This window comes from Zonotrichia leucophrys, chromosome 2 (genome assembly GCF_028769735.1).
Source record: "Zonotrichia leucophrys gambelii isolate GWCS_2022_RI chromosome 2, RI_Zleu_2.0, whole genome shotgun sequence".
NCBI lineage: Eukaryota > Metazoa > Chordata > Aves > Passeriformes > Passerellidae > Zonotrichia > Zonotrichia leucophrys.
The window spans coordinates 42,865,645-43,009,823 of record NC_088171.1 but is presented as its reverse complement, the minus strand read 5'-3'; the positions used below and the strand labels follow the sequence as shown (position 1 = coordinate 43,009,823).

The 144,179-nt window shown below is 43.3% G+C and overlaps 1 long non-coding RNA gene across 1 annotated transcript; it reads left to right on the top strand.

Moving 5' to 3' along the window:
- The first annotated feature begins 44,733 nt into the window (after nt 1–44,733).
- On the top strand, nt 44,734–108,854 carry LOC135443113 (uncharacterized). Its single transcript, XR_010438823.1, has 3 exons — nt 44,734–44,810; nt 46,690–46,748; nt 107,136–108,854. It is a non-coding gene; the product is annotated as an uncharacterized LOC135443113 (long non-coding RNA).
- The last annotated feature ends 35,325 nt before the right edge of the window (nt 108,855–144,179 follow it).

Here is a 144,179-nt window from a genome sequence, read left to right as displayed (position 1 = left end):
GATAGCTGTGTAGATATCCTCTTGGGGTTGTCACTGTGTGAATCATCTCCTGGCTGTCTCCCATCTGCCTTCTGGGGAAGCCTTGAGTGCTGAGCTGGGTAAGGCACCATCTTTTAGCAGTATTTGGGACCAATCCGCCTCCCCCTTCTTGCCTGCTGACCGACTCCCATCTCTAGGTCAGCGTCACTGAAATTTTTATTTCGAGATCAGGCACTGACTTCACAGGATATGTAAGGGCATTTCAAGATCTGGACTCTCTCCTGCCTTCCTTTTTTCTTATTCCTGATGTGACATTTTATGACAGCACCCAGACAGTGCTCAGGACACTGTGGTCCACAGAGGTCCAACCCTGGAAGGTTCCGCCTTCCCCACCCCAAATCACCGATGCTGCAAACCACTGGCAAGGCAGTGAGCTGCAGTGGTGCCATTCCACTGCTCAAGAGATGTCCCACTGTGAGGCTGCAGGCATGCATGGCTCTGGTGCTCTTGTTCCTGTCCTGCTTCTCCCACCATGTGGCATTTCCACCCATACATTATGCTGATGCAACCAAGCCACTATACCTTTTGTTGGGGAAATTTTTTTGAGTCTCCTTCCGCAGGCCAGCACTCTTCCCACACACACTTCATTTCTGCTCAGCTCCTAAAGTCATTCTCCTGAATTTTAGGATCTCATGAGAGCTTATACCAACTGAGGACAGAAGGTATCTGCTCATCACCCACTGCCATGGCTGCTGGCATTCACCTACCCTTCAGCTCCTTCCCACAGTATCCTTCAGGCCCAGAGAGCTTTCCAAGGGCTCCTCCCACCCTGCTGCCCTCAAAGCCCCTCTGTCCCAGCCTTGGCCCCTTCCCTGCACCTCACCACCCTTCCCCACACCTCTGAGTCACACTCACTCCCACTCCAGTGCTGACCCATCCAGATATCGAGAATTTTTCTGCAAGTCACTGAGTCACCATTTAAATCTGATATTAAATTTTCCTTTCAACCTTTAGCCAGTGCATTCCTTATTCCATAAAGCCTTCAGTAGATACAGTGCATTCAGGCATATATATATATATATATATATATATATATGCATGTATATGAAGGAGTGGTGCAGTGTTGCTATGCATAAGCCATCACCTCTTGCCATGTCTCACTGCATTTTTTCCTGCTTTTTTCACTGGTGGCCTTATATAAAATGATTTGCAATCACCATGTGGATTAAATTATAACCTTTCAAGGCAACCTTGCTGAGAAGGGTGCAGAAAGATCAAGCCCTCTGCCTTGTAATGGTCCCTTTTTGAATTCCTGAAGTAATATGTGCCTAATGCCACTACACCCAATCGTGCAGAGGACATTACTCTAGTACCTGGCTGGAGGCACATGGGGAATTAGGAAAACCTGCCTTGTCTACTGTTGGAAAAACATAGCCTGAGCACTTACCTTGCCTGGGACTTTGGGTACACCTGGCTGGCTTAAGTTAGCCCAGTCCTTAAGCTGCAGTGTTATGAAAAAAACAAAAAGTATTTCAGGAAGGCAGGGAAATGGGGTGGAGGCAGCCAGGGGAAGGGCTGCCAAGATCTGGACCATTAAATGTGGTAGAGCAGCATCAATGGGGGCAATAGGAGTGTCCAAAAGTAAGGCATGGGGACTTAGAGACTCCTTATGGGGTGATGCCTGCTGTTCCCCCTTGACTTTATCCCATTTCCCTGCCATAAGGCATGGCAAAGCCCTAGAAGACAACTGAACAGCCCAGGACTGAGACCAGCTGTGTGGTGCAGGCAGATTTTCTGGCGTGACCACTATTTGGCCCAGCCTTTCATTAAAATATCTTAAGTAAGGCAGTGGTGAGGGTGGCCTGCTGGTAAAATCACGACTAAAGACTTTGCATCAAACTCATCAGAGAGAAAGTTTCTTTTCAACTGTTTCCTTCAGCTCCCCTCACACAGACACTTTACAGTAACAAATTGTTTTTCCTGAAATTGTCTACACACAGCCAGGCTGCAAGTGCAGATGGACATCTTGCAGAGAAAGGCAGGGCTCTGCTAGGTCTGACCCAGCCAGGAGGCCACACCACAGCATCTTGGGTGGCTTCAGCCTTCCCATGTTATCAGAATTTAATAGCCCAATAATCACAGGGGGCTGGCCAGACCACAGCGCTGGCAAACGGCATCAGCATTTCCCAGAGGTATAGCAGAAGATTGTCCAAGGAATTTCCCAACAGACAAGACATTTTGAGATGAATTTGGGAGGCAATGATCATGATTTCCAGACCTATTTTCTTTCAGGGTCAAGGAGGGAAACCTCCAGGTTTTCTCCCGGCTGTCCACTCCCCACTTAGCCCTCTGAAGGCTCAGATATCTGCAGTTACTAATTTTTCCCGATGTGAGGGCATAAGGCATCCACATTTTGCCATGAAGAACTACATAGTCAAAGCATGGCTGCTGCAAGCATGAATTTTTATTTTTGGTGCTTACTCTCCCTAGGGGACCCGCAAGCCTCCCTCACTGTGGTACAGAAGGCGGTAAACAAGCAGGGAAAGCCTAAGCAAGCAGGTGTCCTTCTCTTGTCTGCTGATTTGAAATAGTATAGACAGCACTGGCATGTATCTGAAGCACAGTCATTATATTTCCATAACTTTATCTGCAGAGGACATAGGAGTTACAATGCAATCAGTGCTATACAGTTTAAAGTGTAGCTGAGATGTATTATAAAGTCAGCTGCAGCAAAGAACATATGGTACAGCTTGCCACCCCACTATAGTATTTCTTCAAAAGACATTTTTCTTACAAAAACGAAGACATTATCAGTCAAATTATAAGTAACCCATTTCCATTTATAGCATACAGTCTACCCTCTGAGTCACACACATGATCGGCAATAGCAGCTGTGAGACTTCTAAAAGTTTGGTTGGGTTTTTTTTTTTCCCTTTTATTTTTATACTCTTGATTCTGAAAATGTTTCTGCTTGAGTGGTGAAGTCTTCCCTCACTTCCATTGTGAAAGCCAAGCATTGCCATGGCTGTCCCTTGCCTTGCTCAGAGAGCACATGTGGCCCTGCTGCTCACAGTGCTTGGTGCTTCCAGCCATGGGGACGTGCCTAAATTGGGGCACAGAGCAGTTACCCTGCTACCTAGTGCAACTCAGGGATCATTTCTGCTGTGGCTGGGTGGATTTAGCACAAAAATCCTGTCAGAGATTTGGGGGAAATTGCCTGAAACCACGTATTATTTACCACTGGGTTATGGTTTACCCCCGGCCAGCATCTGAGCACCACACAGACATTCACTCCCTACCAGCAGGGTTAGGCAAAGAATTGGAAAGAAAAGGAAAACCTTGTGAGCTGAGATAAAGCCAGTTTAATAGGTAAAGAAAAAGTAAAGCAAAACAAAGAACTAGTTCACTGCTTCCCATGGGCAGGCAGGTGTTCAGCTACCTCCAGGAAAACAGGTTTCCATCACATCTGACAGTGAGTTGGGGAGACAAATGCCATCATTCCAAACATGCTCCCTTTCCTTCTTCTTCCCCTCCTTTATTTGCTGAGCATTACTCCATATGGTATGGAATATCCTTTTGGTCAGTGTGGCTCAGCTATCCCAGCTGTGCTCCCTCCCAGTTTCTTATGCACTTCCAGCCCAGTCACTGGTGTGAGAAGCAGAAAGGCCTCGACTCTGTGCAAGCACTGCTCAGCAATAACAAAAACATCCCTGAATTATCTGCTCTGTGTTCAGCACACATCCAAAACAGCCCCATAGCACCTATTTTGAAGAAAATTAGCTATACCCCAACCAAAACCAGCACAGCCTGTTACTAAATCCTTCCTACTACTGTTTTCATCACCTGCAAGAACAAAGTCTCCCTTTTCTCTAAGGTGCAGAAGTGCTCTTTGTCATACTTAGCAAGACTTTGGCACCTCTTGATATAGAATTGCTTTCATTCATAGCATGTTTGGTGTTTGCTCTTATTTCAACGAGAGCCGCTCTTCCAATTTAGAAGCCACTCTTAGGGATTTCCCAGCAAAGAAAGAAGGTCAGGGTAATTTCCTGGGGGAAGGAGGGCAAGAGGAAGGTCAGAAAATTATTTAACAAAATAAATACCACACTGAATTATCAGGAAAGTATTGAAGTGGAGCAGATGGGTTGTGTTTGCAAGCTCATTTGCATTATGAATACTTTGGCATCTCCCAGATTTTACATAAGCCTCCTCCTTAATATTTTGTTACTTTACAATCATCTGTGTGCTCCCTTACTCACAGACATGCTTTTCAAAGAGACTGAATTCAGAACTAGTAAAAGATGATGGAGCTACAGTAAAGAAAGATTGTATGTTTTAGGGTCGGAAGTCAGGGTCTGTGACTGTCTATGTGGCCCTAGAGCCATATCCTGCAGGGTCTATTAATGAGGGAACTTCTATACAAAACTTTCTTAAACCAGGAAAACTAGGACCTGAAACTTCAGTCCCACCTCATTTGAAGGAGGGGGGGTGGTCTCTATTGTTTCCGCTGAAAAAAATCAGCAGTATTTCCTGTTTAAGATGTTGAAATTAAATTTGGCAAAAAGAAAAGTGTTATGGAGTCTGTGATTGTGGAGCTAAAGACCATGAAGAAGAATCTGAGAGATTTCAAGTCCACACTGCAACATTTCGCTGATTCCATCCTTCTCAGGTTGCATCAGCGGAATGAGGTTCCTGAATAATACCAGAGTGGCCAAGGATGTGCATCCAAGACCTCCATGCTGCAAAGTTTGCTCTCATAAGTGTCATATTCTTCCATGATGGACAAATTGCTAAGCACACAGGGCTCAAGCTGTGGGGACTGGGAGCAGGAGAGCCTTTGAGTACAGCACAGCAGCTTGAATGACAAATAACTGAGGAAAGAAGTGTGCAAGAAGGAAAGCAGGTGACAGTCAAAGTGCTTGGTGAGGTGAAAGGCAGATGTAAGAGTCCTTCATCACCTAATAACTCTGGGTTACTGCAGGTGGACACTGAAACTTTGGACTTTAATTCTCTTCTTATTGTTGCTCCTTAGGTCCCACCAGACATAATCAGAAGTGAGCTCTACCAAGAGCTGCACACATTTACCAGCTAATCCACCACCATCTTAAAAAAGCCTGCTTAAAACTAACTGGAAAGAGAAGGTAGATTGAGCAACAGCCTCTCAGGGTGTTTGTGATGCCTATCTGCCTCTGGGTAAGGGGAGCAGAGAAAGAAAATCTCATGACTGCACATTGCAAGCTATGCCTGTGTTCATGGTTTACACTGCTTCAAGGCGCATGGGTGGGGATCTGTGCCACCTGCTCTGTTCAAGAAGAATGACTGAACATATCCTGCTGCAGCCATTCATTTGTTTTCTGGTAAGAAAGTAGTCCATGGCAAACATGTCTGATTTTCAGTACAAAAAACTTCATCATCTGATTCAATAGACTTCCAAATAAAATTAGTTTTTCTGTACAGGGGAGGGAGGTGTCTGGTCTTCATCTTGGCAAGCTTTTGACTTCTCTGCATATAGCTGTGGATGAAGCTGAGGAATTATTTTTGCACTTGCTTATGAGAAGAACTTCATGGAGTTTAGGATAATCCCCTCACATGAGCTACTTTTGCCAAGAAAAAAATGAGAGAGTTGGATGCAAAGTCATGTGTCCTGGGTTTAATAACTCAAGTCTCAAATGACATCGTATTGGTTTAGTACAAATGAACCTGCACCTGAATTTGACTCCAAAGGAGGAAGCAAACTGCAGAAGATGCCTAAGTTATGCACATGAACAAGTAAAGAAAATGGAGCTCAACCCAGAAATTTCTTCCTTGCTCCCACTTATGGCATCCTCTGGCAGCAGACCATGGAAAGTGACCTGAGGGTGCCAAAGCAAGGATCCAGGATGGTCCTTATAGACACACCTACCCAAGACAACTTTGTACCAACCCAGTGAATAATCTCTTCCACATTCTGGAGCACTGTAACCTCCCAGAAGAGTGGAGAAATTATCTGGGATGGGTCCAGGGATGGTAGAGGAAACTGGGCAAAAGCTTTTTACTCCTGGCACACTGGTTTCCCTTCCTCTGCTTTCCACCCTGACTGTTTGCTTTGATAGCTCAAGCCATTGTCTCTCCTCACTGGAAGTGTAGCCAGTGTATTTCTATTTGCAGACTTCTGGATGCAAGTCCTTCACATGTCTGTTCCCAATTAGTTCTTCTCTTGCAAAGGAAGGGAGACAATATAATGAATACATCTATTTTGTGGAACACAGTTTTAATTGAAATGTTTGCTGCTGTTGCCACCATTGGATTAAGAGAGCAGATCTTCGATAACAAAGAGAGTTAGTTTGTATCTGCAGAATGCAAGTGAGAGGAGTAATTGGAAACTATAAAGAGAGAAAAAAAGAGATCACAACTCCAGCATTGCAAATGGGGAGAAAGTGCTGCACTGCTATTGTCACACGCTGTTGTCACGTTTAATTAGATGCATGAAATAAAAGCAGCCCTCACTGTGAATCCTCCTGTCCTGCACTAAGGCTTGTATGTACACATTGTCCTCTGGTCTGGAAACAAGATCCAAACTTGAAGAAAGTTCCTCTCCATATTGGAGAAATAAATTTGTGCTCAGACCTTCCAATGTTACTAACAGAAAGCTAAAAACATGTGCAAAAAACCCTGTTATGCCCTCCCCCAAAATAAAAACTCCATCCTGGCTTCCATGGCTTGCCACCTTGTGACTAGTGTATGTTCCTTCAGCTGAATAGACTTTGGGGGATTTGCACAACATGAGAACCTGATCCTGAGAGCTCGCCCTTGGTTGCAGCAATCACTGCAGGGAGGTGGGCTGGATTCCACTATGCAAAGGGTTTTGTAACTGGCTGTGGTGCAATCCTGCAAAGGCTCGGCCACCACCTACAAAGCCAGGCTGTGCTGCCCTCCTGAGCTGAAACCCAGGCTCAGAGGGGTCTGCCTTGCTCAGGCAGGACGTCTTTTCTTCTTTTTTTCTTTGGTCTTTTTTCTTCCCTTTAGCAGACAGAAGACTTGTTCATTTCCCATTCCTGCTTACTGAATTATTCATCAAAAATGTTCCACTGGTATCTTCTTTTCTGCCAGGGAGCTCATCATCCAACAATTCCTCTTCGGTCTTGACTTGTAATCAGAGCAATTAGCAACCCATTAAAGGTCCCAGCATGCCCATGTCTGTGGGGGTACAGAGTGCAACTCAGGAGCTGGTTCACTTTGACTCCAAAATTCGTGCAGGAGACCCACAGGATACAGTCTGTTATGCAGAACAACAAACCTACATCAAGAGGAGGGGTTGGATGTTCAGAAAAGGAGTCTTCAGTACACACAGTGGGATCACAGAAACAGCACATCAATTTGGACTGATCTCAGTGGTGAGAATACAAGGTCCCAGGCTCTGCCTGAGAGGTGGGATACACCTCTCGTGTGGGCATTCAGCCTGCTCCAAACAAGGCTGTTCAGCTCCCAGGTGTGTGGTACTTCCACCCCTTTTTTTGCTGGAAGGAGCCAAAGGGAACATAAAGGGCTGTCATTCATTTCCTCTGATGCTCTGAAAATGAGTAAAAATGGTAACCAGATGGCAGTGGAAAGCAGGGTAGGAGGGCTGGGCTGTTCATCCCTGCAGTGCACTGAGTGAGCCTGGTTTGGCGAAGTCCACAGTACCTCTGCAAGCATCTGATTGTTACTACTGCTCAGGACCAACACACTCTGGGGCTTCAATACCACACTTCTGCCTCTAGAAAAGCACTTTACCGTGACTCAGGTTCCTCCCTGGTCACCATGAGCTCATCAGCTCACAGGGGAAGGAAGTTCTGAGCCAAGATCTTTCCCTACTTGCTCTGTGCACCAGCGATCAACTACCCAGCATGTAACAAGAAGTGGTGGATACCCTCAGTGTGAAAGGTCAACATAAGCACCATCCTTATAAATGTTCCCTTTAGAAAACATGTGCATGGATTTCCTATTCTATCTCCCAGTCTGTGCCTGGGGCTTAATAGGTCAGGACCAGAGCAATTCATCACCTTTCCCCTCTGTCCTTTGCCTTCCTAACATATCAGAAGTGCTCTTCTGCACTTCTGGGCTCTACCTCTGCTAATGTCTCTGGAAAGATAATCTGTTGAGGAAGAATGAGAGTTATTAAATCAATAAACACTGCTAACCTTTCAACTGTGCCCATTCAAGGAGATCTCACCTCTGCAGGAATTGCTTGCTTTAACAGATTGAAAGCAAAGTGTTCTTAGTGCATATGTCAAATAAGACAGGAAAAAACATGCTCTTTCTCTGTCAGGAAAGTGAAAGTGTCCATAGGGGCTCCCAGCATATTTCTCATAACTCTAAGACTGAAAGCCCTGTATGAAATTTTCCTGTGCATGCCCAGATGTCTTTACTGGGGAAGAAGCAATCACACTTAAACACAACCAGGTCAAAATACCTGAATAATGCCTCAAATTATTTTAATGACTTTTGCCTGAGTTGTGATTCTTAAGCAGGAAACATCTGCATATTTTTCCGAATACTCTTCTGGAAGTCAAAATGCAGGACTGCAGCCTGTGCTTGAGCCTAAGCCTGCCAGGAGGAGCAGTGAGCTTCTGGGGCATCTTTCAGCTCCTCAGCAGCGTGGAGATGACTAAACATTCTGCTGTTCTCAGGAAGGCCAAGGTCTCAGATAAGCACATGGCGACTCAGCTTGTTATGAATATCAGCAGAAATTGCACGTGCTTATCTCATTTTACGGTTTTAGCGAGTTTGTTTCTTTGGTCTGCACAAGAAGTATCTGTTCTCAAAGCCAAATCTGCAACGTGGCTCTGCAGTAATGACTGGAGAGAAAGATTTTGCTCATTCAGGAAATTTCTCCCTCCTCCAAATATCAACAGGATTCCTCAGCTTCCTGAAAAACACATGAATGAACTGTTAATAGGTCTTGGCTCTTGTGTTAGAAAAACATGATATAAATTGCATTTGGGGATCATCCCTGTTTACATGCCTGCAGGAACTGAAATTGCTTTCCAGAAACTATTTCCAGATAATGCTAGTGTACATTCTCCTGACTTAAAAATAGCCAACTCACTGCTTAAAGTACAGGGTAAAAATCTTTCTATCTATAAAACAGATGCCAGAACTTTTCTTAAGTTGTCATGAGATCCTCTTAAAGCCTGTTGTATTTGTGTTTATTATAGTAGAAATATGACTCTGAACCTCCTTTATCTTGCAGGCTCCTGTGTTTTGTGTGTGTATGCTGTGTCAGTGAGCTTCCCAGACACTGCAGGAGAGGGATTTTCAGGAACAGTATTGTCAAAGTTAATCCTTTAGGGGGAAAAGTACACTGAAATCCACTGCAGCTTTAAATGGCATAAGTTGTAACACAAGTGTTTAGGTTTGTTATTCTTTTCCTTTGCACATTCTGAGGCGAAAGAAAAAAAAAAGAAAACAAAAAAAACCCCAACCAAACAAAAAAAAACACCAAAAAAACCCAAAGAACAAAAAAACCCCTTCTGTATGGTTTTTGGTCTTTTGGGGTTTTTTGGTTTTTTTTTTTTGGTAAGAGTACCATGACTGTAAGATGCACAGTGAACAACAGGGCAGCACAAAACAGCATTTCCAGGGCATGAAGTCCTTTCCCAGCTTCTGTGGCTATGAGCTGCAATGCCCTACACTGACTCATTTCCCTCAGCTTGGCCTGGCTGCAGAAACACTTGATGTGACTTAGCATCACAACTGCTCAAGGGGTCTCACTCAACACGGAAAGGATGCCCCGAGCCCTGAGTCACATCCTGCACACATCATCTGAGACCCACAGGCCAGGCCAAAGAAAAAGTGATTTGTTAAATTAATGAAATAGCCAGTAAAACAGAATAGAGGTCCAGCAGTACTGAAAGCAAGCCAGATGTCTCTCAGACTTGATGGAGACAAGCTGTTGGAGCAAGCTGCATTGTGTCCGCACTCAGCCTTGGTGGGACTTGCCAAAGGCCAAGGACAGCTTCAAAAAAGTGTCTTCCGCTTTTTCAAATGCAAGTGCATTTAACAATTGCATGATCCCACTGCCACCGTACTCTTGAGCATCTTCCAAGCAGAGAGAAATGCCTATATGCTCTCTCTTCCTGAATCACCTGTAGGAGACACTGCCTAGAGCCAACGCCCACCTCAGTCCCTCCTGGTGCTGGAGGCAGAAACAGTGTACCCAGGAGAGCATCCTTTGCTGCCCTCTCCACCCTCTGCCAGCGTGCTGCCAGAGTGCTCACCCATTTTGGGGGTGATGGATTTCAGTGTCACAGCAGTATGTGTCACAGACACATCAAGGTGGGCTTCTCTGATGAACCAGGCACGTTTGCCACGATAAGAGCTGCCAGTCAGTCGGCCTGGCAGTGTCCCATGGGGACAAGGGGAGGTACAGGCTAGCACAGCTCATGCTGAAACCTTTCCAGACCTGCTGCCAAGCAGAAGCACCTCCAGAGACTCCCCTTCAAACAGGAGATCCACGAGAGCTACGTGCCAAGCTGCAATAAGAAGCGGAGGCTACGAGTTGTGTAATATTTACATTTAATACAATCCACTGACATCTGACATTTTTCTGGTAAATTTTACGTGGGCCATAAACACTTCTGGATCGCTGAGTAAATTTTAACTCCTCTGAAGGTCTTTTGTGCTGGTGGTATCTGGAATGAAATATTTCTCTGCCTTTACCCCCCAAACCTCATCCTTCCTCATCTCTTTGAGCACTGGGATCTGCTGTGACACTTCTTATGCATCCCCGGTGCACCAATGCTCAGAAGTATCCCCCTTTTCTGTATTTTTGGTAGGATATTCCCCGCTATTCCATGGTGCAAATAGCAGGCACATGGCAAACCCAGCTTTCCTGCACCCCAGGCCTCAGAGCAAGCAGCATCATCCCTCAGTGGGGTTTGTACAAGCCGTCCCTTTGGTTCCAGCAGTGCTACACTTTCACTTGGTGATTTGTACACAGCTGCCCTGCAAAGTAACGGTGTCACAAAGAGACGCCCTTTTAAAAGCAATAAAAAAATTCAAAAATAGGGAAAGAAAATTAATTGTTGAGCAGCCAGTCCACCTCTGGTAATGAAACAAAAAGTGGAGAGACAAGGAAAACCTGAGTCACATGCAATGGCTCCAGGCTCTGTCTCCAATCCCTTCTCCTCAGACCTTGGAAGAAGGCCAGCAGAGCATCCCGGTATCTGAAACAGTATCCGACGCTGAAGTTCAGATCAATTTGCGCTCTGCAGCCTATTAACTTTTTGTTAATCCTCCCCACATTGTTTTACATCTTGCCTTGCATCAGGGACGAGGAGGGTCCGTGGCAGTGCCAGGGTGACTAATGGCGAGTGCCCCCTCGGATCCGGGGATGTTCAAGTTACAGGCAGGTGCGGGGCTTAATGGGCTCTGGCCATGCTGCCAAGATGTAATTGCTGTAAATCAGCCTGAGCCTTGTGGAGACAGTTCCCTGTGTTTTGAAGTCCATTTGCCCTTATTGCTTGTTCAGCTCCTTAATGCATTAATGATAAGACAGCACGGGGAATACGCAGTACAGCCTCCTCTCCACCCACAAAAATCCTGAAGCAATGAATCAATACTACGCCTCTCTGCTCTGACCGCAGAGAAGAGGAATGTAGACAATGCTGGATGCAGGGGACATCTCTTTTTCCAAAGGTTTCTTTGCAATCCCAGGGGAGGGTTAAGCATCTTTAAGGACCATGGAGGCTGGTTTGAAGAAATATCCCCCAGTTTTCCACAAGACTGCAGCACTTCTTCCCTTGCTACCTGTCTGCATGATTATGTTTTTATTTGTGCCTGACAGTGCTGTTCAAATACTTTTTTGATTGAAATCTGCTGCATTAACAAAAAAAAAAAAATAAGGAGAGTACCACATAAGGACTGGAATGTTTTTTCTTATGTCTGGCAAGCTCATTAAATCAGGTGTTAAGTGGTACTTCATGGCAAATAACTTGTCTCTAAATGGGCCAAACTCTTGACCTTCAGGGAGGTGACAGTGTTGGGTCTCTGAGCTGATCCCAGACAGGCAGAGGACAACTGTGGGCAGCTTAGAGGGCTGTCCTGATGCTCAGTGCCACCATCTCCTGTTGTTGGGGCATCCAGGGGTCATGGCATTGCTCGTCAGCACAGGGCAGCTGTGTGGGGACCAGGGAGACAGAAAAGCCATGAGCCAGCCTGGGGAGCCAGGACAGCCAAAGCTACCTCCTCAGTCCCAGGACTGATCAGCTCCTGGGAAGTTACTGGGCTTGCCCACATAGGAAGGAGCCCCAGCACTGTGCACAAGCAGCAGATCCCTTTGAGCTGGCTGAGTCTTGGCAGGGTTTTCTCCCCTCCACCCCCCTGATTAGTGCATTATAACTGCTTGACAAATTGCTGGTGCTCTATTGACACGTTTATACTGCTGCTTTCTTCCCAGCCAGTCAAGAGGATCCTGGCTGCTGGTAACAGGCGCTCCTGGGCATTGCAAACACCGACTGATGCAAGCACCACCCTGTAAGAATGAAAAATGGGGACATCCATGCAGAGACTATCATCCTTTTGATGCTGACATTGTTTCCATTCTGCCCCATCTCCTCTTTTTCATGTAAAAATTTTAGAAGCAGGAACACCAGACAGAAAGGGCGAAGAGGTAAAAAATCTCTGTCTGGCTGTTCTTCATTGCCTTGCACAGATTAAGGCAATGAACAATTTCTACCCACAGAACAGTTAGAGCAGTGAGCTGCCTCTGCTTAGTCTGATGGCACATCTTGTCCCTATCCTTGTCACCAGCACAAAGTAGGGGCTGGCCTGACCTGTACCAGAAAGCACAGCCCCAGAGGGAGAGCTGGGATGGCTCTCTGTGTGGGCACAGTACAACTTGTCAGAATAACCCTTTCCCCAGCTCCTGCCCCCAGCTAGTGGAATGTGTGGTGAGCTTGGGAACTGGCTGTTCCTTAGGTATCAGATGTGAAACTGGCTCTGCACCTTTTCAGCTTGCTTGGGAGAAGGATGACCAGTTGAGCTCTGCTTAGCTGCCATCAAAGGAGCAGATGAATAATGGGGTAAAGTCTGGGCCCCTGTATTTGTTCTCTCATGCAAAAGGCAGTCTTGATATCCTTGTTCTGTTTTTACTTTGAAATATTTTTAATCCATTGCCTCTTGGAAAACTTTATGTCCTGGATCAATTTGTGTTCTGAGTATTACAATGTACCTAAAATGACTCTGCAATCTGGTGTCACAGGTAATAAAACTTATTTATTCGCTCTGCTATCCATTACTGAATTGCACGCATTAACTCCCCAAAACACTGTGGACCAGCTAGCTGGGAGGGTCCTTCCACAGAGGTCCATGTCTTTGGAAGTGAAGGTCAAGAGTTTTGTTCCTGCTGCTGCATATGTGTGACTGGCTGTGACCCAGGGCTGGCTCCACCAGTGCGTGCCAGCAGAGCTACGTGGAAGTCAAGAGGAGCTATACAATTAGCAAGTGACAATCCTTCCGGTAGGGTACAAAGCAGAGAAGTCTCCTCACGGTGTGGCGTCGGCTCCCCTCGAGGCATGACTCAGCTCAGAGGATCTGCTGCATCAGAACATGGGGCTCAACAGGGCTTGGGCCACCAAAGATGCTGAGTGCAGAGGAACAAAGGGTTGCAGGCAGATGCCATAGAAGAGGGACAAATAGCCCAGCTTTGTTACAAACAAACAAACAAACAAACAAACAAACAGTACAGAGATACAGAAAAGGGTTATAACTTACCCAGTGAACCCACTGCAGATGCAGATTTGTGCCTTTTAGTACATTTTCAAGTGCTTTTCTAGCCTAGTGCTAAATAACCCAAGATTTTACTGGTCCCCTTAGGAGAGGATTTCATAGTTCATGAAATGTCTCCATAAGGAACCATTTCTCATGCCTCCACCTGAATTTTCATTTGTGCAGTTTCGCCCATTTCTCCCCATTATAGAGCTCCCAGCCTTGCGTGGCTCTGGGGAATCTTCTCATTCCTAGGTGCCCAATCCTTCAAGTCCTTGGAGCCGACAATTACGTTCCCCTGAGATGTCATTTATCTGAGTGATGTGCGTTTAGTTACTTTAATCTTTCCCCATAAATCAGCTTGTTCAACTTTCTCTGTTTCTCATTTAAGAGTTTTTCCCTCTCTGCCATCTTTCCAGTATTACCGAGGCATCTAGAAAGGAATTTAGCATTATATTTTCAGCCTGGTGGGGAAGGACCATAATTTTCTTGAACAATCAGATGACATTTACTATAAGATAGGTATTTTCTAGGCTATACAACTCACCACTAGCATACTTTTTATATCACTTATCACAGCTGGGTTTCTCTTTGCAGTACAGATTTCCCATTAATTACCCACCACCACTGACTTCACTCCTTGAATTGGACAACAGGTTTTGGAACAGGTCCTAACGTGTGTTTTTGTGCATTACAGCAGTCTAAATATTAGAGAAATATGTGAGGAGAGGATCATTAGACATCTGCTCATCTTGAAGCCTTTCTTTGAAGTGACTAAAGCCAGCCTTTCCTAGTATCCCATCTCCAACAAGGCTGAACAATTTGGCAGTTCCTGTGATCTTAACTGAGATGACTCTTTTCACAGATAAATACACACTTCTATTATTTTTTTTCCAAGTGCAGAACTGAGACTGCAAAAAGGTCCACAGGTCACCATTCTCCTCAGTTACAGGCAGCTGTAATAGCTTGAAATAGATGCTTAGTCTGGAAGAGTCCAGCAAGATCCTAATATATATTCACACAGGACAAGGTTCACTCCATCACTGTTGCAGGCACAGGACTTGTAGCACAGAAGACCAAAAGCTACACAAATAGCAATATGCTTCAAGTAAAGAGCAATGAAGGACACTACCAATGTCCTAAATCCCCACACCAGTAAGAAATTTGTCAGCTGAAAATGTCCACATGAAAGATGGATCTCCATCCTTACAGTATTTCTAACTGTTCTTCATTGTGTTTTGCCCAGATGACTTCAGTTATTTCATAAATCACTGCAGCTCCACAGAAGACAAGCAAGGCACCAAGACATGCCCTTGTTCTGAGACGAGTGATACTGAGTTGTCACTTGGCACAGAGGAAGAAGAAAAGGCTTTTTTGATCCTCTGCTCAAGGTGGGAAGTCTAAAGTCATGTAGTCAAATCTGTTCAAAGGCATCCGAATAAGTGGCCTATACTTACTCTGGGCATTTGTAACCCCACTTTTTGTTGCCCTTATCTAGCAGAGCACATAAACACCTTATAAATGAGCACAGAGAAACAGAAGCAAGTTGATAAATATTGATAGCTCAGGGTCTGCTTCTCAAAATGTGGTTGTGATGTTTTTCCTTCACTTGCTACCCTGTAATGTACTCCATGTCTATATATGTATTTCTTCTGATCTGAAATTCCATACAGAACATCAACATTTATGCAGCAATAAAGTCAGTTTTTAGGCCAAGTGCTTTACATTTTACACAAACCAAATAGCTGCAGACAAGTATGATGGAAAATGTAGATTATAATATGAAATTCTTGGGGCACAGACAAAAATGCAGCCCTTTCTGTGGAAACATGGAATCATGGTTTACATACTCATTGTATCATTGTTCAGGTTTCAAGAAGCCCAAAGGACATGGAAAAACAACTTGTGTCCCTTCGTACAGAAACGACCGATTTCTTTCCACAGGAACGCAATCAGTAGAACAATGAAAATAATTCATCAGATTAAAGTACTAATAAATCCTGTCCTGTCAATTGGATGTTATCGTGCTCAATTTCAGCTTAATTATTTTTGTATTTAATTACAAAATGGTTAATTACTTCATTTTAATTATGTATCTCTTTTAATTAGATTGAGGCTTAAAAACAAGATAAGGCTGCTGCCACCCCACAGCCCTTCCATTCTTCATTTTATCTCACCCTGTACCAGATCCTTCCCCTTGCTTTGCTGTTAGTTTCCTGCGCCAGTTCTCTCCCAAATCCCATGCACTGTATTTACCTTCACATCAGCAAAGCCCTGGCATACCAGCATTGTGGCAAGGACAGAAGCCTGCACAGCAGGACAATATGACCATGTTTCCACAGAAGTGTCTGCTGGGCACGGGCTTTGCTTTCCTCACACATTTCCTTCTCTTGTGCGAGAAGTTCAGGAATGCCTTTTTTTTTCAGGTGTTTGTTTTTGTGGTAGGCTGAGAGAAGTGTTGTTTCCCTACCAGATATGTCCCAGACTCCCATCCCACAAGGCTGAAGATCCCAAAGGGGAGCACCTGACCTCCTCTTTCGGCCACAACTGGTGCCATTTTCCCTGCTCCCAGATTTTGCATTTCCCACACTACTAGGGAATTAAGTCAACAGCTCTCTTTGCATAACTAAAACAATTAATAGGCCTTTGAAATCAATGGGAATGTTTAGTACAGCACAAGAACTTGACCCACCCATGCAATCCCACCTGCCATTCCTGCAGTTCTGGTGCATACTCCACAAGCGGAGGCGATTTGATACAATGCAATTTAACGCATTGTGTTTGATTGAGATTTTTTTTTTCTCAGCCCATCTGGGTAATTCTAATATCAGAAGAATTGCTGAAATATTTATGCTACGCTTTTGAAGAAAAGCAGCTTACATTTAAGAACTGGTCTGGCTGAGGTTTTTTCTGACTATTTAATGTCCTGGCTTTTCTTTGACTTCCTGCTGTGGAAAAGGATGAGTTTCAGGGAGATGGCAATATCTGTGGAAAGTCTCTGATGGTGAAGTGTGTAGATGGGTTTATGGCCATGGGAGAGCAGCAGTGGCACACATCCTGTTCCCACCTCTTTCCTACAGCTTCTCCTGTTCTCCACTCCAAGACCAAGTTAAACAAAAGCTGGCCTGGCCTGGCATCCATGTCCTTTGTTCTTTCAGGTTCAGCAACTAAATCACAGATGAGGCTGGAATACTATTTAAGTAAAACTGTACCATGCAGTTCACTTCTGCCTTGTGTTGGTACTGTCATGACAGCTGCACACAGAAGTGGTACCTAAGAAGCAGCCTAGTGGATTGGAAAGAAATATATATATATATATATATATATATAAAGTGTGTACTGCAATCTTCTTCAAAGGGTAATGGATGATTCATGCTAGAGAGAGCCCACCTTTCTCACAGGGCACTCGCCCTTTCCTTTGAAGCTGATAAAATAGTTTTCAGGTTTTAAGCAGAAACCCCTGCAATGTCACCAGTCAAAGCTTTCAGAGAAGACCCTTGGCTGGGAAGGAGAAGCAGGGGAATGGTGGCACTGATGGTAGCAGCAGTAGCAGCAGCTCTTCTTCCTCCCAGCCTCTGGCAGAGCATCCCTGGGCTCCCTGCATGCACAAGTGAACAACAGTGAGCATGAAAGTCAGACTTTAGCTAAAGTTGTACTTTCTCTGCCAACTCCCCATCATCTTGCCAGACTAAGCAGTGGGTCTGACTAGTTCCTGCCCATGACTGCTGGTTTGGGTCAGCCCATCCTGTAAGACGAGGAAGGAGACAAAGTTCTCAACTCCTTACAGATCAGGGCATTAAAATTCAATATTCAATGGGACTTCCCTAGTGACCTAACCATCCTGTCTTGTGATATAAACCTCATGGCAACACCCAGCCCAGCACAGGGCCAGGGACTGCAAAGCTGGTTTTGGGGATCAGAGGTCAGAGTTACCAGAGCAGCTCCTTCCGGCTCAGCCTGAAACTGCCTGTGCTTAGCCACAGAATGGCTGCAGCCAGGCTGGCATCACAAACAGCTGTAATCCAATTAACGGATGTGACTTGGGGGTGAAATGGAGAGAACAAGGGAATGTGATGGTGTCATGAGAGAGTTTGAGTGGAACACTTTTTAGCCACCCTTTCAAAGAACTTCTATCAAGTGCTTTATTTTTAATGCTTCAATTTGCTTTCCTCTTCTTGATTGTAATACCCTTCTTGAACTTTGCAAATAAAATGTGCTTTCCCTTTTGATTTTTGTCATCATCTCCCTGGCAAATTATCAGACTTTTAATTCTAAGCCTCCATTTCACTCCCCCTCCACCTTGACTCCCAGCAGTGTGAGAAGTTAATAAAGGATTTCTCCTGGATTCCCTGCTCTCCAGTGAATCAGCACTCTGTTCACAGCCCTGGGCAAGGTATATTAGATGAGTTGTACTGCTTTTTCTCTTCAGGAGAAGATGAATGAGATGTTAACCAAGGTCTGGAACCAGATAAGTCTATTACAACCTGGATTGTACTAACTTCTCTGTCAAAAGTCTTCTTCAGTTGAAGCAAGGTCATAACCCCGTGTCTGCAATTGCAAAATGTTCCTTTTCTGCCAGTATCTCAAATGACTGGAAGGAGAAGAGATGCCTCTGGAAGAAAAAAGGCAGTGCTGGAAATGAATACACAGTCCTTAATGACAACCTACGAGGAAGCTGTAAGTGCCTAGATGCTATCTATATAGAAACCACAAGCTAAATCAGAGCCAGCGGTGCTACTTTCAGGTTACTACAAAGAATTGCAAAAAGAAAGATGATCCAGAATAGACTGGCCAGCAGAGAAACAGGCACACTGAGCAGCTCTTCTCCAGTTGTGGTACAGAGTGCAGAATGGCTCTTCCTCAGGTCTCAGCCACTGTGCCTGCCCTGGGCAGACCCAGCCATCAGAGAGGATCCCTGCTCAGGATCCCTTAAAGCCATTTCTGGGCTTATCACAACTGTTTAACAAGAGCAAAAACAGCCACAGGGCTGTTCTACTGGCTGGTTGTTACCCACTGGCTGCTGGGAAGGCCAGGTCAGAGGCTTAATTTTCTTGGTAGTGATGAAATTCAGACATAATACTGGGGATGGTGCAGGCACCTGGGACCCACATCTTCCGGGGTCAGCAAGAAATAGAAAATAATGAAGCCACCACAGAACACATCAGCCAGACAACTCCTTGGGGCAGCAAACACAGCGAAGTTGGCCACATCCCTACAGATAGGTTCTCCGGGGCCGGGGAAATTGAACTTTTTTCCTCAGGAACATGAAGACATCTGTGAGGGCAGTTAATTGAACCAGTGTCACAGAAAATGATGTGGGTAATGACAGATAGTGTCAGCTCGTGCTGCTCTTTCAGTTACTGGGAAAAAATGAGAAGAGGACAGAAATAGAAACAAATGGAAGATAAATTTCTAACAAAGGTCAGGGAGAAGGTTTTATTTTTATCTCTCTACCTTTCTTCATTCAGATAATAAGCAGCCTGTGCCACCAGAAGGACCCTGTCCAGATACACATCCTTGGCTTGGTTCTATGCTGAGGTCCTAGAGGTCTTGGCATGGTGCGTTAAATATCCACCAATGCTTTCCCAGAGCCTTCCTCTTCCTCTCATACCTAACTGGGGAGCAAGCAGATGCCAAGCACAGACTGCCTTGGCAGCACCCAGGGATCCCTCAGAGGAGCAGCACCCTTGGTATGCCTGCACAACACTCACATCTAGTGAAGAAAATGATTTGATCTCTGCTGCAACTATTGGGTAACTTCCCCTGATTTCTGAAGGACCAGGGTTCCACTCTGGGAAAGTTGCATTTCCTTGGCTGACACTCCTTGCATCTGTGTTCCTTAGACACACACACTCCTTGCATCTGTGTTCCATCTCCACGCCTTGAGAGGGGATGCTGAAGTCCAGGTGTTGTCACACTGTACCTCCACATGAAACACTAAATAAACAGAACGCTAACATCTGATGTGAAAGATAGCACAGGAGTACAAACTACTAAGGATTATGTCTCTCTCTCACTCCCTGTCTATGCTAGTCCTGGCAGCCAGCTCAAAGGAGGTGCAGCCTGGGAAGGAGCAGGATGCTCACGGATATTCTGAGCTGCCTGGGACCAGAAACAGGGACGTGCACAGGAACAAGGGAAAAGCCACTCTGCCCTGGGGTGGCTGTGCTGTGCAGGGCAGAGACAAGGACAGACATCCATGGTGGATCTGGACCACAGCACAGCCTGCCCATGGGACAATGCCCAACAGCTACCACTGAGAGAGAGCAAGAGAGTGTGGAGAGCATCTGAGTGAAGGACCTCAGTGCTCTCATTCTCAGCGCTGAATGAGCCTGTTTCTGGCTCATTCTGTGATAATGCAGCTTGTGTTTTGGATGCTTGCTCGCACTTAAGCCTTTTAATCACTTGTTCATTAAGAAAAGGTTTTCAGGACACCTTGCTGAGAGGCAGCATTTCACATACCTCTGAGGAGAAAAAAAACCACTTAGTCAAACACTCAAACCACTCAGATCCTAATGATAGAATAATAATGAGATTGAAGTGTATTATCAACTTAATGATAAACTAAGAGATTTGGCACCTATAACATGGGTTGGCTCTTTAAGCCCCTTGGCTGGTTCCTGAAGGATATGTAAGATGCAACTGGTGGGGGCTGGAATTAGGTTATTTTTCTGTTGGGAAGTAGGCCAACTAAATTGCATTTTAAAAATGGTTTCGTGATACATTGGAGAAGTGGTCCAAGGTGGTGAAAAAACCCCTAGACCTTCCTTCATGTCATGAGATACATGTCATGACAGTATCAGAAATTGGATTTATGGAGGGAAAAATCCTGATGGGGTGCATATTATTTCTTATTTACCTCTGTGCACATCAGTCTTGGGGTGTAAATTGACATTCCTTAACTCGTGCTGGAAGAACTAATAGTTTTGGGTCAAAAGGGAGATAAAGTCAATGACTAAGTCCAACTTGTCCACAGTTATCCTGGATTCCTTCTGAGAGCTTAACCCTTCCTTGAGAAGCCTCCTTTTGCCATTGTTAAAGGCCACCACTGGCAAACCTGGAGAAAGCTCTCATATAAGAGTCAGACCACCATTGTAGTTGGGATAGATACCTTTTTTTCTTTTTCTGCAAAGCCATCAGAATTTGAATGTATCAGTCTTTTCCTGTGCTGTTCTTGGATCCTCACTGCTGAGCAGCCAAGATATGAGATTGCCAGTCCTGCACTTACTGCAGACTTTCCTCTGGCTGTTGTGAAATGGGGAGAGATGCCCATGACACCACACCTACATGAATATTGCATTTGCTAGGAACTGATGCAGCTTTACATACTTATATACACAAACATATTGATTGGTCACATATAAAGCACAATCTAATGCAATGCCCACCTAAGCAATTTGCAATTGTTTTAAAGGATTCTTTTCTGACAGAGTGATTCATTTCTAATCCACACAGACACAGGCCACTTAGAGTGTTTTGCCTTTAAGAGTGCTCCTCAGCTTGGCCAAAAGGCAAGCCAGCTCTGCTGGAGCCCCAGGGAGCCCAGAAACAGCTAGGAGTAAACCTGGGCTTTAAAATCTCAATCTCCTTAAATATAATGCTATTTTTTGAGGTGAGCTCATCTCAAGTACTTGGAAGTGTGGCCCAGCCATTTCTGGGCCATCCAGGTGGATAACACGCTGTGAAAGAACATGCTGGGGAAGTCACACAAGGAACAGCTGAGGTGGAAGTGCCACATCAGCAGTGGCTGAGGTCTCTTGGTTTGTTCAGCCTGTGGGAATGGCAGGAAGATAAGTCAGGGAAGGTTTAGATTGGATATTAGGAAAAGGTGCTTCACCCAGAGAGTGCCTGGGCCCTGGAGCAGGCTCCCCAGGGAAGTGGCCACAGCACCAAGCCCAACAGAGTTCAAGAAGTGTTCAAGAAGTGTTTGGACAATGCTCTTGGGCGTGTGGTGTGATTCTGTGTAGGTTAGCCTGCACAGTTGGATAAGATGATCCTTGAGGGTTCCCTCCTGTTCAGGATATTCTGTGATTCTACAAAATCAAACTTGCATGAGGGCATAGGTGTCTGTTTAGGATGGAGAGTGATAGTCAGAAGGGGGTAGATTCAATTGAAATTGAAAGACTCCCAGCACAAGTCTAAAATTGTCTAAAATTCTTATCACAACTCTAAAATGCTCAGATAACTGCATTTTTTCCAGGGAGGATATTTCATTGTTGCTTAGACTTTGTGGTTTCAGAGTCAAAACAGACATTATGGAACTTTTTTCACTAGAGGGAAGAAAGCACATTTCAATCAAGCCCTACAGAAACAGGTGACTTTGGAGCATCTAATAGCTGAGGTTTCAACTCATCCCCAAATTTCAGTCCTACAGGCCCAGACATGTAAATACACCCTCTTAGCTTGCACACCTCATTGTGGAGCAGCAGCAGTGGCTCTCAGTGGCCTGGGATGAGCCTGATCATGTGGAGAAATGCTGCAGCTTGTGGCAAAGCTGCTGTGGGAGCCCAGGGAGCCAGGAGCATGGCTGGCATCCTGGCCAGGAGGTGCCCTGCAAGGCACCTGTGTCACTGGGCATCACCAGTGGCAGGGGTGGGGCACAGCAGTAGCTGTCACACCAATTCTTGTCTCCTGAGGCATCTTCCCAGAAATGTCACTGATGCCCCACAGCACCCCGCCATCTCCCATCTGGGAGCTACATGTTGCAAACCCCTGTCCAGCAGCAGGGGAATGATGTGTGTCCATGTGTTCTCCAGGTATCACAGGAGGCATTTCTCCAGGCAGCAGGCACCTCCTTCTTGGGTGTGCTGGTGATTCCCAGCAGCTCCCAGCACTCCCTGTCCTTGTCTGAGCTCAGGCAGATCCAGTGCTATTACAGCACAGTTCTGAGGCACCTCACTGCTTGTTTTGAAGGCCTGGAACTAAATTTGTCAGATAAACACAACATTATTGTCATTAGTAAGAACACAATAGACAGTAATTTCACTCCTTGAAAATGAAAAGGCACCAGCTTTTACTGAGATGATTTTTTTTCCCCTCTCAATCTCTTACATGTCTAAACACAGACCTCTCAAAATCAGCTCTACCTGTTATGCAAATTACTTTAATAGAAGGGTTAAAAATGCTTCACACCAGCGTGCTGTGTGGGTTGGGGTGCATTTCTCTCACACACCAATGCTCAGCTTTGCACACTCTTAGGCTCAGAGGTCGGTAGCAGATGTAGGCAACATTTTTAAAGAAGAATGTAAGTCAATAAGAAGGGTAAGGGTTTTATCAGTTTCTGTCCTACTTGCCCTGCTGTAATTACTGTTATTAAAGACTTTTAAACTACATGTTGTAGGATTCTTCTTTCTTATCTGGCACAGATCTGGCACCCTGAAGGAGCCTGAGCCACCCATGGCTGTTCCTCCTGCAGTACTGGGATTGTTATTCCCATCTCTGAACCAGGTGCCTGAACTGACACCATGCTCCTGCTGGTAACCTGAGGTACACTTTCTGCTCAAAAATTTGGATTAAAACTACCAGGTGTTATTATCCAGCCCCTTTGCTGGCATCAGGGTGTGTGCATGGGGAAGAGAGGACAGGGCACACTGCAGGAGCATGGGGAGCTCCTCAGACCACCCACTAGAGCAATCTCCAGCCTCTGAGTCTCCCTTTTTCAAGACCTCCTTCATAAATCACAGGACATGGAAAACCCACAGTGCAACTCTGCTTTATGGCTGATGTGTTGCTGTTCTCTTTTTCTACAAATAAATTAGTGGAGCAATAATTTCTGGGAAAATAGCACGGTGAAATCTGGAGCGAAATCCCAGTTTAACTGAAGCCAGGGAGGTTTTTTCTTCCTGCACAGCAGGAGTCCACAGGTCAGAGGGAGACAAAATAGAAGATGAGGAAGCAGTTCGTTATCTTGTGTTTTCCACTGGACTCCCCTCCCATCTTCCCTTTTGCTGCCACGTTCCTCCCTTGCTGCTGGAGTCCTGTCACGCTCACAGACAGGCAGACAAACCCCTGAGATGGGACCCTGCTGCTGGATGCTGCAGCCCAGCAAGGAATTTGTTTGTGAAGCAGATTGCTCAAACACCAGAGGAATTTTTACCTTCAGAGGCTGCTTTTCCATTTCTGGTCATCTGACACAAGATAACAGGAGAACAAGGGAAGGAAGAGCTGCAAGGTAGACGTGCCTGGCACTAGGCACTGCTCTGTGCTCTGAGTGTTGGTGTAGCAGGAGATACCCACAGAGAATTCGTTCCCCCATCTGTTCCTCTGTAGATCACTTTAAAAATTAACTTACTCTATTAAAGAGAAAATGTGATTGTTACCGTTAAGTGGCTGCAGTGCTAGAGATAATTTATCCTACCCCCCTCAAATTATATCCAAAAATGCACAATTAATAACGCATTAACTTAGACATGAGTGAAAGTAAGTTAAAATTTTGTTATAAATACATTATATTTTGTGTAATAAACAGATTTTTTTTCCTGGCCTATAATGTTGTAGAAGAGATAATTCCTCCCTACAGCACATTTCACACTTACCCAGCTTCAGACAGATTAGCACAAATGACATTTCTTGCTCAACTCATCTGATTTTAGAAAGCACTCCTCCATCAAGTTACACTACGTTCTGATAATTATTCTATAAATATATTCTTAAACTATTTGTATGAATGGAGCAAAAATACAGCCACATCAGCTAGACACCCTTCCTGAGCCCAGCAGAGGATGCAGAGCACAGGGAGCTGCCAGGGTCCTTCCAGCAGTGGAGGGAGCAGACATCTGGCAAGGTCAGTATTTGTGCACAGTTCACAAATAAGAGAACAATCATTAAAATCAAGGGAATGCAAATAAAAATAGGTTTTAATGTTTCAAAAAGCTCAAAGGAGATGTATAAATCCATGAATTTTTCATGAAGACTGAATCCATTGGAGCCCAGATCCTTCTTTCTAATAAATTCAGTTGTCAGACGCAGAGGCCTTTACTGCAAATGCTGACAGTGCTCTCTCTGTACCCAGGTTAGGGTCTGCTACAGCAGCATTGTCTTTCCTTGTATTTAAATTGATCATGCAATAAAACCTGCTGCTTGAGCAGTGGGTCTTGCATCAATTAAACCATTTAGTTTATCTTCTTTTTATTCCACAGCATATAAAAATAAAATGGCTACAGGTAGCGTTTTGTTGTCTTCCGAGCTAATCTGGGATCAGTTCTCTTATGAGAAAAACACTGCCTGAAATGAGATGTGAGTTCTGCCTTGTTACACTCCAGAGCACAGAGCAGCATAGTAGCACTCCAGAGAGCCATTTTCCAAAACAGTTTCCTTGCAAGTATTACACTGATATCTTGGGCAAAGCAAAATGTAGGAACATCTTTGTGCAGTTATCAGTAAATTTGACCTTGGAACACTGAGTTCTGTCTCTGTTTCAGAGGATGTTTTAACCACCTTTGGATAAATCCTACATGAAGTTTGCCAGTAATTCTTGTCCTGGCTGATGTTGTGTTAAATCCTTCTCCAAAAACTTCTTTGCAAGGATGTCACTGTGGTTCTGAGTTTCTAACTTCTTTGATAGCATTGCTGAGATACTGGTGGAAAAGGCACAAAGATGCTAGACCTATTAGTATTGATCCTTGCCCTTCATTAAGTCTCCAACCTAACTTTCAGCAAGTTAAAAGAGGTCATAAAATCATAGAATGATTTGGGTTGGAAGCGACCTTAATGACCACCTACTTCCAGTTCCCTTGCCATAGTCAGGGACATCTCCCAGTGGACCAGGTTGCTCAGAGCCCCATCCAACCTGGCCTTGAACGCTTCCAGGGATGGGGGATCCACAGCTTTCTTGGGCCCCCTATGCCAGTGCCGCACCAAGCTTGCAGAGAAGAATTTCTTTCTAATAATCTAACTCTATCCTCTCTGAGTTTGAAGCTATTACCCCTCGTCCTGTTGCTACATGCCTTTGTAAGAAATTCCTCTACAGCTCTCCTGCAGCCCCTTTAGGTGCTGGAAGATGCTCTAAGGTCTCCTTGGAGCTTTCTCTTCTCCAGGCTGAGCAACAGCAACCCTCTGTCTTTGTAGAAGAGGTGCTTCAGCTCTGATCAGCAGCCATTAGCAGCCAGAACAGCACTTCATTCTCCAAGCTGTGAACAGCCAGGAGTTTGTGACCATTCCTTTTCTGTTTCATGACTGCACCTCCATGCCTGTGTGTGGATTGCTGTTCTTCACTTGCTGGTTCACCTGGAATCCTGTTAGCTGGTTAAGAGGGTGCAGGACCTGGTGGTAGTGCCCTTTGCTACAAGCGGTGTCTGTGCTACAGAAAGGTGCAGTGGCTTCCTGGGTGCCTTCTGTGGTGAGAAACTTATCTTCAGGATCGTCCCACAACTGATTCTGCTTGGGCAGCACCTGGAAATTCAGCCAGGGAAGATATTTGGGGTCGAGTCTTCATCCCACCCCCATTTGCAAAAGCAAAGCTCAATTAACTGCCTCAAAGGCACACTGGAGACCTGCAGTGAGACAGGCTTGGAGCCCACTTTCTTATATGTTACAATACATTTGAAGAACTAAGTACAGCTATTCTAAAAGATATGTGAAAATTATTAGTACTCAGCTGATTCAGAAAATGTATGGAGAATAATTCTAATAAAGTCTATGACAAATAAAGATGCGAGGGATAAAAATCTCCGTGAATTTTTAATCCAAGAAATAAAGAACATAGTGTTAATACAGCATAATTGTTTCATTAAATATTTAAAATATACCTTCCATACTAAATTCGCATTTTAACAAATATGTATTCTGTTTATAAACTTGTAACAGATTTTATGAATATTGCATACAGCCAGGAGAAACTTCCTCAATAAAAAGAACTTAATCCTTACATATTCAGCCTCTTGATCGAACATTTCCCTTTCATGTCAGGATACATTTGTATAATTCATTATAATTTATAAATTTTCTACTTAGAGATAATGCAATTACAAATGTTTCTTGCAAATCTTTCTTACTGGCCTTACATACCGTTTCATTTAAATATCATTCTGTTATTTACAATGGCTTCATTTTAATGAGAAAAGATGTTCACAACCAATTATTTAATTGCATGGTGCATCGCCACACACTATTCATCTCTTTCAAAACAATTTGCATTTTGTGTATTTGGAGCAGATATCAGAAAACATTATTGTAATTTTCTCAAATAACATTTTTGCAACGTGCCACCACTTGGGGCAAGAGCTGATACAACAATGGAAATCAGCAGTCTCAGCAGCCTTACCAAGCTTGTATCCTCCTTTACTGGATGGAATAAATATCTTACTGTAAGCAGAACTTTATCTGGCAACAACTTTAATCCCCTGAAAACTGAGCTGAAAATGTTCATTTGGATGGGGCTTGTAAATGTGCCCTATTTTTCAAGTTCCCAAAAGAGTGGGCAAACCCACCAGAAACTCTTGCTGTGAAAGAAAGCTTCTCAGCCCCACCATATCTCAGTAAAGACATCCACACAGTGCTCCTTTTTGTTCTTTTTCTCTTTATTTTTTCTTTTTTTTTCTTTCCTTTTTGACTCTTTCATTTAATGAAAGTCCAGATTGTTAGAGGAAAAGAAAAGGTGCTGAACAGTGAAATAATCTGTAGGCAGACAGCATCTCTATAGCACAGCAGCACCCTTCCACAGAGTTTTGGTGAGGTTTTTTTTTACAGTGTGTTTTTGGGTTTTCCCCATTTCCACATCACTAAAATTCATATGAAATAGCAGTTGCTGGAGGCCATCTAACATTGCCAGCAGAGGTGGTATTTGTGCCTTGATGCTCTTCGAAACACAAGTGTCAGTTTTTCATCTGGTATAAAAATATCAATACGGATGCAATCATATTTTCTTAGACCAAGGGGATGTGCTCAGACCTCACTTCTGCAAATACCAAAGCAACTGGTGCATGGTATTACACAAGACCTCCTAAATGAATGTTTAATTTTGCATGGTTGTCTGAGCAATTGTTACCACTTCCTATGGGCACATGGGTTACAAAACATCTTTAATTACTTTACTATACGACTGAGGTTTTTTCCCAGTTGACCCCTCCCTCACTAATTGCTCCTCAAAATCCTGCCTGTCCTCGTCATCAGTGCATGACTGCCTTATTTATTGCACACTTTTCACACCCTGCTCTGAAAGCAGCATTTCCCAAACATTGAACTGACTCTCATGGTGCTTCTGGTGAGATGAATTATCAGTGGAGATGGTTATGCATAGAGAGCCAAGACACACTGAGCGAACACTCCAAACTACCCACTAAGTCAGGATGGAGGGTTTGAAATGCCTAAGGCTTATCATTTCATAGTACATCATATTTTCTACAGCACTTTATAGGCTCAGAAAACAGCTTCTATTGATTTCAGATGCAACTGTGCATGCCAAGTACTCCTGCAAGACCAATCCTGAGATTTCGAGCTGGGTACCACAACGTGCAAATTGCCATCTCTGAATGACTTGGTTCAGCCTTTCCACCATCACAAAGGGATTCTGTGGCAGAAAACAAGGCTAGGCTGAGATTCCAGGTGAGGATTCAGCTGTGCCATAGAACAGGCCCTTGTCTGCCCACAGAGCATTGCTGTGTGCAACCCATGTTCTGCTGCTGTGAGAAATGAGATGCAGAGAACCACTCAGCTGGTTTTGCAGCTCTGATCCATTCCAAAAGCAGACTCTTGGTGTACACAGTGCTGATCTGTTGCACTCCAGTTGTCCTTTAGAGACCTCAGTTTTGCCCTAAGATACTGTAGATGTACCACAACAAAATGACAGTGGTCCAGCCTGTCTTAGCTTTGGCAGCTTCCAATTTTTGTTGTTTCCTTTATAAGATTTAACACAGTTACTTTTTCATGCAGTCTTCTGCCTCCTTTTTCTGAGAAAGATATTAAAAAATTAATCCCATGATTTAGCATCAGATAACATCCATGTTGTCGGCAGGATAAGTATTTAATAAGCAGATGCATCCCACAATAGAGAGGGTTTTTCATATCCTTGTACTTTAAACAAGTATGAGATGGGGATGGTAAAAAGCATGTCCTGACACAAGGGCTTGGCCACAAAAAAAATTGTCAGCCCTCATCGTGCAGCTTTCAAAATTCAGCTGAGAGATGTATGTTTTTCCTCAGTTTCTTTCTGAGAAAAAAATAATGAGCACTTAACATCCAGCACAGAAAACAATATGCAAATATGCAATAATAAAGTAATGCAAATGCTTTTCTATGTACAGAAAGAAATGTTTTATCACATAAAATACCAGCCAAAGGTAATGGCCCCAATGTCTTCTGTAAGCAGAATAGCTTCCACACTCCTGAAGAGTAATTTTAAATAATAATATTTTCCAAGGTTTTTGATTGATTAAATAACTAGCAACAAGCAGAAATCCAGAAAGATCATTGAAATAGTTGTAATCTGTTTGATATGCAATCCTGAGCCTGTGGGCAAGTCAGTGTGCCCTTTTTGGGAGGGGGAGGCCACTGCCTTCCAGGAGCATCACCTCCAAGTGACCACTGAAATTCTGTTAATCTAATATTTCATGTTACACATTTCTTTATGCCCGTGGCTCTCTGACCAACACCGTTAGGATAGATTTCCTGTAGATGCATGGCATGGACAGATACTGGCTTCATTGACATGATCTGTCTTCCCTTCCTGGTCCCCTTCTGTCATGCAGGTTTGTGGAACCTACCTGCAAAACCTCTGGCAGATTTTGCTGGGAAAGGTTCAAAAGTTAAGCAGAGAGGGCAAATTGACATGGTAAGGTGACAAGCATGTTTATGAAGGAGCTGGAGTTAGGAAGGTGTGTGCATACATGGTCACAGAAGGGCACTGTATACAGAGCACAGCTGGAACAGCTGGAGCCACGCCAGTTGACAGGAACAGAAGATTTGGCACGTAATTTGCGTGGTGTGCGAATGGTTTCCTTTTCTTAAAGCAGTGCAACACTCCAAGTAGATTTCTAGGGCATAATTGCTGTAGCTACTGCATGTATTTATTATCTTTGCACAATAACTGACTCCAAAGCTTAATAGAATGGGGTATCATTTCTTGCACAATAGTGATGTCTTGTTAAATTATTCACATTATTTATTTGACAGATACTAATAACCGTTATTTGGTATTCAAGAGGGAGACAAAAATGGCTATTTGTTACATTCCTCCATTATCTAATATTCATAAAACCTATGTGATGCAAAATGTCTCTGATGGATGGCCGTCTAGGATGTGTTTACATGTTTTGTTTTATTAACAGAGAAAACAGCTACTGAAACTTATTTACAACTGTCCCCTGGTGCTCAGGACAGAAAAATTGATTTCTGATCACCGGTCCTCCTTCTTACACATTCAAAAAATACCCTGATTTGGACCATATCCCGCTCTCACAACATTCCTCAGCCTTTTCCTTTGTGGCCGCCAGCCTGATCTCACATCTGCTAAAATGTGGGCATTGGATTCCTGCTCTGACCCCTCCACACACGGCTGAGATCCCTCAGGAGGTCTCACTTATCCCAGAGGTAAATGATGTTGACATTTGCCTTCAGAGAGGAAAACCTATTATATGAACGTTGGCTGTGCTTTCCAGCCCAGCCAATACCCCACCAAGGAACCGTGCCACTCATGGGCTCGATTCATATGACAGAATGGGCTGCAGGCAGGATTTATTTTCCCATTGTCAGCTCCCATTGAGGCAAAGGGTATTTAAGTGTTTTAATAGACATTAGTCATGTAAATCCCCAGTTCATCAATGGGAAAAAAGGACTCTGAAAATTGTTAAATCTGATTTTCCACGCTTAACCTGCTGCTTCTATCACAATTCTTCTTTTTGTTCTTGTTTTTAAGAATGTTATTTTGTTTATTCAGATATAATGACCTAAATATATTCAGTTATGCAGAACAAGGAAGGGAAATCAAGTGTCCTCGATTCCCTGACATGCTCCTATGGAAATAACTGATTAAATCATTCAAAGCAACAGATTTCCTCATCCTCCATTTTAATCATCACATTATATACCACTACAGTTCAAAGACAAAACCAGAAATGTATTTTTAAATGCACATCCAGCAGCTTCTTTGTTTGATTTAATCTTTTAAACCCCGCAAACAAGTTTATCAGCTGATTCTATAACCTCAAGCAATGATCTTTCTCTCTAATTAGCAAAACAGGACCAAACAAAGCCCAAAAAAGAAGAACCTTCCAGGTTTCCCTTCCAGTACACCCCAATCAGGGCACAGGAACCAGGCAGTCAGCTCCAAAATGGGAAATTCTCAGATTTCTTTGAATAGCTTAGATATTTGTTTTACTTGCAGATAAGATCTAACTAAATATGTTTACGAGCAGGCTGCAGGTTGAGATTAGTATTCAAAACCAGCTTGGAAAACCTGGGATCTTTTCTCTATCAGCAGATACAACCCAATAAACACAAGAACAAGATAGGAATAATGCACTGTACAAGCAAAAGGGTGGTCATGCAGCAGTGCTGCAGGGGAGGCTGTGGGCTTGAAAGGGTTTTTTGACCCAAACATTAGCCCTGGTGCTGTGCTCTGGAACTGCTGAGACATGAAACCATCCCTCACAGAAGAATCAAATCCAGTCTTGGACACTGTTTCTAAGCATCCACTGTGTGTATTGTAGCTACAATATTTATGGGAAAGAACCCATTTTTTTCATTATTTTGCCTCTGTATAGCACATACACTATGGGGTGTGTGTTAAGCTAAGGCACTCTGTCAGTGATGAAGATGATGATGTTGATGATGATGATGATATTTACTGACTCCACATCCCCAGTAGCAGCTCCAATATATAGTGAGGTTTGTCCAAGTGGGGCATGAGCCACAGGGCAGGTGGCTCTCCTCTTCCTCAGGCCCTGCAGAGCTCAGTCCAGCTCACACACAAGGCTGAGAGCAAAACTCAGTGCATACCATCAACACCACCACTACAGAGACATCTGTGTGCTTTCCTAAAAGATAAGCAGACACCTGGGTGACAGACCTGTCATCACCTTTTGGGGAAGCCAAATAAACTGTGACCAGGGAGTCATCCTCACCCACAGAGCTACCAGCTCTTCTGAAGGGCTGTAACAGATCTTTGGTATCAATTCAACCTGTCTGTCTGGTCTTTTTTTCATCACATAGCCTGACAATTTGCTTGGAAGGGAAGGCAGACAGACAAGACTGTGGTTTCCCAAAGCTCCCTTTTTTTTTTAAAGAGAGTATCCTATTCACCACCTCCATTTCCTGGCACATGACTGATGGAAGGCAGGGGTTACACATTGTACTCAGTAGTTTGGCAGCCTTGTAATTGAGTCTCCTCGGGAGCCCAGGCTGAACCCCAGCTGCACCCGGTGATTTGTTGCTACTCATTTCATCAACTTGTTCTAAAACCTCCTCTTCTGACAGTTCAATCTGAGGCTGTTTCTTGCTCATGTCCAGCTGGAAAAAGCTGTGGCATGGGAGGTCTCCTGAGGCTCCTCTCCAGCAAACACCAGCACAGAGATCTTGTCTGCCTCTGCTCTTATGGTCCTGTCATCTTTAAGTGCTCCCATTACCCCACAGCCCTCTCTAAGCCCTATGTGTTGGCTGGCAAGTAGCCTCTGCCTGATGTAGCTGAAAATGGTTTTGTTGTTGGGTTTATGCCCAACAATGAAATTACTCCACAAAAATCCATTTTGGCTGCTTTTACAATGGGTTTCCACCTGTTTGCTCTTCTGCTTTCCCTGGTGTGGACATAACCTATGCTTCTTAAGGACACATCTTTGACTGTCTATCCAGATGCTTGCCTTTTGCCTGTTTTAATTTCCTTTTAAAACATTTTCTGATAACTGGAAATACCTTTACTGTAACTGGGTACTAAGGTGCCTTTTGAAATAACCTGCAAGCATTTTACCCTCCTGGCTGTTGCTTCTAGCTCCCTTCTAACAAGCTGCACATCACCAACTCCTTTTGAGCATCCAGCTGCTCTACAGGCTGCATTGCTGCTGCACCTGGTGGACACCTCGAGCACACATGGAAACCCACCTATCTGCTGAACAGTCTGAGGATGGGCACATCCCCTTCCCACCAGCCTTCCTCCTTTGCTCTGCTGTGCCTGTAGTCCTTGGCAAGGGGCTGGGGAAGAAGGGAGAGGACTCTGTTTCTTGTTTACCTGTCCTACTCTAATCCATCTGGTATGAACCTGGGGAGTAAAGGACTCTTTTTTTTGGAGGTGGGGATGAAGACTCCTCTTGTCTCTTCTCCATCACCTTGTCTCCCTCAGCCAAAGCAAGTGAAGTGACCAAGACTGCCCTGCAGTGCTGTCCTGCTCCTCCACAGCTCCACAGCACCATGGCCCAACAATGAAAGAGACAACAAACTGCACTGTGTGTGGAAACCAGCTCCACTGTGAAGTCTGTGGTCACAGCAAGCAATTACCTCTTCACAGCCTCTAATTTTGACTCCTGCAAAATCTTCTTTTATGATGCTTGCTCACTAAATATTAATCTTCAAAATGCAATGGCTCATCTCTTAATATGCATGTGACTGGACTCATGCCTGTGTGCTTCCTGTGCATTTCACAATGCAATAAAAAACCTGCTCCCTGCTCTTAATGACTTTGTGATTTATTGACTTGCCCATCTTTCCTCACTTCAGCTCGCCAAGCTTTATTTATTCCTTCTGTACATCAGTGGAGGGAAATAAACAGCACACACCCCACCTTTGCAAGCAAAAAAAATGCCTCATGGTGATGCAACAAAATCATAATTAAGAAAAGTCCTTCCTTGGAGGTATTCACATTCACTGCTTTTTTGGCTGCTTGTATAACCAGGCCTACTAAACACTGAGTAATTATCCCTGCTTGGGATTTCTCCCTAATGCCATTATCTCTAACAACATTGGCAAAGATTTTGCTTCATGTACAGCCTTCACTGATCATGGAATCATAAATACATTCACACAAATTGTCTCCTGCATGCTGGAAGAAATGTCTTGGTGTAAATTGCTGAAATTCAAAAGACTTTCAGCACAAAATTTCTCACAACTTGTTCCCTCATAATCTCTTGTGGTTACCCACAAAGCAAACTATTCCTCTTTTCTTGAAAAGAGCTGTGCTTCCCAACTCTGATCCCAAACCACACTCCCATTTTTTTCCCCAGAGACCCAAAGACCTAAACTGTCTCTGATTTCAGAAGTCCTGCAAAGTCCCTCTAGATTTCTGGGAAATCTTGTTTGTTCAAAGAGATCCTTCCCTGGGCGATGTGAACATGGTGCAATGCTCTCTGCGCTCAGTTTCTCTCTGGCTATTCCTGCACTTCATGTCTGCTGGTTAGTCTTGTGTGCATGAGAAAGGGAATCAATAAAAGCTGTTAATCTACGCCCCTAGCATCCCTTTGCTCTCACAATGTAACAGACACTAAAAAATAAAGGGCCAAGATTAAGGAAGTGCCAGGACAACTGACTGAATGGGACTCTCAGCAAAGAATGCAAAGAATGGGTGAGCCAGGATGAAATAGCTATTTATATATATATAAAAAAAAAAACCCAACCAAACAAAAAAAACCCACAAACAACAAAAAACCAACCAACCAAACAAAAAAACCCCACATCTGTATGCAGCACTGATGAAACTAACCTGGGAATATTGAGTGTATTTCTGACATCCATGTTACCAGAAGTCTTTGGAAAAAGTCAGCAAAGATGTAAAGAAGTGAGCTCCAAACCAACTGGAACACCAGGGAATGATTCTCTGGTGGAAGTCTGGGAGTTCAATCTGTCTAGCTCATCAGAAAGATGACTGAGGAATGATTTGATAGGCAGCAGCTTTTTCCACTCTAAGGGAGGAAAAATATTGGGCATATAGGAGTACTTCTAACCTTGTGGAGGAAAAGGACTGCAAATATCAAAGACTGGATGGCGAGATCAGACCTGTTTAATCGGAAATACGGCACACATTTTTAGCACTAGGGTTGATGGGCAGTGGGAGCAAACTGCCACAGAAAGTTATGGATTTCCTCACCCTTAATTATTTCATTGAATTATTAAAGTCCTTCTGAAATATATGCTGGAGGCAAACATGAACATCCTGTGCTTCATACAGAGATTAAATGTGTTACACTGAGGGGCAGAGGAAGCAAGAAGAAATGAGAGTAGCCTTCTGGCCTTGGACACAACCACCATGACCAACCTTCTTCATGCTCTTAGGGGCCCTGATGCCCCTTCAGAGGAGAAACACAAGTTTTTCTGGGTGGCAGTGGTCAGATCTGGGGGCCTGTTTATTTCTTATACAGGGGGGCTCTGATGACTCTGCTCCTGGACTTCTGTGCCTGAAGACCTTTGGCAGCACTGCACAAGGCAGGAGAATATTGGTTTTGTTTGCATCTTGGTATTTGCAGAAATGTCTCATCAATTAGCCTTCCCTTCTGACATATGTCCAGTCAGCTGTCACTGATTGAATTATTGCCTTCTGGATTTTATTTCCTTTTTTTTTTTCCCTACTAAATAATCCATCTTGCATATCTGGTTCTGTAAAACTAGTATTGTTTCATAGGATTTTGCTGGCATTTTCTTGGTTTCTCTTTAAAACTCTCCTAACCACCAACATGTGTCAAAACTGGTGTCCACAGGCTGCTGCTGGATACACTCAACCAACACTAGCTGGCAGAACCACATTTCCTGCGTGCATTGGCATATTAGCCTATAGAGTTATTCATACCAAAGTGTATTTCTGCTGCTTAGTTGAAATCCTATCATCTTTACCCTTGCAGGGATTTTCTTGGCTGAAGATGCAGTTATTTTTGTCGTTTCCTTGCCAGGGACAACACAAAGGCCTTATTGACTATTCTTGCTGGAGCCAAGGGAAGATACCAAGCAGAGTTTTGCTTACCTGATAGTCTTCAGCTCATAAAAGACTTTAGCTGATACCATTTTCAGCACAGTGGGAGCCAGGACTGCTGAGAGCCTGGGTTAGTCATACCAGTTTTTAATTTTTTATTATAGCACCTACTACAATTCATCCATTGATAAAAATAGTTCTTTGTACACACACTTCCCATCCTGTTATTTCCACCTTTGGGCAGTTAGTGTCCACAACCCTGTGAACTGGGAATCATCTATGGGAAAACAGTTTTCCTCTTTTGAAAGGCTGAGAAACCTGAAGCTGTTCCTCATCATGCAGGGAAGGAGCCTGGGAAAAGGTGTGCCAGGGTGGGGAGCCCAAGGCAGCGGACAATCCACGGATGCTCTCTGGGATAAAACCCCTGAGAAGGCATCTCTCTTGCACAGAAGGAGATGCTTTGCTCATCCTGCAAGCTCACCTGGGGATCCTTGCACTGCCTGGGCAGCTGACATGTGCTGGGGACAACCTCGGCTGCAGAGCTCTGCTGTTTCTCAGATGTTGTCCTGTACAACCTCCTGACCTATGCACACAATGCCCTGGCTGAAGCTGGGTGGCATTTCTGAGCCAGGCAAACTGCTCCAGCCAGGGCATCCACTTCCAACTGAGCTGGTGAGGATGCAGGACATAAGCATTTGCATTGTGTTGGTCCCTCAGCACCTGCACAACGATGGATCCCAAGTCCTCTCCCACTGAAGGCAGGAGGGAAGAGGGAAGTTTAATGTATGGCACTTGGGGCAATATATGCCGAGACACAACAGGTCAGAGGAAGGTCCCCGCAGCTAATGGCAGAAGAGCAATGTAGGGAAGTGCCTCTCCTTTGGACACTCAGCTGCCAGACACCGACAGCTCAGAGGGCATCTGAGGCTCAGCTGCTGCCTTCAGATTTAACAGCCTTTGTGGGGACCTCTTCCCATCAATCTGCTTTGCAATCCATGTCATTTTGGAGGCACCATTAAAAATTTCTGCTGCTGCAAAAGCTACCCCAGACATAACTCTTGCTTTGGAGGCAAACCATTCCACCAAGACTTTAAGCCGTGGTATAAATTACAGCAACCTTTGGTCCTTCCAACGCAGCAGGTGGCAGAGGAAGAGGAAATTGAGACTCGTCTCTGACAACCACCTTCATTCCCTTTGCTGAGCCGCCTCCAGCTTTGGCTGACAGTCAAGCTCTGCAGCACAAAAATTCTGAGACCTTGTACATGTAGCTCACGTGAGCAGCTCTTCCTCCAGAAAAAAAGTCCCTTGTAAGCCAGGGAGCTGGCCCACAAACAGGTTTTCTTTTCATCAGAAAAGGTTGCAGGTTCAGGCTCTAATTTGTTTGATAATTTTTTTATTGTGCTGGCCAACATGCTAAAAAGAGATTTATTCATGAAAAGGACAATGTCAGCATCTATTCCCTGTGCAAACAGATGAGAAAAAAAAATCTGTAAACAGCAAAAGTAAGAGAGAAAGCACAAAGAGCAGCATACTAAATTACCCCTGCCATGTGGGTCACTTTGGAGCATGTTTTTATTTTATTAAGCAGCTCCTGCACAAAGTGTGTTTTTGCTCAACTAAGGCATAGTACATTGAATATTAAAATGATGCTGAGGCTCTTAAGTGCTGGGTGCAGGGGGAGAGAAGATACGCCCCTTTTATTTCTGGAGTTATTGTTTCACAAACATAAGGCGCTGATGACACTGTGTGCACAACACAGATAGGGCATAAAAAATCACTGCAGTGGCTTGATAGGGATGATCTGTAGCTGAAAACCCAGTAATGCAGAGAGCAGGTGAGGCAAGTGTGCTGAAATGTCAGGATGTGGAATGCCAGGAGAACAACCCTTAAAATAGTTGCACCAAAAATAGCCTCCGTGGACAATAGGAGGGGGGTTCGCCTTCATTTATTTCAATTACCAGCTTCTTGACATGCTGTCCCTCGAGCACTCCTGGTCCCAGACAGTGCAGGAGGCACCCCTTTGTCCCACACATGTGCCACTGCTGCAGTTCCTGCAGGGACGGGAGCACCCACCAAAAAGCAAAGTGTGCTGGGGCTGCCATCAGTCACCTTGTGTGGCTGGCAAACACTCCCACTGAAACTACACCTCCCCAGAAGCTTCAGAGCAGCTCTCTGCAAACAGCAGCAAATCCTCTGACAGGGCCCAGAGGAAATAAACTGAATGGTGCCTTGTGAGCTGGCAGGGTCTGCACGAGAGCAGGGGACAAGCAGTGATGGTGCAGCTCTGGGAGGGAAGCAGACTCCTACCCTCCATCATGCTATCCAGTAACCTGAAAAAATCCCCTCTTCCCAATATATCTTCCCTGCAAAGCTGGGCCAGCCATCAGGAAGTGCAGGCGGTGCCCACACAGTCATCATTTCTCTGGGCAAGGACTTAGATGGTTCTGGAGGAAAGGCTAAATCAGCACACAACTTCAGGGTGACTCCAGAGATGCTGAACAGTACCAGTGTCACCTTAGCAAGGCTTAAAGGGAAGCACCTTTGGTTTCTTCAGGTAAGAAAGTTGAAAAACCAGGTGTGTAGCCAAGGACCAAGTCACCACGTGTCTGAGCACAAGTTATGCTGTGGACTAGTTATGCCAGACTTAGCTCTCAGTAAGAGGCAGGACCCAAGGCAAGGAGGGGAAACCTCCAAGGAGAGCAAAAACATAGGAGATACTCACATTTTGGCATGCAGTGAAGTGCAGCTATGTCAGCAAAACTTGTTTTCCAATACATGCAATGAACATAGGTGGGAATTCAGTGCTGGATTTGCAGCCAGCAGCTTACAATTCAGTGTGATGACTCAGGACTTTCAGTTGCTCTGCAAGCAAAGGCTGCTCTGAACTTACTCAGACAGAATTTCCATTTTCCATGACAAGAGGCTATGTCTCACTCTCCTAGCTCTTTTCCTGATAAAGCTGATATTGCTAACTCATAGCATTTCAGAGATTTTGCATGCAGTCATCACAGCCCTGAAGTGCTGTAACCATTATTTGTTGGCTTTATAGTCACCGTTTCTGTTCTTAAAAGTGATGTTGTCACACTTTTTCTGAAACCTATTATCTGATGCTGTATCTGCCAGGTCTCCCTGGGATCAGAGGGTGACACAGACATTCATTCCATCATTCCTCTCCCTCGGGATGAGATGTTAGAGGCAACTCCTACTCCTGATTTTGGTTTTGTAACAGGGTCATGGTGTATCTCTGTGTTCTCCCTGCACAGCATCACCCTGTGCAAGTCCAAAGGGTCCAACTTTTCCTTGAAGTAGAGGGCTCCCAACACCTTCAGAGCTTTGCCTGCCTCCAGGTGACAGCAAAGATGGGAGTGAGATTTATTCCTAGGTCAGGGGTAATTAGGTACCATGGGGTTTGAAATAAATGAAGCATAAACAATTCAGGTGTTGGTACGTATGACATGGAAGTAAATCTGAGTGAAGCTTTGACTGTTTCTAGAGTTGAGTGAACACAGACATTGAAGTGCTTGGGAAGGTACAGGAAGGAGGCAGATTGTAGCCTTTGGAAGCATAAATCATGGACTGTATCTATTTTCTCCAGTCATTAGGAAAAAAAGAATGAATGACAGAAAAAGAGAAAGGAGAGTAGGTCAACAGAGAAGGGTTAAAGGTTAATTTCCTGATTGCTGGAATATGAAAGGTAATGGCCCCAGATGCCTGTGAATTTCCTATTTCCTTTCAAAAGAGGCATCATCATTTAATGCACTCTTTTATTGCCCCTTTCACATCAGTTTCCTCGTATTCCAAGGCAGTCTTTTCTTCTGCTATCAAGCATTGCATTTCACATACTGCGGACCTTGAGGGTTTTGACATGCTAGGTAAGGGCAGTAAATCTCCCAGAAACATAACCTGCTCCTGCAGAAGGTAAGGGGAGCTCTGCCACTGGTGGCTGTGGCAATGTGGAAGGTCCCCTTCTGATGACTAATGGCATTAGTCACATTTTTACTGGAACCCCTTGCTTATGAACAATTCCAAAGCATTTGTTCAGAGAGCTCAATTTAAATGCAAACATTGCAGCTTGTGTTCCGTTTTATGACATCATGAGCTCCTGAACTCCGGTTTATGTCACCTGTAGTCTGCAGGCTGCCCACTGCTCTCATCTTAAGTGGGGGATTTGCATTTTGGAGGGCAGGTGGCATACAAAGGACTTTCTTACAAACAGTGTATGGGAAAGCACAAGAAGCACTCTATCTGTTAAACCAAAGTTTTACAAGATTGAAAGGTTACAAGGTGCAGGTGGCAACTGTGACCCCCTCCTGCCCCACCAGTCATTTTCTACTGTTATATAAATTTGGCAGCCCCATTGAAAATGATGAGCATTGACCCCCCAGATTCAGTCAATTCAACTCAGACATCCTTCAGTAATAAATTAATTTTTTTAGGCCTCCTGCCATGGCCCAGCTCCATCATTCCCTGATAGAGGACTAAGGACATGACAAGGGATGTTCCCTGGGCCACTCTGCAGCTTTGTGGAGTGTGTGGAAATCTCCCCCAGCATTCCTTAGGTGCTGTCCCATAGAAGGCTGCCAGACCCACATGTGCTGCAGAAGGGTCCAAAACAAGGTCCTTTCTGGAGTAGAGGGAAGGAAACAGAGAAGGAAGCTGTCTCTTCCCCAAGCCCCATGGGAAACTGGCAAGCCTCTGAAGGTCTGAGCTGCAGTCTGCTGCTTTTAGCACTCCCACTACTGCAAGTGTGGCCCCATGTGGGTACTAGATGGGCAGATCACTTTTGCTGGGCCTTGGTCTCTCAGCTGAGTTCAGGGCCCCATTTTATGTGTGATTATTTTGTAGTCACTGGTGTCTAGGTCCTAAACATGGCAGAGCAAGGCAATGTTATCTCTCTGTTGCAGGGAAAAGGGCTGGTAGGACAGCAAGGCAATGGTACCCACAGGTCAGGGCAAGAATAAAACCAGATCTACAAAGTGTGCCCCCCAACACAACCACAAGCTCAGCCTTTGTCTTTTCAAGGCTTTTCAAGACAAGCTCTGCAGCTCAGAGAGAAGAGCCCACATGACTGTAATGGGTAAATGGGGTTTGCCAGCCTCTGATAGAGGTAATACAGCACCTACCCTGTTCTGATGTACTGCAAATGAATCAGGGTTCACCTGCTGCTTTTTGGAGAGGAATTGAAGTGTCTGGGTAATCAGAAGGCAGCTCTGAACATTTTGTGAGGGTTGCCTGATGGCTGAACTGCCACATCTGCCTGTCCCTAAAAGGATGCTAAATGATGACATGCAGATCCAGTGCATGCAACTTACTTTTGTACCCTCCAACTATGCCAAAACAGCATATTCACTCCACCAGAGAGCTGGGATCTATGTAAACAGGCCACTAAATGGAGTTATGTGGTATCGGCATTTCTCAGAGCATCAGACATGGATATTGCCATTTTTTGAGACGTGGGATGTAAGATGAATAGATTTCATACCATGACTTCCAAGCCTCCATACTAGCACTTCTGATCAACTGCCCTATTCACTGTAGTTATGGAAGTTATTTATGTTAAATAGATTAAAGGCTGAGCAACTTAGATTTTCTCTGAGTGATTTGTTGTTTCAGCTTCTTTTATGTTAACATCTGTTTGCATTAGTCCGGAAATACCATTCTTGCCTTCCCTTGAGAAAAAAATTTGCTTGTGGACTCAAGTTTATCTCCTTCTTGTTAGAGTAGCAATGTCTACTGGGGTTGGGCAAACAGGCTGGTTCCTGGTGGCCATTACTCAACAAAGCACTTAATTCTTTACACACCTAGTGAGGAACAGTCTATGGCAGAAGCAGTGAGAGGGGCTCCATCTTCTCCCTAAAAATAATTTTAACAGGTTTTCAGCCCAACTCTTTTCCCACTTAAGTCACCAGCCTAATTCCTAGAAATGTACCTTAAAAGCAATTTTAAACATTGTAAATTGCAAGACTCAAATGGAATCAACTCCTTCTGCTATTTGCAGCTTTGCTATTCATTGGCATTAGAGGCAGACTCTTTGGAAACACTTCATAGCACTGTTTAAGGACTTTCAATTTTCTGTTTTGTGTAATGTAACCTAATGTATTCAAAAGTGACTCTGAAAGTATTCTTCTACCGTAAGTATAATGGGATGATTACATTACTACGGAAATTTGGGAAATTTATACAAATATGATGACAAATTCTCTGTTTGACTCAGGCTGCTTGTGCGTGTTTTCCCCCTCTCTCTCTGCCTGCCCCGCCTCTTGATCTGTGCTAGGGATGGATTCGTAGATTGGTTCTTATTTTGGAACAATTACCAAAGCTTCTGTGGTCCCTCTTGTAAGGGTCTCTTAGGCGAGGAGGGAGAAGCTACAGGTGTCTCATACTCCAGCAGGGACACAGCCCTTGCTCTTCAGTGCCTTTGCCGGGCTCTGCAGCCCCATGTCCCCACCATGGGCAAATGTTTCATTCCACTGGCTGTGCAGCCTGGCTGGGAACATCTGAGCCTGGGATGAGGCAAAGATGTGACAAAGGGGTGTTTCAGGTGAAGGTGAGCCAGGGGCTTAACCTGAGTACTGCTAGGAGCGGAACAAAGCAGAGTTTTATATTATATTTCTTTTGTAACCTGCTCCTCCCGAGCTTTGCTGCTTCTTAGTAGTGCTAAGGGTTTAGAGCATCTGTGCACCAGAAAGCTTTCCTAAATCAATAGTCTCCTGCAGCTACATAAATAGCTAACTGGAGCAAAGATGTTTATTTTTGAAGTGGGAGATGTTGCTCCTGCGACAATGTTTTATTATAATGATTTTGATCCTCAACCTGCAATCTTTACACCAAGACAAGACTCCCCTTGATTTCAGTGCAAGCTTTGTCTGACTAAGGATTTCAGAATTAGCTCTTTGCTTTTATTTTTATTGAAAAACAAGCCTGCACTTGACAAGGAAAAAACAGTAAGTGGATCATGTCAGAGAGACAAGTTCCTATGAGAAATTTCTAGCAGGAAAAACACAGCTTTTTGATTACATGGCAGGAAGCTGCAAGGTTAAAGCTTCAAGAGTTTTCTGGGAGAAAAAGATGCTAATGCACTAATGTGAAGGGTACCTATTCCATCAGGGAAAAAAGTGCAACCCAGCACACACCTCTGCTTCCTCTCTGTCAGAGACTGCACAAATGAGTAAAGGTGGTAGCAATGAAATTAATAAAATATAAACATTGGGAAAATATTTCCACAAAAATTTAAAACATCCATGGAAATACATCCATTTTGATCTAAGGATTTGAGCTGAAGAATACACATCAGTCTAGACGTATTTCATGCCACCAAAAGGGCCCTGATCCCAAGGAGGATTTAATCCTGCACAGGAGTGGCAGCTCTGCACCAGACCACTTCCCTCCAGGAGAACCACCTAAAAACGTGCCATTTGCAGGGAGGAGTCACATGGCAATCAAAGCCTGCAAAGATGGGGAGCACATAAAGCTCTACAGCTAACAGTGATTGCAGAGACATGGAAATGGCAGCAGAGGGGCTGGGGTGTGCCTGCCCAGGGCGGGGGGCTGCCCACCAGCTCTGCAATACTGGGATGGAACAGGTAAATGCACAGCTGGGGCTTCATTCAGGACTTGTACCCTGCCCCCCTGCATCAGTGAACCCCTAAAAAAACCTAGGACAAGGTGTCAGCAGGGCAGGGGCATCTACTGCCTGGTCTGGCAAACAGGAGCAAACAGAGTGTTTGGATGGGTTTGGTGACTGGGGATTTTTGGAGGGGGAGTGCAGTTTGGGAGCCATGGGGTTTTGTCCTGCTTTACATACAAAATTTCCCCTGGAAGCAGAGGGCTGTGAACGTGTCGCTCAGCCCGCAGCTGCTTGCTGAGCCCTGGTATGTGCTTCAGTGCCCGCTGATGCAGCTGGGTGCTCCCAGAAGTTCGTCCCAGCTCTCGTTTGTCTGAAAGTCTCGTTTGACACAAAATCGGGACGCAGGCACAGACACAGCAAGGTGAAATGTGCGGGTGTGTTCTCCAGAGGGGTGGGGGCGGTGAGATGCCACACTGGGGAGCAGCAGCCCCGTTGCCCAGAAGAGGGGTCAGGAGCCTGAATTCAGTAACTCGGTGTTCCCAGGCACCGGATTTCAGAGGTGGGGAGCAGTGCCAGCCGAGCCTGCTGCTTCTCCAGCTCTCGGCGTGGGCAGCAGGCAGGAGACAAGGACCCTGGCAGGGCGGGTGTTCCCCCGCAGAAGGCTGCACCAAACACTCATCTTCAGAAGCGCAGGTTCACCAGCACCGCGCTGTAAAAGCGAGCTGTCAGCTCACCCTTACCGCAAGCTGACAGCCCCTTTCAATGAGAACGTGCCGCCCTCTCGATCCTGCTTTTTCAACAGAAAACCCCGGGGTCAGGGTGTTTAATGAAACTCATCCCACCACAGGCGTGGAGCGCAGGCACTGTCCCCAGGCCAGCAGAGCGCGGTGCGGGGACACAGGCGGCTCCTCCCGCCGTGCCCCCCCGCACAGCCCGCTGCCCACTTCGGAGCGGCCTGGCCACGCTGCCTCCCGTTCCCCCGCTCGCCGGAGCCGCGGCTGCCTTCGCCACCGGGGAGGGAGCTCACTGCGGCGGCGCTGCCAGCGATCGGTACCGACCCCGGGGGAGCCAGGACAGGGCAGGGCCCGCGGGAGCGGCACCTCCGACGGTGCGGGCTGGGGCCGGCCGATCCCGCACGGGGTTCCCGGCCGGCCGGGATGGGCGGGCGTGGGGAAGGGGTGCCGGGGACCCGGCGCTCCAGAACGGAGCCGCTCCCGATCCGCCCCCGCTTCCTTCCCGCGGCATTCCGGAGCCCCGCACGTCCCGCCCGCGGCACGGCACGGCACGGCACGGCACGGCATGGCGCGGCGCGGCGCGGCACGGCACGGCCCGGCCCGGCACGGCGCAGCACGGCACGGCACGGCACGGCACGGCGGGCACGGCGCGGGACGGCATGGCGCGGAACGGCGCGGTGCTCCCGCCGCCGCCCCCCGGCCGCCGCCCGGCGGGTCCCGCCCGGCTCCGCAGTGTCGGGGGCTGCCCCGTCACCTGATCGTCGCCGTCGCCGCGCGCGCGCGCTCACCGCACCGCCCCCCCGCACCGAGCGTCCCCCCCCTCCCCGCGAACGGGGGCGGGGGTGCCTGGTATATACGGCCCCGCCGCCCCCGCCCCTGCCTGCCTCCTGCAGTACGGGAGGCTGCGAGCCGCCGCCGCCGCCGCCGTGCCGCGCCGGGCCGGGCCCCGGCAGGTGGGCGAGCCGTGCCGAGCCGGGGCTGCTGCGGGGTGAGTGCGCGGGCGGCGGGCGCGGGGCTCCGGCCCCCCCATCCCATCCCATCCCATCCCATCCCATCCCATCCCATCCCATCCCATCCCATCCCATCCCCTCCCCTCCCCGTGGGGGGCGGGGGAGCGGCGCCGCTGCCGCCGCCGTGGGAAGGTGCCGGGGGCGGCGGCCGCGGGGGCTCGCCCGGGGTGTACCTGTTGCGGGCTCGGGGGGCCGGGGGCGTGGGCGGCGGTGCGGATTTCCTGGGGGGCGGCGGTGCGGCCCCGCGGATCCCCGGCGGTCCGGCCGGCCGAGATGCGGAGCGGAGCGCTCGTCCCGCCTGCCCCGGGGTCGCGGTGCTGGTGCGGGCGATGCTCGGCCGGGGCCGGGCACCTGCACTACGGCAGCCCGGGGGCGCAGTCCGGACTCGCCCCGGGCTCTTCCCGGAAAGTTTTTAGAACTCCGTAAGATGGGAAGTGGCATTAGCAAAACCCCGATACCGGGGCCGGGCTGCGCCGCCCGGTGAGGATGCTCGCCTTGGCGAGCTGCCCTTCCCGCACCGCCTCGGCCAGCTGCGGTGCGGGGCGGTGCGAGGCCATGCGGAGCCTGCTGCGGGCGCGGCGCAGCCGGGGCTGCACGCCTAGGGCTTGCAGGACACGCGTCCCTGAGAGCAGCTGCGGGGAAAGGGCACTGCTGTGCCTCGGTTGTCGGGGTGTGTGTTTCTGATCTCAGTTGGGTTTTGGGTTTTGTCGGGTTTTTTTTAGTTAAAATTCCTCCAAACTTAGGGAGCATCACATTCTAGCCACTATGTACCCCATAAGGAGCAAGCAAAAGCACAATTAATTACTTTAAGGGTTTCGTTGGGAAATACAGTGCATGAAAAAGCCCTCTTCTGATTGCTGGTGTGTCGGGAGGAGCAGCCGCTTTCCAGGAGCGCGCTTTTGCCAGGCAGATTTTGGGATGCAGGCACAGGGCTGGCATGCGCAGGAAGGTTCCAGAATAGCGGTGCCGCCTGTTCCCCGGGCAAGGGAGCATCCCAGAGCGCCCACCTCTCCCTAGGGACTGCGCGAGGGGAATGAGCAATGAGCCTTCCGCACCGACACAGCGCGTCTCGCTGTCACCCGGGAGGGGGGATGATGCCAAGGTGCAGCCTGAGCGCTGGAGTTCGGGATGAGGAGGGCTCGGCTGCCCTCGTGCAGTCGTGGCTTGGTGGCCAGGCTGGAGCTCGGTGCGGTCATTAGCAGGGAGCCACCGGGAAACGCCTTTGCTGTGCTGCTTCTCCTGGAAGAAGTCTAAAATGGTCATAGTGGGTGATGCTCCCCTGTAGCAATAATGGCTTTTAGCAAGCCCTCTCCCTCTGCAGTAGGGCACTAGCTCTCCTGGCAGCATGTGCTGCAGGATGGGTTCTTTTTGCTTTTTAACAAACTAGACCAATTACACAAAATCAGCTGAGAGGGGTGACCTACTTGGAGGGAGAAGAGGGAAAAAAGTGTTTGAGAAGGAGACCTTGATTTTAAATGTCACCTTGTGTGTCCTACCGCTTGTCCTAACCAAGCAGGGTCGTTACCTCTGAAGGTGTGAACTGCTTGGCTCTAGGGCTTGCTTCCCCCCATCCCACCCCACCCCATCCCTGGCCCCCTTTCTGCTTCAGCAGGAAAGAAATAGTTACTCGTGAAGGAACATTTCAGGTGTTTCTTAAACATTCTTACATTACAGCTGTAGCATCAAGAGGTTAAAATACCTAGAACGTTTCTCCTTACCCTGTCTCTCACACACCACGTTTTAAATTAGAACATCATAAGGAAAATCGTAGGTGGCTCTGGGGAAGAAGGGGATATTTTACGGCTGAAAGTCACAAAGCCATCAAATAACATCTTCACAAATACCTGGGTCTTGCAGGTCTTCAACATGGCTGGCACTGACACAGCTGCCTTCCTGCATGCGGCTCCGTGCAATGTGTAAGTACAAGAGATCTTTCCATGAATTTTGTGTTTGTGTGTGTATTTTAGTCGATTAATGGTCTCTTCCCCCCGCTTTAAATAGGTGGGTTGATTGCGACAAACGGGGAGCATAGCATATTGCAGATGTTTTTGGTTCTGGGGCATCATGGGTAATTTCTGAAAGGCTCTGCTTTTCATACCAAAAAAAAAAGTAACTAGGAAAGAATTTACCTGTGTTTCCAGTGCTTGCATTATCAGCACCTATCCCCTGTTAAACAATGAGATGTATTTCAAATAATTTGTGACAATGTTATGGCCTTGCTTGAACCATTAAAACGTTGGAAGGTAGGTACCCCAAGGATTCCATTTATACCACTCAACAGTCAAGGAACAGATGAAAACTGAAAAGCAAAAGTAAGGTATGGCAACGAATTCAACTTATTTAACATGAGAATAGTCTTTTTAATGTAAAAAGAATGAAAACTGTTTTACCAGCATGAAACATTGACATATTAAATGCGTGTTCAGAAGGGAAGAGTTGGCCGCATTTCACCACAGGTTAAGTCATTGTGGGTTCATAGGACTCTGTCAAATACACCCTGAGGAATATTAGTTCAAGAAGTAAAGTTTCTTCACAATATGCCTGCATTTTACCTTGAAAAGAAGGTAAAAAAATTCACATTTCTGAAAATTCTTGCTGCTGCATTTAGGCATGATGGCTGCCTGGCTATGTGAGAGCGGTTTTTAAAAGATGCTGTGGAGAGGAAAAATAATGGGTGCTCATAAAGATCAGTTTTAAAAATAGGAGGAAAGGAGGAACTGGGCCTTCTCATGAAAACTGTGTCCTACCTGACTATATCCCCTGTAATCCATCAAGCTAGGAGATGCTCTGTTTTGACTTGTATTAGCATAATATTGTTTTTGGCCATTGTTAGAGAGGCTTGCATTTTAAAATATAGATGAGGGGTTTAGTTAAATTGAGAGTACATAAACCTGGGAAAATGTTCTATTACTTTAAATTGTTTTAAAAACAGAAATTGTTTTCTGTACTCTAGCAGTGTCTTCAATATTCTCTCACAGTGTGTTCTTGGTATTTCATGATAAGGTATGGCTGCCTCAAACCACATAAATAGGGCTAAGTAAATGTGACATTCTTTCATGATAAACTTGCCATTTACTGTTCTCATGAATGGTTAAATTCATGGGTTTATTGAAAATCTCATAATTTCACAAGCATTAAGTTTTTAACATTCTTTTCACATACTGTGCATTTGCGTGGTGTCAATATGTATGCATGGTGCAAGGAGAGAAAAGAGTGTTATTTACTTCATCTTATTGCACCCATTGCATTTGATATGTCATATGCAGATAGAGTGAGGTTGATGCAGGATGTGTGCATGGAAAAATCCCCGTTCTTGAAATATATTTAGAATAAGAAATTGACCAATATAGGCTTGCCTGGTTTTGGGGAGGAGTGGGTGCTTTGAAGAAGGGTTGGGTTTTTTCCTTCCGGTAATTAATTTTTAAAGAAGTGGTTTCCTAGTTTAAGAAACCAGCAAGGGAGGGAGAGATGCAAGACGTTATTACAAGAAAAGGTCAGTACTATCCTGTTCCTTCATTGTTTCATTCATGGTTTGGGTTTTTTTTGGTTTTTTTTTCCTCCTCGTGTCTGACCTGCCAAAAGATTATTTAGGAGGGGAGGGAAAGAACAGAGTGTGTTTATAAGGTAGACACATGTATCGGAGGGAATGCTTAATTAGGAAATTGTGATACAGCCCTAGAGCCTAATGGAGTGAGAAGATGACAATTCTCAGCCAGCTGGGTGGGGCACAATGCAGTGCTAACTGTAAGCCTTTTGTCTAATAAAAATGCCTGAAACAAAGTGGTTGACTGGCAGTCAGCATCCCACTTGACCTTTTTAAAACCAGGAAAACAAAGTTAATGAATGTATCTTTTAGTCGCCGCCCTGTATATCGGGATTTTTGTGCATTACTGGAGAGCCACGACTCTGGCGGCTTTGGTTCTTATCGCAGCACGGCTATTCAGAGTTTGAAAGATGATTTGTGAAATTGTGCCTGTTGAAATTACTGAAGCCTCGAGCGAAAGAAAGCCCTGTATACAGCTGCTAAACTACTTTGCCTGACTGGTTTTGAGGTTTCTTTTCTTGTCAGTGCAACGAACTAACTTCACCAGAGTTTCACAGGGCTGCTGGAAAATACAAATCTTCCTGTTCCTAAGCTGTGCTTTAAGTCTCCTGTATTACTGAATAGTTGGAATTGCTAGATAATTACAGCAAACCCAGTGCATTATGTAAGTTAAATGTAGACATTGTTTAAAACTTTATTTTAATGAGATAAGGCATTCCTAAATGCTCTTGCTAGAAAAATTATTTTGAGCTTTTTTTTTTTAAATGCTGAAAATGCTGCTTGACTATTAAAGAATTTGTAGCATTTCGTAAGCAGGATACTGACAAGACGCTGTTGTTTTTTAATGCTCTAGAATGTAAAATCAAGTCTAATAGTCCCAGATATGTGTAAGCAGTTATTTATGTGTTGCTAAATTTGAAACAGTATAAATTGCATAGCTTGTGCAAGACCCTGGTAAGCCTGCATCAATTGAAAATGGTGTAGAAGAGTCTGTTCTGATGCAGATCATCAGCGTGAGGGGAATTTTATATGGTTGCGAGATACCTTGGAAACAGAACTAATATTTGTGCTGGTTTGTTAGTACATTAAATGCTTAATTACTTCCTTTGAACACGATTGAGGAGGTTGATTTACAAATTAATACTTGTTTTTAATGCTAGGTGACAGTATCGCCACTGAAAAGCAGAATTCTCTGTGGTTTACACTTTCTGTAGAGACAAACAATTTAATTTGCATGTATCAAAAAGAAAATGGTGGCTTCTTCATCTCTCGGTGAAGACTGAATAGAAAACTGATGTGGTGGTGTCTTAACACCGGGGCACTGTTTCGCAGAGAATAATGTATGCGCTGAACTGTCATCATAAAATTAGACAAACTTTTTAATGAGCAGTGAACGTTTTAAGATGCAGTTCCTTTCTGCTGCACTTAATGTCTGAACGTTATAACGGGTGTCTGCGTTAATAGAACACACTCAGGCTCATGTATTGTGTTAGAGATAAAACAGGGAATAGGCTGGAGAGGAGAAATGTAAGTGCTATCCAGGAACTGATTTTTCTTAGGCTTGCTGTAGAATATTCAATAAGATGAAAAAGTATAAATGGTAAATGGTACATATTTATCATCTGAGCATTATTGATCTAGATGAAAAGAAAACAAGTAAAAATCAGCATTTTAAACAGAACTTAAAAATGAATCTCTAAGACTTTGAAACCTGTAATCAATGTAAATTGGAGGGGAGGAGAAGGAAAGGATTGGGGGAACAGTTGCAGGCATTGAGCACATGTTCCACTTCTTCAGCTTTGTCAAGGAAATAGGTGTCGTGATGAAGAAGATAAAGCAACCACCTAAATTTACTGGGTTTCAAATCAACTAGTAGCACTTGTGAATTTTGCGGGGTATTGCTGCAAATCAGCGTGTTGTGTCTGTGCTTTGTTGGAGCAGCAGACCTATTTGCAAAGCTGTTTGTCACACTGTCGTTTTTATTATAATAAGGCTTATATGGAAATACTCCTGCAATGCATCTAAAGAAAAGACGAATGGCAGCATTTATGGGAGGTGGCAGATTGTACCATGGTGCCTGCCTGGGGAGGAGGGGGTTGGTGGCATTTGTCCCAGCCCCCTTACTAAAGAGGGATTGACATCACTTTGTTTAATTATGAGGCACGTTGTGCTGGACTAATGTAAAGATTAACACAATGGGGCCCTTAACCTGGTTAAGGAGTCGGGGTCCTGCCCCAAGGTAAATAATGAATACGAGTTTGTTTGCCCAGTGCGTCCTACTGGGTGCAAAAATGGCCGGGAGTCTGCTCCTTTTTCTTTTTAACTGTTTGTCTAGCATATAAATCAATTAAAATCAGGAGTGTTTTGGAAGAAGGTTGGCCTTTCTAAACAAACCAAGAGACTTGGATTTTGTTGTTTTATTTCCACTGAAGGGTCTGATCCCATTTTAATACTTTTGAACTTTAAAAGCAAACCCATCAGTTTCAAGATAAAGAAAAATAAATGGTGACCGCTTTAGCTGATATAAAGCCACAGCTGCCCTTGTGGACTCATGCTGTTCATCCTCTGTACTGATTGTGGTCTTCTGTAATGCAGCAATATGCTGTTAATTCTTGCAAACTTGGAATTTAATTTTCCTTGACGCATCAAAGAGACATATCTGAACAGGGAGGTAGAGATGAGGAAAAAATGTGGATTTTCTCTTTGCAAAAGGCTGCTTTCCCTGCTGAATAGATTTAATTTCTCTGTCTTACTTACGTGAAGGATGTAAGTCCTGAAGGAACATGCAGGCTTTATGTGCAGGGAGTTGCAAAGCTGGACTCAAGTTCCTTGGCATTCTGATGGGTCACACTTCCCCCTGTGGACCTCACCTGGGATAGATAGCTTTGGCTGTGTTTTTGGTTCTGCTGAAAACCTATGTTTGTCTCGGAGGCTGACAGATACGAAATCATTAATTTTAAGGATTTACTAAAGTGTGAGCCTAAATTAGACTGCTTCTGAAAACAGATCTAGCCTAGATTTAGACTACAACTGGGGGGAAAAAAAGATTGCAAATTATTATTTTGGTTAACTATCAAGGCAAGGATGCCGCAGACAGTTTTGGAGCACACTGCAGGAAAATGGCTGCCTTCGTTTTTCTTGGCACAGCAGTGAGCTCTGCCCCAAGTCATCGCTGCTGGCTCGTGGTCCCACCAGCTCAGCTGAGGTGCACCTTGCACTCCTGGCATCCTCTGTTAGCACAGACTCCGTGCACTCGCTCCCGTTGCTGGCAGGCTGTGGACTTTCATCCTTGACTCATCAAGACCTCTTAAAGCAAATATTATTAGCAAGGCAGGGACCAGAAGCACTGCTGGGGGAATGGTGCCACTGACTGCAGTTGAGCTGAGGCGTGCCCTGCTGGTGGCCACATCGTGGCTGTGCATCCCCTTCCCCTGGCACAGCGTCCTCCCAGAGAGGAGGGTCTGCAAAAGGCACAGGAAAGAGTCTCTCACCACCTGCTTTCCAACTCAGGGTTAGCCAGCTTACCACAGCAGGGTAGTCTAGCCTAATGAAAGAAAAATCTGGCCCTCGGTGACTGATGCCACACGTGTCACAGGTGATCATCAGCCTTGCTGTGCCAGAACAGGTACCAGTGCTTTGGCACTAGCTCTGCTTGCAAGTCACCATTAAGGGCTTGCAGGTCCATTGGAAATGCTTTTGGCGTGCTGTGGTACATGTGGTATTGTCGAAGACACTGGTGGCTGTACCTTTACATCTCTGCTCTTGGCTGATGAGCAGGTCCAAGGGAGCCAAGGAAAGACCAGACAGAACACTGGATAAAACCCCACACTCCTGGCAGGTTGTGCCCTGCTTTCCCCCCATCCCAGTCTGGTATGTTACCAGTTCTGGGAGCTATTGAGGATGGGCACAGCCTGAGGAGCTTGGAGCTGGTACTGGCAGGGAAAAGCTTGCTCCCAAAAGGGAGGATGGTGTTACAGCTGATTTCAGAAGTAAAACCCCTTCAGGTCTTCCAGTGGGATTCCAGCTAGGCTGTAAAAGTATTTTCTTTTCCTTCAATGCTTCTTCTTTAAAAGTCAAAGGCATTGCCTGGTGTCTAATTCTTAGGATTGAAGGCTGGGTTTGCAGGGACTTAAGATGGCTCAATCTGTCACAGATGCCGAACCTGATCTTGGACACACAGATAAGCTCCCCTCTAGCATTGCTTTTTCAGCTTGGGTGAGGTGGCAGAAATGATGTTTATCGACGTGTTCCAAGCATGCTGTGAGGTCTAATATTTGTAAAGATGTTTGTGGTTCTTTGGGAAGAAGGGCAGCCTGCTTCTGGCTGGCACTCCTGCTTCTAACCCACTTGAGTTAGGAGTGAGGTGGGAAGCATGGTTTGAATCTCCACTCCTCCGACTCACCAGGGGCTCCTTTAGCAAACAGGGACAGATTTCCTGGATAAAGGGTTTGATCCCCAGAGTGCTTGAATGCATTGTCCAGCTGGCTGTCAATATCCGAGCTGCTGCAGTGGGGAGTGTACAGGGTTGCATGCAGTCTTCTTTTGGATAATAGAAGATGCTTTTTCCCTTGTTTTGTGTTTAAAGTGAAAACAAAGTCTGCTGGCAGGAGAAGACTCAGAAGCACAGTGTGCTCTGTAGCCTGCAAAGGGGGCTTTGACAGTGCTGGGAGCTGAGCAGCCACAGCAGGATGGGATTTGCTGCTGTGAGTGATGTGCTCTCTTCCCTCTGCGGTGTTCTCAGTGGGAAGGCTCCACATCTGCCTGTGACTTTCGCCCCTGGACAGCAGCACTTGCTGGATTATGGAGGCTGTCATTTATCATCACTGTCTCCGACTGTAAAAGACAGTCCAGCGCTCCTGACAAAGTGATGGGAGGATTGGGTATGGTCGAGAAACAGCTTGCAGGCTTTTTTAACTAAAAGTGATTTCAGAGGAGGTAAAGGAGGTTGGGAGAGAGGCAAAGACTGCCAAAGACCTACAGTAACAACTTTTCAACCTTGCACAGAGGGTTGAACTCTGCGTGAAGAATGGAAAGTGGAAAAAAATAAGTGTGCCTGGCCACAAATGGAGATAGGGATTATTTAAGAAAATAAAGACCGGAAGGACTTGTATTCAGAAAGGTCAGAAGGATTAGGATTCTTTCCAGGGAAAGCTGGTGGGAGGTGAGTTCTCTGTGAGGGAAGATGCAGCATATATCAGAAAAGGGAACTGGTGGATGACCCAGGTCATCCTTCAGGAGACTCATCAGGAGTTGTGGGTGCACCAGGTACAGGGAACCTGAGCGCATCTTCTTGCTGTCCATGTGCCAGGAGGCTGGTGTCCATCTGGGCAACAAATAGGCTGTTTGAGGGCTGCAGAGGTTGAATGGTAATGGGATTATCAGCACACTTGTAATCCAAAAACCAACAAGTCCTGGTACTTGCTAGTTCACTTCTACTGCCATTAAAATCTGCGGGTTTTCTTTTGGTCTCAGCAGATACAGCTGCTATGCCAAAATGTAGATAAATTGCCCAGGTTCACCATGAACATCTCTAAGAAAGGTGCTGAGTATTCACATACCTGTTTATATTGAGAGCTGTTGTGCTCTGTAGTGCTTTTTTTATTTTAGGGCTTGTTATCTATCCATGCAGTGTCAGTACTCTGGAGACCTCCTGATTTTCCTTCAGACATGTTTTCAGCGACATAGCAATGACTGTGTAAAACCCATTTGCCTAAGTCCCAAGCAGGGTTGATCAGTTTAAAAGATAATCCAACAGTGTTAGGAAAACAAGTTGAAGGTTCCACGAAAATTCAGCAGACACTTCCATGCGAGTGCAATTGGGCACCTAGCAGGGTGCTGTGCAGATGACTGCACCAGGAAAGTCCTGCTGCTGTCTGGTGGCTGTACTGCCCCAGAGACACAGGCAGGACCTCTGGTCACTGCCACCAGGTGGGGGAGAGAAGCTGCTGATTTTGTGCCATGTGTGTCCACTGCGTGTCAAATCCTGGTGAGGCTGGAGGGAACTCACAGTGTAGCAACTCCCAGTGGAGCAAGCCTGTGGAGCTGGGCTGAGAGTTCCTCCTCCCATACTCCCACACTGTGATGCCTTCACCAGCAAGGTGCCTTAAAAGCCACTAATCTCCTCTCTTGTGAATAGTGTGGGGTTTTTTGTGGCAACTGCCAGATCCTGCCCAGTCCTATCAGTGTCACATACTCTGCTGCCTGCCTGTTTCTGTGGCCATCCCAGTCTTGGTGCCCTCCCTTCATGGCTCATCCCGTTCCTCCCTGGCTGCCGCTGTGCCCGCAGCAGGTCTGGGTGCTGTCACAGGCTGGCATCCCCGTGCAGCGGCGATGCAAATAACAGATGGTGCCAGAAGCTCCTGTCTTCAGTGCGTCCCAGCAGAGGCACAGATGCAAGTTCAGGCTTCTCCTTAGGAGCAGGGATTTCTGGAAACACCTACCCCATTAGCAGCAATGGTGGCAGTAGCAGTAGAAAGCTTTAGTAGGTACCTCCACCCACACTTTATTTCAAAATAGTAACGAGAACATTCAGCAGTTGGCAGTCTAATATGTCCAGGGATATACAGATTGTGGTTTTTTTTTTTTTAAAGCTGTCTTTGCTGGTTATTCAACAGTCATGTGATCAAAAGTTAAAAGGGTTTTATTTTTCTGCATCTCGAAGGTTCAAGTGGCAACAGTTTCTTTGATTCTGCGTCAAAGGGTTTTCTGTTTGACGCAGAATTCAGCCACAGCCCAGGAGCACCACGGCTTCCCTTCAGTGGTGTGTGGCTGGTGGGTGATAACATATCAAATACCAAGGAACAGCTGAACAAAAGCTCTATTTTAAACAAACAAAAAAAGCCCTGCACCAAACCTCACAGAGGTCATAGCATTGCTCATTTAGCTGTTTTGGACAACTGGGCTAGGATTGGGAAGCGCATTGGATGCATGTGCTGTGTCAGGGAAACAGAAAGAAGTAAGTAATCCCTCTCTACTCCTGCTTGCAAAGATAATCCAGGCTAAATCATATCATTCCTTAACTGCACCTGCCCTGAAACTTGGTGAAAGCCACCATTCCTGCTGCTTTTATTAGGTCAGAAGGTGTTACTTTGATGTCTCAGGAGATGTAGAGGGACGGGGCTGCATTGTTGACTCTAAAGATGCTTAGGACCTACCTGCTCATATGGAGCCACCAAAACCACAGCCAAGTTGTTGCTTCACCTCATGGTTGGTGGGGACAATGTTAGAAGCTGTGGTGTTTGATTGCCTCCAGACTTTTTGGAAGAGATAATTGAGGTGATGCAGGAGATTTTTTCAGACAGGCAGGAAAAGTCTTTGCGGGTACCAGTTTTTGCATTGCCTGCTTCTCACTTTGTATTGCTTGGTCATTTTGTAAATAGATCCAGTCAGGAATATGCCTGTTTATACAAATCTGCAAAAAACATGATAGGTTTTTGTGTATTGTGTAGCCAGCCTACAAGGGATTGTGTTCTTGCATCTGATTCTGGAGACACCAGTGTATGTGATTTGCAGTTCTAATGGGGATGTAGGCAAAAAATGAAAGGCAGAAGGGTCTTTGTGTGGAGCAGCGGACCAACCAGACCAGGAGGAGCTCAACCTTGCAAACTGCCAGCTGTTGGAGGATTTGGAGAGGTGTGATAGGGAGCACATGATTTGGCAAAAAAACTATTAGGCGTTAATGCCACCCTCGACCTCACAGGCAGGTTCCTGGGGCTGGTGGGTAGGGGGGCCAGGCAAGAGGTTTCAAGGGATTTCCTTCTTGTTGTACCGTTAGGTTTTGAGGTTTTTTGGTTGGTTGGTTGTGGGTTTTTTAATTTTTCTGCCCTCAAATGCTCTGGAGGCTATGCCCTGTCTCTCCTGTGACTGGGTAAGCAGGGTGAGGCTCTTCATCTGCCAGCACCATTCCAAGCAGGGCAAGGGGAGCCAGGTTGTGGGATACTGAGGCATCCCAGCTCAGCGACTCCCCACACTGTAGAAAATGCAGCAGCACCCGCAATCCTCCTTGGTCCCTTAAAAGTAAACCCACCGGGGATTCAAAAAATGGTGAAACCCAGGGTAGTAATTCTAGAAAATGGCTATTATTTTATTATTGGGAAGAAATTGTCTCTATGTGTGGGAAGGAAAAAGGAAAATGTGAGAAAGAGTGTGTTCTGTAAGGACGCAGGGTGTGGCTCAAGCATCAGTAACAAATGCTGGGAGAAAAAATGCTCTTTGTTCTGCAGTCAGGTGGGTTGACAACTATTCTCACCCATCCCTGGCATGCATAACACCCAATGCAATTAAAAGATCGAGGAAGGCTTGACGTGCTGAAACTGCTGCAAGTGCAGCAAGCAGAGGGATTCAGCCTGGAATCTGCTTCTTTTTTTGCCTTCCGAACAGTTAAGTTCCGAAGGTTGTCGCTATCAAAATCAGTGTGGTTGTTTCATACTGCTGCATTGTTTCAATGCCCACGTTTTGTGTGTTTAATGCTTCTAATGGTAAGTTAAAGCTCTCTAGCAATAAAATTTGTACTGGTCTACATGTGACTAGAATTGGACCAAAGTGTGCATTAAAGTGTATTAAAAACGTGTACATCCATATATGCGTGCAGTACAGCAAATTGACTTGTAATGACAGTCTTGCTAATTGGAAAATAATTTCAAAGCTATTCCTTTTAAACTACCCTTGTTTGTCTCGAAGGTTTAACACTTTTTATTTTCCATTTATTTAACTAAAAAGAAAAATTACATTCACAGTTGCATTTAGATTGCTACAGGCTGAAACAGTACCTTGAGCTTCAAAAACACCCTACTATTCGGGTTTTTTATGCTTTGTTCATTCTGCTGTGGGTTGGTTTGATTCAGTAACTAAAATGCTGCTGTCTTTTCTCCCCCTAAGCATCGGAACTAAAACTTGGTCTCATTGCAGCTGCTGGCAAGAAGTGAAAATCTTGTGCAAGTGAAATACTGTATGAACTTGTTCATAGACAGGCAAGTGGGACTGACTGTGTAAAGCAATGAAAAGAAGATGTGACCAATAGACATCTTCTCTCTTTCAATTTTAAATAAATTCTTCTAAGTTTGGGGTCAGGAATTTGGGCGGCTACTTATTTTCTGTGTCTGTATAAAAATATATATATATATGTATTTATATATTCTAAAAATGTCTTATTTCTTTTTCTGGGAGGATGAGAAATCTACTTGCAGATTTACATCTTGTGACATTTCCTTACAACTGCACGCTGGCATATGTACTGCTAGAGGCCAGCCCATCATTTCTTGGTAAAAAGAACCTTTCAGCTCGGTTACCTCCTGTAGAGAGCTAATTTTCCAGCAGTCAGGCTTGATCTGGATAAATAATTAGAGAGCGCGAGAGAGAGATGAAGATGATCACATCAGCGCTGTCTGTAATTCAGTTAATACAGGCAGACCCTGTGATTTTGCGTCTGCAGCGTACTTGCGTGGTCTCAAAAGCCACAGAGGCGAGCAGGCAACAAAGCCAATCGGTTACATTTGTCTTGGAAGAATTAGCGGCACTTTTCATTCATTTGTGGGAAGCCAGCAAACAGCTGCAGCATGCATCTGCAGCACAAGAAGGTGATGCTTGACACGTTCGCTCTCCCCAGCCGGCCCCCACATACGCGAAAAATTTCGTCGTGCAATTAATGCTTGGGGTATTTCCATCTTTAAGGATGGCTTCTTCTTTTCCTCTGCAGTTTGAGACGTTGAGGTGGGTTTTTTTATTTGAGTTAAAATAGGTATCTTGTGTAGTGGAGTAAAAGCCGTCTTGGGGAAGCCTACTGTTTTGGCATTTCTGGATTTTTAGTTTTTTGGTTTTTCCTTTTTTTTCTTTTTTTTTTTAAGCTGTTCTAAATTATCTGACAGCAATGCTAAAGTGCAGCAGAGATGTGCCTGGCTCTCTGAGAAGCAGTAGCATTTCACATGACTCTTAACACCAGTGGAAGAGATCCAGTTAAAGCAAACTGCATTCTCGTGCAGTCTTTGAGGGTATGTTTGTTATTGATGTGCATTTGTTCCTCCCGCGTGCAGTGCTATAAAGGGGTTAAAAATACATCTTTGGTTCACTTTATTCCCAGTGGTAGCTCCATTGCATTTATACATGGATCAGATTAAAATAGGTCAATATCTTTTGTGGAAGGTCTTTTGACACTTTGGTGCATGACTGCAGTACACCTACCTTGAGGATGAATGGACCCGGAGGAAATCCAGGCATTAACAAAACACAGCCTAGGGATACTTTAGGATCACATTCCTTTATTCATCAACTAAATCAAAGGTTTGACAGGAGATACTTTATTGTCGAGTCAGTCTAAATAATACTTTTTGAGGTGATAGATAACTTCTGCTGAAGAAATAAACTAGGTGTTCTGGTAAGAAAAATCTGGATGGGATTATGCTTTTCTTTATGCTGCATCATTTGCATGGGGATAAATGAATGTGCTCTAGCTGAAAAATTTCAGAGCCTTATTAAAAAGAAAATTGTGCATTCAGGAGTTGCCTTATGGCAGGAAGTCTTTGTCTGCCTGTTTGCTTTATTGCAGTTGTTTGCTGCTTTGAATCGATTTTGTCTACCAAATCAGTATATTGAGGATGACTGGGGAAGGCAGGGTGAAGGGAGAGGGTGCAGCTCTGCAGTTTGCAGGACCAAGAAGCTCTGTGCTGCCTCATGGTGTGTGGGGTTTTTTTGCTTCTTTTTTTTTTTTTTTAATTAAAAAACCACAAACAAACCTAAGTTGGAATTTAGGAATTTCCATAATATAAAGAGGAAGAGGCTTCTTTTCGATATAATGGCGCCATTAACATCTATTAATAATGCAGACAGGGTAAGTAGCTGGAGTTGGAGCTCCCTGGGGGCCTCGTAAAACAGATGTGCACTATATCTTCCCGGATTTGATAGCGGCTGGGGTCGAGGGGGTCGCTGTGGTTCCCGTTTATTTCCTCTGGCAGCGGTTTTCTAATTTAAGCACCTCTGTCTCCTGGCTACAGTTGCCTGCTGTGCCGGGGAGGGGGTGTTGGCGCATTGTCATGCCTGCTGCCGGGAAAGGGGGCACGGCCACAGCGCCCCTGCCTCGCTCGCTGCTGCTGCCTCTCGGCTCCTCTCGCTCTCGCCAGCATCTCCTCAGGTCCCTTTGCTGCTCAAGGTGCCGCAGCCAGGCTCTTCTGTTGATATTCTTTTTATTATTATTATTATTTTTTCTCCAAAATGAAATTAAGGTAAGTGTTTCCTCCTCTGCAGATTATTTTTTTTGTCACGGGAAGGAAGAAATCTTCCACCTTGCAAGAGCGTGTAGTGTATCACTGGAGGTGAGGTCTGTCTCCTGGTGGGAGATGTAGTCGCCGTATCCCCTTTTTCAAGACGATGCTTTGCAGTTTTAATTGAATGCATTCATGGTGCTGCCTCTGAATAGATAGCTCTGCGTGTTCTTTCTCTAGCTGTCAGCATTTAACTCTGGGGGTGGGTTATAACAGAAGGACTCAAAAATATTTCATTCTTTATGCTATCTCTTTAATTGCAGATTACTCTGCAAAAGTAGCGATAAAATATTAGTGGTCACAGTACATGGCAAAAAGTCTTTACAATTGGTTCTGTATCAGATGTATTCCTATCATAAAGGTTCAGGTTTGCCTCCAGTCCAGTGTGAGATGTGATCATCTGTCCTTGTGTGCACTTCCTTTGCAAGGCAGTCTTCCTATTTGTATTTAAATGTAGAGGTATGCACTTTTGCTAGCTTGTCACAGATGTGTGGGGAGGAAAAATCCTGGTGTTGGATCCAGATCCTTTTCAGCTGCTTCCACCCTCTGCATCATTCCAGTTGAAAGTTTGGAAATGTGCAGAAAGGTAGTGTAACTCCTTGGAAAGAAAGAGACAGAGCACTTACTTCCCTGCCTTTTTTATTCTTCCATTACTATATATGCAAATAACCAACAGCATCTGACTGCGAGGAGCACCATATTATATAGGGAAGCATGATGTCTGCTGTATGCACTACAGCAAGCCCCTCAGCTGACAATCAGGTTGCATCTGTTTTTTCAGCAAGCCAAGGGTACATCAGGTAGAAGGAAAGAGCAGAGGTGTGTGCAGGTTGTTTTTGGAAGCGCTGCGTAAGCCAGCTCATGGCATTTCAGCAGGCAGCCTTCTGAGTAGGATGGATGGACCTTACTCTTCCCCCTTTCACTGAAAACTTAAAATACAATTTTCCTCTGATCTATTGCTCAAAACCCCCTTGCTGTATTGCTTTTTTCTCTCCCCCATACCGAGGCAGTGTCCTTGGCAATGTGCACTGACAGACCAGTGCCTCACTTGAAGTGGTACCGCGTGGTTTCGACCAGACCCGTGTCAGACTGGAGCGTGAATGGACACGCTAATAACTTCACTATCTGGCATCATTTAAAAGCATAACATTTGTTCCTCAAATGTTTTCTTTCTCTAATGGTGTCCAAAGCTAAGAGGTAGAAATTAAATTAGTTTTTAAATGTATGTGAGACTGGAAGTAAATTTATAAGCAAAACTGCACTTTATATAAAACTTTAGGTTTTTTCCTTTTTATTAGTCCAGGCTATATTTGCAGATAGTTGTCTTTTTTTAAAATATATTGATTGTTCTTATCTTTCTGATAGAATTGCAGTGTAATGCTAATATCGTTTAGACTTCAAATGTAAATGCGCAGATTTTACTAGTTTAATGGGTTTAATTTTTAAATATGAGCACATTTGCAAATAACTTTTAAAAACAGTGCCATTTTTCTTGGGGAAATTTGCTGTCTATTACTTCTGGTAATTTTGTTTGCTGAATAACACAGAACATTTGCCCCCTCATTACAGAAAAGGTCAATAAGGCTCATAACTGACAGGTTCAAAAGAACAATAAAATGCTCTGTGTTCTTAATCAGATACTTGAGTCAATGGTTTTTATTGATATTTTGCTAACTTATAGTCTGTTCAGTAAATTCTGTTATGAATGTATACAGTATTTGTATCACTGAGACCTTTCTTTGTGAAATTGGTGTGTGAAGCTATGACTGCTGTTAGTGCTCAGTGAATCCTTTTCTCCTGACTCTGTGAAACAATCCCTTCAGAATTAATTGAAGACCTAAACATTAACCAGCATAAGGAGAGATGGTAGGACCAAGCTTTGTGTTTTATAATTTATACACAAAACCAACAAACCTAAACCCTTTTTTTTTTGTTTGTGGCATGGGTGGTTTATTTGGGCCCCTTTTGGATTAGCAATGACAAATTTAACATTGGAAATGCTGTTCAGATGCATATTTGGTGGCTTACTATTTAATGACTGATTATGATTGAGTTTATATATAATTCTCCTTTGCCCTGGTAAGACTTTCTCCATTAAATGAAGTCAGACTATATGGATTTTGAGCCGTTGCTGTACATTTTCCTCTTATTTTTCTTCAAGGGGAAAATACACACACAGATACAATCAGTAATAGGAAATAAAAAAATTAATTTCTTTTATAGTACAATTACTGTCTGGATAATCAAAGCATTATTTTTTTAAATGTAGAATAATAAACAAAGCTAGAAGCAAAATTGTGCGCTTAGGGAACTTCGCTGAATATAAAAATACATTGCCAGAATTCAGGCTTCCGCATTCTTTGGGAAACAAAGGAAAGATCCTCTTTCCTTTGTTAATGGTATTTATCATCTTTAACTCATTAGTTGCTGAAAGCAGAGATGAAATGTTGGAGGGACTGGAAATGATCCATTGATAAAATTCACACAAGTTCTTTGAGGAATGACTGTGTGCTGGTATTTTGCAGTTAAAATACAGGCAAAAGTGCATAAGCTGGCATTGCTCCTCTTTAATGCTCCTTAAAGAAGATAGAAATTTTATCTTGTGTTGATGCATGTTTCATGCCTTCTAAATAAAGAAGAACAATTGCAGGATTCCTCTTTATCTGAACTTTGGGTGCGCCCTTGTGTAAAATGGAAGTGCTTTGTGAGGCATCCACGAGAAGGGAACAAAGTAGAAGGTAATGTGGGGCTGCTTTGCATCACAAGCTGTGATTTGGCCTCTGCTGAAAAAATTTAATTTCATTTTTGTCTGAGCCCTCTTAATTTCTAGAGAAGTTAACCTTGTGTAGGTGACTGTCTGCAAAGCAAGGTCAATCATGGGTTGATATAGAGGAGTATATACAGTGTATATAAGTATATAGATCTCTTTCTTTTAAAATTATCTTGGTTTTCCTTTTTAATTTGCATGTTAAGGGAAATTATATATCCGAAATGTGAGGGATATTTTTTCCTTTACGTGGGTGTAGCACTTCCACATAACACATATTCTTTGCTTTTTCCAAGTCCATTGAGTTCTCCTCTAAATTAATTTTAAAGAATGGTGTTTCAGTGGATGCTTCACTACATTGTCTTGCTTACATAAAGCTTATAAAACCACAAAGAATTTGCACCTTTTTTTTGTTCATTTATTCCCAGTAAATGATATGTACATGTTCCTTAAACTTTCTGTTACTGGGAGAAATAATTCCTCCATCTAGCAACCCTTACATTTTTGTGTGAGATCTTGCAAATCTCTAACCAGGATCTGTACTGTAGCTGCTTATGATAACTGCCAGCATATTGATGTGAGGGGAGGAGCAGAAATCTTAACAGCTCACACTCCAGACACCCACACTGATTGCAATAGAGGAAACTCTGCAGCAGCAAAACAGAATAGTAAATACAGAGTAAGAAATCGTGAAAATGTGGCAAGTTATAATTACAAAGAAGGCACTTACATCATGCTGAATACTTTTTTTTCTGTGTATGATACAAGTGAGATTTTTTGCACGGGGAAAATCCCCAGATTTGTCTATTGTATTTTTTGTAATTGCATGTTTTGTGTCTCCTGACTTCTAATTGAGTGACCTCAGAAGAAGAGCTGCTTGTTCTCTGGATTGTGACTTGTTTCCTGCTCCTGAGACTCAGGACCAGGTACAAAAAGAGGCAGCGTTGATGGTGAGAGTTGAAGAGCTGCAGTGATTCCCTGAGGATACAATTTTCCCCTTCTTTTGCTTTTGCTCAAGTCAGATATACACAGTGTTACATATATATTTCTGCATGTACACGTGGCAGAGTGGCAGTGGATGCACCTTGGAGTCTGCAGGGATTCACGGTGCAGGTACCAGGGATGCACAAGGACAGCGATTCCAATGTCCCTTTTAGGTTTCCACACGTGGGATTTGAATTTGTTCTACAGGAATAAGGTTATTTGGATTGCAGAAGGAGATAAATCAGTTATCGAATGTGCCTGGGAAGATGGGAGGCTGCATTGTGTACAGAATAGGAGACAAGTACTGATTAATTATGCTGTAAAGCACACATAGCTTATAAATGTGCGCATGATAAATGTCTGTATCGTGCACCCTTGTCCACTTTATCCACGGACAACCCCTTTGTCTCCCTGAGGACTGCTGCAAATATTCAAAACACCCACCCCTTTTAAAATAAAACCGGCCAATGTAGCAAGTTTTTTGTTCCTCCTCATTGAAATAGTGAACTCACCCCTGTTTGTTGCTCATAAAAAGTTTGGAAGTGAATGGCGTGTTGTAAACAGCCTGACCTGAAGGAGTGGGAGCAGGGACCTCCAGGCTGGAAGTGGGGCACAGCCTTTGCCTCTGCAGGAGAAATGAGCCCTGGGCTCTGTGAGAGAAAGGTTGGAGACCCTTCTGCTTTGTGTCCATTCCTTCCAAGGCCTCTGCTCTTGGTGCTCAAACAGGAAAGCAGAGCGCTGCCTTTTGGGGTTGAAGGAATTAAGAAAATGTGACTTTGCACCAATTTGCCTTTCATGTCTGCATTTATGAAATTGCATTTTGGTAAAAGGCAAAGTCACTTTCCTGATGCCAGCTGCTTTTGCTCTGACCTTCCCCCAAGGGCACCCGTTATCACAAAGGTATGGTTTACTTCCTTGAGGAAATAGCATCGCTGTCCCTCCCTCCTGCCTGTTTTCTGCCCCAACAATTAATTTTCATGAGAATCAATGTATCTTCTTTGTGTGTTTAGACCATGAACACTGCGTAGGGAGATTAAACTGCTGTGCATGACAATTAGGTGTACATGAAACTCTTCATTAGGCTCCGTACTAAAGAAAGGAGAAAATAGATGTCACAGAAAAATTTCTGCCCAGTTCTTCTTCCTCAGCAGATGAGTGGGAGTGTTGAAGTACCTCTTCTGACTCTGGAGCGGCAGCGTGCAGGTTTCCAGGCAAACCTCATCCCCAGGGATGGGTGAACTGCGGTGTGGGAATGTGGACAGGGACTGCAGCGTGCTACCAGGTGGTCCTGGTTGTATGGCTGAGCAAGCAGCTGGGGCACCTACTGAGTGAGGGAGGTGCCTCTGTCCCTGGCATTTCCATCCATCTGCATCGCTCTGTCCGTGAGCCTTTGCCACCTCTGAAATGAAGCAGCAGAAGCCAATCCTCCATGAGGCCCCCAGCAGAGCGGCTGGAAGGGCGCAGGGTGTGCTGAGAGAGCTGTTCATGTTGAGTCACTGCTGAAAGTCCACTGTGGCTGGTAAAGTGACGCATCATTTTCTGCTTGAACACTGGAGAGGTTTTTCTCAACGCTCCTTGCTCTGTTGGTGCTGAGCTTTGAACTGGTTTAAATTCATAAAACATCAAGGAATATGCAGATTTTTGTATCAAAAGTCGGATCCAAGAGGCTATTAAATACTATAAGTACTCTATAATTGGCTCGATTAGTCTAATATTAACTCTAAGTGACACTTAAGTGACATCAACTGTGACAACAGAAGTGACATTTTTGAATTGCCTTATTTTTAGGGAGAATGTTGATCATGGCTTTTTCAATTGTCACTGTGGCATAATGCTCATAGACCAACATATTTCTGGCAAGCGTGACATGTCCCTTTTCTCTGGTGTCAGGGGTGTGGACAGTGAGCCTTGCTGCTGCTCAGTAGGGTTCCTGCACTGACAATATGCATTTGTGTCAAGAGGAAACCATGGATATGGTTTTCTAACCATATTCAGAGTGAAAAAATTTCTAGAGAAATATTTTTTTATTTGCTACTAGTAGTCTTTACTGAGGCAAGGAAGAAGAAAAAGACCACCTTTGTTAATGGCAAAGCCTATGAGGCAATAGCTTCAGCAATTTGAGTGCAGCAATCACTTTTTCCTCCTGGTCAGTAAACTCCACGTTGTTGATTCTGCCATAGCTTTCTGAGGGTAACAGTTCCAGGTACTTGGCATCTAGAGAGGGGCAGTTTTCTCCACTGTCTATATCCTTGGTTCTGGTGCTCTGGTTCCCAGCCTGATACCAGATATAGAGAGTGACCTTCTCTGCCTTTGCTAAGCCCTGCTTTAGATCTTGAAGCTTGTGATAGCCTCAATCATATGGGCCAATACTATTCTTTCAGTTTACGCCCTGACAGGCTTAAATCCCAACAGTCTAAGAAAGCAACCTCTAAAAGTGTTTGTCCCCTAATCAAGACCCAGTGACTGTAGGCAATGTCTTTATTGAGGGTAAATAACAATAGTTCCAGTGAAACTTGATTTTTTTAAATGATTGTTTCACCTACATTTATAATCATGCGGAAGATGATAGATGCAGAATAATTCTAATAATGAAAAAGATGGTTTAGCTAACTTCCAGTCTTGGTGGATTTATGTGATTTTGGGGACTGTTTCCCAAAAGATTCAGTGCAGAGTCTCTGGTTGGTTGGTCCTGTAGGAAGTGCAACATAGATTGTAGATAAGCAGATTAAGGACTGTCATTGTCTCTTCTGATTGATTAGAAATAGCCACATCCACTGTTTCATTACTCTGTTCTTTTTGCCTAATAACTCTTAACTTAAAAGGCCTTTGAGATAGAGGCTTGCACTTTTTCAGGGCGTTTCCTGGACAATGGAGCCTTGGTCAGTTTGGCCAATAAATTCTGCTGTAATATATGTCATAAGCCTGGGTAGGAACCTAATTAAATCTGCCTGTTCTTCTCTTTTGCTTCTTCCCTTCTTACAGTCATTGATTGGACTTTTATCCAATATCTCCCATACAGCTTGAAGGAGTGCAGCTGTCTGTGCAGAACCTGTGCTGCAGTACAGCACAGATCCAACTTTTCTTAGTGCACCCAGCCATGCATGCAGTGACTTTGCTTCATATCTAGATCTTAAATACACTTTCTTGCTTGATATATTTTACATGAAGAACATTTACAAACTAATAATTTTTTTCTATATGTTCCTGTGGTATTTATTTTCCAGTGGGCTTCCTGAAATTAAGCCTGTGCTAAGTCTGTCACTTCAAAAAATCAGAGATTCTTGTCTGTTGTTCTCATGATTACATGAGATAAAATCTATTAAAGATATATTTACTATATATTTGGTTTAATCTAATTCGTTGGTTTAAAAAATTTCAGCTTTTTAAAATTTCTTGGGTTTTGTGGTCTTAAATTCTGACATAAAACATTGCTTCCTTCACTGCCATTGCTGATGGCAAAGTGTTTTATCCATAATTTAATATTTTCCATATAAGTATTCCAAAAACCTTATCCTCAGTGCTTTGGGTATGACAGGGTAGAATCTCATGTGATTAACAAGGGCAGTATGTGTTGTTGTATGCCTCTCCACTGGCATTCTCTTCATGCATCTCACGTGTTACAGCTCAAAGGCTGATTATCAAAGAGTCACAGTCACGGTCACTCTGCTTAAGTGTGATGTGAAGTCCGTCCATTCCTGCTGCATGATATTCCAGGGACAACTTACTGTGATAACTTTGTAATTTAAAAGTTGTCCCATGGGTGCATACAGGTGAAACACAGCTGTGCTGTGTGTCCTGCTTTATTTGTAATGTTTTTCTTGCCTAATCAGTGAATTTATTCCATATGCTAATGTAAGACTCTTCTCTCCAGTTTCCACCACAGAATTGTGAAGCTTGGAACATCATTACAACTGGAAGGATTGTTTTTATTTGCTAATTCCTGGAAATCTGTTTGTTTTCCTGAAGTCAAGGGAATGCAGTTCATACAAGAAGAACCAAGATCAAGAAGGTTTTCATGGGTTTAACACCACACTGGGTCATGAGCGTTTAGTTTAGTTTGGTGGTTTTAGGTAGATGTGGTATGTTCGTCATTTGAGACCTTAAAGGACTTTGCATATGGCTCTGTTTGTGTTCCCAGCAAATATCATTAAGTAATAGCAAAGTTCATGTGCTGGATTGTTGGAGCACCTAGAGGTGACTACCAAGCCAGAAGAAGACTCTTGTGAATTCTGAGTAAGATGTGAGTTCCTATTTTCAGGACTGATCTGTGTTAGGATAATGAAAGGCCGTTGCTGGCTGAGTGACCGACGGGTGTAAGCTCTGTACTGTGTGTCCCTTTTACCCAATTTAAAAATCTCTTTTAAGCACTACCACCAAAGATACTGCTTAATTGTTTCTTTGGGGTTTTTTAGCTATATATAAAAAGAAAGAAAGGTCTGTTTCTCTTTGAAATGACACAAAGAAAGAGAGGAAGAAGCACATGGATTAATGGTTACCTGGACTGGAGCATCTCCTAGGTGTTCAAATGAAGTCCTTATCTGGTTATTTCTATCTATCAGGCCTCACAAAAGGTTTTCTGTCCCAGAAGTAGGTCTGTAAGACCTCTGACCATGCAAATGATCTTCTTAATGTATCTGGTCAGTTGTCCTGGTTTGCTTATATCTGAGAAAAGCCTGCAGGAAACAGTGGTAGAGCTGGGCTCCACGGTCACACCCTAATACCTCACTTGCCAAACAAAGCAAACCCTTAATTACAAACTCAACCACATTAAAAAAATTGTTGAGGGCTGACATTTCTGCATGAATTAAATGTGTGATGCGTTTGTTGTGGAGGCATGAGGTTGTAATTAGGGTTTTATAGGATATTGTAAAAGGAGATTAATGTATAGTGTGTTTCCTTATCAGCAGGAAGCAGGAACCAGCTCCCTGTGACAGCAAGGAGACAGTCCCTGTCCCCAGACGTGTGCCATGCAGGCACAGGCTGTAGGAGCCTGTCTAAAGGGTTTCCATTAAACAGAGTTAAAAAACACTGGGGAGGCAGAGGTTGGTAAGATGGGAGTTGAGAGTGGTTTTTGAGGTTAGTTCTAGGATTTCCTAATTAGCTAGAGCAGCAAAATGCTGCCTGTCTGACCATCATATGGTGCTTGGCAGTGGCAAGGAGGTCTAGCTGGCTCTTGGGCCAGGTGGCAGCTCCATGAGGAAGGTGCACAGGGACACAACTGGGCAATTTCTAGAGAAGTCCACCTGTCTTTTTTTTGGCTGTTGTTCCCAGATTTTGCTGCACTGCAGAGTTTACAGAAATGCCTGTTTCAGCCCTAACCCATCACCAGCCAATTTTTCAAACCAATTTGCTTGTACAGCCGTCTCCCCCTTCCCACACCTACACAAAAGTTTTAAAAAATGTTTCCTTCTTGCTGCCTTCTCCCAGCTTCTCCCTGTATGAACTGAGCCGCGCAGCAAAGGTGATTATGAAATCCTTTGCATATGGGCAGGATTGATGTTTTTGACATCTGTCCTCCATTGAATCAAAATTATGTTTTTAACTTCATCTACGAGTCTTGCTTTTCATGTCCAGCACAATGGGTAGGACGGACCCAGCCCTCTGCATGCACTCTCTCCTGTTCTTTCTCTCCTTCCACGGGAAGCCCCCCGTTTCCCCTTCGTGGTGACATAATTTCAGGATTCTTTAAAGCCACCCACGTGCGTACGCAAGCGGTGTGCTGAGCCCTGCATAATGTGGTCACTTGAATGCTTCTGGAATGCCTAGGTATCATGTGAAGATAATGATCCATATAAATGCATTTCATAGCAAGACACTCATCTATGGATGGTGTGCGTGTAGGTTGCCTTAAGCATTGGAGCTGCTTTTGCGTTTTGTTCCTCTCTCCGCTCACTCAGCCTTAGATCCCTTTTTTCAGCTTTGTATCCTTAAAAAGCTTTGCTTTTGTTAGCTGCACTAGAGATATTAATTGTGCTCACAGAAAGCCACAGTTAGGTGCATATGTATCAAAAGGCACTGTGCTCTTCATCTGGAGGAAAATTGCAGATTGGGTTTTTTTTAGTGATTTGAGTGGTTGGTAGCTGCTCAGTGGGAGAAGAAAGTGGGACTGGTGTTCATACAATTTCTACATTCTTTCCTTTTTGTATGTTTGAGGAAAAATGTCAGGTTTTCCACACATGGTTCATCCTGGGTCTGCAGCCCTCCAGAAAAGTTCTGTTCCTAAGGACTGAAGAAACAAAAAATAAAGTTGATTTGCAAACTATTATTAAGATCAGCTCCAAAATTCATTTTGCTCTTTCTTTCTCAGTGCAACAGCTAAGACACTTGACAGTTTTAGGTGTTGGCTGGTGAGGGGTGGAACTTCCTGTTCCTGTCTGTATGTATAAAAACGTGGCTTGTCTTTGATGTGCCAAAGCCTCATGGTCGAGTCATCCCCACAGCCCTCAGTCTTCTCACTCACTTTTGCATCATCTTTCCTCCTGCTGCCAGGAGGAGCACAACAGCCCCGTCATTTCCTGCTGACACTGTGAATCATGCCCTTCAGATGCCTGAAGCTGGAGAGCAAATTTCTGCAATTAGTGAGCGCAGAAAGTAATCCTGCCCTCGCTGTGGCCTTACAGAAACTGCAGTCTGATGGCATGAGCCAGTTCTCTGATTAACAGTGACTGTGGGTACTACCAGCGTGGTCTTGTTAGGGCTTCTTTGATGCTTAATGCGAGATAGACCCACCTCAAACACATTTTTGGTGTTTTCTTATTTTAGTCCCATACTGAACTCCTATGAAGTCTGACTTGACTTGTGCCTGTAACCCTGTTTGTTCATGAAGGCTGAGAGTTACCATCTTCAAATGCCACATCATTGGCATTGAGTAAGAACATGTTGGCTATCAGGCATGCTGATGGGTCATGAGGTGTCATTAGTCTGGAAATGCTTCATTTGAAGCATGTTACAAAAAAAGAACTCCAAAACTGGACTAGCTCTTGGTTGGGAAATTGTCACTGTCATATTTTCTGAAAAATCTCTTTGCCCAGGATTCTTCTCCTGGGAAGCTGAGAAGCCTCAGAGAAAAATGAAAGCAATAATTATCTGATTAGCTTCTCCTATGTTTTGCTGCTTTGGAATGTGTTTGGACATTGTTTACCAACAAGTGCTTGTTTCATTGGTTTCATGTGAATTGTTTTCACTCATTGGCCAATCAGTGCCAAGCTGTGTCGAGGAAAGAGTCACAAGTCTTCTTTATTATCCTTTAGCTTTCTGTAAGTATCCTTTTAGTATTCTTTAGTATAGTTTAGTATAGCATTCTTTTATATAATATAGCATCATAAAATAATAAATTAGCCTTCTAAGAATATGGAGTCAGATTCATCATTCCTCCCTTTGTCTGGGAACCCTGCAAATACAATAGGAAATCCGTGTGTCCTCTGACCTCATGCCAACAGGAGAGTTCAGGGACTTCTTACTTGTGTGTTCTAAGAAAAGCCTCACTACAGACATGTGAACTGGAAAATAGGATAAGATTTAGAATAACCTCTGAAGATATTTTCTCCATTAAAGAGGAAATTAAGTGATTTTTGATTCTGATAATCTTGCCTTCATTTTGAAAAAACATGGCCTATGAAAGTAAACCTGCTAGTCACAAAATAATGCTTTCATGAAAGTTTAAATTAAAAAGAAAAAGACTATTAGCATAAATATGATCAGAAATGTGAACAGTAACTCAATTTAGAATACCACGTTAACATTATTAATCAAAATACTGAAGACAGACTGCTGACAACACTGATCTGTGTGCAGCATATTAGGGAAACAAGAAATAAGGCTTGTATTCTGAGATCGTCCACATACTGCAAAGCCAGGATGCATCCATCATGTCACTAAATGTCATTTATTATCCATTGTAGAATAAACTCCTGAGTTAACACTTTTGCACTGCAGGCTGCCAGGAAAAGCAAGAAAGCTTCTTAATGCTGTTCAGATTTGAAAGCATTCATAATTTGGGATGAAGTTAAAAGTACTGATAGAGCATCCCTATCAGAGTCTGTGAATGAAGAGCATGCACCCCAAGAGAGTCCCTGCTACACAGCAGATTGTTGGGTTTTCAGGAGAGTAAATGGGTAAGCTTTTCTCATAGCCAAATAACTACCAAGGCATTCCTCCTGGGCCTCAAGTGGCAGTGGCACGAAATCAGTTTGTAAATCACATTGTGTATCACAATGCTACTTCTAATGATTATATGTATTCTAACTTTCAAATAATTTCTTCTCCAGAGTCTTCAAATATTGCCTTACCTAGTCAAGCAAAACCTTTTTTAATGATGCTCTCTGTGAAAGGAAAGCTGTGACAGGGTTCTGTGGCTCCTGAGCCAGTGGTTTTCCTTCCTCCGGCTGACCCAGGAACACCAAGCTGCTGAAACATCCAACTTTTCCTGCCTGGCAAACCCTGACTAGAACAAACTGTTTGTTCTAGTGCTGCAACATCAAATTTATAGCTTCTCCTTGGAAATAAGTGCAGCACTGGAAAAAGGTGCCTGCCAGAGAGCAGTTGCAGCATTTTGGTATCTTCCCTACTGAGGAGACAGGGAAGCCATGCCAGCTTCTGCTAGCTCTGAAGAGACTGGAGGGGCAAGGATTCAAACAAGCAGGTTTTGCCTTCCCTGCCGAGGTTGCCACTGTTTTAAGGGCAGGGCACCTAAACCTTGCTGCATATAGTGAACCACCAAAGTGCTGGTGTGTACTAGTGGCTTCTGGGTTCATAATTGCTCAAGAATTGTGCCTTGCTAGGTAAAAGATGCTAAGTTGTCATCACAGTTTTTTTCTTTTACCAGTTCTGTATGACTCTTTTCAACATAATCTGTGTGAAAGCCAACAGCTTTTCTCCTTCTGTCATATGCAAGTATATTTATTATATCGTTATATAATGAAATATGATCATAATTTTCATTTTGGTCTCTGTCTTTTTGGATTTGCTGCTAATTCCTTTCATGTCCAAGCAAGACCACAAAATTCCCAGTAAACATTGTTATCTATGAACACTTGAAGGAAAACTTAAAATACTTCCTTTCAGAGCACCTTCGGAATCCCTGTAAAAGACATAGTATTTTGTACAGATATACAGATGTTATTCAAATTGCTGATACAGTACATTAGTGAAGAATTCCTACCTGATTCATCACATCCCCTGCAGTTTCCTGGCATGTTTGCAAGTTCTGTCACCAGTGTAGATGCTGGCACTCCATACCTTTGTTTGACTGTCTGGCTTAGCACTTGCTGTGGCAGGGACTTCCACAAACTAGAGGCAGGAAACAAATGGCACAAGAAGCCTTGTGCACCAGTCAGTGTTTGATTGCAGCTAGAATATCTATATAAGTTCAATATTTTATACACTTAATTAAGCGAACGGATCTTTCCCATTAAGCAGGTTCTGAGTCTGTATCCACTCCAGCTGAAGTGGGTTGGCCTTGGGGGCTGTGTCAGAAGAGATGAATGTGATGCAAAAGAGAGTGCCTGCGTTTACAGAGGGAAAACCTTGACATTAGCATTATCCCTACAGTAAAACCATGAGCAGTAATTTCTGTCCATTATTGTCATTGCTGAAGAAATCCCCAAAGATGCAGTGGTTGCCCAAAAGAATGATACCTGGCTTCTTTGCAGTACATGCTGTGGTCCTAAATTCTTCAGATGGTTTTAAATTTGGGTTTAAATACTACTTTGCACTAGGACAAATATTTTAAATATTGTTTTCACTTTAGTTACATGTTGCTGAGCTAGGATTCAATGTCCCTTTTTACAGCCAGCCTCATCAATGTCACTTAGGTCAGAACCCAGACATATGGCCCCAATATTACCTAGGCATGACAAAATTTTCAGTTGCTAAAGAAATGCAGACTCTGAAATGGAGGAGAAGGTGGAAGGGAGGCAGTTATAGACTACTGCAGGCTGTAGTCTATAATTGGGAATCTTTACTTTTATTAAAAAATGTCTTAGCAGAAGCTTTGTTGTTCATCTTTCCATATAAGTGGATATATTCTCATTGTCTCCTGTTAAGAGGAATATTTTTAACAGCCATTGAAAGGTCCTTGGGGTACATGTGTGTAATAATAACTTTTTACTTTTAAAGGAAATCATCTGTAAATCCCATTAGTTATCATTTTTCAATTTTCGTCTTTCTAAGCGTGATTTAACTTCAAGTGTTGCAGTTCTTAAATCTAATTAAAGAATCGCCTTTAGGTCCCATCAGAAAGTCGACCTACTGATTGAACGCTGGAGATGAGCAAATTAAAGGCTGTACTCATCCTGGTATGAAAGAACTGTGGGGACGTTCCTGTGGTGTGGGACAGGGCTGAATGTGGCTGCTCTCCAAAAGGAGGTGTAGATCTGATCTCACACCAGTGGGGCTGCAGTGGCTGGGCGGAGGAGGCGCCTTTCTCCTGATGCCTTCCTGGGAGGAGATCCCTGCCGAGGGGAGAGGGCCACAGAACCATCCCTGCCCCTTCAGCCAGGGTCCTGGTGGGCAGCAGTGATCCCTTTCCCCACCAGCACAGTGTGTGGCCTCCCCCTGCTGCTGCAGCCCCACTTTGTGCTCTGCAATATCCGATAGCAGCAACCATGGAAACCGCTGCTGACGGTGGCTTACAAAAGAATTTGTTAATTAAAACATGTTTAAAATTATAATAAACTCACTATCTTAAATCCACCAGGGATATTGCAAACGGTATCCCACTCTGCCATCACTCTCCGAAGCTGAAATGCAGCTGGGGATGAAATGCCCTTTTGCATCCAGTTCTCATCTCCTGTTATCTTAGCACACAGTCACAAGGCATATATTGGTATTAAATTTTTTAGAGTTGCAGCAATGAGGGCTTGACCCAACCCTGTGGCTGCCCATAAACTCTGTTATCTGTCCCCCAGTTTCGCAGGGCAGGGTTTGTCCCAGCCCTTGCTGGAGGAGGTTCTGCAGTGGAGACTCTCTCAAGAGAACAGGGAAGATAAAGGGGAGCAAGCAAGTAGACAATGAAGCTGAAAAGGCTGAAAAACAGGGCAGAACCACTGCAAAGAGAATGTGAGACTAAAGATCAGACTAACTTCACACTGACTGAAGGGAAGTAAGAAGCTAAAACCTCATTGAGACTTGTGGGTGATTGAGCTGAGGAAATGCTGTGTGTTCCGAGTCCAGGGGTTCTCACAGGAAATAACCAAAGTGTCCTTGTGGGCTGGATCCGTGCTACGTGTGAATCCAGCCATGGTTTGCTGCCTTGGCATGCAGGAATCACACGGTGCAGGAGGGCTGAGAACCCAGCAGCCTTTGCTGAAAACAGCTCTGAGCATCACTGAACGAGCCCCTAGATGTTGTTCTCTAAAAGGTGATGGTTTTTGCCACATGGAACAAAAGCAGGGAGGAGTAGAAGCCAGTAAGGAGCGCTCTTTGGGGCAGAAGGGTTAATGGAGTTTGAGTGTGAGTCTCTTGACTGATCTCTATCCTAGGGCAGTTAAAGGTGAGCCTGTGGCTAGATGGGCAGAAGCACCAGCACTTCTGCAGGACCTCTCTTCCAGCAGGGCTTGTGGCATGCAAGACTTTCTGTAAACTGAGGAAAGAGTATTTGGCATTCTTATGTACACATGGGCAGATGACTTCAAATCTTGCTCTGTTTTAAGGCATCCCGAATAGAGAATATTAATTAATTAGTGTTTTCTGTTCATCAAGACAATGGAAATTGCCTTTTTAAAAAAATATTAGTTTCCTTTATAAAAGACTATAAAATAAAGGCTGTATTTAAATATTTCCAAGGAAATATTAACTAAGGTAAATATGTCTCAAATTCTTATCCCTGTTTTTTCTTTATAATTCTTATCACAAATTGATCTTTTCTCCCAGTAGAAATAATTGGTTCTGGTCAATAACAAACCCTCATCTCAATTTCATTGGCTTGTATCTCAGGCAACACAAGAGACATTCTGCAATACCTCAGAATATCCCTACTGGATAATGTAGACCACCAAATAATTCCTATTAAACTTTTTAGCATTTAAATTTTAAAACCCAAGAATTTGAACACTGCCCTCAAACAGAACTAAACATGCTGAAATCTTGCTTTATGTAATTTTTCCATGTTATCATACACTTAAACAAAATGCAGTGATCTCTATGGGTTATTTTTGTTTACTTCTGTCACCAATAATTAATTTTGTGTTTAAAATAAGTGTATTAAAATAGAGAACTGCATTCCAGCAACATACCTACAGTTAAACAGCATTACACCTCTGTATGTTGATTCAAACCAGTCAATTTGTAATTTGCTTCCTAACCTCCAGGAGGAACAAAAATGAACTGTGCAGAGAAAGAAAAAGGACAGAAATTGTATTGGCCTGTCTTGCTGAGTAAAGTGATGGATAAAAAGTAATTCTGTGAACAGCATAACTTGTTTTATTGCGGAATGAAACAACATGCTTGGAAAATGGTTGCTTCCCTCTTTGACATGGTTGTTCCACATCTGACACCAGTAGTGCCCCTCACAAAAGTGCTAAAGGCAGCTAAAAGTTGCATTAAGGAAAGCATTTCAAGCTGACTCATTTCAATAGGTGAACAAAATCGCTGGATCATCTGACAATGGCATGGAAAAAGTACATGTTTGTGGTTTTCCTTTGCTAACAACGGTGAAGTAGAGGTACCACGGGTTTTTTCAAACCTTTCCTCCCCTCTTTTATTTAATGGGGCTGGTGAGTGATGGAAAAGAGCAGGCAGCTCCATAGCAAGGCCCCTGTCATTCAGACTGCAAGGAGACAAGAGGCTGCAGTCTGCCTCTTGTCTTTTTCCCTGTAGAAATGAGACTCTCCATCACTGATACAATAATCTCCAAAGGTGTAAAAACTATAAAATGCCTGTTTCTACCAGGTACAGGTGTATATTGCTTTAACCTGATATCATGAAACTTAACAGAGTTTTTGATTACTTTTTCTAGCATGTCATGTTACTCCAGTGCTGTTTCAGATAGGAGATGCAGCAGAGAGCTGTCTGTGTTGCCACAGGCTCCAGCCAGAGGAGATTCCCTCGGCTCTGTGGCCTGGGGAAGAGTTTGCATTTCAAATTCACTGTAAAAATCTAATGCAAGTCAGAAGTGGGGAGGGAAGGAAAAACCCATAACCCAGAAGAAAGAAAAATCCTTTTAGCCAGCCATCAAGATGTTGTTTTGGGAAGAGCCATCCCTAAACCCTCCACAGAACTTTTCCTCAAACAGAGACCAAATTGCAGAAGTCTCATTTTCAGGTTCCTGGAGAGATGCTGAGCTGTTTGATGGGAAGCAGGTGCTGTTGTGGACATTGGCTGGGTTGTGGATTGCCTTCCAGCTTGTCAGTGGGCACCAAGGATGGTGCGAGAGGCTGATGGTGAAAGGGGGAGCTCAGCCCTTCTTCAGAGCAGTCCCTCTGGGGGAGATGGCTGTGCCAGCAGACCATGCTCTTGTGGAGGGTGAAGTTCCATGAGGCAGAAGGCAGTGTTCAGGCTGCCCAATTCACTGTCCATGCAGGGGATGACTCCTGAGAAGTCTTTTTGTAGTCTGAAAACGAGGTGGTACTTTAGCAAGATGACAGCTTGCCAGATGTGGACAGTTGCATGTGCAACACATGGATTAATCTTCTAAGGTAGCTCATCCTGAGAAGGACTCAGCTGGGGCATTTGTGTTTTGCTTTGGGGCACAACCCTTCAAGGAAAATACAGGGAAGGGCAAAGGTTAAACAAGAATGACAACATATTTAGGAAATAGGATGTGGGACAGCAAGTTGAAATAATGGAAGCTGTCATCGGGTCTCTTGGCTGGGCTGTGTGACCCTGGAAGGTGGAAATGCCTGCTGGAGAGAAGGAATGGCCTGTGATCTGTCTGCTGTGAGCTGGATAAAGAGCAGTAAGTTGCAGCAAGGAAAATGTAGGTCAGATTTTAGTAAAAACTTTGCAGCAGAGAAGGGAGAGCAGCACCAGAGAGTCTGCTTGCAGCATTCCTGCAGCAGGGAAGTCTGAGAGAGCTGGATAAACGCTGGTCAGGAAGGGTTTAGTTCACTGGTACTGCTGACAGGAGATAGGAGGAGGTTTCTTTGAGCCATGTATTTCCCTCATTCTCATTTTATGATAGTTAGCACTGGAAAATTACCACTGCAGATGTGAAAAGTGGGAACCTGCCTCATGTCTGGCAGCTGATGGGCACTGTGTGCACACGTGAGGATGGAGGTGAGCAATGAGGGAAGGCAGCTCTCCCAACCTGCTCATCCCATCACAGCCATTGCAGATTGCTGCATTAGTGGGTAGCTCTGCTCCTCTCAGAGATATCCCCTTCTTTGCATATAAATAATTTCTTAAACCTTTCCAACCCTTTTGATTCTGGGATTTTTGCTGGTGGCTAAGTAGTGGGTTTGTATCTGATGTCGGCTGCATAGAAATAATATCAGTGCATCTTCCAGCCTGGATTCTGCATTGCCTCTTTGGGGCTCTTTGTCATGTGTCAGGTCACTAACATCACTTCAGTAGGGTTTTCTAATTGCATTTAATATGTCACTTACTATGCACGCCTCATCTGATTTCTATGGCACTAATGAGATAATTTATCTTTGCTGGGTAGCAGTCAGTTGTGTGTTGATAAGGCATTTAATTTTACCAAGTTATAAAATCTTGGCTGATTTTAGAGAAGGGTCAAAGCCAAGATAATTTTGTATTTTAAAACACTTATCAACTTCAAGTCCTTAATGTTAGCTTTCTTTTTGTCTATTCAGCTAGGGAAGCTCCAGTCTGAATTTTATTCAGAGAATTCATAAAACTTCTTTTGTCATTTGAGTGATAAAGAAAACCATGAGAAATTCTGTGCTAATATTTATTAGCTGTTTAGGGCTCATTTGGGGAGAGGGAAGATGGCAGGGAAACAGAGCCAGTTTTCTATCCACCAAAGCAACAAGACTTCTTACCATGCAGCCTAGCAAGCACATTAGTGTGTGGGAGGAATATCTTCCACTACTTTAATTTTTTTATTTTGTTTTAATTTTCAGGAGTATCTGAAGGTGTGTTCTGTCATTTTAGCCTGATTAAGGGATATCATTTGTAGAAAGAGTTTTAGATTTTAGCCACTTTTTCAAGTACTGTATTTCAGTCCTGCAAAACAGTTTTCTTGCAAAGTTAATTGCTCTTTTATTTTACGGCAATGCTGACTGTGTTTCGTATCTGAAGAAAAACGACATTTGGGTTTTCTAATTTAGAAGCACAAAAGAGTTTGATAGAGGTGGTGACAGTACCTGATTCACATGCCAGGAAAAGGTGCTTGTGTTAAATTACAGCCTGCTGAAGCTGGGGCCAAAGATAACCTTATTAGACTTTTGAAATAAATGCCATTAATGGGACCACAGGGCTATCATATGGGTCACCTCTTATGTAGATACCAGATTAATTTTCATTAGTAGGATTTCATCATTTAAATCAGGTATATGCATGCATGTATTTTTTTTAAGCTTTCTTGGTTTTCCCACATTTGGAGATTTTAAGTGTCTAAAAATGTTTGTATTTTCTTAAGTCCACTCTGGCAGAATTTTGGAAAGGGAGACATCTCTGCTTGTGCATTTTCTCTTCCTCTGAGTAAGATCAGTGAGATTCAGAATACAAGTTACATTTTGTAATGGAAAAAAAACCCTCTCCTGAGATATGAAAAGCGTAGTCAATTAGAGAATGCTACCATGTTTTTTAAGGCTATGAAAAGGTAGGATAAAATGAGCACTCTGGCTCGTGCTGAGCTCCTTGGGAACAGCTGCTGTGCAGGATTCCTCCTGAAAACCTTGTCCAAACAAATCATCATTTAAATACAGAGTTGTCACTTTACCAAAGCCTCACTCTTGCAAGATCTTCCACGTCTGTGTTTGAGATGGATGTATTGTAGTAGGGGAGCCTGCAATACTTATTTCTGTAGTCTCTTTGGCTCTGTTTGGTGCGAGGTGAATCAAAGCATAGGGCAGCACTCAGCTCCTGATTACTCCTGTTTCCCAGTGGCTCAGGGTTGGCAAACCTGTGCAGAAATCTGGGGTACAGCAATGATGCTTCTTCCCCTTGCACTGCCTCTCCAAGAATGGATACAGAATGTATCATTTTCCCACTATTTTTAAGATTGGGATAAAGGAAAAAATAACCTATCACAAAACCTAGAGGTTTTTTTAATTTTTTAAATGCACAGACGTGGTGGATACTGGGTGGACTGTGGTATCAGTGTGATGGATTGGCACAGTTCCCATGTCTTCCATGGGGCCAGCAGAAACATGTATTATTCTGACATGCTATTTTGAGAGGGAAAAAAAAAATCATTCAGATCCTTAAATCGTCTTTTGTGAGCAAAGATCAGAAAAAAATTACTCCAGTGGCAGACACAGATATATCAGGTTTTTGAGCCCCTCAAAACATTTCAGTGTGCTTTGTTCCCCACTTCATTGCCACGACTCCAATCTGCAGGACAGGGTGCTGTGGATTCCTTGAGTGTGTCTGATTTTGCACCAGCCCCCATCACATTTGTGTTTGAAAATCAGTGTGTCTGTCATGTCTCCCCTGGGAAACAGCTGATTTCTTTGTTTTGGCAAACCAAAATAAAAGCTGAGAACCGTATAAGCCCTTTCTTCAAACAGTGGTAGGACCTGATATGCTGAGAGCTTTTGTTTATTCTGATGTCTCTGACCGAGATGTTAATCGCCATCTCAGAAGTACAAATCAGTTAAAATGGCAAAAAAGAGATTTGGCCTATCTGAAGGATGAAATACTGATTTTTTTTTTTTTTTAATTTTCTTTTAAGGGTCTGGAAACCCCTAACTGTTAGCAAGATAAAATAATTTTAAAATGTTCCTAATATTTAACAAATGAGCAAAAGCATTTAGTGTATTTTTCCACTTTTATTAGGGGAAAAAATGCCTTTTAAACCTGTGGACTTGAAATATTTTCTGGTTGTAACTACCTGCAGGTAGTAATTGTGTGTGGCTGAGTTCTAGCAATAGTTTGAGATGAAGGGAGTGGACATCCATCCTGCTTGGAGCTCCTCTCCAGATTGCTATCACTGATGACTTTGGGAGTTGGAGTTTCACAGGGAGCGGGGACAAAGGCAGCTGTTCTTGGGTAATGTGCAAAGTGTTCTTTGCATTTGCAAACCTCATTGGGGATTTTACCAAAATTGATTTATTCTGGTATTGAGATTATTGCCCAGTGCCATTTCACCCACCAGTCAGCAGAGCTGTGTTTTTTCACCAGACAGCTTTTTGCTGAGGTAGCACATCAATTCTAAAACCCTAAATGTTGGTCCCTTTCTCTGCCCCTCTTGTGCAGAGAATAAAATGGGAAGTACAGTTCCCCAATGCAACATCTTATCTCCATCATCCAAGGATGGATGAAGTGTGTTTGAAGGCATTGGCTCCCTTCTATTACCTCTGTTTGAAGTTGGTTTCCCTGCTGCAAAGCTGGCTGCCTTCCCCTCGGCTAAAATACAGTCCCTATTCAGGAACTGAGTTTGTAAAACCAGTTTTAATCTCTGCATGGGGTGTTAAACTTCTGTTAACCTCAGGAAGGGTCTGTCCCAAGAAGCACAGCAGATTGCAGTCCATTCTCTAGCACGTGCTCTCTTCTAGGCTCTTGCTTTTCAAGGCAACAAAGCTGAACACGAAGCAGGAACAGCTTGGCTTTTTGATCCCTAAGCTGAAAGACATCGTCATTTCAGGATCAAGGCAGCTCTGGAAATTCCCACAACTTGAGCAGTTAAATGATGTCAAAAGCTCCAAAATGAATATACATGTGTGCAAAAGAATTACTGAAGTGCTGAAAGCAGCATAACGGTGTCAGTCAATGCCAGAGCCCAAGTGAATAAACCCGGGCCCTGGGTTCTTCCTGGCGGATCTGAGCTGGCTGATGAGCGGGTCTTGCTGTGGCCATGCCACTCACCCTTGGGAATCTGCACTACAGGCCTTGCCCAGCCCAGAGAGATGTGGGCTCTGATTTACATCTGATATTTGAAGGCACTGTCTGCGGGGAAGCCCTTCAGAGAAACACCAGGGCTGGGTCACATCTATTTCTACTCTCTGCTCTGCAGCGTAAAGTGGCTCTCGGCTGATGGATGTGATGCTTAATGGCAGTGGTGAATGCATACATATTTCCCAGGTTCTCACTAGAGGGAGAAAAAAAGCTAAAATGTAGTACTATGTCTTCAAAAGAATGTGGCCTCTGTGCTTTTTACTGACACAAATGTGGGCTTAGAAGGGAAACCTGCCGGGTATTTCTCATCCCAGATACTAAGGTAGTCCTGTACCAGTAACAGAAAAAGGCTCAGATAACTCTTCACAGAATCTCTCTGTATTTGGTAATAGACCCTGTTCTTCCTTCTTCTTTTTTTTTTTTTTTTCTAAAGCAAGTGAATATTTTTATTAAACATCTTGATATTCCCTTATATTAGCTGAGTGAGTAGGTATTTGCATGTGGCTGGTCTGTGGCTGGTTTAAGAAGTGTCATCACATAAAGAATTTATCTGGGAACCACATTTACCTCTTGAGCTGATAAATATAGAAGAATGTATGAATTTCCTGAAAACTGGTGCATGAAGAAATTAAGGAAGGAAGTTCAATTTTAATTTCTGGCAGGTCAGGGCACAGAATTACTTACTTGTGCGTGTCTTGTTTTGCAGCATCAAAGACACACAAATATTTTTCCTTATCTGGTATTCCGGTTGAATTATCAGCTTGGGAATGAGAAGTGCATTGAATTTTGACACCAGGGAGAGTCCAAGGAAAGGACTGGTATCATTTTGGTACCAGGTGACATGGCTGTACCATAGCTTAGCAGCTGGCTTAGTGATCTCCAGGGTACAGATTTCTTCCACTCCATTGCCAGCATCCTCTTCCGAGGAAAGCGGCGCGGGCTCTTGCAAATAGCTTTGTCCTCTCTCCGACTGACTGTGCTCTTAATAATCAAAACGAGTTGCAGGCATTCCATTAATTGTCCAGATAATTAGCTTTAGGCAATCTGGCATTTCATCTTTGTCTCTGACTTAATCTCAGCTAGTTTTTGTTCAGTCGCTGGCATGTGTAATTCCTCATCTATTTTGACATTTCTCTGTCACATTACCATTTGTCAAATTTCAATTCCTCCGGACTCGAGCAAGCTTTGATCAGTCGTGCTGGTCTGCAGCTTCCTTATGCTACATAAAACTCAGAGAGTTGTAACTTTTTGTGCCCGCTGATTTGATAAATGTGCATTTGCTGCTCCTGACACATGCTCGCAGCCTTAGCTGGCTTGCCTTGTCCTGTGGCACCTCCACACAGGTTGTTAAACCTTCTGTAAGAGCTCTCATTCCCTGAGTGCGTATGTGGTGTTTTAAACCTAATTTTATTTTTTCTTTTATTAATCCCTAGAAGGATGCCAGATGGCAAAACGCGAGGATACGTGCTAGGGCTGCGTGTGCACACACACACACGTTTTATTTCTCTGTGTGTGAACGCACAGGCTGATTCAGTGTGATGGAAGGTTTTATTAGATAATAAAGCTGCTTTTTTAAGTTATTCAGGTCACTTTACGTGAGGGCTAAAAAAAACTCAATTTATTTGGCTCTATGCAGTGTATGATTTTATAGAAAAGCTGTTTAAAAATATCCGCTACTGCTGTCTGGGAGCACTTACATTACTGTTCCCCAGAAGTTGGATGCCTTCTGCTGCTGGGTCCAGATGAGAAAGGAAAAGCTGTTATTCTGTGTTCATTTGGAAAACTGTGAACCTCCCAGTTAGTCACATTGGTCCCAAAGTGCTAGTCTGAAACGCTGCATGGGCATCAGGGGCTAGCTCTTAAATCTGTCACTGGTTCCCTGGGCATTGCACACTTTACATCTGGAGCCAGTAACGAGGTGGAAAGATTTGGCAGTAAAAAAGAGGAAAACATCTTTCTGCTAAGTAGATTTTTTTTTTTTTAATTAGGTTTGAAACTGCTGAGAAATTCAAAATATTAGATCAATGTCAGGTGGAGAGGTGTTGCATGTGCAGAAGAAAACCAGAAGTGTGTTTGCTGTTTGAAAACATTTGTTCTATGCTTTACTGAATTTTCTATCCTTTAAAGGGAATACACTGGACTTCTTCCCCTGAGGACAAAAAACATTTCCACTGGTCTTTGTTTTGTTGGGTTTTTTTTTCCTTTATAAGAGCAGCAGCTATCAGGCAGAGAAAACTTTTCCAAGATACAAGTGCTTTGAAGATCTGTATATGCTGAAAGTACTGCTCTTGGACCAAGCACTGCACATCCCAATATTGCACAGCTCCTCAGAGATCAGAAGGCGTTTTTCTCAATGATATCTCCAAGTCTTGTGTCCATTTCTGTGTGGGAAAAATGCCTAGGGCTGCTTGTCTTTGAGAAAAAAGTCCAGGAGGCTTCAGAGCTGCTGTTTTGGCTGTGAAATGCGGGGCTGTGGCTCAGCACTTCCCCTTCAGAGACACGGGCTTCTCAGGAGAGGTGTCATGTGCAAACACCAGTTTGGGGGAGAATAACATACGGGGCACTTATTCTAAATGTAAAGGACAGACAGCTAAATTTCTGTCTTTGTGCACACAAGTTGTCCTGCTTAAATACATTGTCAAGTGGAAATCATGAAATCCATTACTTCATCTACAACTAGCTGTTGTGCAAGCCCTCTAAGTGGACTTTAAGTGCAGTTAGGTTTTTTTAAATATTCTAGTTCCCTTTGGACTGAGTGGAACAGCATGCAGCATTTTCTTTCTTTGGTTTTTTTTCAGGCTGAACCTGATATGGTCTCTGCAGGGCAGGATGCTGTGTAATGGCTGGATTTTTCATGTTTAGGGCTCAGTTTCTGAAACACTGTGCCAAACTAGGTATTTTTAGCTTACAGTAGAGTTAATTGAGTTCATACTCTGTTCCTCGTTATATACAATTTCCTCTTCAAATATAATAGTGTTTTATGGCAAGAAGCATTATTTTTCACAGTCCTTTAGAGCTTAGTACAAACTCATCAAAAGTTGTGGGCTCTGAGATTTTACCAAAATTCATCTTTTTCACAATGTCAAATTTCTCACATGCTGGCTTTCGTGGGGCTGTGGTTGACTGGTTTTAAAAAACCCTGTTTGTCGAGGCCAAGCTTACCCTTCTCTTGGTAAGAAGATTTCCCACCTGTGCTGCAATAGGCAGGTAGATTTTAAAGCCAGAAAAGGCAGTTAAATTATTTTGTTGGTGTGACACAAGCTATAAAATGTGATTTAAAATGGGCGGTTTCTGCAGTGAATCCCCTAAGTGGAAGTGGGAGCTGTTTCAGCCCCCTTGGCTTGGAAGGGGTATGGAAAAGCATATCCTTCTGGGTCTGCTAGGGAGGAGCTGGAGCTCTCCCTGCGATGACTGAAGGAAGGGAGACAGCTGAGTGTGCTTGTGTACTGTTTTGGTAAATACAGTTTGTTTTTAATAAGGACAGCTTTAAGAGGTGTGAATCCTTGTAGTTATGGGTGACTCTTTCTCAGCCTCTTCACACATTTTGCAGCCGTGGGAGGAAGTATTTGAACACAAACATGATTTGGGATTTATGAAGACTGCTTGTGTGAGTAGAGTTATTCATTTGCAATGCTATTTGCCTGACTAAGCTCGTGCATTACGCTTTGCCTTTTATTTTCCCTCCATGGACCCAGCACCACCCTGCACCCGATGAGCTTGCAGGGAAGAGCCCGCAGTGGGATTTGGGTTCGAGTTCCAGCCTCAGCCTGGCTGCTGTGCTCTTCCCTTTCAGCACCTGAGCTAAGAGCTTTTCTCTGATTTACTGCAGGTGTTTCTGAAATAAGAGGTGAGCCGCTGCATCCCTGCCACATGTGCTGGCTGGAGATAGGCGCCTGTGCGAGATTTCCTGGGAAATGGGTTAGGGAAACTTTAAAGCCGGCAGCGCTAATCAGCATCCTGCATGCCCGCTTTATCAGCGCATCAGATCCAAGGGAAGGACTGAAAACCGTGCAGGAAATGAGGGTCAGGAGTGACAGGTGGGGAGGAGGGAGAGAGATGGTTACCAACCAGCCAGCAAGAAAAGGGAGAGAGTCAGAAATGCATTTGCTGTGGCTGCCAAAAATCAGAAGCTGATGCATGCTTATAAAAGAAGCCATTTTTTGCTTTAAGATTTCAAATTCTAGATTGCCGCTCTTCATTCTGCAGTGGTTGGGCAGAATGTAGCACACTGAGGTCCCAGGCTGTGGTTCTTTGGTTGTCAGCTTTGTGGTACTCTCCTAAATTAAAGTAGCAAATGTAATATATTAGAGCAATAAGATACAATGCTGCACTTTTTTTTCTGGGTGTGACAACAACAATTTACCTTTAATCAAGAAGTTATGTCCTCCTGGAATTTAATTTATAGGCTGTTTCCTAAAATTAGGAGCTTAGACTATTTCCTGTCAGTCTTATTCTGCACGACTTCTCCTAAATTATTTAAAGGTATTAAAAATGCATAGCACATATACTGTACCAACTCTAACAAAAGAAAGGATTGATCCTGACTTTACATTGAATTACACATTAGCTGTTATTTATTGTTGCACTTGATTTCATTTTGGAAACAGAATTAACTCAGATGAATACTTTCCGATGGACACTACTCAGTAATCCCTCCATGTTATTTAAAGGATTTTGTAGATCTACACATAAATGTATGCAAAGAAAGCTCATTTTCCATTTAAATTGAAATGGGGAAAGTCACCCCTTTACATTACAAGAACTCACCATGTTAAAATCTAGTGTATGTGTGGGTGGGTTGGAGTTTTTTTTAAATCTTGTGTCTGTTCCCGTCTCCAGTAAGGGGAAAAGGAGTCAAATAAAAATTTAAGATAAATCCCTTCTTCCTTGCCTCTCTCTGCCATTCTCCCCTGCAATATATTTACCTTTTAAGGGTGTGGTGGTTTGTCATGAGGAACCTGCAACCTTGTTTAAATACTATGCAATTAAATGAGTCTCATATAAATGGTTAACTATTGTATGAGATTTGTCTGGTAGTTGGAACCTTCCTTTGACTGGAGAGTCTAATAGGTTGGTAAATAGTGAAGCAATTCCACTGCTAATTGCACATGTATTAGCCTGTCCTGATACTGAAATACATTCTTGGAAAAGCATATATATCAGTTACAGAGAGGCATACTATTTCTCTCCTGATGTCATCCATGCAGATTGAGGCAAAAGCTGGCAATGCTGGGGACTGTGGCTGAAGGCCTCTGAGTCATGGCTGAGCTCAGGGTTGTGCATCACGCTGGTGGGAAGAGTATTTCCTGGCTGTGTCCTTCTACATCCAGCACTTGTTAAAGAGAAAAAGAAGTAATTTAAACAACTGTTCACAACAAGGGAGTAGTTTTGTTCCTTAGGAGAAGGATCTGTCTACAATTGCCCAGCTCTCTCTTTCAGGCTTGCGAGATGCCATTTGTCAAGGGGCATCTTGTGTCAAGTTTTTTTTCCACCTGTGACCAGGAGTGCGATGGTCCCTCTCCCAGCCTGCAGACCATCCACAGCCCAGTTCCCACATCTCTCACCCAGCATCTTCTGATGGTTGCTTGATTTGAGGGCTCACATCCCCATTTGCCGTGGGATCCATCTCCTGCCTGCCTGACATCCCATTGTGTTCTCAGGCAGCTGAAGAAATGGCCTGTCCTCTGGCAAGGCATCCCCAGCCAAACTGATGGTCTCCACCAAGAAAATCTCGGCCAAAGCAAGGAGTGACCTTGTCAATCAGGCTGGGTGCGGTAATTATGCTCATTTGCATAAATGCCGCTAACATGTGCCACTGCTTCTAGATGAGCGGGCCCTCACTTAACAGTAGCACAGCACTAAGCCATTAATTATAGGAGTCAGAGGAGAGGTACAGCTGCAGATCTGCCCCGTCAGGATTTATCAGGCTCCATTTTATAATCAATGCTTTATTTATTAAACCATCCCAAACGGTGCATGCGCTCTAGCCACGGCCGGCTGCGGCTCGGCGTGGATATTTCATCTGAATCAATGGAAGCAATCATCTGCTTTACATCAGGTATTGAACCTGTGCGCGTCCTTGAGTGACAAATGACTTTATTGTCTGTGTGGAATTGACTGCAGCTCATGCTTAAAGCTGGGGATGGGGGGAGAGGTGATGAAAATACTGAATTCCTCCATAACTGGTGCTTTTGTCCTTTTTTTTTTTTCCTTTTTGCTTTTTTTTTTTTTTCCCTCTCTCTCCCTAGCTCCTGAAAAACAAATCAGAGTCTTTATCTCCATGTGGCTGAGAGCGATGCAATGAGGGAAGAGGCTAGTGATCTTGGGGTGAGAGGGAAGCTACTGGAAAGCAAAAGAGAAGGGGATTTGTCCTGCTTTGGATATGTTAAAATTCAAGAGAACAACCAGAAGCAGTGGCCACTGCACTGGTCTTGGCTCTGACCTCTTTGGAGCACACATCACACACAAATGGTCCCAATGTGATTTGGGGATGCCGTGGGGCCCTTTGGCTTTTAACGGCTGCTGCCAAAAAAAAGGCAAATCAAACAAAATTGCATTTGAAGCAAAGCAGTGTCCAAACCCCTGAAAATCCCCCCTCAGCCCTTCTCATTAACATTGACCAGGCAGGGAGCTGACACTAAAGCTGTATGATTTGCATGTTGCATGGGGTCTGTTATTGACATAATGAGGTTTTATTGGATTAAAGGCCTTGCTGCCAGAACTAATTGTTCAACAGAATATACAGGTTTTTATAAACCTCCAAAACTAGCCTTTGTAAGATCTGCATTAATATATTTCACACCCATGCTAGCAGTAATTCAGGCATACTGTTCCAATGTACAGAAAGGTAGAGGACTGACAGGGAGACTTGTCTCCATGTAAGATGGAGGCATCCCACACTGTTATACAAAGAAAGGCTTGTTCCAGTGTGTTATAAAAATTCTGTATTAAATAAGTAAGTATAACCTGTATTTGCTAAATTATATCTGTGATACTTTGTACACAGTCAGTTTGCCTGAATGTAGGAGTGGGGGAGTAATTTTGGTTTCCCCTGAGAATAACATGATCTTTTGCCTTTTCAAAACAGTAAAGTCTGAGTAGACGTCTGCATGGCCTACTGGTGGTGCTGTTAGAAGAAAACACAAGGCATTGAATACTACAGTGTATGTAATACACATGCACTCATTTTCAGAAGTGTATGCCAAACTTTAAACTAGCAAACGTAGCTACAGTCTGCACCATGTGGAACCCAGGCTTATATTTCCAGTTCTGCTGCTGGCTGCCATTTGACATTGAGCAAGACATTTAACATCAGTCTGGATGTCTTCCCCTTTTTTGGGGCTTGTTTGGTGGTGCAAACTTAAAATGGTGAGTGGCAACTTCCCTGAGTAGGAAGAAGCAAGGAAGAGAATTCATTTCCCACTGGAGCTCTCAGTTGATGCTGCATGATGGGGTGACCAGGGACTGGGAGATAGGATAGATAGATAGATAGATAGATAGATAGATAGATAGATAGATAGATAGATAGATAGATAGATAGATGGATAATGTGGCAGCCCCAGCCCACTCCTTACATTTCTCTACAGCTTCCTCAGAAGTGCTGCCTGGACCATATGAATTTGACTTTCAGAGTGGGAGACAAGGGTAGTTACATACTAAACCGCACAGAGAGATAAATATGTCATCGTGGGCAGCTGTTCCAAAAACCTGCTCCCAAGGGGCAGTGTTTTCAAGGATTTGCACAGATAAAGGAAAAAATAAACAAATAAACACCTGGATGTTTATCCAAGCAGCAAGTGTCAGCATAGGGACAGAAAAGCACAAATATTCCTTTTCCTAAAGACTTGCTCCTGCCCGTCAGTGGGAGGTCTGTTCTAGGAGGAACACCAGTGTAAGGTGTGTGTGAACAGGTCTGTTCCTGCTGGCACAAGGCTTTTGGGGTGTGTCTCTGAGAGCTGCAGCCTGAACAGGCATTTGCTCCTGACTGAGCCGTCCCCTGGGAGCAGATGAGGACCACATCAGCATCAATTAATGCCAGTGCCACCCCAGCAGATGACATCCAAGCAAGGAAGCTTTCCCACAGCAGCCTCAGTCATCACAATGCTTGCTGCTCTTACACTCTCCAAAATATTCACAGCTGAAATTCAGCTCAAAGTCACGCTATCTGATTTATAAAAGGCAGAGCTGCTATTTTTCACTGGAAATGTACATCCCAGTCATTTCTGGTGGTGTGTTATAGAGAGAAGTTGTGTACACAATGGAGTTCCCAACTGGTGACTAACACAGTGAGACCTTTCGCATGTATGTTTACTCTTGATGTTTTCCCCTCCAGTACTACTAGCAATAAAAACTTGGTGAATGTAGGAAATGTGGAGAGCTGCAGATGTTATATCTTCTTTTCATTGACCTATTTTGTGTATAAAAGAGGTCAAATCACATTAGGTTTTCACTATTGAGATCCCAGGGCTTCAAACATGAAAATTAAACTAATGTATGCTTATTTAACTGCACTAAAACCTGCACTGATATATTTTCTTTTTTCTTTTTTTTTTCATTAGAGAAGTTAATTATCTCAGCATAAAAGTGCTTGGTGAAAGATCATAAGTAGAAAATTAATCCTCTTTTAAGCATTTTATTTGACAGTAAGGTAGGCAAAAAGGATGGATTGTTGCTTCAGAGTTACTGTCTTGCTCCTCACTTTGGTATTAAATGCATTCAAATTTATACTAGCCAGTTCTTTGCTTTGCAATTTGTGTGCATGTTGATAGGGTTTCAAAAAGTGGTGGGTTGTTGTTTTTTTAACCCTCCGGGGACTTTTTATGTGCAAGCCAAGTGCTTCTGCACGCATGATAGAGCAATTTCTTTGCTCCGGAAAGTGCTACTAGATAGAAATACGATAGCAGAGCAAACATCGACTTCCTCAGAATTGTTACTTGTTCAAATAGGAATACCATAGCAGAATCTTACACGGGGTCAAAAGTGCTCGTCCCTGTACTGACAAAATCTCTCTCAACAATTTTTGGTAGGTTTCCAAACAGAGAGCATAGTTTATTGCAAGTTGACACACAGTGTAAGTTATATTCCACATTCTTCTGATGTGGAATATAACTTAATTTCAACTTTGAATAAATTACTAAGTATTTTTATAATTACTTAGGGTTTGTTCCCTAGCTAGAATAGATTGGTAGGGTTTGATTTTGGTCAGAGGACTCATACCGATTAACTCACTTGAGAAATCTGAATCTCGATGGAGATGTTTTGGCAGTTTGGTTTTTTTTTTGCAACAACTTCATCTTACTGGAATTGTTTAATGCAGTGCCAGCAGAGTCTGGAGAGTAAAGGTGCATATGTTCAGATATATGCAAACACACCAGGCATCCTTATAAGAAGAGTGGATTAATAAAGGCTACTGTTGCACAGAAGTCTATCATGAAAACCTGAACCCAAGCTAAGCATATGTGCATATATGTAAAGCTCATTTCAAGAGCATATTCACAGCACAGACCTATTTTAAGGGGATTAATAATCTATGAATAATACATGTCCAAGATAAACAGCAGCAGTGTGGGTTTGGAAATGGAAAAAACTTCTATGAGTTTTGGTGGAGGCTGTGTCCACACTGAAAATGGACTTACTGGGGCACATCTTCTAACAGTAAAAACCAGCTCCAGGTCTGCTGGCTTTGGAAAAGGAATATTGATATAAAACAATGGAGCACCTAGTTCAATCTGTCTAGCCTACAGATCTATTACCATTGCATATAAGTAACAATTTCATACTAGCATTTTAAATTACTACTCCCTTCTTAAACCGTATGCTAATTTTCTTAAAGAGAAGTCTAATTGCTCTCTTTATATGCAACTCCAAGTCAAAAGCTTAATTTATCCCTCCAGTTGGATAATTAAATCATACAATGTTCATCTCTTGTGACTCTTCCTGTCCCAGAAATCTTAAATTCTTCTTCTCTAGCTGTCTTCCACAGAGCATAGCTCCTGACAAAGCTTTCACCTTCAATTTACTTGCGCCAGGAAGACAGCCGTTTGTCCCGATTCAGAAGCGAGGCTTCATTTTCCTTTACTTGAGTTTCCCTGTGTATTTCCTTTCCTAGAAAAGAAACCCCATCTCTCCCACATGTACCTTCTCCAGGCATTACAAAACAGGATTTTTTTTTTTTGTCCCCTCCCTGTGACCTGGTTTTGCAAACCTGCAAGTATTCCCATTTAAATCAGCAGCCTGGCTTGTATGGTTGGAATTTGGGAAGTGGAAAGAGTGCAGTTTGAGCTCCTGTGTAGTGGAGTTTGAATATTTCTGCTGGTGGGCAGTCAAAGCTCCAGCTGCAAGGGTGAAGCAGATGATGACAATCCCCTGCTGCAGGGAAGTTCTAGAAGCCACTGGTGCATTGCACCTCACAGGAGCAAGCTGCAGGAATGTAGGCTTGTATTGGAAAATAAATTAAAGGTATAAAAGTTCATGCTTGGTAAGGCATTTCTATTAGAATTCCTTCCTTTGTGAGGTTCAACCTCCTTGCTTCATTTCTTTACTTCAAAATAAGGAGTGTTTTGAAAACTCAGCTGTAGATTAGGTAGACCTGGAAGTGAGCAGCCCTGCTGAAGTCAGGAGGACCATGCACATGTCAAAAATGAAGACCTCCTAGCAGCTTTGCTCCAAGATTTTGCAGGATTGCATCTGATAAAAGGGATCTCAGAAGAATTTTCTTATTGTGCACTTGTGGCATTAGAAGAAATGATATGACATGTAGTTTCCAGAATGGCAATTCTGGTGTTGAAACATTGGTTCTGATACTATTTCTTGCCTATACCTGAAATCCTGTTAGCTTTTCTTGGCCATTATGCTCTGGGTGGAATCGCTGTGTCACTGCACGTTAAGGCAAAGGGTTGGTGAAGCACGAGAAGCTGACCCTAAAAAAGCTAACAAAAGGGCTGCCTTTGTGCTTTGCTTTGTGTTAGGGTCCTGGTGTGCTTCCACAGCGTAGCGTGCGTACCAGCACTGCTGATTGTCCTTTACTGGAACTGCAGATCAGCATCTCATCCCTCCCCACTGATTTTCAAATGTTTCGTGTTTTCCAGTACATTTCGTTCATGTCACTATTCAACACTGGTCTTTAAACATCATTTAAAACGACACCACTGGTTTGGTAGGGGCTGAGTTTGGTAGGGGCTCAGACACTGTTCACCCTCCTCCATCTTCCCCAGCATCAACCCCGTAGGATCCTCTGCATCTGCTGTCCTCCTCATGGCTGACTCAGGATGATACCCCAGGAATTCCTGATGGAAAAGCTGAGACATTCCTAGAATTTAAATTAAATGTGCTTTGCACCCAAATGTACGCAAAGTACATTTATTTTGAGTCATGCAGCAGCCTGTCTTGTGGTGCAGTATCTGGTTGGAAAAAAGCATCACTGTTCCTGATGGCATTTGCACTGTTGGCTCTTACTGGTAAAGCTCTGCCTGCTTTGGGCTCAAATAGGAGCACAGAAGTGATCAAAATTCCACTCTCCCTGCAGCTGGCCAGAGAACAGAGGTGGGAGTCGTCACAGCTATGGATTTTTCTTCCCTTGCCTTTGATTCTGAAATTACTCATTTGTCAGATTTCAGGCTTGTGCAAAGGCTGTGGGTCCTTAAGCAGGTTTGAGTGCAGATGTGCAGAAGGTGGGTTCATTTCTTGTCTTGCAGTCCAGTGGTACCTACACAAACACCACTAATGGCTCTTTTTAAGTGTTGTTTTAAAACTTGTAGAAGAGTGATGCTTAAAGAATAGCCTGCAGTTGAAAGAAGGCACTGAATTGCCTGAACTACTTTCCAGAATAGCACAGTACATGCTGAGGGTCAGCCTTAGTACCCATAAGTAGATTTTTGTGTGTGTGTGCATATTAACCTTGAGACAGCAAGGAGCCACACAGGGGACAGCACTGTGATATGAGGGCAGTGATTTTGTCAGAGGTCTTGTGTGCATCTTGAAGGGTCTGGTCCTGAGATTACCCAGATTGCTGAAGTTGCACAGAGATGTGGACAAGGAGTCCCTTTGAACACTGACCTTTTGCTTTTCCCTTTTTAGTGATAAAATATTCAAGGGAACAGAAAGTGACCCATTTTGTGCTCTGCCTGTCAAGCCAAGCAGAGGAAGGAGAGTACAGTGAGGGCCCAGGTGGAACCCAGTGAATGCAAATGATTTATGGAGTAGCTGCTTTAAGCATTTCAAATTACTTCTAGCATCATCCAGTAGAGTCTATTGATGTGTATGAGCTTAAACACATTGCCCAGAACAAACTGATGGCATAGGCAGCTGTGAGGCTGATATACATTCCAGCACCTCTCTTTGTCCCTCTGCTCACCAGGTATTCCCCAGGGCTTTGCAGAGGGAAGAGATGCCCTGCTTGGCAACCCCTTCACATGAGCTTGGCTTTTCCTCACTGCACCTCAACTAAGCAAACCAAGTTAGGTACTCGGTGCACTCTGAGCTCAGAAATGTTTTGCCAGCTTTAACGGGGATTTTTTCTTGGATGCTGCAAAGAAAGGCAACTCACCTGACCAAGCTGCAGAAGAGCAGGGGAGATCTTTGCTGTGGCAGCAGAAGTGTGTGCTCTCCATGTCTGACCCAGAAGCAACTGTGGGATCTGCCTATCTGAGGCTTGTCTGAGCACCTTTGGGATCCACAGCCACACCACACCCTCAGTGTGGAAACATGGCAATCAGCTGGCTCAGAAAGAGAGGAGTCTGAGTTCTCTAGCACTATCTTTAATTTCAGAGAAGGTTTCAGGGTGTGTCTGGTGGTACACATTTTCCCAAGGGCTGTTTTAGAGTAACTTTATGTAAAAGCTAGCATATCACTCCTTGTAGGTGCCAAAGGTTTCATCTGGAGTTAAACAAGCAAAAAAGAACACGGGGATCAACCATCAAACCACCATCACCTCCCCATTTTATGCTGTTTAAGGGGCCTGAGGGAGATACTTTGTGAAGTTGAACAGTTGGTGTGCCATGAAGCTTTTATAGGGCTTCAGCATCAGTAAGCAGCATGGTTCAAAGTCCTGGGAGGCATGAAGTACTTTTTCCACCCTAGTTTAACCAAGAACATATGTACTTACAACTGATGCCATCAAATCAGCCAAAGGTAGAACTTTTGGGTGTGCTTTAAAGGATGTTGCCAGTATTCTGCCTCTATTGCAGAATTCTTGTCCATTCTCACTCCAAAGGAGAGCTATTTCAGGGCATCTTCTTTATATTCCCTGCTGGTTTTTACCCTTTTTTTTTTCCTTTTTATTAAGCTGTGTCCTATTTCTGTTTAATGCACCAAAGAGCATTACACTGATGATATACCTCCAATTCCTTAGTGGCATCTTCAGGAAATGAAAAGTGATCAAATTCCCTTGTCAAGTAGGACACTGACTTGGAGATTCTTCTTTTCTTAAAAACCTAACCTAGACATAAAACTTCTAAAATCTTGCAACCCAGATAGTAATTGCATACATTTGAAAGGTAAGCCAGGACAGTCCATCACACCAAACTATTCAGTCCCCAAAAAACACGATTCTATCTTTTGTTCACGGGCATTTAGGTCCTATACAGTAACCAATTTTATGAAATACAGTATGTCTGTTAACCAAGAGAACTGAACACTTCAGTTGCTTAGTAACTAATCCAATCCAAGGAGGAAATAAAAATAGCATACATAATTTTAGAACCTTTAGGACCTTTGCCAAGCAAAATATTCTCACCAGCAGCAGCCAGGTTTGTGATTTGAATGGGTTATCTTAATAGGGTAGATTCTATTTGTTTTATGTAGATAGATGGTCCTTGCTTTTCAAATCTGATTAATTACATATCCGGGCCATTAGGTCTTGTAGCTTCTGTACTCTTCCACAACTTTATTTAACTAAAAATACAACATAACTAAATATAATACAAATAAAAAAGGAAAAATGTTTTAGTTGCTGGCTTCTTTTTCAGTCTTAATTTGGTTAAAAAGCCAAAGACTGCAGTATAACTCAATAAATCACATTATATGGCCAGGAGGAATGTCATAAGCATCTGCTTAATTCAACTGTGTTTTTTTTCCTATACTCATCTGTAAAGCTTGTTGAGGGGAAAAAGGATATTATTTTTATAAAAAGATATTATTACCACCATTGGTGGAAGTTGCCATATGGTACCATAGCGTATTCAAGCAAGGTAGGAACAGTTTCTCTAAAATTATGTTTTAGCTGACAAAATATGACTCCTGTTTTAAAATAAGTCTTCAAAAATTCAGCATTTGCCTACATTTTTAGAGGCTTGCTCTGTTCGTGCACATTGCCCGTGCATTTGACAAGTTTCCTACACCAGCCTTTTGCAAATTACGGCGAGGATCTGCATTTTTTTTCCCCACATTTTTATCAGCCTCGCCACTGGATGAAGGATCTGCAGGACTAAATTATCACGTGTGTGAATAGCATTGCTGAGGTTGGGTCTCCTTGCCCTTATTCCTGAAGGAGGTAGTGAGTTTGGGATGTGATGTTCGTGTAATGCCTGTGTCCTGCAGCAGTCATGGAGCTTTGGATTATCAAAACAGATAGAGCGCTCCTTTCAAAGAACAATTTGCATACCAACTTCTAACTACGTGAATTCTGATTTAATTCCCCGCTCCTCTGAAGCATGCATTTGGGAAGGTCTTGGGTTTTCCTTAATCTCCCTCAGTTCAGTCAGTATTTTAATGTAGGGTGAAAAGCACTCAGATTCAGTGTTACATGGCTGGTACATTTTGCTTGAAGAAGAATACCTTTTTTTAGATGTAGTGATTCAGCACATTTTTCCTTCCACTTTAGGATTATCATCCTGTAGGGCAAAAAAGCTAAATATAGCAAATACATGCCTTGCACGGTAGTTTTAATACTTTTTGCTTAATGCTTTTTTTTTTTGCCAGTGGAGTTTCAGACACTGGTATTCTTATTTTTGGCGTTTTAATTTATTAATACAGCTGACAGGATCATCTGAAGGAAATTACAATTGTTCAGCATTGTGTGCTGAAAGAATTGTGTGCCAAATCTAAGAGGAAGTTTCCTCTGGAACATAATTTTAATTAGTTTACAAGGAGAGATGCAGTAGGTGCGTCTGTGGCAGAAGCAGAGCCTCAGGAGTTACCCTGCAAGCCGTTGCTTGGCCCATGGAGTTGCGCAGAGGGAAATTTCTGAGCACGGCAGCAGGAGACGTGGTGTGCTCCTCTGTTGGAATTTGGGGTGAAATCCACAGGAAGGGAGTTCTTGCATGGAGCCAGTGTCCATTTTCTGCTGAGAGCTCCTGCTCATTGCTGCTCTGGCTACTTGTATGACCTTAGAGATCTGCTTAAATGTTTGTATTTCATTGACGATTTAAAAAAAAAATGAGAGCTGTGGTGAAATGCAACTTGATACACAACTGATGTTTTTCCCTAAAGAAGTTCAGAAAACATTGCCTTAATACCAGGATTTCTGGCCAAAATATATTATGGAGTTAATTCAAGTAAATTGCAGTTACTCTGTAGCAAATAATTACCACCTGTTTCACATCTGTCTGAAATCCGCTGAAAATACAGCAATCTAGTCATCATTCTTGTATTATTTATGTCATTTTATTATTTGCTGTTAGACTTCTATTTACTTACCCGATTCACAACAATTTTTTCATGCCTTCTGCACACAGAATGATGAATTTAATAACCTCCTTTGGATTTGTTTATAAAACCTTTCAAAATATGTTTGCAATGCATGACAGGGCTCCTGAAAAGCCGCAGACACCCAGTGGCCGGTTTCATCATGAGCTGCGGCTGGGAGCGTGCCACTTGCTGCCCTTGGACCTCAGCGCCTCCGTTTCACCTTCAAAAAAAGCCCACATTAACCTGTCACATGTGTGATCTCACCAACATTTTCAGTCACATTTTGCTCTGTTAATCTGGGAGCTTCTGGGTTGCTTGCTCAAAGCATTGATGTGCTTTGATGTTGGATGGACAGTGAGGCAAATGAGGGGATTTTAGCAAGAATGATCGCCTCCTGCCAGGATGCCCAGGTACAATAGGAATCCAAAGGAAGGACGGGGACAAAAGCCAAATGTAGGCTACTTTAAAGGACTCAAAACAGTCTGCAAGTAGGGCTTAGGCTTTTTGTGCTTTGTGCTGATCGTTCTCACGCACAGCGAGACATGTTGTCGTAGTGGTTTCTTTCGATATTACACTTCACAAGAAAATGGCATGTGCAGGGAGGAGGCCGAGGGGTTAATTCCTGGCAGCACATCTAGGCCATCCCCTGAAATCACAGGAGCAAAACCAGCTGAGCGGTGAATCAGGCCACCCTGCCTCTCCAGGACAGGAATAGCAAGAATCAGAAATCTTGCCCTCAGCTGTGCTGGCAATGCAGGGATGCAGAGGGAAGGCATAGGGAAATACAGCCAGTCACTTGCCTCTGAGTTTCATGGTCTTTTCCATTACACCCAACTGCTATACATGGTTTTGCAGCTGCCAGTAGTGAGACCAAAACATGGTCCCCCATATACTTTCAGCCTGCGTTAGGGTGATTGGCCTCCCAAGATGTGTTGCTGTGTTAAAACCCCTTCTCCCCCTAGATTTTTCACCTTAAGTCCTTTACATTTCTGTAGCAGTTTCTTCACATTAACCTCTCTCATAGCAGGAGCTGTGTTTTCCTCCACTAGAACCAATCCTGCTCAGCTGTGATGCAGTGCCTGTGCCCAGCATGTGCAGATGAGGGAAATCTGGATGCATGCTCTAACACGCTGCCTTGGGAGGGAAGGGCAGCAATGGGCTGGGTTCTCCAAATAATCATTGGAGGTGGAAAAAAAGTAAATTACAGCTAATAAAAGTTAAGGTTTGAAGATTCCAGGGGAATGAGTTACAAACTCAGCAGCACTATTGCATGTCTTTATGATACCTCTCAAAACTGCCTGTCAAAATCTCCCATTAAGGAGCATCGCAGATTAGTAATTATGCGCATCTATTAACTAAGCACCCATTCTTTCTCTCAAATGCTTTGTAGAAATATCTCTCCAAAGAAGCACATATCTCATCCAGGTGTCTGCTAGATGGCCATAACCCCTCCCCAAGGGAGATGCCTCTGATAACACTGTATTAAAGACAGGGCTTGGTTTTGTCTCTTAAACCGCTATCACACAAGCCAGTGCACAAGGAAAGACACCTATTATGATTTTATAGACAAATGCTAACAAAAGCTGCCTGCACACAGGCACACACAGAAAAATTTCATGTTAGCATTGCAGGAGGCTGTGGTGATGACAGGAGTACTTTTATTGTCAGCTCTGCTGGGGAAGAAAAAAAATCCCTCTTATTTGTGCAAATAACTCCAGCTTAGCTTTATTCCCAAGCATCCTATTTGCACATATGAGTATGTTTTGTCAGCCATGTCTTTAGGTACAGGTTTTCATCTTCAGCTGCTTATGCTTGTTTGTGTTAAACAAATTAGTGCCATAATAACACCCACCCCCATAGAGACGTGAATATTGTACAGTAAGAATCCAAAAGACACAGTGGTCCTGCTTTTTTTTTTTTGTCGCGGGTTTGTCGTTCTGGTTTGTTTCGGCTTCTAACCCTTCCTCCCAGAAAAAAAAGGGGAAAAAAAGCTTAATTAAACTCTTTTATGCTTCATTTTCCTGATTATATTTTGTTCATTAATAGAGAGCAAATATGAAAAGAACTAAAAGCAAAACTGGAGGCAGAGGATAATAAAATCTATTGCTATTAATTAAACGGAAATCCTCAAACATGCCTCCTTCCAGCTTGCTCTCTTCCAGATCCTAGATTGCTTCACTCTTTCAGTGACTACTGCTAGACAGACACATCCTGTTCTGATGAAGGAGACCAGCTGGATTTAGGACTGTGACTTTGTGTGTGTGGTACAACTGACCATATGTGATTCCCTGTCAAGTTTGCAGCTTTAATGGGAAATCTCTGAAGTATTTCCACTTTGATTCATATTTTCTCACTGGTTCAATAACAAAAGAGGGGTTGGCTTTGTGCAGCTGGCTTGCACTAACGTAGGTTGTATTGTGACTCTGCTAAGGAAAGGGAAGCTTTTGCATACTTATCCTTAGGAGTTGATTTGGGCTGTTCCATTTGTTTGTTTGTTTGTTTTGGGATTTTTTTGAGGATTTTAGGGGGGTTGGGGTTTGGTTAGCTCATTTTGTTTGGTTGGTTGTTTGGATGTTTTATTTAGGCAAAAATATCTGGGATCAGAAACTAAATTTCATTAGGGATATAATTTTGAATTCTCATGCAGATCGTGGTTTTTATCTGGCTTCAACAGAACTGAGTAATTCTGTTAATTGTTATTGTCTTCCTGCCGGCTTTGAGAAATGTGTGTCTCCAACCTCTCTAGGTCTGGCAACAGAAGGGTAGCTAGTTGTGAAAAAAAGAGAAACAAACAGCAGATAGAATTTAAAGGAGTTTGGGATCCTCTTTTCCTGAAGAATGATTTGCATTTACTGGTCTTCCAGACCTGAGAGCAGTATATGTAGGGGCAAAGGACCGTGATGGTCATACGGATATGGAGGAAATGGGAATAGGAAAATTCTCTTCCTTTCGCAGTCTATGAAAGTTTTACTTAGAGGATGCAGTGAATTATCATTATCATTTGTAGTGGGTTACTTTCACCTGCATTCTATCTGCTCCTCAGCTCTCTGGGCTTCAGGCAGAAAAGTCAAACGCCACAGGAAAATCTCATCTTCTAAGATCTGCAGCCTCAAGGCAACTGGCAAGGCATCAAAACTCCCAAGTCAGCCAAGTGTCTGAAGTCTCCTGTTAAACAGGCACACAGAGAAGGCAGAGGTTAACACTCAGTACCCAGCCCTGGGCTCACCATGTGTCCCTTTAGTCGAGTATGTACCACTTTTGTATTTTACACTGCCAGTGGGTTGTGACCAGACTGTATCTTCTTTGCACCTTATCAAACACTGCAGGTTTGAACAGTGCCTTAATTAAAGTGATCAGTGTTTGCAAACAGCATCTTTACACTTTTCACCCAGATTTTTTTGCTAAAGGAGGGGCAGAGAGGAGACATCCTAAGAGTCACTCACATGTCTGAGCCTCTGCTCACCTCACAGCTGTGGAAATCTCCTTGCTGGTGGTGAGGGAAGATGCCCTTTGCTGGGAGAGGGGCAGAGTCGAGGTGCTGGCCACTCAAACGCTCTTCCTGAAGTGTCCATCATTTCAGGTCAGATGCCAACACCCCTGGTCCAAGGGCTGTCCCTCTGTCGTGCAGGGAGCAGATAAATAGAGGTGGGAGGATTCAGAGCAATGATTTGTAACTTGGTTTTGCTGGCTGTTCCTATAAACCTGGTAATGGGCTATAGATTTCCCAGTTGAAAGCCTGCTTGTTACCACATAGATGTATTTTCCAAAAACAGAAATTCTAAAACGGATGTGTTGGCATCCAATTCTTTATTAAAATCATATATATATATATATATATATATCCAAGAGAAGTGCATAATTTGAGTCTACTGAAAGAAAATGGTACACTTTTGTGGATGTTTGAGGTATCTTTTCCTTTGAGGCAAAACTTCCATTTTTGTGGAGATAAAGGATGTTTAAATTAGAAAGGAGCAGTACAAAATAAAAATGATCAGCCTCTGTCCTGAAAGAGGCTGTACCACAGCAGAGCATTTATCAAGGACTGCATTGTTACCTGATGCAATGGTGGGATGCTGATGGGAAGAAGGATGCTTCCAGATCCTCACAGGCCTTGCAGATGAGGCTGCAGTGTTGGAAGTCAGGGAGATAATACCACACCTGCATTTTATTTTAAAGTGTGGTTATACTGATGCTGTTCTCTATTGCTGTAAATCAGTTTCCTAAAATATATGGACTTTTTTTCTCAGACATGTACAATTCAGTATTTCTAAATATTTAAGAGCCTTAGACCCTGTAAAGCAGCTTGTGTGAAGCACCACAGAGTGAGTTCTGTCATGAATGGCAGCAGTTCTGTCCTGCTGCTGTTTGTCTAATGGGGAAGAGGGTGCTGACTTGTCTAAATATTGCACTCAGCAAGCAAATCTTCATATTATCCCTTTAAATCAAAATGGGCAGCAGCACCCTAGACCAGTATGGTGCCTATCAGAAGTGTACGTTTCATCTGAAGATGTCTTGGAGAATATTTATTTTCTCATCATAATGAATATTCTGGCCCAGTGTAAATGTCAGTGAGCTCAGTGCACTTTGTGCAATGAAACAGACGGATCTAAAACAGTAGAAAGTGGCAGGCCTGGGTCCTTGGAACTGCTGAAAAGCACTTACTTACCCTTTTTTGTTTTTTAAATATTGTGCATTTGATTCCTTCTGCCCACTAATTTGAGTCTTGGTCAGCCTCAGAAGGGCAGTAACTTTGCACATACCTCTTTCTCTGAGAGGGCAGGAAATTATTCTTCATTAAGAGGATGATATAGCAGGTTGTGCTGTGGGGGTGTTTGTTGGTTTCTTAATAAATATTTCCTTAGTCTGGATTTTAAACATCCTCATACACAGTAAGGAAAATGTGAACGAGACATTGTTTGTGACCAGATGTGTTGGTGGGAAGAAGTCTCCTGTAAGCAAACGAGGTAGTGAACACAGTGACTGTGTGGTGTTCAGTTTGGTTATCTGCAATCAGTAACACTTAGCAAGAGACCATAAAGCATCTGGAAGATTATTTTGAAGTACACATGTATTGTTTCAGTGAAAACATCAGAAAAAAAAGCCAGAAAATCCTTTTGAATTTTGTTGTGATCAAACCGAGTTCCGCCATCAGGACGTCCAAAGGCAATCCTACAGTCCTCAATGTTAATGATTAACATTGATTGCAAGGTGATTTTTCCAACAGAGAATCAGCTCACCTAAAAAAGCATCTTGCTGTGCATATATAGCATGTACCAGCCTTTATTAGAAATAAGCTGATTATTATTCTGCTACTGGCCTTTATTTTCTTCTACTCCCTCCCTTGCAGGAAGGCTGCATACAAATATAACAATCGATTGAGAGGAGATGTTCTTCCTTCACGAGATTAATTACAAACACAGGGATGCTGTGTCTGGCCCGTGTGTGTATGATTGATCTTGTAGGAGGAAATGCAATAGGAAACTAATGCTTCCTTTTATCCAGTAAGCAAAGTTCAGAGATGTTTGCATTCTGCTAGGTAAGCACAGCTGTCCAAAGATGTGAAGACGGATGGACTGTCCTGTCAGCACAAATTCATGCCGAGGTAACAGGCTCTGCTGTCCCTGCGGACCTCTCTCTCTGGCCAGCGGGCTGTAGGGCCAGAATCGTTCATTTAGCAAACAGCTTAATTGTTTCACATTTTAATTAGTGGGGAGATCCAGGCACAGTCACTGTACTGTGAGGGGCAGCAAGGGGAAGGTGTTGGTGAACCTCGCTGCCAGGGTGGGGGTGAGGAGGAAGGCTCCCAGTGACACCGAGCATGGGGCAGCAGTCACAGGGCAGCTGCTCAGAAATTGCAAGGGACTGTTCTCCAAAACCTGGCTGGTGTAAGGACAGATCTGCGTGTTCACTCACTGCGTGTAGCTGTGGAAGCATCTGCAGAAAGTGCAGCACTTTGCTGCCCTTGTTTCTATTTGTATATAAATATAATCTCAAACCTCTGCATTTGGCTCAGGGTATTTCTGCAAAGGTTCGTTCTGTTCTTGGGCACAGGCTAGCACTTGTATTTAGGCTGAGAAGCAGTGTCAGAGGTGACAGATCCAGCTTAGTGTGACTCAGCTTTCTTCCTCAGAGTATTTTAAATAATGGATGTGCTACTGCTGGCATTTAACTCCTGCCAGAGCTGCTGAAATATATGGTGTCTTTAAAATACTGCTACAACATCGAATCTCTGCTCAGGCAGGGGATGAGATCTCCACCTGGGATTGGTTTTCTCAAAGGGAAAAAGAAATTTGAGGAAGAGGGGAAGGGAGGAGGAAAAAGTCTGAGCCATAATATCTTGTAACTGTGAGAATGCCCTTCACCTGAGGCAGTGAAGCAGTCAGCTCTAGCAGCGTGTTGATGGAGAATCCTGAAATCGATGCTGCAGTCTGCGTTATATTTATACAAGCATATGCACTGCGCTGATGACGAGGGAGAGAAAAGGCTGTTCCCTGCGTTAAAATAATTAGTGTAATAAATACAGCCTGGCAAGCGCCAGAGGAAGTAGGGATCCCTTTGTTCACATCTCGCCACTTAGAGCTGGGTAAGCAAGTCTTGCGGAGTTAACCTCAGAATTTACTCACGCTTTTATTCCCTGTCTAGAGGTCTCGAGCAGGACGTGCTGCTGATGCCAGACTTAACAAGCGACACTGGATCTCTCCTGCTTTACAGTGATGTTGAGGACTATATGGGATTCTTTTCTTTTTCTTCTTTCTGTCCACGCAAATCCTGACTGGTAAACGAGGATCTGTTTGCTGTTTAGCAGTCAGTTTTGCTTGGCTTGACAAAGGTTATTGCAATAATTGATGTTCCTCTTCTAATAATTAATGTTAATGAGTCCACTAAACAGTAAACAAGACAACAAAGAACTGTTAATGAGACAGTCTTTACTCATTTGTTTAATCTTTTACTAAGATAATGGGCGATAAATATGTCGCTATTCAGCCATCTTCAAGTCCTTAATGCATGGGGAGTGTTTTAAAAGGAGATTTGAGCTGATTTTTTACACTTGCATTTAGTAAATTCAGCTGACTGGGTAGGTGGGGCGCCTGAAAGAATTGGGAGACCTATATAATTAAGTGCCTTGACATTCTGCTTCTGAAGGACATTGGCAGATATCCAAATGCTATGTTCTGCTCTCAAACTATTTAATTGAAACCATACAAAAGGGAGGGGAGTGGAGGGGCAAAAGAGAGGGAGATCTTGGCAAAAACCTTATGTGCGGTTTTTCGCTATTGGATTGACCAGACAAGGCAACAAAGCTGATAAAACAGGATTAGCAAAATTGCATTGTTGGATATTATATGCTGTGTGACATGTACTACAGCAAGGGAATTTGGCAGGATTAACCTGCAGAGGATAAAGATGTACCAGACAAGAGGGCTGAATTAATAGACTGCTGTGACCAAAGCAAGAAAATCTATTTGCATGGGATATTAGGGATGATAATAACCTTTCGGGGTGGGGTTGCAGTTAATGCCCCCAGTCTAGTGCTGACCCCATGCCCAAGTCCCGCTCACCGCCTGCAACTCAGGGCACAAAAACCAGCTCATTGGCACAGCTTCTTATTACTCTTTCCTGTTTCTAAATACTTATATATAAATGTATACACACACACACACACACACACAAATGCTAATTCCTAAGCAGGATTGTCTGTGTTACCGGGTGGGTTTGTGTTCGTGGATTTTTTTCCCCCCCAAGCGGAGAAATTTATTTTCCTATTTATAGGAGATGACTTTCTTCTCCTAATGCACTAGTGTTATCCTAAAATAAATATTTGGGTTTGGTGGTTTTCCTCAGGGCTTCTGGACCCAGCTGGCCATGGGGGAATGCAGTTCCCTCACTGTGTATTACTCAGCTGTTCAGGAGATTCTACACTTCCCTGCGTGCAATCAAACTGAAATTGTAAAAAAAGCTTTCAGACCATGTAGTGTCAAAGAACCTGAATGCTATTGCCAGTAGATGACTAATAAAATAATATTAAGTAAAAATGGGAGAATATTAAAATTTAAAAATTTTAGATGTACACAAAGACTACATTGGACTATCAGACCAAGGGGATAAAGAAGCAGAAAACCAACCTCCATCTCTGGTGTATTGAGGGGAGAGAAAGTAGATTAAGCATTCATTTCCTATTTGTACAACATATAATTCTGGTTTTTCCCTTGAAAAGTCCTTTAAATTTGTTTCTTCTAGACTACAAGCAATGCATATATGGTAGTGTGCTTTTTTAAAGTAATCTGATATGCTTCAGCACAGATTGTATTCAAGGATTCAGAAGGATTTCAGCAACCTTGAAAAATGCTCATACAATTTGCTTTCCCTTTTCCCACCCACAGTACTAGTGGCAGACCTTAGTGTTCCCAGGAAACAGAGAATGTACTAAAAGTATTTGGCATTGCTCTGTGTGTGACACAGTGTGGTTCACCGAGTGTGCTCAGTGCCACCACAGACACTGAAAGATCTGCCCTGGTGAGATGATTCCCCTTCATCCAGCATTAGCATGTCACCGTTGATCAGCACCAGCCACAACACAAGTTCAGCTTTCTGGTTCTTCCTTTTAGAGCTGAAGGCTGGTGGGAATATTAGATACACATAAAATGTAAATACTCCTTTTTTTCGTTTGTTTCAACATGTTAAAATTTTGAAAACTGCTCTTTAAATAAAAGCTCTGTTAATACAACATTACTGGGACTTTACAAGTGTGCACACATGCACAAGTGTCAAGAAATTTATTTCCATTTCCTACAGCAACTAGCTTGCATAACCTGTCTCTCTGGAATATTTTTTGCTACTGCATATGTTACTTGCTTCTCTGCCCAGGGACTATACACATCTCCTTTCTAAGCAGGGGCATGAAGTTTCCCTTGGATTAAATTGGGCAGTGGGCATAGAGTCAGGGATGCTTCCTATGCCTCCAAATCCAACCCATTTCAGGAGAACTATTAAAAACCAGCAGTTCTCCCTGGAGGTGCTAGGCTGTATATCACTTCTTTCTATCCAATGTGCTTAAGGACTTCCTGAGTCCTCATCCCAGGGATAGTCCTAAACTAACTCACAGAAATTCTGCCTTCTTCTGGAGGCTGGTTGCTGAGGAAGGTCTCCAATACACAAGATCAAGTTTATTATTTGCTTATTTTTCACAAGAGCCTAGATTAGTTAACCCAATAAGGAGTTGTTGGTAACCCCTTAAGAATGACCCACCCCTGACAAGTGATTCATTGTACCACCAGTGCAGCATTTTGAAGGGAATCAGGAAGAACCACATGTCTGTTTCCACCTCTGTCTGCTTGAAAAGCTGCAGGACCACCTGGAGCTGTGCTCTCCCCAGTTCTGTAGTGGTGCAGCACTGCAACCCTGAGCCCTTGTGCTGCTCGAGAGACATGCTGTGTGCATGCTGTGACGGCTGGCATGCTCACCAGTGTCAGTCCTGCACAGGGACAGAGATTTCCTTTTCCCTTGAGTCCCAGAATCCATAACTCCCCTGTGATTTTACAAGAAGCTCAATTTTCCTGGTCAGCAGTGGGTTGTGTCCCTCAGCTTCTGAGAGCTCGCGAGGGATGGGTGCCTTGGAGGGGAATGAAGGGCCTGCAGGCTGGGACATTTGTGGGGTGGGGAGCACCTTCCTGCATGCCAGTGTGTTGGGAAGCTTCTGGGAATGGCCCACACACGTGCTGGTGTCTCGCCCACCTCAGAGGAGCAGACAGGGCGCAGGCATGAAAGTTCATGGCCACGGTGCACTCGGGAAGTGAAGCGGTCCCTCGGGCCCTGCTCTCCTTTCAACAACATCCTGGGATCTGTGAAAAAGCAGCCTGCTTCTCCCATGTCTCTGAGGGCTTGGCTGAGTTTCTAGGTTGCTTCCTCCGCCTTCCAGCCTCTGGCTCTCATGAGACGAGCGCAGGGAATGAATTGCAGGAGTGCAGCTGTACACATTTGCAGTACTGTGCTGCAATGGCCACCTCTGCAAAGCCTTAGATCTTGAGTGCCAAGCCAGTTTGCCACTTCTATTTCTTCTTTTTTTTTTTTTTTTTCTTGGAGGCATTCACCCTTGACAAGTTTGTATTTCAAACAGACAGGGGTATATAACTGCTGGGGTCGATGGATCTAACCCTGTCACTTTGCTTTCCAGCACTCAATGGCGTAGAAGATGGACTGCAGAGGAGAAGGACAGAGCACAGAGGAGCCTAGGAGCAGGGAGCCCGGCCAGGGGCCCCCTCAGGTGCTGTGCAGCAGCTGGTGTTGTGAATCAGGCCGTCACCAGTCGGAGAACGGCTACTTCACAACACCAGGGTCGCACCACACCACGCTTCCACAGCCGGCTGGAGAAGAGCAGCGTTTCCTGTGGGCAGGCAAGGGACGTGGAGCACCTCCTGGCTGCTTCCACACAAGCCCAGACCTGCAAAGGTAATCAGGTGCTCAACTCCTATTTAGGCACCAGCCTCCCACTGAAGTCTGAAATAGAAGTTAGGCCCCTAAATATCTCTGTGGGTCTGGCCCCGAAACCCTGCGTCGCTGTGCAGTGCAGAGCTTCAGCAGGCACAGGGCAGCACTGTCAGCAGCATGGTCACTGCCTGTTCTCGTGCCACATGAATGTTAAGGAACAGGAAGCTTTCATTAAGCTGTGGAAAACAGTAAAAAAACCCATTCTGCATGCTGCATGTGTGGTTCTCCTGACAGTCACATCTGTGGTCTTTGCCTGTGATTTGTTCTGATCCCTTCCCTACCTCGACACCCAAGCACGTACTCTCTGTAAAAGGTTGTGTACATACCAGGAAAAGGTTGGGCTTCTTGCTATTGATACTACACCTGGTCAGCCTCTGCCAACGTGCCTCTATCCAAACCAGCCCTAGGTATGTTGTGATGAATGAAAAAATTAATGGTGGCATCATCCTGCAGTCCTTAAAATAGAGAAAACATTGCTAAAGCAGTGCCTCATAAATTTCTAGGTGTAGAGGCACAGTAAGGCACGTCAAACCAAGTGACCCTGTAACATGTGCTGTGCACTTCAGATTTTAAAAACAGGCTCTTCTCTGCCTGCACCTTTGTACCACACTACCAGTGTGAAGTTAGTTTGAGAGGAGTGGGTTACAGAAGAGCGCTTTCCATCCAAATCTGGGTTACGTACAGGGAGGTTGGCACACACCTGATGGCCAGTGTATACAATCCCTTGAATCAAACTGAAATGCTGTTCAGTTTTGATCTCAGAAAGCAGGCATGTGGTCTTGGTCTCAGGATGGGGTGTTCTTTGGTGGGTTTTCCCTTCCTCCCACCCCTCAGGATGGCTCTGTGCTCTCAGGTGTGTCTGGCTGTCCCCTTGTATGATATAAACCACTAGATATGTCTAAAGCAAAGAGTGGAGAAGTGCAAAGAGAAATTATTCAGGTAACATAGAACCAATGATGGTTTTTGTGAAAGTTTTCTTCATTATCCTAACTCATCTGACTGAAGATGGCAGTAAAAATTATTTTACATTCCATTCTGGATATATTATTGCTGGCAGGGAGATAGATGTAGGGGAGAGTCAGGATATGCACAATATCTAAAATAGTATGGGACAGCCTGGAAATGCAAATGAAAGGTGACAATGGTTGTTTCATTGGACCCATCTAATCTTTCTGTTCAGATGGACTCCCTGCACAAGTAGCCCTGAATTCCTTTCATAGCAAAAAGTCAAATACCTTGAACAATGTAAGAGGTGTATGGGAGGCTCATTCGTGCATTAGGAGGGCAACCTGTGGGGTTTTGTCATTGATGAGAGGAAAAACTAGATCATGTTTCTCGTTTTTGCACTATGAATTTGTGAATTCAACATGCAAGAACACTGTTTAATAAACTTGTTCTCTGCTAACACAAACTGTTTGCTCTGTGTGGTAATCTCATTGTTTGTTATAACCTTGTTTTAAAGCTTGAAACTTTTCTCTACAGAGTTTGCTTCTTGAGACAATGCACAAAATTATTTAGAAACAGGAGGCATCAAGGAAATAGTCCCAACAACCCTTGCATGCACACCCACTGATTTATGTGAGCAGCTATTCATACATGGAACTAAACACCATTTCATCTTTTATTGTGAGCCAGAAACATGTTTGACCTATTCAGTTTCTGTCAGTAAATACACATAACATTTGAAATACATTAATACTTAATATCTGCTGTCAGGTGACCTCATAGACTATCTCCATACTTCTCCAACTATGATATCTAGAGACAGGTCATTTTCAGCTCCTTTTGTTGAAGAATCTCATGGGAAGAGCCCACTTCAGAGGTACCTTTGGGGCATTTATTGTACTACAGCTCTAACTTCAATGCATCACCCTTTATGCTCTTCTAAAGTGATTTCCTAGCAAATTAATGCAGGCCATAATGCAGCTCTGCTACTGCTGAAAATCAAGCACTCCTGCTTGTCATCAAGCAGCCTAATCATGTCATCTCATTTGGAGGACTGTTGGTTGAAAACCTGACTGTCAGCTTGAGGTGATGGAACCAATTTCTGCTTGCTCCCTTCAGCAGTTGGCACGTGCTGCAGTGAAAGGTGAATGCGCAAAATAAATAGTTCAGTATAGGTTTTTAATTTGTGGAGTGTTATTCTTAACTAGCACCTGTAGTTCATCTTCATGTCAATCTCAGTCCTGGATGCTGAGGTGGAGAAATAGGTGCTCACCAGGTTTCTGGACAGCCCCCTAAAAGAGAGGCAGGTCCCTGCAGAAAACTTGGATAGTTTTCTGGTGCTTTACAGATCCTTTCTCCTACTTGTGTATTATCGTAAAAAAAAAAGTGGAAGTTTACCCTGCAAAAATACCCCATTAGAATTGTTGAAAGGCTTGATTTTACAACCTTAATAAAACATTGTGCTCAGCAATGAGGGGTGGAGAAAAGAGCAAAGTCTATCAAACCTGAAACGCTGGGCTGTAGTCTCTTGTGAGACATTTTTTATAGGGTTGCTATTCCAAAAGTGGTTCTTATATCTAAGCAAATAGTATTTAATTTCACCCTTGAACCCCTTGAAATTTGAATGCGGTGGGGTTTTTTTCCCAGCACATCCACGCTGTTCTTCAATTGTTTTGAATTGTTTTTTTGTTTCCTTCCTGGGCTCACCGGCAGCTCACACACCACTTCAGAGAGCAGCAGCCTTGTAAATTTTGTTCTCTTTTCCCCTGCATACAACAGCCAAGCTGACAGGCACAGTAGGGCTCACCATCTCTCACTTTCTGTGTTCGCATGCACGCTGCTTTGTTACTGTGGTGTTCCTCATGAAAAGTGCCATTAACAGATTTCTTCTTCGTCTCTTTAATTGGGCTTCCTCTTTGGCAAGCAACTAATGTGAAATTAAAATGATATTTCAGGCAGCATTGCAAAGCAAATGGTAGGTGGGGCTGAATTTTGGTACCCACAAACCTGAGTCAGGTTTTATTTCAGTTTCAGCTATAAAAGCTTCACAATGGGAGGGGAAAAATACAGAAACAGTCTTCAGGCATCTTTAAATGGTGAGCAAGAGGTGACATTAAGGAGGAGGAAGAGAGGCTTGTTCACAGCTACTGTTTAAACACAGCATATTAGATATATTAAATAGGTATTTTTAGAAAAATCAAGAGTCCTCACAGTATATAGTCAAGCCTCAAATGTGCACATAAAAGGGTCAGGAACATCCCCATTGTGCAGTGAAGTGGCACCTTATAGAAAGAGCATACAAATCACCAGGCTAAATAATCAAGGCTAAATAACTTTCACTCAAAGGTTGATGTAAACAACAGAAGGGAGCAAGCAGTCTCTGAAGATCACATAAACTACTTGGAGAAGTTTTATAACCTATTCTCTAAGGAGATTCTCTCTACTTAAAAGCCAAAGCAGCAGAGACTTTGCTGTGTCATACTCTTTGTCTTTATGTATATGGGAAATTCCAAAAATTATGATACTTCTTTGACAAACAGTTGCCTCCTTCCTTAACAAGACTAACTATCTGTGCCTCAATAAATGAGTTTTTAACATTGCATTTGATTAGACCTAGTTCTCCAACCATGCATTAGCAGGAAAGCGCTGCCCACGCATGCAAGCTTAATGCACACAGCTCTTGCTGTCAAAGACCATTTTGGAAAAGATGATGTGCAAAGCAGTCCAGCCAGCTGCACTCTGATACCCACTTCATGCCAGGAAAACTCCTCTTCTCACAGGGATGTGGTCTGGGTGTCAGGAAGGAGGCTGGCACCAGGTGGCCCCCCTTGTACCGCTGCAGCTTTGTCCCTGCTGCTGCTCTGTCTGCAAAGTCTGAGGCAAGGGCTTGGGATGGTCTGGTTCATTCCAGGTCTGGAATAGCACAAAAAAAGCAGAGCTGGGAAGATGTCTGAGGTCTATATTAGTACTTTGAGTGTATGGCATCTCCGTGATTCAGCAAAAAATTTTGTCAGTTTGGGAAGAAAAGTTCAATTTTAGAGAATTCTGGCATATGTCAAAAACTCAACATCCCAATACACTGCCTCCATATGTCTTTAGTGAAGTGGTTATTGAGATAACAAAACCTTAATTCCTTCCTTTGCACAGGGGTGTCATGCCCTGGACTCTTTCAGCCCTGGTCTCTCTGTCACTGGGGATGTGTAGCTGTGGCAGCATGTATCCCTGGGCTCTTCAGGAAAGCCAGCAGCCTCCCTGTGTGAATGGCAGCCGTGGACTGAAACTCTGCAAATGATGTTTCATTTCCAGATCTCTGGCTGAATCTCACCACTGCAGATGTGAGATCTGGTGGAGGTCTGAGGAGGCAGAGCTTTTTGCTGGGTTTTGTAGATGCCCACCAGCCTCAGCTGATACCAAGGACAGTCTTCTCAAAAAGGTGCTGCTATCCCCATACACCTGGCAGGCCTAGTCCTTGATAAATGGCAAAAGGCTTGAGCCTTTTTTAGGGGGTTTACATGACTATTTTGACTATGTTAGAATAATGGTTTCCATAGTAACAGCCATGTGGGTCAGCACATACCCCAACTCTGAAGAAATGTTGTGGAAGACTCTTGGAGATTAAAAATCCTGAAATGCCTTGGGAACTGCTGCACATGCACAGGGTGTCACCAGGGAAAGTACTCCTGCACTCCATAACCTCTCCCTTTGCTGGATTTCAACACATCTAGTTTACTGTTTTATTGTTCCAAATAAACTTCTTGTTCGACTGTGGGGACCTCCAGAGAGGCCTGTCACACAGTGACAGCATCTCCCATGTCAGCTGCAGTGTGTGATAAGTCTCTGGTGAGAAGCAGCAGCTCTTTTCCTCCAGGAATGGGTTTTGATCTCTTCCCACTTTCTGCTAGTCTAAACCCAAAAGTATTGAATCACATTCTGGAAGCTGTGTTGCTGTAAGAGCCCTTCTAGTTTTATCACTCAAATTAAAATCATACTGGCTCCGAGCCGTGAATTCAAAATGGCAATGTCTCTGTTGCTTAATGACAAGGTAAGGGAAGCAGAGCTGGGGACTGCTCCCAACAGCACATGCAGAGGGAACAGCATCACTCATCCTGTCATGGGGGAGATGTGTCTGCTGTCAGGAAAAAGAAATGTAGAAATGCTCTGTGCCCACAGCAATGCAGCAGCGAGCATGCAGGCAGCTGCCTGCGTGGGAGGTGGTGCATGCCCCAGGGCCAGGGCAGCCACAGTGGCTCAGTCCTGGACAGCTTTGGGTGGAGTTGGCTTGTTTTAACCCGTGTGAAAGACAACCCACATGGCTGGGGTTGGTTCTTTTCCTTTAGGAGTTAAATTTGTGCTGGGGAAAAGGGAGACATTCACCAAAAAGCCCTCCTGTCCCTGCCAGGATGAGTTAGCAGATTCCCAATGGCTAAATACCATTAATACTGATGCCTCCATAATGATGAAGCTGAGCTTCCCCCTCAATCCCTGTCCTTGCCTGTCCGTGTTCCAGGCACATCACAAACTCAGGCACCTTCAGCAGGGCTGCAGCTTCATTCACAAGAAGCTGAAGATTTATTCTTTCCAAAACAAGACCCCAAAAAATACCAGATTGCAAAATACAGATGTTTATAGTGACTGAAATACTCAGTGACCAAGAAAACCCTCACATGAGCTTTCTTTTTTAATAAAGCAAACTGCTCTGCCTTGTCATGTGAATTAATATCCCTGCAGCATGGCTTTGTCTATTTATTCCTTGCTGATGTTGTTTTTGATCACTACTAGATGAAAATGAAATATTGGATGCTTAGGGGCTGCTCTTAGGACAGATTCAATGAGATGAAAACGCATTTCAGGAAATATCACTGAAGCCAGTTTTTGTTTTAATTTCCAGGGACACACAGGGCTCCAATTCCCTGGAGTCAGGAGAAATTGCAATTGAAGAAAGGCACACTGAAAACACATTGGAAGTGTGTCCTTCCAATCCTGCACAGCAAATGTCACCTAGAGGCATTGCTGTTACGCCTCTCAATCACAAACTCTTCTTTTGAAGGCAACGCTTTGGCAGTCCAAGTCCCTTTCTTCACAGGCTTTTTGAATATTAAATGCTCCCTGGGCACAGACAGGGGCCAGGGCTGTAGCACCCTGGCACACTTTCTACTCACTGGACCCACAGCCTCTGTCCTTCTGTCCATCAGTCTGTCCCATCAGTTCTGCCACCAGGTCACTCAAAGCCCCATTTCAGCTGCTGTTTTTCGGGCTTGCTCGTGGCCTCACAGGCAGTCCCCAGCTGAAGGGGAGCACGGGGACTTCACCCTGCACTGAGTCCTCTCCTGGCTCTGTTATAGGGTAGCCTCTTTTCTCTTCCTGCGTTGGTGTTCCCACATCTCCGGCTGGGAGGTGTACCTGGCTGGGGAGGGGTATGAACACCAGGTAACATTCTGTAACTCAACACTTGTCATTGCACAACCAGCCTAAGGCAAATAGTGCCAGACCAGATGATCCGCACTGTGTAAATCACTGTTTTTCACAATCTGTTTGGTTCAAACCCAAGACAAATCTGACTCTGCATCTGAAGAATCAAGTCTCTGAATTTAGCACATGACTGGTGTCCACCAAGTCTCATAGCTACATTTGATCAAGGAAAAAAAAAAGTACTTTCCCCCATATGTTTATAGAAGGAAAAATCCATATTTGGAAACAGTTTGATAGAAAAAGTCAGACACTCTGTTATTGAATATAACCCAGATTAACAGTGACAGACTCTGGGATTTTCTTAGAGGAAAATAAAAATCCAAACCATTTCTAAATGACACTTTTCTGACAAAAATAAGCATTAAGGCAGAGAACAAAACTTTTGTCCACACTGACCTTGCTCATCAGTGCAGAGGCAAGGGTCTGGGTGCCCCGAGTCACCTCCATGAGGGAGCAGAGTGGACAAACATGGATCTCTCCTTCTGCCACTCCTGCTGCAAGGGAGCTTAAAAGGCCAAGAAATTTGTCCCCTTTCAGATTTCCTTTCAGCATTCCCCCAGCTTTCTCTGTATACACGTAGCACGCAACACAGCAGGGTTATGACCCACAGCAGGGTTTTTTTTAACCACTCACACAAGTGATAACAAAAAGTCCAGGCCATCCCCATCTGGGTGTCTCACAGAAATGGATTTAAAGACCTGTGGTCTTTCAATAGTGTGCTACAGACAGGACAGAGCCTACAGAGAGGCTGACCAGGTCCCACCACTGCAAGCTGGGGAGGAGATCTATGACGCTCTATAGCCCAAAACTGCTCCTCAGCCACCTGTTTCAGTGTTTTGGCCCAGTTTCACTCTTGATGCCTACACCTCTCCAAAGACTTCCAGATTAGAGAAACAAACAAATTAAGTTTGCTGCCACATCACCCCAAAAAACTCACAGCAAGGAAATGGTGCTTGGACCTGACATTCTTAGCAAGACCCAGTGAAGCTGCCCACCATGTGCGAGGCTTGCTGGGTTGTCTTTTTGTGTACAGGTCAGCATCAGTTATCTGCAGTGAAAATACAGTGATGTAAACATATCAGTGAAGTGATTCAGTACCTATGGAGTGAGGAAACTTACACCTGCCTCCCATCCAAAACTGTAGGTTGGGAGAGGAGGAGATAGCTGAGTACCTTTGGGAAGCAAAAATATTTGTATGGTGTTCATTTCAATTACCCTGTGAGGGAGCACAGCAGCCTGGGTGAGTCTCCTGCTATCCCATGGCACAGTGTTGTTTCAGCACAGTAAAATACAGCAGAACAAATACCAGCCCCCACATGGGAGTTTCTGAAACTCTCCATCAAGACTTTCCTCTCTCCCCAGAAAACTGAAGTTCTCCTACATGGCCACAGCAATTTCACCTTCATTTAGAACAGAAGATACTGAAATGGAAACTTGGGCGGGGGGGGAAAACCCTTCCAGACTCAAGTCAAAACAAATCACTTTTTTGCATATTAATAAGTCTCCTGATTGAAAGTGTTCTGGCTGTTCAAGGAGGAATATCAACAGTAGATGCTGCTAATTTAAGCCTGGCTAATTAAAAGCAAAACGAAAAAAATTACTCCCGTAGAAACAGCCACATGCAAAACGAACTCACCCAGCACATTTCATCAAGCTCTGCTCATTATATCTGGGTTTAGGGAAACAATCCCATTATATTTTACTCTCTTTCTGGGTTGGGTTTTCCCTCTGCAAATTGCTTCCAGCACCATGCCCTTCTGCAGAGCCAGCAGCAGCAACCAGCAGGACATCCCCAGCTGTGACCAGGCTGTCACCAGTGGTGTGGGGCATTGAGTCAGGACCATACCTGCCTGAAAGAATTTACACCTGCCAGAGTGCCATCAGGAACTTGCCATGGGTGTGCTCTGCCCCCTTACCCAGCTCACTGATAGGAACATTAAACTGTAGCAGCCCAGAAGTGATCCCCTAACCACATCTCACCAGTTTGGCTACACTACAAGAGTAGTGTGGGCTATTGTGGCAAAAACATGCTACAGCAGGGACAATGGCATTCACCACCATTCCCCACTGCCTAGAGACCAAGGTGCAAGGGATCTGGTCAGGCACAATCCTGTTTCCCCCCAAAACTGAATACAAACCACTTATAGAATCATAGAGGCACTAAGGTTGGGAAAGAACTCCAAGACTGAGCCCAACCTTTGGTGGAACACCACCATGTCCACTAAACCATAGTACTAAGTGCCACACCACCCCCAGCTGTTTCTTGAACACTTCCAGGAATGGTGACTCCTCCACCACTTCTCAGGGCAGCCCATTTCAATGTTTAATCACTTTTTCTGTGAAGAATTTTTTTCTGATGTCCAACCTAAACCTCCCCTGGCACAGCTTGAGGACATTTTGCCTTGTCCTGGTTCTTGTTACCTGAGAGTAAGAGGCCAACCTCCACCTTGTTACAACTCCTTTCAGGTAGTTCTACGGAACAATAAGTTAACATCAGACCCTTCTCTTGTCCAGGCTAAACAACCCCAGAGCTGCTCCTCGCAAGACTCATGTCCCAGACCCTTCCCCAGCTCCATTGCCCTTCTCTGGACTCACTCTAGCCCCTCAATGTCTTTCTTGTCGTGGGTGGCTCAGAACCGGACACAGGATCTGAGGTGTGGCCTCACCAGAAGGACAATCACTGCTCTGGTCCTGCTGGCCACACTATTTTTAATGGAAGCCAGGATGCCATTGGCCGTCTTGGCCACCTGGGCACACACTGGCTCATGCTCAGCTGGCTGTCAACCAGCACACCCAGGTACTTTTCCACTGGGCTACTTTCCAGCTACTCTTCCCCCAGCCAGTAGCAATTTCATTTGACAACAGCACGTACAAATTATATAAAAACTCTGCAAAAAAAAAATGAATGCAGACACAGTGTAGGAGGAAGGAAGGCTGTATCCCTCACTCCAGAGCACTGGCAGTGTCCTGCAGGAGTCAGGAGAGTGGGTGGCAGTGAGATGCTGCTTTAGACAAGCAGCAGTTTTCAAACAGAGCTATTGTAGGAAAAGCAGCTGCTGGGCTCTCAAAAACCCACCAAGAGCTTTACTTTAACAGCTTGGAAGTGTAAGGCTTGGGCAGCATTGCCACTTCTGTTCACTGGTTTGAAATAGATGAGGGGAAGAGTCTGGTCCAGAACTATGGGCTCTACACAGGGGGTTCCTGCAGTCAGGCAGTGCCCATCTACAGCTGCTCTTCTCCCTGTGTGTCCTCTGCAGTCCAAGCAGGGAGGAGAAATGTCACCATGAGTCTGGTGTCAATCAGCACATTCCCTGAAATGAGAAATGGGGTTCTGTTCTCCTTTTTTCCCTTTGTATTTTTCTTTTACAGTTATTTATTGTGTCTCTCTGAATTTGCATCCCAAGGGTTCTTGTATGACAGAATGTAATAGTATTAGTCACCGTTACACACATTAGAAAACATAATATTTAGCGTTCTTAACAATTTCTAGCTTAAAAGTGCCACACAAACATTAAATATACTGTATTTTTCTCTGTGTTTTAACGGATAACTTGTTTTTGCCTGAAGCTATACAACTTCCCTTTTTATGATCCCTCAGGAGAAGTGGGGTGTTTCTGTCACCACCTGTGTCACACAAGAAAATGCCAGTTTCATGGCCCCTCCCTCACAGCAGCTCTGAACAAAAGGAACTTCCCTGGCTCCTTCTTCTCCTCACCCATTCACAGTTCCCACACACCTGCCATATTCCCAGCTCCTGAAATCCAAGTCCAGCATTAGACAGCACCAGAAGCAGTCAGTCGCTCTTTTCTTCGGCAGCTTGTCCTGCTGCCTGTATGATAGAAACTACAAGGTATTAGATTTCTTTTTCCTTTTCTGCTGATGCTTTTCTCATGCTGCCAAGAAGCTCATTCTCTGTCGGGCACTAGAGATGTGTGCTGTAACCCACCCTACAGCCCCGTGGTTTGAGGCATGACAGGGACCAGGAGCTTGCAGCTGGTACAGTGGAGGTCTGCAGAGCTCCTGGAGGTAATGGTGAGGCTGCCCTGCATCATTCTGGGGATGTAAAAGACCTTATCCAATAAATCTGTTCTCTGAGAGGAATGCTGAATGCATCTAATGAAAAAGCAGTATCTATCATGTTTATGTGGCAATATCCAACTTGTGATACAGTCTCATAAATTTTACTTGTGTATTTTGGAGACTAGAAGAAATAAAATTTATATAATTAGTGACATAATGTTTTACATGCTATGGCATTATATGACTTCTTAGTTGCATAGAGCAGCATATGAGAAGTGGTTAAGAATTTAAAATTGGTCCTCTTTGCATCAGTGATTTTTCTACCTGCAAGAATCTGAAGTTTTTCAAGATCTATAAAGCTCCTCCAAGTGTTCTGCAGAAGAGGACTAAGATAAATGAGCTTGTCATTTGTCAGTACATGTCTGCATATATTACCTTTCCAAAGCACCTCTGCTTTTGGGAACCCCAAATCAAAAAACACCTCTTATTGTTATGCCTCAAAAAACATTTTTTGATCCTGTGCTTAGCAGGTCTTAATCTTGCCTTCAATTTTACTGCCTTTAGACAACCGAGAAAGGAAGATTAAAAATACTGTCTCAGTTGGAGACATCACACAGGATTTGTATTCATTCCCCAACTGTGATTTGTAGTATGATGAATTCTCAAGAAATATCATAGCTTGGCAACTGTATTCCTGCAAGAGAATGATTTAAGCTGGATAGAATCTCTCCTGGGTCATCTAGCCTGCTGCCCAGTAGTGATGGCCATGCTATGGCCCTCGCTGTGCTGGAAGATCTTCCATGAAAGAAAAAACAGCAAAAAGTCTGTCACGGTATGTATGTCACACACACACACTAGATTTGACAAACCAAAAATCCCAAATCTAAGAACAATGAAGCATATAAATATGCCAATTCAGGAGTCATAACAATCCACAGTTTCCACAAATTGCACACATTTTTCTTCTACCAGCCCCAGCCTTACACGCCTCATGCATTTTAATGCACACTTGCAATGCAAATGAGTTTCCAATAATTCCTGTTTGTCAGCTGAACAAAAACCAAAAGTCTCAACCAGAAAAAGTTTCTTCAGCCTCAACAGATGATCAGCTGTGCCTTCAGCCTCGGCCTCTGCAGGTGAGTCAGTGACTGGCTGGGACACTGGTCCTCAAGCATGCTGCTTTGGGAAGGGTGGGAAACTTGAAATGGGAAGATTTTAATCTCAAATTAAATTTCTTGTCAATGTGCAACTGCCAGGTAAAATGAGTTCTCTTGGCCACTTTGGAGTGGAATAAAAAAAACATGCTGCCTTTTGAACCACCAGAGAATCACCCATAGTTTCTACAGTGTTCAGTGAGCTTGTAGACATCTCAGCTGAACAGGAACCAGAGATCAGGGCTCATACAAGCCCATGGCACCCTGGGCCCTCAGCTCCTTCCTTCCTGCAGGAAGCCAGTGGACAGGTCCTTCCCTGATGGGGAATCCCTGATGGAATCCCTTCCCTATTTCATCTGATGTCTTCTGCTACTCCCTTAATGTAGAATTTGCAGGCAACCCCAACCAGGGAAGAGATGAGAATCTTGACTCCACGTTTCCAAAGGTTGATTTATTATTTTATTATACATATTATATTACAAGAAAAATTATATACTAAAACTACACTAAAGAATAGAAGAAAAGGATTTCATGAGAAGGCTAGCAAGGAATAGAAAAGAATGGAATGGAATGGAATGGAATGGAATGGAATGGAATGGAATGGAATGATAATAAAATCTCGGACCAGAGAGTCCAAGACAGCTAGACTGTGATTGGCCATTAATTAAAAACAACCACATGAGACCATTCAAAGATGCATCTGTTGTGTTCCACAGCAGCAGATAATTATTGTTTACATTTAATTTCTGAGACCTCTCAGTTTCTCAGGAGAAAAATCCTAGCAAAAGTATTTTTCATAAAATATATCCGTGACACCTTAATCTTATTTCATGATGAGTGGGGGAAAAAAACCATCATGGCTTGTATTTCACCAAGGGCTTCATAAAATCACTCATTTGCAACAGAGGATGGATGGATTCAGCACAGCTTCTCAGCCATACATGAAAATCTCCCCAGTCTGATTATGGAGGCACCAAGTCCCGTACATACATGTGCACAACCCTCTTCTTTTCCTGCTTGTCTGCAGGGACAGCCCTGTAACACGTTGGCATTACCCTCCTGCATCTCCAGAGCTCAGCTACAGGCCAGAAGGTGTCTGCAATTCAGCCCTAGTAAAGCTGGTACCCTCTCTCAAACTCTCTCCCCTCTGTCAGATTTAAGTGTCTTGTCAAATTAATATTTGTGTATTTGATCACCTCAAGGGGAAAATATGGGGATAGGAAGGAAAAGACACCTAAGTTAGTTCTGATTGACTATCATGAAATGCTTGTCAGTGTGAGCTGGTGTAAGTCACAGCACCAGTGCAGGGTGCAAACCAGCTGTGTTCAGGGTCTTCTTGGGGCTCTGCCTCTAAAGCTGCAAAGTTTGAAGCTCTGTTTTGCAAGATAATTGAGCCTAGACCATAGGACAAGTTGAGCTTGATGAGCCTGACATGCCTGAGCTGGGGAAGCTGGACTTGGGGACCTGCAGTGGTTCCTTCAAGCCTTATCCATTCTGTGACATTGTGATATAAAAAAGGTTTGGTGCAAATTATGTAATCTCCCTGTTTAAACTGGATTTTATCACAACCCCTATACATAGCTGTCTCCTGACTAACCAGTGGTCTTTGCTCCCAGGCTGGAAGAGATGTGGTGAAGCAAACTCTCTGTGCAACTGTGCAAGCATAATTTCTAAACTCTTCCTAAGCCTTTCTCTTTGCTCCAGTCACCCATGAAAGTTCCCATGAGGCAATGTGATCAACTGGGGTCCAATTAACTCTTTCAACAAATAAAAAAAAAAAATTATACAGTGTACATCCCCATCCCATTTCTGTGAGAGTATAGAGGATCTCTGTGGAGAGGACCTCTGGAGCTTGGATATATGGGATCAGGTGCACTGATATGTGTGCCATGAAAAGACCAGCTGCATGAACCATTCTCATCTTTGGTTACATCTACCAAGTCTGTGGAAGTATGGATTTCACCCAAGGAACCAGAGGCCTGTCACAAGGTCACAGTTTTGAACACTCTTACCAGCTGTGCTTGCAAAGTCCTCCCCAAAGTAGTCATGGGGTCCCCAAGATTTTGCAGGGATAGACAGAACTTGCTGATACTCAGTTGTGTCATAGCTTAACCAAGATGGCAACCAAGCACCACTCAGCCCTTTACTCATGTCCTCAGTCCCAGTGGGATAGGGAGGAGAATTGGAAAAAAGTAAAAATTCATGCGTTGAGATAGTAATTGAAATTAATAAGAATTGAAACAAAGTAAAATATAACAACAATAATAATTAATAATAATAATGGTGATGATGATGATGTTGTTGTTTGTTATTATTATTGTTAATAATTAATGAAAGTAGAAAAACAACCCCAAGAAAAATAAATCCCAAGTAAAACAAGTGACGTTTGATACACTACAGTTGTTCACTACCCAGTGACTGATATCCAGCCCCTCACTGAGCAGAGATTGGTGCCTCTTGGCCAGCTTCCCCCAGTTTATATACTGGGCATCTTCTTTTGGGGTATGGAATATCCCTCTGTCCACTTCTGAGCAACAGTCCAGGCTATGCTCCTTCCCAGCTTCTTGTGCACCTCCTCACCAGCAGAGAATGGGCAACTGAAAAGCCCTTGACTTACTGTAAGCACTGCTCAGCACCAACCCAAACATCAGCGTGTTATCAACTTTATTTTCGTACTGAGTTCAAAACACAGCACTGTACCAGCAACTAAAAAGAAAATGAACTCTGATGAAACCAGGACAAGCTGGAGATCTTTAAAATATTTATTTCTTTGCAAAAGGTCACAATTTCAATAGGGAACACAAACGTAAGACTTCCCCAGCTTTGGGACAGATTTTCTAAAGGCTTACCTGGACGCCTGTACCCCCTGGGTACCCAGCACTGTCCATATTAACATCTGCAAATGATGCTCTGAGATCAGATCTTCAGGGCAGAGAGATTTCAGATCTTTTAGGGCAGAGAGATTTCTCTGAAAGGCAAACCAAGTAGGCTGTGATACACTGCCCTGCCTCCTCCCTCAGCAGCTCTGTAGAACCTGGATATTGCACTGACAGGCAGCTGGTGAACTGCAGGCAGTAAGAACAGCCAGTTTTGAAGTTGCTGATTCTTGTATGCAAAAAGTGGGTACACGGAGGCACCTAAGATCTAATACAAGGTTAAAACCGGGTCCTGACCTTGCACCTGCTGATCTGGCACACAGGAGAAGCAGGTAATTCATGGGTTATTGTCAGGAGGCTTTGCTCCAGTGACACACTTAGAGAGCAGCTGTGAGCAGATGAATACTCCCCAGTGCAACACAGCATCAGGGCTGTTCAGGTTTACACTGTACCTCATAAAGAGATGGTAGAAACAGCTCAATTTCTGTTACTCTGCCCAACCCACAAACCTAAAATAGACTCTGCAAAAAGCCACAGCCTCATGACCCCCTCTTGTTCAGACTGAATTAAAGATATAATTGAAGGTGCCCTATTGGCAAAGCTCAATGTCTGTACATACTGTGTTTGGACAATGCAAAGAACTCATAAAAGGCACTGAATGGCTTTAAAACTATAGATACCTCCCACCTAAAGAAGGAGGCATTCAATCAGAGCCTGTTCATTCCCTGTGACCCAAAAACCAGATGCAGGCTACTAACTGAGCAAACCAAACAGGAGAAGTAGGCAACAAAGAGAATTTGGAGTGACTGAAGATCAGAATGGGTAGAGAGGTCATAAAATAAATAAGGAGATAAGGACCAGACATGAAGCAGAGACAACATGCAGAGCATCAAAATGAGCAATTGCCAGTGGGCAGCGCATCCATCACAAAGACATAGTATGTCACAGGGATCTCACAGGTGACATGGGGAAGCAGAAGAAAGCCCTGCACTGCTACAGGACCTGCTCCAGGCAAGGGGTTGACACTCCTCCAGCAGAAAATAGGACTACAGCTGAGGAAAACAGGGCCATAGGTGAGTATGGGCGGTCTCAGCCTGTTTCTGGGAGACAGTTCATTTAATGCTGCTCACAACATTACTGCAGCAAGAATGCAGAATTTCAAGTGTCAAGTAAGTAAATTTGTATTAAAGTAACTGCAATTATACACAGCCTGCAGTCACTCCCACGGGAGGCTGTGGCAGGTTTGTGATGGACTTCACTGAGAGCAGAATTAGGATGATAATCGATACAAGCACAGCCATCATTTTGCATTTTCTTGTAGCTGCCAAAGCCTACCATAGTAAAAGCAAAGGGCTTTTTAGATTACAGAGCAAAGGCCTGCAGAGATTTCAGCTAGTCTCTGAATAATGGCATGTGATCAAGTCCTTTTGTGAACAAAAAAAAAAGAGAATTTCCCAATACGTGAATGCAATTCCAATGCTGTGATACTTTATTTGTTTCACCGCTGGTTAGATCACTGCACAGTGTTCAGTGGCAAGAAGGTTTTGGTCAATCAATGCATTTTTCATTTCTCACCTCTCATCTAAATACTGATTTGTTCCTTAACTGTGTTAGTGGCACATGTATCTCTGGTCTAACAAAAGAAAAACTAATTTTAGTCCTGTGAATAAGCCACTGTGCTCAAAAATTAACCACTTCCTTCAATTACACAAACAACCAGGTAACTGAAAAAGTAATTCAATTTATTACTAATCTGATTGCTTTTTGAGATTAAAAAAAAAAAAGGTAATAACAGAAAGAACTCATCCAAATGGCAGGGGGCCAAAGGGAATTAATGGGAGGCAACCAGGGTTGCAGGTGGATAAGTGGATACCAAAGGTTGCTCCTTTGGTGCACCTGAAGCTGGCTCAGAAGAGAAAGGTTTGCTGAGCACCACTGCCACAGAAAAGCTGAGGCTGTGAGACTGAAGGCGAGATTACACCTGTGAGTGCCCAGTGCAAAATATAACCATACCTTCCCAGATAGCTGCAGTGTATCCCATACTTCTGACCTGAAGACTATGCAGAAAATCCCCATTTGACTGCTGTGCCTGAATAACCTGAAGAAATAACAAGTTCTCTGAACAGGATTTATTTTCCAAGTAATTACCTTGACCTGCTTCAGGATGAGCCCGTGCTTGCCAGGGGGAGCAATACACAGGACATGCTTGCTCCAGGAGGAGCTGAAAGACCTGAAGGAGCTTGAAATGGAGAAGAGGCTCTATCCAGCAGCAGGGCATGCAGAATCCTGGCCCCAGGCAGGGCTGAACTCCCTTTTGCACCGTGCTGAAATTAGAAAAATATTCGCACACAAGAAGGGTCTCTCGTAGTGCCTATTGTAGAGATTGGCCAGGAGCAGGTGAAGACAGGGAGAGGACAATGACAAAGAAAATTTTTACCTTAAACTGCTATTTGCAAACTGTTCAAAAAGAAGAGAAGGAAGGTAATGATGATGACATGAGACTTTAGGCTGGGGAGTTAGCAGATTTTTTACCTCTGCTGTATGTTGAAGCTCAAGGGAGCTGCCAACCTGCTCCCTGCTGCCCATTGGGTGAACACAGGTGAGAAATCAGGGCATGGACCTTCATGGTGGCTGTTCATGACCACAGGGAGAGCAAGACAGAAAAGGGTATCCAGCTCCCAGCTCCCTGGTTTCTTACTGGTCCCAAGGCAAGCACCCTGCTCTGTACAAGCAAAATCCTTTCAACAAGAGCTCTCAGGATTTCTGCAGTTTTCACAATCTTTGGGTTCCCTCTATAGTCTTGGGGAGATACTGTCTCCTTTTTCCTAAACTAACCTCTTCACTGCAAAGCCTCCTTCTCCATCGACTCTAGAGCAAAGTGTTCCTCTTTCCCCTGCATTCCTAGTTAGAGGGGCTCCTTGGTTCCAGGGGGCAGAACAGGATATGCCCTCCCTTGCTCCTGCACCTTCTAGAATTTCTCCCAGGAAGACTGAGATGAGCAGAAAGAGCTGTTCATGCTCACTTATTCTCTGACCCTGTGAGGATGTGACACTGAGATGAAGGGCTGAGACAATTCCAAATTGTCCTGGACTTTGGTCCTCTACCAAAAAAATGCCAGTGCCTGGAAAGGTGCACTTTTCTCCCCTCCCCACTTGCTTTCACCTGCTTTTCTCCCCTCCCCACCTGCAAGCAGTCAGGAGGAAGGATATGGCTGAAAAGTGGTTGCACAGTTCTCTTGGTAGGAAGTCCTGCTAATATGCAAATTGATCATTGGGATTAAAAGTGCTTCAATTCCCAGCACTTTGCTCTGTATACACTCTCTTTTGACAACATGATGTCCTATTGAGGCTGTTCTGCAAATCTTTTTGCTCTTCCCATGGGAGGTGTGATGGGCAGTTTTGGCTCTTGCCTTATGCCCTCAGATAAGGCACAGGGATAAGGGGGGTCATGGCTGATCTCTGCCTCCCACTGGTTGCCCTAGGGTCAGCCAGATTAATGTTTGCATTTTGTTTGATTCATTCACCACGCTATCAGGGTAACCCAAGACAACACGGGTGACATTTATTGTGAGCTGGCCCCTTTTTCATTAAGACTTGGCCTAAATCCACACACATTTAATGGTAATTGCTAGGCAGGCAGCACAGAGCAAATACCTTTTATTTCAAATCCAAGACAAGTCAGTGCTGGCTGATAGTTTGTTGGCGCTTTCCTACATTAATTAAGTACCTCTCATCTAATATTACATGCGGTCTTTCTGAAAACCTCTAGTGAAAAGTCTATTTGTTAAAAGTGCCAGTTGAAGTCAAAACAACATCCAATATTGCAAATTAGGATTCCAGATTCCAGGATGAGATCTATTAGTCTTTCCCTGCTTAACTAATTAAAAACATGGAGGGACAAAATTTGTTTTGTCATTCTTCCGTCCGTAGGAGTCCTTACAGTAACTAAGAAAAGAAAACAAAATTCCCCTTCATTTATCTTAAGATATCGGGCTGGCTTACCCATCTGTGAGCAAAGAATGTTTTTGCTTAGCTTGCTTAGCTAAATGAATCTTGGTTCACTTGCTTGCAGCTGAAGACAAATTAGGCTGATTATCCACGAAAGGGCATACAGTACATCTAGGAATTAAACTGCGACTGGGTATTTAGGATGAATGAAATGAATAGGCTGCAACAGCTTTGCGTGGCTCTGAACAATCAGCAGTCCCCTTCTCTTGCAATCTTTTTAAAGCACTTTCAAAATAATCCTCCGTGTTATTCTCGTGTGTAAGTCACTGCTTTGCAAGTATGGATTTTTAAAGAAACAAACAACAAAAAATCCCCATGCAAACTTTTCCCCCTTTGGAAGGGGAAGCATTGCCGAGCTCAGCAGCTTGCTCAGCGGAGGAATTCCTGACGTGCCGGGCTGCTCCGTGCACAGATCGTAGAGGCAAGCAACAGCATCGCCGCCTCCAGCAGTTTTATTTCCCACATCTCCTACCCCGTAGGACACTGCAGGATGCGTGCTGTATCTCCTGCAAGTGCTTGACAGGTGGTATTTCACATTCACCGCTCTCGCCGCTATCGGGAGCAGGCTGAAATACTGAGTTCTTCACGTGTCGGTGGTTTTCAGTAATTAGCATATTTCAGCCCAAATCACAAACATCCTCCCTTGAAAAGAATGATAATTGGTGACAAAATCCATGGCATGCAGTTACATCAAATGCAAATTTGGGCTAGTAAGATAGATGCTGGGCTGCACTAGGAGAATTAAATGCATCACGGTTAGCAAAAATAATTTTTGCTAATGTTTTGGGCACGATGATTTTTGAGAAGACATTTCTAATTTTAGTGTTTATGTGAGAAAAGTGGGGATTTGAAATACACAGATAAAGAAAGTCTTATTGGCCTGTTCTTGTGGCATACCACTGACCATTCCCTGTATGACTGCTTCTCAGTATGACCACGAAAGATCAATAAATCTTAAACAAAATGGAGATTTAGATGTTCAGCTCCTCTTTGAAACACACATCCTCATTTGTTCTATTCCAGATACTTTCTGACATGCAGTAATTCCAGTTTTGTGCTCTCTTCCCTCACTGTGCATGTAAAAGGGAGGTTGGAGAGTGTCTCTAGGGGTTTTTTTTGAGCCAGCATGGGCTTAGGTTCATGCTAGCTCCTTTGCAGTGCTGGTTTTAAAGCTCTGTGACCCAAGCAAGGGTTCAGGAACATATTTGATACTGTGATTGGTGTCAACAGGGGAAAGAAAAGCAATCCCTCTAGCAAGAGAAAACATACATTTCTTGAATAGTGGGTGTTGCCCATCTACCAAAATCAGATGAAAATTGAAAAGCAAATATTTGTACCCAGATAGGACAAATCTGTCTTTTGACAGCAACAGACACCTCCTGGGAAAAGTGGCTGGGGCTTGAACTCTACAGAACCCCAGCAAGGAAATTCCTTCAAACAAAGAACACTACTAAGCTGTTTGGAGCTCACTGACCAGAAGGTTTTCTACATTATGATCATCTTAAGCCTTGAGAAACTCCTTGGGTGCACATGGGTGACTGAAAGACAGAAATACTGCACTGGTTTTACCCACTATGACACAGGGAGCCCTGGCCAAAGTAAATAGCGAACCCAGGTCCTGGGGGTCTCACTCACAGTTGCAGCCAAAGCTAGCTTTTCTTCCCATCTCTTGTTTCCAGAGTGTGACTGTTCTTTCCATCTGTACTTGCTTTCCTGCAGCTTGACCATCCTCTCTGCCCAGCCATTCCCTCCTGTACTGCCATGGCCATCTTCCCTCCCCAGCACACGGGATTCAGTGGCAATGGGTGTGATACCCAAAGCTCCAACACCTGCTATGTTTCCTACACTCCCCTTCAGCAGCATGGACAGTCATGGTAGGCTGACTCTGTCTTCTCATCTCAGCTTCCCTAGCACATATTAAGGCTCTGGAGATGCAAGAGAGCACTTTCCAGACCACAGGCACAAAAAGTTACCCAAAATTACAGCAGCACCTGCAGACCCAACCACTCCCTGTTGACAGAAACGTGATTCCCATCTCAGTAAGAAAACAGAACAAAAGTTTTCTTTCAAAGACCTTCTGACTACAAAATCATGGGAAGCAAATATAACAAGTCAAATCCCCAGGCTGAGATAGCATTGTCAACACAAGGCAGGATATGGCATTTGCTGTGAACTCAATGCTATTTTATTAAAAGCTGATAGGTGCTCATGAATATAAGTTAGCAGTTTACTTTTATCTAACAGGGTTTTTTTCTCTGAAATGACAGGTTCCTATTTTAGTATAAAAACTTGCTTTTGATGTATTGATGTAACCTAGAACTTATTGATTGTGGAGAAAACAAGACAAACCATGGTAATATTGGGGGGGTGTAACACAATTATTGAGCTTTCATGATATAAGCATCATAGCGAAATGATTAACTACATTCAGGAGTGCATATCCAGCTTGCTTTTGAAAAACCACATTTTACACACACAAAGACACAAACACACACACACATACACACACACACACACACATATTTCTATAACAGCCATATAAATAGACATTAAGTCATATCCTAACTTACAAAACATACACTACTGAGAATAGGTGTGATAAACCCTTGTCTAACACTGAACAGCTTTGTCTCTTCTCTTTCTACAATTCTCTACCATGCTGAAAACAATTCTGCATGTGCTGTTGAATCCAGTACAGGTTCTGAAATCTGAAGACTGTTAGACCACCATGCTGTACAATCACCAAATGCAAGATTAAAGTGTACAGAGGCATCATATTACTCCATTATCAGCAAAGCATAAAAACATCTTCTTTCAGTTATTATTTATACAGTATTAAGAAGCTGAATTTCTTTCCAGAAAAGAATGTTTGAGAATTTCCATCCTTATAACATAGTAATGTTATGGGTATCTAAAGGAAAAAAAAAATATATATATAAATACAGCAATTCGTTTTATACATATTTTGCATATAATTATTAGCTCTCTAAATTTAAGATTAAGTTACACCCATCAGATATGTGAACAATTTGTAAAACAACAGTGCTTTTTTGGTGTCATGAAAGACTTTGAAATTTAATTTAAATCTTACATTACTGCTGAAGTACATTTAATGTAACAACAAAAAGGAAAATAGCAATGTTAATAGCTGGCTTGCTTTGAAAGCCATCAGTAAGTGATCCTCACAATGACTTCATGTGGCACTGAAAGCTGCAGTATCCCCAGAAGTCTACATGCAGGGAAATCTTAAAAAGCAGTCACACAGAGAGAGAGAAACTAGGATCAGAACAGAAGTAATCCCAGAAGCTCCATTTCCTTCTCAGCCCTACAGACATGCCAGTCCCCTCATCTTCACCATCAATGCCATGTCAGTGAGAGCCCGGCAGCCCAGGGAGCCGATGCTCCTGGGGCTCGGCATGTGTCAGGAAATTCCTCCTCTTTTCTGCTGGCAGGGCTGCAGTGGCTAGAGTAGGAGCAGCTCAGGGAAGGGAGGAGGGTGATGTGCTGCAGGGGCCTGGGGAGGTGGGAAGCAGCTGGGAATAACCCAAGCCACACTGGCCTTCTCCCTCAGATGTTTGTGGGAGTTTCTGCAGGGAAATCCAATATACAGACAAAACAGGGAGTGGCTGTTTTCTACGACATGCAAAACCAGGCTGCATGGCATCCATGTGAAATGAAACCTGCCTACTCATGATGGAACTGCAGTCTCAGTTCAGCTGCGTCATTTTCCATTGCTGCTGTATAAAGAATAGCATTTAAAACCTGACATCAGCCCTTTCAGTCATACAGGGCTTCCCCAGACAGATGACTAAACAATCACCCAGGTAAGAGGTTTAATGAGCACTTTGAAGGCTATCTTCATCTAGAAAAGACCCCTATGCATATATATAAGCTTTGGCCAGAATTTTAAGTGATTCTTAAAAGGCTGGTTGTTAATAATCTAAGATCTCTCATACAGGGTCTTCTCCCCCACTGGAAAACACAAAGGCATTTATAAATTCATTATTTTTTAAAGGTTGAAAATTGTGGAGTTGGCATCACTGAGATGTGCCAACAATCAGCAGGGCAGGTCATTGTTATGAGCCAGAAGCACTGGCTGCACCCACTGCTTTCACCATCCCGACCAGTGGGTAACTGGAAAGCTTCCCTGGGAAACCAGCTCATGGAGACACCATCAGGTTCCTGGTGCAATGAACAGAAGAACAAAGACAGAATTTGGTCTTATTTTGACTAACATTTACCTTCATGTCATACATTCAGACATGAAGGGACACCAAACCCCTCCCAAGCCCAGCATCTATGTCCCTAACACTGAGCAGACACAACCTGGCTGATGTGTGAGTCACAACTGACAGCTTGTAAAAGCCCACTGCAAGGCACAGCAAGCCCTCCTGAAAACTTTTCCCAGGATAAAACCGAGTTTCCTACTTCTCTGCAGTGATTTTTGGGTTTGTGCATGCTGGTTGGTATTTCCCTGCACATAAATCCTGGGTCTCTTCTGCAGAAGCAGGAAAGCACAGACTGCTCACAACACTCAATGACTAAATTTGCAGACTCATTCTTTCCCCAAACCATTAAAAATACTGGGTTGCTAATTCCAATCTAACCACCATATCCTTCTTCCAGGATTTCCTGGGAATGGTCAAGTGGTTTAGGATGCCCAGCAGTCCTCTTTTCTAGGAGGTTCAAAAGCTAGGAAAAATAAATATGTCAAACAAGGATTTTAAAGGAATAACTAAGGTGGTAGAAAACATGAGCATAAAATGTTGGCTGTATCCACTATCTTCTAATATTTTCCCTTTCATATTATCAAAAGATCAAGTTCTTAAGCCTGCTGAACTCGGATGGCTAGGAAACCTGAGCTCAAACAGAAGCTGCTAATGAGAGGCATTTCCTAAAGCTGCTTTAGCAGGTGCTTCCTGCTGAAATGGGGAGGGTCACGAATGGAAATCTCATTTGGAAAGTTTCTAACCCCGAGGATAATATTCAGTGGTGCTGCCACTCTCACTGCCATCTGCACTAGAAAGTGGTTCAGACTGAACTAGATAGCACTTGATCCCACTGAGTGAGCCCAATTGTTTGCATTCTTGCACAAATGTGTGAATGGCAGCCTTCCGGCGAAGCAAATGCTGGGTCTGCTCCCTTCAAAGGCTTTGCCAGTGATCCTTGCCCTGCTGGCTTCATCCTTAATTGGCCTACACGGTGGGGAGCAATTAAAAATAAATGGTGGCTTGCTGTGCTGCTGTAAGGGGAAGTTTTGCGGCTCCAGGCATGAGCGCAGCTACCTTAATCCACGGCGTATGCCATTCACGGGGAATGGCACAAGGGAAAGGGGAGAGACCTGGCTATTCTGAGTGAGTGCCAAGGGAAAAAAAATCACACTGTAGTCTGCAATAAATCAGCATTACCTTCACAATTAAAGGTCTGATTGTCTGGGGCCAAGGCATGCTTTCCCTTGTGTGTCTGTGGAATGTGGGAATGGCACTTCCTATTATGCCTATCATCCAGAAATGGGATTTTTCATACCATCTTCACAAGCCCCCCTTCAATTCAGTCTCATCAGAGAGAGAAGAATGGCTTTTATCTGCTTGGGAAAAAAATGAGGTTTCTTCAAATGAAACACCCAATACCAGAAGCTGTAGAGCTAGTCTTTAATGAAAGACAACTAATCTCAAAGAAAAGCAGTGTCCCATAACTGTGTCATGAGGCTCTCTGAAACTTTAATCATAAGGGGAGAATTTTGAACCAGCAATTAACTTGCCACAGTCATCTGTATCAAGCAATGAAGTTTCTTAGATTATTTCCTGCTACTTATTAATGAAAGTCTGGTATAAGGATGAACTGAAGAACATGATAATTTATGAAATTAAAACTTGAATTAAAAATACAGATTTTTGCTACACAGCAACCCATATTTCCATGACATTTAGAAGTGGATTAAAGCACAAAAAAAAAGGAGGAGCTGAGAGTCACTTGATTTTCCTCTGCTCCCTGAAGATACTTGACACTGAAGGTGGTCAGCTTCACCCAGGTACTAACCACATAACTCATGTCAGCAACAGCCTTTTCACAATCATGACATGTATGCCATTTCTTAATGATGGGGTTGCACATCATTTTTTGCATCTTGCTACTTTACTACAAAGCATCTCTGTGCTTCCTGTTTCATAAATGTGTGGTACCTTCAGAGACGTCTCTTCATTTTGTGGTGGAATAAAAAGGGATGAAGTCTGCCCTGGGAAAGTCTCCAGGACATCCTTTTTTTTATCTCTCTTTGTTGATACTAAATAGAGGCTAACAAAAGGCTTTACTCAGCTGATACCCTGAAAAATTTGTGATGCAGTATATAAGAGCTTAGTGTCTCTGGAAAAAGCTACTCCTCTTTTTAGGCAGATTCAGTGAGCATGGAATAGAGCTTGTATAGGACACACACTTCTTGTTGCACTCATTTTTATGGCCAGTGTTTAGAAAGAAAATCTAGACATAGATCTAAAAATTATTTTTCCCATAGCTAACGTGTGATGGTTGGAGTGGGACAGAAAGATTTATGGGCTATGGCAGGGGCACTGGGACTAGATGGCCTTTAAGGTCCATTCCAAGCCCTTAACATTTTAACATTCTGTGATTCTATTCACCAGTGCAGTTCAAACTCTGTGATTATATAGATCTCGCTCCTCCCAGGAAATGACCTAAGAGAAGCAGTACAGAAGGATTTTTTTTTGTTGTTGTTATTTCAGTAGATTTCATCCTCAGGGGGAAACAGGTTATATAAATTGGATTTCTGCACAAAAGTCTCTTGTTTCTTGTGCTGCAGTGTAGCAAACCACCTGAACTGCACTGACAGCATATGATTTACTCAGTTGCTGAACGAGGACATTTATGTGCAAGCATATATATTTGCTATATTGTTTGTAGGCATCTCCAAAACTCACCTTCCCCAAACCTGCAAAATTTCAACAGCAGTAGGATGCTGTGGGGGTGGCAGAATCACTTTTCATGTTCTCTCCACAGACGGCTGGAGAAGATAATGCAATTTCTAATTCTTCAACAAAGAAATGTCACTCATCCCAGGCACTTTCCTTTTAGTCCATTAATTCCTGATGCAGTTTCTAAAAGAAAAAAAGTTCAAAATTAGGCAAATCTCTCTAAACCAGATCTGAGCACAGAAACAGTGAGGGGCCAGTTGCTTAGTGATAATCACAAGGGCAAAGAAGAAAATACTGCAAGCCCCGCTATAGCTACGTGATCAATGTGAGGAAAAGGCCATGGCCTTGCAAGGAAAAAACATTGAGCTGGTTTGTTCTGTTGCTTGTAAAGATTTCTTATATGTTCACTCTATCTGATTACATTCAACATTGACAATCAGTTTTTTTAACTCCAGGATGATAAAAAATTACTACTAAATAGCACCAGGGGTTCGAATATATTGTTAGTATGACCTTTGTAGTAAGGTCTTTAAAAATCACGTTATATTCCAAAGCACAGGATAATTCACAGCGTTTTTGCACATGCTTTTTCTTCCTCCCACATACTTCAAACACAGCATTTGATCACTATGAAACACATTTAGATGAGGCACAAAAGATGCCAATCACATGAAGGCCATCCTAAAAAGTTTGTCTGTTCAGACTATTAGACAAAATCTGTAAGAAAACTTTAATATTAAAAAGCTACTTCTGCTAGGGCTGGTCTTATCAGCCATGAGATCACTTATGAGGTCCCTTCCCCACTGCTCAGGACCTTTGATTCCCTATTAGTCACTACATGGGTCACTCCATGGCAAATTGTCCTCCACATGGCAGGAAGACATCTCCAAAATAATTTCTGACCATTGCCAGTCTCTTCCTGTTCCGGAAGCATTAGCCAGTGCTAGTTTCACTAGCCAGTGAAATCTCACCTTTTTTAGTGTTAATTCCTGATTACAGTGCTTTGTGGTTACAGTGGCAAAAATGTGATTTTTAGAATGCAAACTATAAAAATTGCAATTTTACTTACCCACCTGCTAAGTGCTTTTCACATTTACTCCAAAATCACTCCAAAATAGAGAGAAGTGAGAGAATGATTTTTTTGTCTTTTTTTACCAAAAGCTTCTATAATCCTTGATTCAAGAATGAAAGAGGACAACTGCCCTGACCCATCTAAGAGGACTGACAAAATGAAGGTGCCCCATAATTTCTAGCCTCAGAAGTAAGCTGTGTATTTATATAAATTATGCAAACCTTGAGGGAATACAATACAAAGCCAAAACTGCAAATGAGCTAAAGAGTAAGAAAAACATAAGAAAACACCACAAGGGGAAATTCAGATTGCACAGCACCTATGGGTACACAGGCCACTTCCACACTGCACAGTGGTGACTTCCAGTGTCCTCTGGATCTCTTTCCCTCAATAAACTTTGCATCTCGAGTTGCATCTCACAGAGGGCTGGAGGAGGGATGGTGCTGGAACGAGCAGCTGTCAGTCCTGGACACATCCCTAGCTCGTGGCCACCAGTGCAGCACCATCTGCTGGGAACACAGACACTTTGGACAAATCCTTCCAGCACCAGCTAAACATGTCTGTCCTAAACATGACACACACAGAAAATGTCCACCTCCCTGCTCTTCTGCCCTTCTTTTCAGCAAATATGAAGTGATTAACCACCACAGGCTAATCAGACTACTACTTGAGCACTTGGGAGCTCAGGGAACTCTGCAGAAAGCAATAGGATACACAGAAAGCTGGCATTTTTAGGTCCTGTTCAAGAAGTCATTTCAATACAGTTACAGGTTAGTGATGCCAAAATGAAGCCAGGAACAGGAGGCAGGGCCCTGTGGACTGAGCAATGCTTTTCAGTGTCCAATCCTTGCAAGGAGACTGGCTTCAGACATTCAAAATTGAGACAGAAAAGGTAAGGGTTAATTGAGCTAAAGGAGCTACTATGAGAGAGATTTAAGCTAGTGAGCATAGCACTTGCTGAGTTATTATGTCAGTGTTAAATCTGTGGGAAAATCAGTCACATTTCCACAGTCAAAACTAAGCTTCATTATAAAGTAGGACATCAACATCTTTATTAGCTATGAAGAACACCATGCGTCCTCCCTACATTACCAACAAGAGCCAGCTGGAAAATTTTGGCAGGCTTTTATTTTTTCTCTCAGAAAAGCATTCATTGGAGGAGTCTGAACCTTTGATAGAAATTAGAAAACTTTTATCCTCAAAGGATACTGCAGGACAGAGTTTCTGCTACCTCAGAAGGGCTGGTTAAGAGTCTAGGCAACACACTGAGACAACCATACTGCTGCTGTTGGAATACCTCAATTTATCCTTCCTCAGGAATCTCCTCATCCCACCTTGTTGAGTGGCACAGGCATAGCCAGAAGGACATTAATGAAATATGTCTGAACTTTTTGCTTACAGAAGGAAATACAGAGTGATACTCCTGGAGGTTCTACAGTTTTGGGGTGGGACATTTTTGGCAAAACCTTAATTCTTGGATCTCCTTCAAAAGCAACCCAAAACCTCCAAAAGCCAAGGATCCCTTAGTACGATGTAGCTTAGAGTGAGTGGAACTAAATGGTATCACCTTAAGGTATAAATTTACACTGAGTAAAAGAGAGGAAAGACATCCAGGAATTCTTGGTGGAATGGTAGGCATTATTCAGTATCAGCTAGGCAGTTATGCATGCTGTAAAGTGGCAAAATATATCAGATTTAAAGACCAGAGACACTTGGAGAGCCAATTCATGTAGTTTGCTTGAAAAACTCTTCCACTTCTTTTGGTAACCCCATGGACTGAGTTAGCACAGACAAGTCTGCTTGTGTGTTCAGACTTTTGGTGAGAATTAACTTTTTATTCACTGAGAATGTTGTTATGGATTAACAACCAAGAAAGGGTCATCCATCATGTTTTTCAAATAAATGCTCCCTGTTTATCAATGAATCCAAATATTACTAGGTTTTCATCATTATCTGGCCTCAGATTTGCAAAGTCACCACACCCCTGTGTCATTTGCTCCACAACTGAATTTGCAAGCAGGGCAGCCATTCATTCCTGGAAAATCCAATCCACTAGCCATAGCTTATATTTATCCTAAAACATTTTCTAAATCTGGAAAACAATTTCTATCATGAGGATTTAATAAATAGCAGGGAAAATTGAGTGTAGAAATCTATATCAATACCTAACTAGTAACCACCTCTGGCATTTTAATTCAACATAGTTTAGTTTTCTTCTTATAAAACCGTTTTCATTTCACAAAAGGTACATTTTAACATAGGAATTAACAGAGTTTAGATTATTAAATTATCCAAATGAATAATTTGGATTATCCAAATTCACATTCCTGGCAGTCCTGATTAATTTCTTTTTCCAACTATTTTTAGTAACAAAAAATGAACAGGAGGGAAGGTCACTGTGACCAGCAACATTCTCTGAATCCAGCTGGAGACTGCTCACAGCAGCTATGTACAGTTTCAGTAGACAAATCCACAAGCCCCAAATATTTCTCAAATGCTAAATCAATTAGTCAGTATTTAAAGGCCATATACAACAAAATTCTTTGTTCAGTTGCCCCTGTGAATGTTACCACTGCTATCTCACATGTACAGTGGCAACTTGCACTCTCCATTAGCTGATGCCTCACTCCAAGTATCAACAACACCCAAAATAATTGTCCCTGACCCAAAAGCCTACAGTTTAAATGGCAAGCCTCCCCAAAAGGATGACATGAAGGCTTATCAGGAAGGGGATAATAAAATTAATAGGTAGTGTGTCCTAGTGAATACTATTGCAGTGTATATAATTCCTTTTCAGAACAGTACTCTGCATCTCCATTTGACTAATGAGGCGTGCTGGTTTAGTCTGGTTTTTATAGCAAAAACAGGCTATATACTATAGCCTTTTTATAGGTTATGTACTAATTCATATTATATGGCTTGAAGCCTTCATGCATGGTGGAGCAGCAAGTAGACAAGGAAAAAGAAATGGTAGTGTCCTCACAGAGTATGCCAGGACTTCCCTTTCTGTAGTCTCCTGCTTCTGCTGTTTCTTTTTCTTCTCCCAAAATTCAGATGTCTGTACATGTGTGAAGCCTGGCTGTGGGGGCAGAGCACACACTCCAGCTCATGGAGCCAGCACATGCTGGTCAAGCAGGTTTACATGTCACCCTGAAAGTGAAAAACAGACACAAAACCCAAGCTGAGCATTCAAACATGGAAAAGGTGAGGTTATAGCATGAAGAGATTTGTTGTTTGAATTCCAGTTCTCATTCACATTGGGGTGTGTCCTTAGCATCTACTCACACATTAAAGGGCAAGGCCAAGAAAACCCATCACAGAGCTCTACACAGCCCCACGTGCACCCTCTTGGCAGTGCAGTAGGTTCAGCAGCACCAACAAATTCCAAAGTGAATGTAAGGACTTGGTGCAGCCCCTGAACTTTTTCCAGTAACTTTCCCATCCCACTACAAAGAAAACATTTATTTAAAGAAAGAAGAGGATGAGGGTATCAGAAAACAGGTCTCTGTAAAAGCAATGCTGTATATAGTGTCTCATTTTTTAATGAGGCAGCAATTTGTTATTTCACCTTTCTGTTTTAATAAATACAGCCCATAAAGTAAGGAAAATATTGTATTCACAGAAGCCTGTAACTACTCCAAAGAAGAAAATGTTAGTTAAAAACATCCAAACAGATTCCTGATTGGAAATAACTCTTTGTCTTTGGCTATACATACTAATTTCCTCAGCAGACAGGAAAAACAAGCTAACAGCCCCCAGAAAGACCACAATGCAGATTTATGTGACAAACCACCACTACCTGAAGATGAAGTGTAAATGTTATGGGTGAGTGGGGAAAAGACAAGGTACTGAGTGTATCCTGCAGCACAGGCATTGGTTTCAGTTCAGCATTCACCCAGCCCTGATCACCTGAATCCCTGCCAGCATCATTCTTAGCCCACATAAGGCAACTGACTTATTTCAGTTGTCTCTTTTCAGACTGTTGAGCATGTGAAATGAATACAAATACCTGGCTTCTTTCACGGTTCAAAACAGAGTAGGAAACTCAAACATAAGTTGCAAAAATAAATACCTATTTGCATGTCTACAAAAGCAACTTGTATCAGTCTAATGTAAATAAATATATTGTTTACATTTATTTGAAATTTCACTACACAACATAAACTACATATATAAATTATTTTCCCTTAAATTCCCATGGACCAAGGAAGATTTCTGAAAAACATTCAGATATGCCACGTAAGGAAACATATTATTCCACAGAGGGATTAATACTGATTTACAGCTTGTGTGCCCCAGCTTTAGGAAGTTGTTTCCTCAGGGACAACATTTAGGGACTTCTGGTCATAAAGCTCTGCCAACAATTTTAACTCCCATGGAAGCTCTCTCCCCTCACAAGCAAGATGCCCCCTGCCACCCAATCTTGCCTGAAACCATGTTCAAGATCTTATAATCTGTAGCTTTGTAAGCAGTGGGACAAGACCTGATGTCTGACATCTCTCTTTTTGTGGATTCACTCATTTAATAAAGGGTGAGCCTTTTATTCCATGGATGACTTCTCATCTACATGTATGTCCATCTTCCGGAAATATGCAGGAACTTGACAGCCCTGGTCTCTATCCCATGACAGTCAAATTTAGACAAAATTCCCCAATACTTACTCTGAGACCAGGAAGGAATGACTGACATAAGCAGGCACACAAATAATGAATGTAACACAGTTGCTGCAGCCAAGAAAGAAATTGACTGCCTTGCAGTTCTGACTTGTGTTGGACGGTGACAACAACATTGCTATTCATTGAGAATTATCACTTATTGCCAGCCTTCTTACAGGTGAAATTTCAAATTACAGCATTTGAGAGAAAGGCTCCTGAGGTGCAAGGAAAGTACTTCTGCATAGATACTGTAACATCAGAGAAGACCTACTCTTCTTTGCACCGTGCGCTATGTGAATACATAACCTCATTTGCTCATGATTAATGCAAAGCACCCCAGTTTTCATCTCAAGCAACATGCCAAATGTTGTGAATGTGAAACTACAGTTTTAATTACCATCATGAATTAAAGTCTTTAAACCATCCATGTACAGTCTCTGCTCAGAAAGTCTTCATATCTTCATGAAACTAGCACTGGAGATGGCTCATTCAGTTGTGCTCAGCTGACTGACCCGGGGACCAGGACTACAACTACTCATTAAGAATTTTACCAACCTAATAGTAATAGTAACAGGAATATTATGCAGAAAACCTACAGTGGAGTCATGACTCATAATGGGATTTCAGAGCTGTTGTGTTATATTATTAAAGAATGTTTTCTCTATGTTGTGTTAAAGAAATTGCTCTAGAAAGTGACAAGACTGAAGGGCAGTCCAGCAAATAATTCCTCCTATCACAGTGAACCATCTAATTTCTTCAGTAATAATTACGTATTTGTGTACACCAGCAAGCATGGTGACATTCTGATCAGCTCTCCACAGTAACAGAGCAGCTGCTTGAAGGGCAATGACTCCAAAAATCATACTTTCCAAAATTACTGATGTGCTCAGTCTGACCCACCGAATGACAGCCAAGCCAAAGAGTGGACACTTGCAGTTAGCACAGCATGAAACTTGGCTCATCACAAACACATCAACAATCCTCACGCTGATAACAAAAATATTTATCTAGGTGAAGAGGTGAAAAAGAACTTGTCTGTCCCCAAATGCTGTAGGACACACAGAAAAGTACTATTTAGAGTTTAAATGAAACTGTCTTCTCATACACAGAATGCAAATAGCTGAGATACCACTCAGAGGTTATGACCCAGCCACTCAGCCCACTGAAGTATGAAGATATGCAAGTGATGTCAATATTAAGCAAATAATCTATGCTGGATGCAACTCCATGTTGAATGGAGTTTGCCTTGGTTTGCCATAGCATCAACGAATTTTACCTCCAACCCTCACTACAGCACCTAGTATGTGCCTGGTTTATCTGAAGATCATTTTCTGCTGTTTTCAAACGGCATAATTAATAACATGTGAAGAAGTAAGCAGATGAATGCACATGTAGGTAAATCTCTGATCTACTCTGCTCTTTCCTACACAGCAAGCTGCAGCACTCTTGTATATGTGAACCAATAATGTCAGCTTTCATGCAACTCCTCCCATAGATTACCCTGGATATGTCAGTGGGAAAATGTGCAATGGTAAAGTCAGTATACATTCAAAAAGGGTTGCATGCTGCTTTGGTTAGGGAAGCTTTATAATTAGTGCACTGCACAACAGTCAGGATGGTTTCATCAACTGTAGAAGGTACTTCCATTGCTACAGAGGAATACTGCCTCAAAAATTATAAATATATAAGTAGCAGACATTTCCTAAATCTGCAGCTCTAAAAACACAGACTGCACATACACTAAAAACACATAACTGCAAATACACTCCTCAGGTTCAAAACTATGTATACAGACTATGTAACATACTGAGGGATGTGGAGCAACCTGATGCTTATGGATGAATCACCCAAGGATGGAAAGACACAGCAGGTTGCTCTGAGGCTTCACACTCAGTACGTCAGCCACCTTGACACTGCTAAGCAGACAAAGATGTAAGCTCATCCTTAATGGATGACCATGGCACGAGAAACTGAATGCAGGAGCCAGTCACTTTCAATGCCTAACAGCAAGATGAATTAGGTCTCAGATTAGGGTCCCGGTTTGCGATTGATCACTGTCACTTTTCAAAGTTCAGGCTCTCTTTACTTTTCTTAGGAACGCTGCTAAAAACAATCCCCCACTGTTTCTTCAGTCAGTCTAAACCACAGGAAAGTTTTCTATTACTGTGTTTAGTCTTCATCACTCCCTTCTGCTTTTAAAGAGTGATTTTCTGAAGCCATTTGGCATTTTTTTTTGGTCTGTGTTCTGTCTAGCACTGTCTTCCCTGATTATTTACTGGTTTACTGCATTCTATCTGTATCTTACTGCACCACTACCATTTCTAATGCTATGCCTTTTCTAGCTCTATTTACTCAACTTTAATTTTCTCTTTTCCTTTCTTGTTTAACTTTTTCATCTAGAAATGACATTTTATAATCTTTTTTTTGGCAGCAAGATGGAGGCGTCACGTACTTGCTGGTGTGCAGAAGCTTTCCTCCAAACTCCATCTTTTTCATCCAGCCACTAGAAGGTGTTGATTCTAAAGGCAGACTTAGTGCTAGGTACACGGTATGTATTATCTATGTGAAAGCAAAGATATGTTTTATTTAGCGAATTTAAAAAATAAATCAAGACTGAATGTGTAGTCCTCTACTTGACTAGTTAATCCTCTACTGTGTATTTTTTAATTTCTAATTCCAGGAAGTTAGCTAGTTTATTCTCAAACATTTAAAGATACATGAATGCAAGGGAGTAAAACAGAATACAAACTTTACATGGGAGTTCCCTAGTGGAACCTTAAAACCGATTACTGCACCTTCTGTAAGGTTCAGATTGGATGTGATGATCCAGAAATCAGTCTTCCAGAATAAATATAAAGCAGCATAATTAGGAAAAAAAAAACAAAAAAAACCAAAAAGGCAACGTATACAGATGACTTTCAAGGCTTGCAAAACCCAGTGTGAGAGGTCCTTTTCCCTCCTATGACTACCCTTTGACAGAAACAGGATTGCCAGAGGGAAATACTGATTCCATACAATCAATAATTTTGATTTTCATGCTGTCACAATTCAGTAGCAAATTAGAAATCAGCGGATCTACCAAGAAATGCCAGATGGTTCATTACAAAATATAGCAGCTGTCCTTTTTCCTCCAATGACTCATTTTAAACTGGTGGAAAATGAAGTTACTTTAATCTGTCCTGTACAGCTCTATAATAAAAACAGACATGAAAATAAAGGTTGGGGTATCCAGCTACTCAGTGGATTCACCTACTCTGCCATGTAGTGTAATCACTCGGCAATTTCACAAAACAGATCACATATTTCCACCAAGGTATCTTTACTCTCACCACCCTAGTGGCCCTTGTCCAATGGAGTTCACAGTGTCAGGGCAGACGAGGAAACAGCTCTCAGTATGAGGGGGGTCAACACCTGCACAGGGGAGACACCAAGGACATGAGCTGACCATGAACATTGTACCCCAAACCCAGTACATGGGTAGTTGGCAGCATTCTCATTAGATGCCAAATCAAAGGTGGCTCCTGACTCAAGAGCCTGGAAGTGAAAAGCCGAAGCAATTTTAGAGGGATATACATGAATGGCGTGAAAGAAAAAGCAACTTCTTACTTCAAGAGATTATCAATACACCTATTTCCAAAGCACCCATGTATTTGAACAGAAAACAAGGGTAAAGAAGTTACTTAAAATCATCTACTATCTTAGGTTCTAACTTAGCAAAACAGATAGCTCAGAATTGTTAATAAATCCTTGGGGTCATAAAAGGAGAGTTTCTTTGACATACTAGACTGAAAGTCTTTTTCTTTTTAGTTGTATCGCTTAAGAGCATAATTTGGCATGTTTTAAGAATGCAACAGACTAGACATACTCTTCAGAGCTCAGCCTCAGTTATTACAGCACAGCCAAACTCTTTTCACCATGGTTTGCTAGAGATAACAACTCTATCCCTCAGCCAAGCATAAAGATGCGAGCAGTGTAAAAAGAAGTGGTCCAAGGGGACATTTTTCACATTGCTTCACTGAAAAAAGGTTCATTTTCAAGTTAATTCTTTCCAGTTCCCTAGCTAAAAAAAAGACAGCTTAATTCCTGTTGCTAGGTGAGTATATTAGCAAAGTCTAAAATACAGCCCAATAAAAAATTTATATGATCATCTCACCTATGTAGCTGGATTATGTGTTTATAAATTTCAATCTTTCAAAAACTTTTGGAAGATTGCTCAAATGTATCATTGTTAAATCTGCAGCCACAATTTCTCCACAGCAGCAATGTAAATTACATCAGCTGGAGAGATAAGTGCATACACTCCTCTGAGGAAAAAAAAAAAAAAGAAAAAATTTTACGGGTTTTACATAAATGTAGTCACACAAGCTCCTTTTTCCCACTTGAAAATTGCCAGGCATCTCTAAGTATACTGGCAATTCTGGTGGAAAAAATATTTTGGGCACCACAATTGCCTTTTTACTTTCAGACACCTGGTACCTCATCTTTCTATGACTGTATGAAGTGTCTAGAATGAACAAGAAATCAGTGAAACAAAGCAATAGATCAGCAAAACTTGAATTAGTTCTAAAATTTAGATATGGCATTGAGATAGATAACTATAAAACTCAAGAAGAACAAGCATTTATCTTTATTTCTAAACAAGATATCATTTAAAAATAAAGTTTAAACATTTCCTTGCAATATTAGTAATTCAAATGTTGGAATGTGAAAATAACTAATTTTTCATCCATAAACTGTTTATATGATTTTGTCAAAGTTTTTTCCACTTTAATAACCCACAGTTTTAATAAACACTTGACACAGGATTTTTAAAATATGCCTATATATTAAAATTCTCTTATCTTTCAAGTATTTTTAAAAGATGGTTAAATTGATCCACTTTGCAAGACAATGTTTATACTACCTCTTTTTAGCAGTATTGTAAACTGAATGCAAGCTGTTTTTTAACATAATCCACAGCTGCTTCAAAATGTCCTTTCTGAAGCTCTAGTGCTTTTTTCAAAGTACTTTAATGAAGAATGCCTTTAATTAGTATTCATTTCAAGTAGATTTTTATTCATTTCATAAAAATCTGGTCTGAGGAGAGTTCTCATAATTGCAAATAACTGACTAAATACTAACATCCTAAAAATTAGAGCTAGCAGTAAGGTAATTCATATGCCATTTTCCCAGATTTCCTTTACTACTGCTTTTCAGCATGTCTTCATCTTGCTATAAAACTTAAAAGACTCTGTTACTCACTGAAGAAGGTTTGAATGAGAGGTTAAATGGCTAAATTTCACCAGAGCTGAATGTTTTATGTAATACCAGCCTTGCAGAACACTGACAATGATAAAATAAATATTGTGCAGTTATTTCCCTTTTATTGGGTCCTTTCTGTGCCAAGGACTAGAAGCACAATACTGAGCCATGGGAGAAAATGCCTAAGAAATCTGTATTTTCTGCTTTTATTAGCTTTAGTTAGCCATTTGCTGACTTTTTGTACTTAAGCATGTATGTACAATCTAAAAATACCATAAGAAAATTAAAGTTAACAATTTCCCAGCCTCCCTGTTGCTCTTTCTTCATCTATGGAGAGATTTTAGCAAAAATGCAACATTCTCTTT